The 144,179-nt window shown below is 42.6% G+C and overlaps 2 protein-coding genes and 1 long non-coding RNA gene across 7 annotated transcripts in view; 2 read left to right on the top strand and 1 right to left on the bottom strand.

Moving 5' to 3' along the window:
• The window catches only part of LNPEP (leucyl and cystinyl aminopeptidase), a 61,465-nt gene extending 12,946 nt beyond the window's left edge, over nucleotides 1–48,519 (bottom strand). The window contains exons 1-9 of one of the 2 annotated variants that reach the window (XM_069879973.1): nucleotides 48,500–48,519; nucleotides 22,103–22,943; nucleotides 18,618–18,756; nucleotides 14,696–14,827; nucleotides 13,836–13,956; nucleotides 12,995–13,149; nucleotides 12,573–12,686; nucleotides 10,466–10,597; nucleotides 7,600–7,731 (exon numbers count right to left, since the gene is read on the bottom strand). In XM_069879973.1, the coding sequence (XP_069736074.1) occupies nucleotides 7,600–7,731; nucleotides 10,466–10,597; nucleotides 12,573–12,686; nucleotides 12,995–13,149; nucleotides 13,836–13,956; nucleotides 14,696–14,827; nucleotides 18,618–18,756; nucleotides 22,103–22,943; nucleotides 48,500–48,518 (1,785 nt within the window). In that variant the 5' untranslated portion in view covers nucleotide 48,519. Of the gene's footprint in view, nucleotides 1–7,599; nucleotides 7,732–10,465; nucleotides 10,598–12,572; nucleotides 12,687–12,994; nucleotides 13,150–13,835; nucleotides 13,957–14,695; nucleotides 14,828–18,617; nucleotides 18,757–22,102; nucleotides 22,944–25,749; nucleotides 25,857–48,499 lie in introns of those variants that run through there. The other variant, XM_069879974.1, reaches the window with a different exon arrangement.
• A 308-nt stretch (nucleotides 48,520–48,827) lies between these two features.
• LOC138733086 (uncharacterized) lies at nucleotides 48,828–55,710 on the top strand. The gene is made up of 3 exons (XR_011339371.1): nucleotides 48,828–48,917; nucleotides 52,916–52,975; nucleotides 55,529–55,710. It is a non-coding gene; the product is annotated as an uncharacterized lncRNA (long non-coding RNA).
• Nucleotides 55,711–66,628: 10,918 nt separating this feature from the next.
• SHB (SH2 domain containing adaptor protein B) lies at nucleotides 66,629–137,489 on the top strand. 4 transcript variants are annotated; one of them, XR_011339370.1, is made up of 7 exons: nucleotides 66,629–67,211; nucleotides 89,166–89,283; nucleotides 108,449–108,664; nucleotides 123,214–123,385; nucleotides 127,687–127,806; nucleotides 130,024–130,092; nucleotides 130,816–131,151. XR_011339370.1 is itself a non-coding variant. In XM_069879987.1 (7 exons), the coding sequence occupies exons 1-6, from the start codon at nucleotides 66,687–66,689 to the stop codon at nucleotides 132,063–132,065; spliced, it is 1,335 nt and encodes a 444-aa protein (XP_069736088.1). In that variant the 5' UTR covers nucleotides 66,629–66,686; the 3' UTR covers nucleotides 132,066–132,105; nucleotides 136,500–137,489. The 4 variants fall into 4 exon arrangements, 3 of the variants coding, with proteins under 3 accessions (XP_069736088.1, XP_069736090.1, XP_069736091.1); XM_069879987.1 differs by lacking the exons at nucleotides 130,024–130,092; nucleotides 130,816–131,151 and adding exons at nucleotides 131,882–132,105; nucleotides 136,500–137,489; XM_069879990.1 differs by lacking the exons at nucleotides 130,024–130,092; nucleotides 130,816–131,151 and adding an exon at nucleotides 131,882–137,489 and having other exon boundaries at nucleotides 66,667–67,211.
• Nucleotides 137,490–144,179: the final 6,690 nt, after the last annotated feature.

Below are 144,179 nucleotides of genomic sequence, written 5' to 3'. Positions count from 1 at the left end.
CAGTCTCTCTTTTTTTTTGTTCCCCCCTCCATTTCCCCTCCCACTTACCAGCCTTTGCATAGCTTAACCTCCAAACTCTTCTAATCTTTCAGGAAGAACTGTTTGTACTACAACATCCCCACTGAGGGATAAGTACTTTATAATGTCTACATATCACTGACTCTTTATTAGCAGAGATGATCATCCAACCTGAAAAAGACAATATGTCCCCTAACTTATGAAAAATATGTTTTAGATTCAGCCATCAGGAACACAAGGAAATTACATCATTAGTCAAGTTACACATAACTTTTACCAGCCCATATTGTGCCTTCCTCCCATTTACCCCATCACCAACCTAGCACCCACTGTTGTCTGTTCAAGTCAACAATAACATGCACTGTTCACTCATGGGAAAATACTACATTATTTGAGAATGACCATATACTTCAATTCCAGGGAAGCAATTCTGTCAGAAATCTATAAAATTTTACAGAATTTGAAATCTACAATTTTTTTTTTTTTTTTTTACTTTTTACATACTCCAAAACGGCTAAATCCTCTCCCTCCTTCCTGTTACCAGAAGCTATCACTGCTACTGCAATGCTACATGATGCAATCCCTTCATAAATTGCCCAAGATGTGCTGAATGCATGGTCTCACTTTCTTTTGCTACTATGTTTTCCTTTCCTTCTGCTACACTTTGAAACCAACAAGATATCTGTAAAATCAATGCCAGCCAGACATAAAACACCAAACAAAAAAAAAAAAACAAAGCCAAGATGAGAGGAATATTAAGAGATCAGAAGACTAATAAAGTGTAATACTTGCAACTTGCCAACTTCCCTGTTTCACTTCTCAGTCTTTCTGTGCTAAGACTGTGACCCATCTAAAGACTGGCAGAAAGATTTCTGCCTAACCTGCACAGAGACATAAGTAAATGTCAAATTTGCTCCATTGAAGTAATTCTATACCAACATACAACATTCCCCAATTACCTGAAATTAAACCAATTTATTAGAAATTACAGGTTCATAGTTTCCTCATGGCAAAAACTGTATTGACATTAATTTTTTTTTTGACATCTTTAAACAGCAGCTCCTAACTCCAATGAAAGCAACACGCAAAAACTTCATCACCCTCCTTCCCTCTAGGAAAGGTATAAAAAAACCCTTTTGCTTCCTTTTTCGTTTACAGATTTTTCATTTAATTCACGTGCAGTTTTCTCATCTTCACACCAACTATGGTTGTCAATTTCCACAGAGAAGGTTAAAGACTTCAGAAATTATTGTGCATTTTGCTGTGTGAACAGTAAATATTTCCAATCAAAGAAAAGCCCATTTTTACAGTTGCAATTTTCAAACACATTTAGCCTATGCATAATTAGTGGGAGCAAAAGGAAAAACAGCCAGTCAATTTGCTGAATATCACAGACCTGTTTTTACTATTACCACACATATGGGAAACGACTCAAAAGAACACAAAGACCTCAATACATGATAATACTAATGATTTAACTGTCATAAGTAAGACTCGGTGAAACAGTTCACATACAAAATGGAGAAAAATCAAGACAGAAATATGGCCTCTTGTATTATGACGACAGAGCTTTGAAAGAAACCTTTAGCAGATCTGGGCTCTGGCTGGAGTGCAAGCGCCCTAATAATGGTATCAGTCAACTCAAAGATCAGACAGGTACACACTATTTTGTGTGAGCTACTCAGATTCATCTAGTTCATATAATTCTAATTATTCAGACTTCAAAGACTTTCCATCAAGTTCATAGAATGGATGAACTTTTGACACCAAGGTCAGAGAAAGTAACCAGAAATGCAGCTGTTTTAAGACTGTTGACCAACACAGCTTGGCTGAAAACCTAAAGACAGAAGACCATAAGAAAGCAAAATGAATAAGGAACTCAAGATACAAGAAGAAAAATATTAAGACAAAAAGAATACTAAACCAAAAGAAAACTGACATGTGGACAGTACATTTCAGTAAATTCCAACAGGCAATAAGTGAAAATGGGTGGAAAGAAAATAGTATAGAAAATATGGTAACTTCTCAGGAAAGCAAAATAATAAAATCCCAAATGTAAACTAACTCATTGCAATCCAGTCCAGCTAAATCATGAGCCTTTAGAAAAAGAGAAAATGAAAGTATAAAAATTGCAGGCTATCTGAAAATATAAAAAATTAACAGCATTAACACTTACACGCAAAAAAACCCAAAAACCCAAACCCAATAAAACCCAAGACTTGGGCACAAAAAGAGGTGCAGCCAGAAATGGACACAGAGGGAAAGGCAAATATTGTAAGCAGCATCAGAAAATATCTAAAGAACCGGTTGCTGTGTTTTTCCACAAAAAGGGTAACTTCTGGCAGATAATGCTATTAAATACCTGGTGTCAGAAAGATTTTGGCATTGTTAAATTAGTATTAAATAGGAAGAATTTTTTTCTCATTAAAATAGGAAACACAGATTGAGTTCTGAGATTAGATGTTACTAAATTGGTTGGATGTGGTTCACTTAACAATACTAATACAGGGAGGTGACGCAATCCCAGACCTGCTAAGAATCGACACTTTAAATATGACTGAGGTTCCAAAAGACTGGAGAAAGAAGCCTGCTGAATTTGTAGAAAGCTGCTCCACAGACAAACAAAAAAAGTTATTTTCAGAGTCAGTGAGACAGACTAAAGAAGGAATCTAAACTTTTGAAAATTCCTCTTTTCCCATGGTCTAGTAATAGTTAAAACCTGCACACAGTAACAGTAAAGCCCTCACATTAATTAAATGAGAGATATCTTTGTGGTCTCCCTAGCCACTCTACATGGATATTACCATCTCACTATGGTGTATTCTCTATTTGTGTATGACTGAAGATGTTGGTCAGGAGGCTCCATTTTGCTGAGTCTGAGGAGAGAAAAGCCCGTTTTGCACTATAAATTCATTGTAATCAACCGGGAGACTTCTCTGTCTTGAGAGAGTCACCGTCTAATATCAGTAATAATCCATCACTAGCTGGCAAACTAGTGGCTATGAATGACTAAACACACAAATTTACAGCCCCACTTGAGCAGAAGTTCAAATATCATGAGGCAGATGCCAAGAACCAAAACTAAACATTAAGTTTAGTTCATGTTAATTGTTGAGAATTAGCAGCAGGGTTAGTAAGTTCTGTGGCTAGATCAAGGCAAAAAGGTGCTCTGTGTTGCTTTGTGGAATGAGGGACACCCAGGAGGGAGCTAGAGGTGGGTGGCTCCTGACTTCTGAAGCAGCAGCTGCCATGTGGTGGCTGACATGGGGGAGGCATTCCTGGAAGCAGCTGCAGGAGATTTAAACAGCCCCTAGGCAGCAACTGGAGTGCTGTGAGCACGAGTAGGCAAACAGGTGTGGGGCATGTCAGAAAATCACAGCATGACAGTTTGCCTGGGCAGTTCACACAAGGAGGGCACTGGAGCTTGGCCAGAAGGTCTAGGAAACCATGGTGTCCACTCAGCAGAAAATTAAGGCTTCTCCAAGTTCTGCATCAGCTGCATCAGCTGTGACTGATGCAGCCTCCCAGACAGAGCCCCAGTGGGTGCACGCTGCCACCCAGATGCTGGGCTGCAAGGTGTACCCCCTTTTGCACTGGTATTGGACACCGGTGGGGAATTCACCTGTGGGAGTGGTGCTCAGGTGCAGGAACTCCTCCGCTTGGTGACAGAACTCAGGGAGGAGGTGAGCAGGCTGAGGACCATCAGGGAGTGTTAGAAGGAGATTGACCACTACACTCCCTGTCTCAGACCCATCAGGCAGGCATGCCTAGTGCAACAGAGGACTCCCCATCCTCTCTCCATTCAGCTGGGAAGAGAAATTCAGAAGATGGAGGGGAATGGCAGCAGGTTCCTGTCCAGCACAACAGGCATGTCTCCTCTGTGCCAATCTCAGCCTCCCAGGTTCCCCTGCACAACAGATATGAAGCTCTGCAAGTGGAACCAAACCCCAGCAAGGACAACGCTTCTCACAGCCTAGAAATGTTCCCCAGGTTAAGATACCCTAAGCCGTCCATCAAAACAGCCTCTGTTAAGAAGAAAATATGAGTCACTGTCATAGAGAACTCCCTTCTGAAGGGAACAGAAGGCCCCATCTGTAGACTGGACCAACTACATAGGAAGTTTACTTCTGCCTACCTGGGGCTGTGGTTAGAGATCTAGAAATAAAACTTCCAACCTTGGTCAGGCCCACAGATTATTATCCTCTATTGACTTTCCAAGAAGGCAGCAACAAAATCCCAACAAGAAACCTGAGGACAATTAAAAGGGGCTTCAGGGCCTTGGGATTTATGGTGAAGGGATTGAGTGCACAGGTAGTGTTCTACTCTGTCATTCCTACTACAGGGAATGACGAGGGAAGGAGTAGAAAGACCTAGGAAATAATTAACTGGCTCCAAATCTGGTACGAGGAACATAACTCTGGGTTCCTTGATCATGGGCTGGCCTTTGCAGCACCAGGCTTGCTGTCCAAGGATGTGGTACACACAGCAGGGGCAACAAATAGGAGGAACTAGAAGTAATTTTAAGGCAAGAAAACTAATATAATTGCCATCACAGAAACATGGTGGGATGACTTACATAACTAGAGTGCTGCTACGGTTGGCTATAAATTCTTCAAGCAGGACAGGCAAGGAAGCAGAGGTAGCTGGGTAGCCCTCTATGTTAGAGAGTGCTTTGACTGCCTTGAGCTCAATGATGGTGACTGATACGGTTGAGTGTCTATCAGTAAAAATCAGCAGAGCACCTAACAAAGCAGATATCATGGTGGGAGTCTGTTACAGCCCACCCTGCCAGGAAGAAAAGACTGATGAGATTTTCTACAGGCAACTGGGTAAAGTCTCATGATTGCTAGCCTGTGTCCCTGTGGGAGACTTCAACTTACCAGATGTCTGCTGGAAGTATCGCACAGCAGAAGGAAAATAGTCTAGGAGATTCCTGGCACGTGTGAAAGACAACTTCCTGACACAACTAGTGAGTGAGTCAACTATGGAAGGTGCCCTGCTGGACCTGCTGTTTGTGAACAGAGAAGGCCTTGTGGGAGATGCAATGTTTGGAGGACACACCGGGGCACAGTGAAGCCAAGAAGGCTGGATGCTCTTCAAGAAGGAAATCCTGGTGGCACAAGAGCCCATCAACCCCGTGTGGTGGAAAATGAGCCAGAGGGGAAGAAAACCAACTTGACTGAGCAGAGAGCCTTGCGTGAGTCTCAGAAAAAGAGGAAAGCCCATGAGCTTTGGAAGAAGGGGCAGGCATCTCAGAAGGACTACAACAATGAAGTGAGATCATGCAGAGAGGAAATCAGAAGGGCTAAAGCCCAGCTAGAGCTTAGATTGGCCAATTCTGTAAAAGACGATAAAAAAATATTTCTACAAATTCATTAACAACAAAAGGAGGGTGAAGGAGAATCGCCATCCTTTACTAGATGCAGGGGGAACAATAGTGACAAAGGATGAGGGTCAGGTACTTAATGCCTTCTTTGCCTCAGTCTTTAATAGTAAAGTAAGATGCTCCCCGAGTACTCGCCCTCCTGAGACAGAAGACAGGGATGGAGAGCAGAACAAAGCTCTGATGATCCAAGAGGAAATGTTTAGAGACCTGCTCAGCCAATTAGGCACTCATAAGTCTATGGGGCCAGATGGGATCCACCTGAGGGTATTAAAGCAGGTGGCAGACGTGCTTGCCACAACCCTTTCCATCATCCACCAGCAGTCCTGGCTGACTCAAGAAGTTCCACTTGACTGCAGATGGGCAAATCATAGAATCACCAGGTTGGAAGAGACCCACCTGATCATCGAGTCCAACCATTCCTATCAAACACTAAACCATGTTCTTCAGTGCCTCGTCCACCCGTCCCTTAAAGACCTCCATTTGCCTTTGGCTGAGTTGAGACAAAGGCTGAGGTTTAGCCACAGAAGAATCAGCTCGTGTCAGACTGCCAGCCTTAGAAACAAAGAACATGACGTTATCTAAGTGCCTGGTGAACACTGCAAACATCACCTTGCCCATCATGAAAAATATTCCTTCTAGTTATGAGAAAAATATACTGAGACACTTAAAGCCTGCTGGGAAGCAAGACCTTTACTAACATCAACTCCACAGACTCCCCAACAAACCCAAAATATGAGCAGTGAGTCTGCAACTCTTACAAGAAAGGTCAGAGGAAGAATCCAGGAAGCTACAGGTGCCAGGGAAGGTCATAGAGCAGGTCATCTTGAGTGCTACCACACAGCACATCGAACACAATGAGGTGATTAAGCCCAGTCAACGTGAGTTTATGAAAGGCAGGTCCTGCCAAACTAACCTGACCTCTTTCTATGACAAAGTGACCCACTTAATGGATGACGGAAAGGTTGTGGATATACTGGACTTCAGTAAAGCCTTTGACACCATTTGGCTGCCACTGGCCTGGACAGGTGCACCCTCTGCCTGGAGTTGAATCCAGCTGGAGCCTGGTCACAAGTGGTGTTCTCCAGGGCTCAGTGCTGGGTCCAGTTCTACTCAATATCTTTATTGAAGATATGGATTGAATGTACCCTTAGTGAGTTTGCAGGTGACACTAAGCTGGGAGGAAGTGTAGATCTGCTTGAGGGCAGGGAGGCTCTACAGCAGGATCTGAACAGGCTGCATCAACAGGCTGAGACCAACAGGATGAGGTTTAACAAGGCCAAGTATAGAGTTCTGCACCTGGGACAGAACTACCCTGTGCAGCGCTACAGGCCTGGGGGAAGAGTGGATGGAGAGCTGCCTGGAGGAGTAGGACATGGAGGTGTTGGTTGACAGCCGACTGAACATGAGCCAGTAGTGTGCCCAGGTAGCCAAGGCGGCCATGAGTATCTTGGCCTGAACCAGAAACAGTGTGGCCACCAGGACCAGAGAAGTGATTGCGCTCCTGTACTCATCACTGGTGAGACTGTACCTCGAATATTGTGTTCAGTTTTGGGCCCCTCACTACAAGAAAGTCACTGAGGTCCTGGAGCGTGTCCAGAGAAGGACAACAAAGCTGGTGAAGGGGCTGGAGAACAAGCCCTTTGAGGAGCTGCTGAGGCAACTGTGGTTGATTAGCCTAGAGAACAGGAGGTTGAGGGGAGAATTTATCTTTGTCTACAACTATTGGAAAGGAGGTTGTAGAGAGATGGCTGTTGGTCTCTTCTCCCAAGTGATAGGTGATAGGGTGAGAGGAAATGGCCTCAAGTTGTGCCGGGGAGGTTCAGTTTGGGCATTAGGAAAAGTTTCTTCACCAAAAGGGTTATCAGGCACTGGCACAGGCTGCCCAAGGAGGTGGTTGTGTCACCATCCCTGGAGGCACTTAAAAGACAGGCAGATGAAGTATTAGCGATATTATTTAGTAGTGGACAGGTACAGTTGGACTCGATCTCAAAGGTCTTTTCCAACCTAGTGATGCTATGATTTTAAGTTATAATAGTATTCTGCTCTGCTTAGCACTAAACTTCTGTGAGGGAACTTCACATGTATTTCAGAGACTTAGTGCATTACCGTATTTCTCTCATAAGCAAGGAAGTAAGTCAAAATTTACAACATCCAGAGAAGCGAAAAAGCAAGAATAGCATATTTAAGACAGATACCTCATTCATGCTATCCCACAAGTCATCACTGTTGGCAGATCCATAGTTGTGATTATGCAAGTATACCTCAATGCCAGCTTGGAAAACATCCTTAGTGAGATAGTGCTTCAGCATCATAAGAAGTGAAGCCCCCTTTAAGAAGAAACAAAAAGAAAAAGAACTGGTAAATGAAAGTTACAGAAGTTGTGGAAGCATATTTATACTGTAGTTCTTTCATAGTGCAAGAATACCTCAGATGCTGGCAGATTTTATCCCAAATGATATCATTTGAATGAGTTCCTTAACACTCAACTGCCTTGAAAAGAATAGTTTTTAATATTTCATAAAGTCCAAATATAATTACAAAAAAGCTAACACAGCTTGAATTTTTTTCCCAGTTGCTTTGGAAGAAATACTTCTTAATATTTCAAAGGCTCAAAATATAGTTAAAAGACATGCTAATACAGCTTGACATTTTTCACCAGTTAACATAATCTCAAAAATATTGCCTTGGTACTGATAAGTCTCAGCTGGCTGTCCTTAATCACTAGCAATACTGTTCTGTATGGTACAGAACTGCACTTGTGAGACAGTGTTTAACAGTCAGATGATCTGCAGTTATATCAAAAACCTAAAATTACAGGAAAAAGATGAGACATACTTAGTAGGCTGGAATTGACTGTAGAAGCACAAGTGAATTTTGACAGCATTTAAATACAGCCATTTTTTGCTAAAAAAGGCAGTAATTGAGTAGCTTTAGCATCAAAGTGGCCATGAATCCACTGACAGAAAGGTGTTGTCTTTTGGCTTTTTTAAACATAGCTGAAAGTAATTTTCCTTCCATAGAGATGTGTCTGTGTTAAGCCACTAATAAATTGCCTGAAGACTTCCATACTACAAAACCAAAAGCCGATGAGCAGACCTAGATCAAGGAATGTTTAAAGGTGCACTTTCCATTTTTTAGTACTACTACTGAGAAAGGATCAAGAAAAAATAAAAGGAAGATTTTAATGAAAGCATGTATATTTCTTACACATTCTAAACTCAAGTTTTTGAATTTAAGTAAGATCTTGCCTGAAACTGAAGACTGCCTGGTTAATCTGATTTTTCACGAAACTGCAGGACTAAGTCTTTCTGCAGTTTTTAATAATATGGTCATAATTTCATCTCTTGGAATCTTCCACACCTAACCTAGAACTCTACTACGTTGTTTCTTTACAGTCATATCCTTCCAAACATTCTGTTGTTGCAGGTGGATTTCTGACCCACTCTTAAGTGTCAGGTTTACTGACAGTCTGCAAAACAACCATGCTAAATGTAGAAATTGTACAATTCAATAACAAGCCCATCCTCCTTATCTGATTAGAGACCATGTTGCAAGCGTCTTCCCACTCAAATTGCTAAAACTACTAAATTGTTAGCTAAGATGTAGGAGTACTGGAATATGAAAACTGCAAGCATGAATGAAGAGCTATGCAATAAAAGCTCCTGAAACATAAAAAGCAGATCGGAAAAAACTGTTTCTGACAATTTGAGGGCAAAACATAATTTGGTTACCACCTAAACACAAAGATGCAGGTTGCCACATTTCTTCTCTTCAGAAGGTGCACATTCTTACTAGTAGCAATAAAATAATAAAGAAATTCTCCAAATGTAATGCTTTACTAAGTGACTGAAATTCCAGCCCAATCATTTATGGAATATTTCCATTAAAATTGCATAGAGTTTTGATCAGGCAAAGAGTGACAGAATTGTTATCTCTGATTTTAGTTGGCTACAGACACGATGATGCATGACACATAGCTTACAGAAGCTCACAAAAAAAGGGGTATTACTCGAGACAGAAACTCTGAAGCATGAAACAGTCATGCCTTTTGATATACAGCTTCAGGAGAGCAACCAAACCAATTTCACAATGAAGGGAAGGTGAAAATCACACATCTTGCTCCTCGTAGTTTGGAAAACAGAGACCAAAATAAACATAAGCACACCACTATTGTAGATCTACCTGGCATCTCTGACTACTCAAGGATGCCAGACAACACAGGATGACCAGCTGAGACTTACAAAAAGAAATCAGAGGATACAAACCAAGACAGCATTCCACTAAGCAGAGAAAGACGTACCGTTCAACTGTTTTCTAGTAAGCTCTAGCCGTTCCCATAGTTTCTTATTAGATGAAAGTACAAGAATACACAGATACTGATGAACAAAAATGGCTGTTAATCCAAAAGACATAAAAGGCTTTCCTCAAATACTACCAAAATCATGAGACATAGCATCTAAAACTTGAGACAATGTGAGTAAAAACGTGGCAAATACAGATATTTACTCTCTCCTGCATTTTCAAGTGAGGCATTGCAAAGCTTTAAAAAGCTAAACCTCGGACACAACCCTCACTAGACTTCAGATATGATCAAGTTGCAGGCAATCAGCATATGCAGATGCAAGTCCCCAGCTCAGGAAGTCTCTAAAATACCATTTTTTAAAAAATGAGAGACTACAAAGAAGAGCAACTGCTTCAGTAAATGCCTTGTTTTGCTCTTTTTTTAAGAACTTGTTACAGTCTGCTATCAGAAAAAGAATATATGTCTAACAGGGTATTTTGTTTTGCATACTGGGTTCCCTCTTGCATCTTCAGGACTATTGCACTTTGGGCTAAAGCATGCACCAAGCAAAAGGATGTTAAGTAAGGACATAAATACACATACATAATCTTTTTCTAATTAAAACCTATTTAGATGCTCAATAACACTAATGAAAGATCCTACGTTGTATGTGCTAGGTATAAATTAGCCCCTAAAAATGCCTCCTTACACGATTCCACAGTCATGTATTTAAAACTTAATGCCACTTTCCAAATATTTCCGAATATTTTTAAAGTTACCTTGATGTAAGAAAGTGCATCAAACATTTCTTCAATCTGCTCTGAAGACTGAACAGCAGAGGAGACCGCATGTGAAGAATTCAAGGAATCCTTCATCATAGCCTTGAAAATTAAATTAAGGAAATCTTCATCCTAGAAGAGAAACATTTTTAAGTGTTTTAGAATCTAAAACATATATACAGTAAGCAAACCAGTAAGAGTTGTCTCTACTTTGGTCTTCCATTGGTCTAACATACCACTGCTTGCCCTCCTACCACTGGAGACGTTTGAAGAATTGTCAGTATAGCATCTGTAAAATCTGCTCTTCCATTGCCACATTTTAGCAGCACAATCTCACTCTTGAGTTCATATCATGATCCAGATCCTTAAGTTCCTGTCTCAGGTAAATGCATCATTGGCACTAGAGGATATAAACGTACTTACTAAATAAACATATGCCATTTCACTGGAAGAAGGGACTACAAACACATGACTTCTTTAGTATGCTTCAATATTAAAGGATGAAATCTAAGGAAATTATTCACTACAGTGATGTTTTTTGTGAATGTAACCTAGTAATCCTAGAACCAAAGTCTCTTGCAGAATAAAGAAATCTGAACGTAATACATTGTTAATAGAATGGGACAGCCTCAAATACTGAAAAGACGACTGTACTGGTATTTGTTCATTTAATTTCATTGAGACTTGAACAAACAACCATTCTCTATACAGTTTCTTCTATATGCCAGTGTTACACGAAAAAGAAAAAAAAAGACCTGTATACCATATGATAAAGATACCCTTGATATCCTATAAAGTTTATAATTTTAAAGCTATTCTTCTTGAATGCGTAAGTTTATAGCCTGAATTTTTTTTTATCATTATTATTTTTATTTTTACCAAAACACATTTTGGCACCACCAAGTGGTGAACAGAGATATTGATGAAGGCACATTGTCAGGCACCTTTCAGAAAGAAGTATACAAGTGTTAGCTGTGCCCTTGCTAAAACATTAGATTATTTTTGTGTCCTTCCCTCACCACACACACATTCAACAAGCTATACAAACATACTATCAGTGGTCATGAAACTCAACAACCAAGTCAGGGCAAATGAAAAACTTTTTAAACACCTAGTTCCAAGAAATAATTCTAATGAATCAAGTTAGCAACCCAAATTTCATTTGCAGTAACAACGGTGAATTAAGAACTCAAAACTCACACTTGGTCAGAATGCTGAGAACACCACCAGCAAGTAGGAAACAGTCATTACATGTCAGGTTTTTAATCCCATGACTAATGCAAACCATATAAATACTTCCGGAAGTATACTGGTCTCTCCACTGCTCCTTCCTATTAGTTCCACTAATCTTTGTTTCTCTGATTGCATTCAGTGACAGGGATGCTTTACAGTAGTAGCTGGTATTCCTTCCTTAGAGAGGAAGATCAAGTTTGAATCCTTCATTTTTTTCCAGAGTCTGAGAAGCTAGGTCACTCAGTACCCGAGTGAGTTTCTAAATGACCACTCAGTTATTACACTAAAAAGGTTCTACCCTTCAGTCATACGTGTAAACAGAAATGCCTGTGGGAGCAGTGCTTTGTGCCACTAGTGTAACTCAATGCTATCAGAATCCAGTGGGTTGGACAATATGACGCTTTTATTCCAAGTCCCCTGATCTGTGAATCCCAAACTGATTCAGACACAAGCAAGTAACACAACCGTGGAAAGACAAGAAATTACTCCAGGCATCTTTAGTAACTTAAAGCTCCTGTGCTTCAAAGTCTAATAGGAAAAGTAGAGACAGACTAACTCGGTCAACAACACGCCTGGACTTTCTGTAAAAAGACTTAAATTTGATATATAGACACCTGCACCTTCTAAGATCTGGTATTTTGCACAGAATACTACTAGCAAAATATAAAAACATAACAACAAAACTGATGTACCCTCCCTAAAGCTGCCCCTGCTCCAAACCATTTCCAATACAAAGAAGTTGTCCAAGTAAAGCCTCTCAATGATGTCCAAAATGAATTTCCGTATAAGTTTATAAGTATCAGTTCTTTATGGTCAGCACTAAAAAACAGATCTTAGTGAAGGTCTGGTAGGTGTAGTTACAGAAAGTACTTACTGAATGTAATTCTGGAAAAATCTCTTCCATGGCAAAGTACTCCATAAAAGTGGCAAATCCCTCATTCAGCCAGAGATCATTCCACCATTCCATAGTTACTAGATTGCCAAACCACTGTGAAAGATGAAAAATGTCATTATTTTTCAGAAATAAAATTAAATTAGTACAGTAACATCCATCCTCAGATTTACCTTGTGGCTCAGTCAAAACCACAGTAATGCTTTTGCATGAACAGCTCCCTAAGTACACCACAACAGAGTTCCACTTACTATTGTACTGCAGTAAATATCTTCACTGATATTCTGAATAGTTACAATGCACAGCCTAGTCACAGTGAACAGGGGTCAATTTAAGTTCAGAGTCCCATTTTAGGAAAAAAAAAAAGAAAGAATGAAGATTAATGATCTCTCCAAGCCTAGTACCTGATGGGCAAGCTCATGTGCTATCACTGCAGTTATTAACTTTTTATCCCTTGCTGAAGAAGTATTGCTGTCAAACAAGAGTGTTGTTTCTCGGAAGGTGATCAAGCCCCAGTTTTCCATTGCACCGGACTGAAAATCAGGGATTGCCACCAGATCTGGAAAAGATATGGAAGAAGCTTTTGAAAACTGCTAGTTAAAGCAATTCTGTATTTCAAGTCTACTTATTCTATTACATAATCCCCGAAAACCTCATTATTTAAATCCTGTGGTGTGGACATCTGCTCCACATCTCAATCACAGATGTCCTGTAGACTTATAGCCATGTTTTGTTAGCAGTACTCCTACACAGATAAAGTACTACACAAACACTGCCATAGAGCTAGCATAGAAGTAATGAGGAAATGGGGCTGCCTCTACTTAAAAGAGATGTCTTAGAAGACTGTATTTCATTATTTTTCCAGTCAAGCTAATATATGCAGAGAAGCCAGGCTGCAAATTTTGCACTGGTGAAAATAGTTCAAAGACTGAGAATTCTTATTTTCTTACTAATGGACATAATGTTAAATTTACAACTAAATACTTCTTTGATGTCATGTAAAAGTATAAACAACAGTGTCAATAGCTCACAAAAAAAAATTCAGCATTGGAATCACTTAATACTCATGCTCAGTCAAGCATTTAATCATTTTTAAGATAATTTTAGGGGAATTTTATTTCACAGATGCTTTATGGTATATTTTTTTAAGCACACCTTTTCAGAACAGAAGTTCCCCTGCATTTTTGAGAAATGATTATGGCTTCTTTTTCTTCTGTTTAAAAAAAAAAGTTCAAAAGAACTTACCTAATTTTTCAAGAGGGTAGTTTATTAAAAAGTACTTTTCATAAAATTCCAGAAGTTTCATGGCTGTGTTCAGGGCATACCCAACTTGGTTTAGATGCCGTGGTACGGCATACACTGATACCTAGTCCAAATAGAGAAAAGATTTAGAAACATACAGCTAACAAAGCTTTGGAAGTAGAAGAGGAGCTGGCAAACATTCTTGAAACAAATAGGACAGTGCTTTGGGTGTACACATATAAGTTACAAACACGAATTATGAAGCTGTCAATGAGTTTATTTTTTTTAACAGACATTATTCACTAGTCAAAATACAGACAATCCAATTGACCAATCTGTATGCAAAAGCAATTCAAGGCTGACAGCTTTAAGAAAGGTGTTCAAGAAGGGTTTACATGAATGGAAATTGATCCATTTCCTTTTTTATTCCCTCATGAGTGTGTAGTATTAAGTGAGCATATCTACATACCTCAATTCATTTATAGGTTTAGGCTATCAGTATGATAACACTAGTATCATGTGCAAGAAATTATCTCAAGAAATAATAACTGGCAGAGTCCATCAATTTCCCTGTCTTAGGTATGGCCACATTAGACATGATGTAAGAAGCACTCAAAATCTGAGAGGTTACAATCTCCCTCTATGCATGCTGAAGTGGCTATATCAAGAAAAGAAGTCAGTCCAACCTACAGCATATGGCTTTTGTTTCCTACCTATGATGAGTATGAGAAAGGCAAGAAAATAAATAAATAAATTTAAAGAGAGACAGCTTGCTTGTTGGTTTGGGGATATTTTTGGATTTGTTGTGGTTGGCTTGTTGGCTTGGAAGGGGTGAAGGAGAACTTAAAGTGGAACAAACATACCAGACTTCCATTTGTTTCCTTACTGATATTTTTCAAGTCTGCAACAACAAAGGCTACTAGGTAGGTGCTCATCTTCAAACTCACAAAAAACTCATCTTGAACAATTCCACTTATCACAGGAGTAGTGGCTTTCTGCAGGTAAAAGGAAAACATTTAAGGCAGAGAAAAGAACATGAAAAGACATGCAAGGAATAAATGTTAATATAATCTCTAGGAAGAATTTATAAGCAAACCTGCAGAACATCTTTATATTTCAGTTGTATTTCAGTGGGGCAGATTACACTCACAACCTACTCATGGCATAAAAACTGAAAGCGACATAGAACATTTACGCCTATATACTCCAAAATTATTTGTCAAACTTTTATTATTAAGTGTTAACAGACAACTGCATTGCTGGTAAAACCATAAATCTAATTTAGTTCACACCCCAGTATAATTCAAGAGAATTTTAGGCTAGATCAGAGACATAGTTCAGCATAGCCTACTAAAAATACTGGCATTGCACAAGTTAAACATTACCTAGCTTCTAGCAAAAGACAAATTAGACATACTCACTAAAACAATAGAACAAAAAAGCCCCTCACACATAACCTTACAAATCAAAAGAGACTGCATTTTAAAAAGTAAAGAAAACATACAGTTGCTTCAAAGCAAAAACGTGCCCACTGTAAACACACACTGCCAAAAGTAACTGTCTGCTTAGTCTTCTGAAGTAAGATACCACGGTGTATTTTAAAATATTTTCAGTACATAAGTTTTTCTTTAACATTAGTCCTGGGAAGGCATGCTATATGCCTTGAAGTGCTTTTCTGTAGAGTCCTTCATAGACAATAATAAAGTGAAATGTTTAAAACAAGTTAAGTGTAGAATAGTAAAGATCTGGAGACAGGGATGGCAGTGTATATGCCATCTGAAACTTCACAAATTAGACAAGTGGTATGCAAGGCAGAAGAGGAAGAAGCAGATCTAAACGTAATTCAAGTGGTATGACAAACAGTAGTGAGAATCAAAACCATAAAAGTGCAAGAGGAACCACATAATTTAAAAGAGAAGTCATAATGCAGATGTGGCACAAATCATTGGAAGAACAATTCTATGTATAGAAAGATGGGTAGTAAAAAAATGTTTTTCTATACAGTACAGGAACAGCTGTGGAAACAATAGAGAAAATACATAAAATCAATGTTTAAGATTATACAAATGTGCATTCTTCACTGCAAGCAGAATGGTTACGAAGTCACATCTCCCAAGTGTTCATTTTTCAAACGGCCTTCTATCTCCTTGGAAAATGAGCAGTGCAATCAATGCTACTCTGCAGCAAGAAAAGCTAGAAACTTACATAGGTCCTGAAGTAAAGAGGAAGGAAAAATGCCTTACAGTAAAAGCAGCTCATCAGCATGTTTTCTCCCTGCGGATGACTCCTCCTGCTGCACACACTTAAAGTACACAACTTCAGTATCCACAGGCAGCACCAAAAGAGCTACTTTATACTTTGTTGAGCAGGTAGCAGCTCCTTCCTAAGCACAGAGCCACTAACATGCTTTGTAGGACTGCCAATGCAAGGCAGGAGTTATAGGAGTATGCTAGACTTAGGCAAGTTTCAATCTGTTATTTCCAGATTCAACTTGCATGACCCGAGGCATGAGAGTCAGCTCTAGACTAGTAACAGGAAGATTCTTGGGGAACAAATAATAACTCACCAAACTAGAAATTCAGAGTTGCCCTTTCATGAATGCTGTTTAGATCACTTAGGTAAAATCACAACACCACAGTTTGAGCTCCAAGTAACTTCTCTGCAGATTCTCACACGAAGGTTTATGAAAACCCTTGTCACATCTACTGATGTTCACTGTCCACTGCATCAAGTAACTCACTTGCACAGTTTGCATGAAGATATTATATGAAACCTCACAACGTATGCAGTAGTTTCCCAGGTAACTTCCTCCTCTTCATGAAAAGCTGCATAAACACCTTGCACAAAAGACATGCAATCTAAGTGAAATTGTAGGAGAAAGTAAGGAAGGTGATGGAGAGGCTAGATTGACTCAACAAAGCTTTTACTGAAGAAGGCAGCTATACGTGCTGCACAACCACATGTGGCAGGGGAAAAACCTGAAGTACGTATGCCTGCTGCTACTCTGAGTGCCCTTGCTTACTCTCCTGAAGTCAACTACCACAATAAGCATTAACAAGCACACTAAAGAACAGTGGGCAGGCAATTGATACCAAAATAGCAGCACGTAGTAACCCCTGGAAACGCACTCCTTCAAGATCTTGAAGTGTCCCCAACCATTTTCCTTCAATAGACAACCACAATGACAACAAAGAAGAGTTTATGGTTACTTTGCCTTCACTTCATCCGCCAATCCCTATCTGTCAAGCTGGCAACCAAGAAGCAAGATTCCAGAGGTATACCAGGTAATTCTGTCTCTAATAACAGGGATATAAAATGACTCAGAATATCCTTTCCCATCTTCTCTATAATGATGTCATCAGAGATGAGCAAGAGAATGAAGAGACTATCGGGATTAGAGTAGCAGTGAACATTCTCTGGTAGCATGGTGCAGCAGAAGAGCTGGAAACAAGCCAATCTAGGATTTCAGAGAAATCCTAAGTGTCTTCCAGAGCATCTGTGGAACATACACTTAACAATAGGATAGACTTGTAGCAACTATATGCAATTAGCTCAGCAACGTCAGCTGCACACATGCAGCAATGGAAAACCATAGTTCACTTTTTGTACATGAAGAACTATGGAAATTGTTGAAAGTTGCCTTAGCCTCTTGTCCAACACCTGGCAGAGGAAAGTGAGTGAGTAATCTTTCTTGTTTACATAAACCAAGAGATTTGTCCAGTAGAGTCTGTTTCTTCTTTCAGTGAAGAAAAGATCAGCAAATAAAGTGCTTTTACGTGTGAACATAGCATAAAGTGCTGCATTCCTGTTAAAGTAATGGCTGAGAATCACCACAAATCCAGGAACATAAATATTTCTGCACTGTGAAAACTGTATTATTTCTGAAAGTTGCAGGTTTTAGCCTGGTTTTCAAAAAAAAGGGTAGCTACATCAGCACCTGAACTTATGACAACCTTCTGGAACCCAAACTGCACTGTATACACGTATGTCTCACCAACAACAATGGTGCAATTTTTTTCATTACTGGTTGGATCAATGTTAATGGTAACGAGTTTCTGTTGCATGATGAATAGTGATAATGTTTTGATGACAGAGGTTCTCGTTCAGACGCTGACTAGGTAATAAGTTAATCTTGTTGGTCTGCCTAAATGAATTAGGCTTCTATAAAGGTTTCTCCAAAGGTTTAATGGTATAAAGCATCACAATAAAATTCAGATACGCTTCTTATAAGATTTTGTCTGAAAACATCTAGCTGAAGGAACTTCAGATTCCTCATTCATATTTTGATGTTGATTCTGTTCACACCCTGCCCCCTCCCATTTAGGCTCAAACACACATCCTTCATGATCAGGTGTTATCTTTCAAAGGACTATTGCTAGTTACAAAGACTATTGATAAAGATATTCCAGTATTCTGCATATGTGCAGAGTCAGCAAGCATACGAAAATTCAGAACACAATCTTAAGGACTGTTGAGACCGCTGCAGCCCGCAACAGAACTCCTGCAAGATAATCATTTATTTACATTCAACAGGAATCCCTCCACAGCCATTCAACTGTGCCTACAATAACACCCTACATTGTGCAATGCATCGAACAGTTGTTTTCTCCGCAAAGGTACTTAGTTCAAGTCTTTGACAAAGAGATAGTTGTTTTATTGTAACATCATACAGTTCAAGAGTTATCTGTTCAAGTCAATTCCAAGGATGTTAATGCAGCAAAAACACAATACAAAGCACTTAAACGGATTACCTATGTACTAAAATTCCTCTACAAAAGCAGGTACCTTTGGCATATTTGACAGAGTGGTAAGTTTCTCATCTCTTTTGATCTTGATTAAAAAAGTGGCTTTAAATGCTGGTTCATCAAAGCATGGAAAAGCAGATCTTGCTGCTAGAGGTTCAAACTGAGTAGCTGCAAACCACCTAATGGGAAGAGTAGAGAAGAGCAAACTGAGAATTATAAAGAGGACAAACATTAGTTTATTTGGGATAGAACAGTCACTTACATACCCTTCCCCCAAACCTTGTAAGAGCTTGTTACGGAAGAAGCTTTCTGAATGGTAAAAGATAGGGTTAGTTAGTAAATGTTTCATTAACAAAAAAATTTTTAAACCACCAAGAATGTGTTTATTTGAGGATGAACTTGCTTAGCTGTACTTTTTCTTTCTTAAAAAAGAATATACCTGAAATAATACAACTACAGATCAATCCCCAAAATATATGCCAATCAGTTTCCAGTAAAAGGGAACTAAAAGGAGATTGGAAGTTAAACTAGTGCACCTGCCCAGTAAATGAAAATTTTTAAACTTCAGCAGCAGATGGGGCTACAAAGAAGCTTCTTCATCTAATTGTCGTACCTCCTCCTGAAGATGTTCCCACATTTCATCTAACTGTATACCTGCTCCCTTTGCTGGCTAGTAAATGGATTCTGTGTAAGTTCATGCACTGTCTTGTACCTAACCCAGCAGCTAGTCATATCACAGGAAAAATTCTGAGAAGTCTACATTCCTTTTCCAGTATTTTGACACTAACTAGCTACAGAAATTACATCCTTTCCTAGGTAGGATCTCTGACTTGTATTCTGACTCACAAGACAACTCTGGGAGCTCAACAAGAAGTTTGCAAATACAAGTCTTGTATTTACTAGAGCTAAGCAACAGAGAAAATAACATTTTGTATTACTCTTGTTTTGTTGTTTGTTTGTTTAAACCTACTACCAAGTTATTCATGTGTTTGTTTTGAGGTTGGTTTTTTTTCCTGCAACATGACTCCAACATTTTTGGAACTACAGTTTTTCTGAAGAGGCACACTACTGACATTTCGCAAGATTAATCCCTATGCCTCCTTTTGACTTCTTATTCTTCTCTGGCCCCTCATCAACAACCCTGAAGCTGGTGTAGTTAAATTTCTTTTCCTTTTGATCCCTCACCTCAAAATTTTACAGAAAAAGTTAATAAATAACTGTTCTCCATAAAAGTATATATAAGGTCCGTTTTTTTTCCTTAAACCTCCATCTGGCAACAGTGAGTTATTTTGCCATCCGATAACTTTAATGTTTTCGTAGCAACATAAAAAAATCTTCTAAAGAAAACAAAACTAAACTGGAATAGACATTTTCTTGCAAAAGCAGCTTGATAGCTTGAATTTTATACAATACATGCAGTTACAACAGAGGCTGTCAAACCCCCAATATTTGTAAAACCAGTGACATCAAGCATACGGAGACAAAGCCTGACAAAATAGAAAAGGCAGGCGAGGCCATGGACGTGATATCAGCAGTTATCTGAAAAGCATTTACCGAAGTGTGTACAGTTAAAGCATGTGCCACATCCTGTTCCTGACAAAAGCAGGTAGCACTCGACTGAAGGGGGACAAACACTCAAGAACTTACTGACAGATCATTATTTTCCTCCGTGAACACTAACATTTTGTCTTTCTACTACAGTAAATATAAGGAGAAAAGAAAGCTTCAGCTGCATCACAGTAGGAAAACCCATGAAACTTCAAAAAGGGGCTAGCGATTCAAGTGATTTCTGACTTCTACACTTACTATCTTCCTACTACCACTTGCTTCATAGTAACACGTCTTTAGTATTTGTGGTAGGATACTTAGCTTTATCTCATTTCAACTTGTAATTATGTTCTTCTGATGTACCCATACCCTTTGTGATTCTTTATTATCCAAAACATTCCATAACACAAAGACAACTTGTGGCACTTATTTTATAATGACAAACTTCCGAAGCTTATCAGCAGTTCTGAAAGTCGCAAGAGGTTCTCTCTAATGATCATGCACACACTATAATGTCTTAGTATGTGCTCAGGAATAACTCTCACATAAAAAGCTTAACAACAGAAATTAGGTAGGGGGATCTGTACAATCACCTATGTTTGCACCTCAATAAAACACAAGCACTTTTACTAGAGATGCAGGAAAACTGAAACAGACCTACAACTCTTTAACCCAAATTTATTTCTTAAAAGTCTTGATGTCTTAAAGAAAGCCTCCTAGACTACCTAGTGTGGGCACCAATAGGAAAAAGATCAAAGAGAAGAGAATTCCTGCCTCATCTCGGTTGCTGACCAGCTCAAGAGCCAATTTACTGTTCCATAGTTCACCTGCATGCATCAAGTTTCAAATGTATTTGAAAACAACTGTTGCAGCTAACTTATTTCCTACAGTTCAACACTACGTCATAGACCCACCAGGATCTAGATAAAGGGAATTTTAAAAGCAAACTGTGAGTAAATTTTAGAAAAATGAAAGAATTTTCATTTAAATATGTCTGTTGTTAATGCTTAGGGAGCATTAACAACCTGAAACAACAGATCTTCAGACTGGAGAAGAGAAGGCTCTGGGTAGACCTTATAGAGGTAACTGAAAATAAATACAGTCTCAGCACAATTCTCTTCCCAGGGAATAATTTAAAGTCTATATTGTCAATCTCTAAAAGCTTAGGTTGGTGGTACTAATTCTAAGTTCTGCCTTCCCTTTTCTGAAAACAAAATCTACTTATTAATACTCAGTGAACATCCAAACAAACTCTTTGCTGTTGCAAAGATTTGTAACTGATAACACCGGGTTTTATTGCTTTTTCCTTAACATACCACCTCCCTTTTATTTTAAGCTTTAGACCTTAGCATTTCTTGGCACAAGCCAGTAAGTGTTTTTTGTCTTTATTTAGCAGTTTTGTGGCACTTCGAAACTACTTTCCTTTCAGCTGGTCCCAGACTGACTCATACTTTTCTTTCCATCTTTCATTTACTGCACTGCTCTATTTCCAGAAACTGCATGGGCAGTTATATATCAATAAAAGCATGAACACTTCCCTTCACAGTTCCCTTAGGACTGAGGGATGCATGTCATTTGGTCTCATGGACTTGTGAATGTTTACGTCCCTCAGATGGTCTCAAACCTGATCATCTTCTATGATGGTGCGATTTTGTTCCCCCAGTTCCTGCCTTGAGAGTCAGGGTCATGAGAGATGCAGGAAAAACTTTCAAAGAGAGAAAAATTAAACAAACAAAAAGCCATGCTATAGTGACTTAAAACTGTACTACACTCAATTGATGGAATCAGTTGAGTCCTGACTTAATGAACTTAATCATCAAAGACATTTTTAAGGTAGATCACTCAGGATTACTGAAGACTGATTTTGCTCAATAGGAATCAGTTAGATGAAACATCGAATACAAAATGTAATACTTGTTATTTCTAATATCAAAGCACAATCCAGACACAACAGAAGACAGGCGTCTATGGGCATACCTTTGCTTAGAATTTTCGTCCTTGTAAGAAATTTTGTAAAAGCCATAATAGGTATCTGATAAATTAGACGAATATTCTATGTAGACAGTGTAATTCTGGCCTACAAGGAGAGCCTCAGGAGCCATGATTGCAATCTGGTCATGCAATGGATATTCCAAGAATTCAACTGGCTTTGTTTGATGCCCTCCTGCTGAACTAAGGGTTGCCTTGGTGATATTAAGTCCTGAACTGTGAAGCACAATCTTCCGAGTTGCCTGGATGATGTTAACCATGATCTTCACAGAGCCTGAAAATTTCAGAGTAGTTAGGTTTGGCTGCAAAACAAGTTCATAATGCAGTGGCACAACATCCCCAGGAAGTCTGACTTTTGCCCATGGAAACAGTTTTCCATTGGTTGCCAATGGATATATTAGTTCCATTGTATGATTTTTTTTATGGCAGCCTTCTTTGGTAAAGGTACATTTGGGAAGAAGATAAAGTGTTACTATTAATGAAACTGCAATCACAAGAACAACTATGCAAACTGCCATGGACCTCACAGAGGGCACCAAACATGATCCACTTGGATTTTGCCTATAGACAGACATGTTATTCCGGAGATCTGAGCTTCTATTCATGAAGGACATCCCCAGCAATTTTGCTGATGACTCGTAATCCTCTTCATCATCATCCATCTCATGCTCTCCAAGGCCACGCACCAAGAGTCGGGAGCTCCTTGGTTCATATTCTACTTCATCAGGCTCCAGGGGATGTAAGCTAGGCTCTTTTGCCAAGTCAACAACATCAGGCTCTTCTTCAAACATGCTGTTTTCAATCATATTCCTGGGTAACTGAATTTGATCTAAAAAAGAAAAGACCGTACGTTACAAGATAAACAAAAGGCATCATTATAATACTTCAAAGATAAGTTACTGAATTAATGAATGAGAAACACTTCTACAGCACAATCAAGAGCTCTTCAATTTTCTCTCAGGTTTCTTTCCAGCAACATATCTGTGCTCTTCTGCCCACTCCAATTTTTTTTTGTTCGATAGCTTCAAAAGGATGCTTCCGTTGCGCATACTCAATCACGTCTTGCACCATAACTGGGGATTGATCAGAGATATATCACTGCATTGCACTCCCACTTCTCTGATGTCAGTGCCTTGACTACATTTCCTCTACCCCAGTAAACCATGTAAACTCTATCTGTATTCAGCTAAATTAGGTAAGTTGTGATATTTTTTATATTGCAGAGTAAAGCACAGGCAGCCGATGCATTTCTAGATGTGTTTCTGTATATTCTAGTTACTGAGTTCTTTAATAGGGAAGAAAATCTGCCAATGTGTTGGCAACTACATAAGTAAGATATCTTTTTGACATTTTTAAGCTACATTTTTTCATACACACACCGAAAACAGAAAGAAATATTTCTCACATAAAAATGGTGATATAAAAACTACAGTTCTGATCGACACCTTCATGAAAGACTGAGCTCATACAACCCTTGAAACAATCCATACAGGTAAGGAATTAAATCAGCACCAAACAGACTATTTGTCTCCAGAAAATTTGTCCTTAATAGATAATGGATCACTCAACATAAAAGAAGAAATATTACCAAGTTTTAAAAGCATATGCTCATATTCTACATGCAGTTATATTTTAATCAAACTTCTGGTCATGACTATAACTCTTTATGTAAAAGGTTATCTTTCAGCTCATCTTATCTGCTCAGTGGAAAGTGGAAAAAATTAAAAACACTGTTGGAAAGAAGTATATATAGGGAATGGGACATGGACACAAAAATGTAGCTAACTTAGGAGGTAGGAACATTTTTCATGCTGTATTTAATCCAAAGCACTACAAACAACATAGAAACAATGTTGATTGGGTTTTGTTGAGCTGCCACAGTTGTCTAGAGAACAAAAAATTCAAATGGAAAAGCAATCTATATGGAAATTTCTCTCCCTCCAAAATAAGAAATCCCACTACCAACTTTCTGAGGCCTTGAAATTACAGTTACTTTGAATTAGTCTCCTGTCACAGCTGCTAGCTAAGAAACTAAACAAAACTCAGATCTAACTGCAAGGCTTCAGAATTGAACCTAGTCTCTTTCAGACATGAAAGTCTATTGATAACTGAACAATAATCTCATAATGCTTCTATCCTCCACATTGTATATTTTCAGAATAAGAAAGATAAATTTTCTTTGGATCTAAACATATTGAAAAGTAGGTTGACTTTTATTAACATCTGACAAGAAAGTACTTTCTCACATCCTATGCACAGCCTAGAATATCAGTGTTCCAATGATATGTTACCGGGTTTATCCATATTGCTAAGCTCCCAACCAGTAACTGAGGATAACATTACACAGAAATAAATTACATCAATAATTCCAAGCATATATCTATATATAGCTTTTTGACAAGACTTCAAGTGTTGAAACAGACTAATGGAAGATACTGGGAGGGTGAAGATTTACAGCTTAGTAGTAGGGGTTTTTTTCCGCTTTTTCAAGTCAGGTTTCTGTACTGTTGAAATTCTCAAAGGTTAAAATGAAACATCTTTAAGAAAACATGGCAAGAAACTTTTCAAACCAGATATACCAAACTCATGAACATTTACTCTAAAATGTATCAAGACTTCCTCTTTCAAGGCCAAAAACTCAGGAAACTATATCAGTATCCGTAACACTGAAAAGGATGAAGCAAGAATTTTTATTCTAGCCCACTTTTTACAATGCTTTTCTTTTTGTGCGATATCTGTGTATTAAAACTCTGTACCTGCCTGCCATTTATTTCAGTTAGACTGACAAGACTATGCAGATACCTTTGAGACAAATAACAGCTTCACAAATCATCATCTCATATCTCAAACAAAAAAGCAGTGTTACTTTAAGAAAGATCAACCTTGACCTTGTCTGCAAAGGCCCTAATATATATAAAAAGGAAAATAAAAAATCCTACACCACAAAAGTCAGTAAGAGGAAGGTAAGGAAGGTACCCTGGTCAATCTGAACAAGCAATATGAAGATACATGAAAGCAAAGAGTTTCTGGAATTTGGATCTACATGCTCACTCTTCCTTCCATTGCAAACACACTGCTCTGCCTAGGAACAGGGTCATAGGATACCTGAGATTGTAAGTGATTACAGGAGATAATTTACTCCAACCTTCAGGCAAAAGCAGCTTCTAAAAATTTGTCCTTAATGGAATTTCCCAGTAGAGTGCTCATGTTCCAGCCTCCAGGGTATGGTTGCAGTTCAGTGGCCTAACACTAGGTCTCTATATAGGAGCATGTGCTGGAGTTCTCACAGCATAAAGGCAGCAGCCAGAAAGCTGTTACAAGCAAAAACTTACAGACAAACTAGTAAAGAAGTGGAAAGATAAAAGTATTGTGCAACGGAAGCTCTATTACAATTCCTTTATGCAAGGATAGTTTATCAAGAATTCACTGAACCACTTCAAGCAGAGATTCTTTTTGATTACTCCCTTAGCTGGTTGCTTTTCAAATCTGCTGACTAGCTTCAAACAAATTTGAAAACAGACTCAAGACAAATTTCTTCAAGTCTCAAAGCAATCCCACCCCAAAACAATCAGATGCTGGCGGAAGACACCCAAATCAATATCTGCTATGTAGAAAAGGCAGGTATTAAGACTCACATCTCAACCACTCCAAAAGGTGGCGGCCAGTCAGTACACAGCTCCAAGCCCAGCCATGGCATGTGTTGCTGCATGGCCAGCAAAAGAGGCAGAAGACAGGGGAGACACTGCAGAGGGAAGGAGGAGAAAGACAAAGAGCATAAATCTGACAGATAGTAGGTTTCATCAGCTCTGCTGCTCATTGCTTTTTCAAGAGCTAGTTCTCTAATAAGTTTCTTCTAAAGCTAACCATTTTAATGTTTTCAAAGCTCCATGCAGGTACTAATAACATTTGCAGTCATTAAGAATTCTACAAAAAAAAAAATCGCAGAGAAACTAAGAAAGAAAAGCTAAAACAAAAGTTAGTTTCAAGGCAATTCACAGCTTCTACACTTAAGAGACATTTAATTCAAGGAAAATACCAGTTAAAACCAATATCTATGGAAGTATTTGCAAAATTGGAAGCAAAGTCTCGGTTGTTCTGTAATACTGAAAAACTGTAAGATCGGAACTTTACTGAAGATCAACGGCACCACCAAAACACTATTCTCCACTGGAAAGCACATAGACAAAGAACCAAAAGGAGTTATTTATGCCAACATACACATCTATGGAGGCACGGAAGACAGGCTGTTTTTATGCAGATGAACTACTTCAAACACGTTTACATCTTTAGATACTCAGATAAGCTCTAGACTGTTTGCTTCCTGATGGTTTACTGGAATTTATAATATGATAGTGTTAGTTATCATTCATGTGAACCGGACTGTTGTGACCTTTCAGTTTTAATCCACGAGCAGCTACAAAATATGAGCTAAAACACCCACAGGAAGGACAAAAAATGGTATTCTTAAACTGAAACAAGCCATAAGGAATAAGCAGTAGCCTGAGGAACTAACTGCAACTATCATATTTCAGTCTTCTCTAACAACAAGTATTGTCAAGAGGCAAACATTCCCATTGTAGAACATAATAAAAACCTATTAATTCAGATATTCAAGCAGATTAATTCAGATTCCAAATATGACACAGGAAAAATTGCTATCACTGCAAGACTAGGGAACTTAACCTCTAAAGAAGCTGCACGGTTCCAGTGAACTACCACTATCGTGCCAGAGCCCACAGGTGCACTAGAGGCATTCGTGGTCACATTAATCCACAATTAAGGAAGTTCTGAGCTGCTAAAATACACTACAAACATTATCTGTCATCAAGCATGGCAATTTAAATCTAAATGTTTACTAAACATGACCTTAGCATGATAGCGAACAAGGAGGTAAAAAAAAGTCAAAGGACTGAGGCTCATTACTCCCTAAGTAGCACTAATAACATTTTGCTTAAACTCACCCACGTAAAAGTGATTTTACACAATTTCACAGAATTCTTCCACAAATTTGTAATTTGAAAATTAGAGATTTTCAACATCTTTCTCAATATGTGATCTATCACCACACTGAGCAGAGAACAATGTGAATACTCACAGTTTAGAAAGAGTTATGAGCTTAAAAACTACATCTCAGACTAATTCAGAATGCAAATCCTCCTAATACTGCAAAGGTGAAGGCAGGTGGACATTCTCTCAAAATCAATGGTTTTAGAAAACTTTTTTTAGAGCCGTGATCTGCAATGCAGATGCCCCAAGCCCTCCTGCAACGTGTCTCATCATTACAATATTAAGGGACCACAAAAAGCCCAGTTTGTTGTTTTCCGTAAAAAAGACAAAATGTTTAGGGATGAAACCCAAATGCAGTTTACATCAGGACAAACCAATAGTACAAAAAGCTTGCTGTATGTACTGCATCCCCTGTTACGAGCATAGCCATATCTAAGTGGTAAAAAGTGGCATGACTTACAGACACAACAGTGAATAATTAATCAGACCAAGCTAAACAGAAGGAGGTCCCTTATCTTTTTCCTACAAGACACACATCTTTCACTTCTACACCCTTTCACAAATTAGTCTTTTAACTTACCAAGCAACTTCGCCAAAACACTCAAATTGAGTATATAAAAATAATGATGCAGGGATGATCAAGGCTGCAGTAAAACTATCTAGCATTTGCTCCAGGTAGTTAATCTTTCTGAACAGATCCATTCCCATTAACTAGAACACCCTGAAGTATAAAAGCCTTGGCAACATCAAGTAATGGACCTCAGTAAGTGTAGGAAATAAGTACCTTACAATGATTTCAGTTTGGAATCCGTTACAAATATTCCATATAATGTAAAGGTTCATTTTTTAAATATTTTTCAGAGTCAGTATCTTCCTATAACGCTTCTGAAACGTCCTTATAATGCTAAAAGTATGTTCCTTTCCCTTGTAAAACAAAATCAGCAATCTCTTGGCTATCAGGATTCTTGTCCAAGAATTCCATCTTAGAACTGAACTCTCAGCATTCAAAACTCTTATATGAATCTAAGCAAACCATTCCTCAAGTTCATTCCTTTTTAAAAAGCTCAAAGGCAACTGTCCTTTTGTTCAACCTTCTATACTCTAATCAAGAACTTTAAATTTTAAATCTGCACAATTTAAACCAAATAAATGCTGTTGGTAGAGTCAGATGGACTGTCACCACCTTCCAAGACTTAAGTTCAGCACCTTATCATGTTTAAATAATGAGCAGGTATCACACACTATTTTTACTGAAAGAAATGCAGGAAGAATTACAGTAACACCTAGCATTTTGTAGCAACAAAACCTTATCTACTGCAGAGGTAAGAATAATGTTGTGTGTTATTAACTCAGCTGCTGTAAGTAAGTAACTTCACTCTCTGAAAACTAACTGCATGTTTTTGAGACAGCACTCTTCCCTAAAGTATGTAAAAACGCCAATACTTATACTTAACCAAAGCCATCCTCAAGCTGGCAGAAAACGAGCTGCACCTTTAAGGACAGGCAAATAGGGCAGGTGACCCTAAATTAACCAACAGAGTATTCTATCCCATATATGTCACACTCTGCATAAACTTGAGAGATCACAAGGGTCTTGCTGTCTTCTGCGATGGCTGATGTCCAGTGAGGACCTCATCTGTCTGGTTGTTCCTGATACACGTCTTCCTGAAACCTGTTCCTGAATCCCCCTCCTAGTTGTGAACCCATCTGCTCATGCCTGCTCTGGTGACATATAGTCAGGGGGGCAATCTCATATATTTGTATATATTTTATTACTTTTTAATTATTTTCATTATAATAATTATTATTACAATAATTTAATTAAAGTCCTGAGCCCCCCTCCTAGCTGCGAACCCGTTCCCTCACGTCTGCTCTGTTGACATACAGTGTGTGTGTGGGGAGGGGTGATCTCACATATTTGTATCTATTTTATTACTTTCTAATTATTTTCATTATTATTGTTAATATTATAATTTCACTAAAGCTGTAGTTTTAGTTTCCAACCCCCAAGTCTTTCCTCTCATTTCCCACATGCAAATCTTTCCTCTTGTTTCCCTCTCCCCTTTCCCTGTGGGGTGGGAGGGAAAGAGATTTTGGAAGCTCAACTGCATGGTTTTAGATGATGAGATTTAGCTGGGTGGGGCTAAACTGTGACAAATAGGAAACTTTCCATTAGCCTGGAATAACCTAGAAGACAAACAATTATTGGGTAGCATTTTGTCATAGACCAAGACATGCAGCAAAACTCTAGGCCAGAGTAAATGGCCCTGTATAGAGTTTGCCTTCTAGCTGGAGTACAAACTGATTCTCACAGAATGTAAACCATTACAGTTACGTTTAAATAATGGGAACGAGGGTGTGGAGTTACTGCTGTCCAAAAATAGGCATGTACTAATCTGTTGATGTGTTCTGTGCCTGTCTATCATGAAAGACAACAGATATGCTATGAACAAAGTATGCGTCTTGCTACCAAGCAACTCACTGACATTACAGCAAACAATAGTTCTGTCCAATGATTTCATAAAATGTATACATTTCTAACTATGAAGTTAACAGGGCCATACTATTGTTATACATACCTAACTACTATGTCCAGCTTTGAAAGCATGTGTCTTTTCTTGGCAGAAGCAGCTGCTGATCAAACAGCAAATTCCACAGACAAACCACATGGATTTTGTTTCTACTGAAGTCAAGTCTGGATGCATTTGCTAAGACCATTCTGCAGGCCAAAAAGCAGCTTTCAGGTATATTTTTCTTCTAAAGATTATGTTCACATACCCTACATGCCACCTTTTCTAGAAGCAATGTTGAAACACTTGCAACATGAATACATGAATGAACCTGCTACCATAATGGTAAAGCCAGCCTGAGAAAAAGATGCTAGCAGGAACAAATACACTGCCTAACAATCTAATGACGAAAGAATTAGGGATCTACTATTCCTTAAGCACTAAAAATCAAAGCTAAAAATCAAGAGTAAACTTAACAGCATAAAGCTATTTGTTTACAGCACTCCAAGAAAAGACCTGAAGCACATACAATGAAAATACACCGTATATGGGAGGCAAGCACACTTCAAGCAGACGGATGTACTGTCATAAAAATAGTAAGGCTGGTTATAGCACATGGAAGCTGATCTTCTCTCCTTTATTTGGACCTTGGAACTAGCAACAAAGGAAAGGAATGTGCCAGTGAAGGCTAAAGCAGGTCACTGTTATACAGTCATGGTTAAAAAGACTGTCAAAATGCTAATACTCTTTTAGGTTATTTAAGTTTTTTTATTAATTCAATTTGGTATAGACCCATCTTCCACATTTGTTTTGTCAAGGAATAAGTATATTAATTTATTCTGAGTTACTTAGTAAGAACATAATTTTAACAGAATTGTAAAAATTAGAACTATATACCCAGCCTCTGCTCATACAATGTGAGTTTACACATTCTGTTCAACATCAAATCAATCTCCACAATTCCAAACTGGAAAACGTTAAATATTTCATAAAAGAAAGAAGGAAACAGTTGCTCTTCTTTGCGACCCCCCATGCTGGACTCATTGCTTGTGCTCCAAATCTAGTTATTACTCTCAGTCAAAACTATTGTTGCAGTTGCTTGCAACTGCAGTCTGTTGCTGCCTGCCTTGGCTAAGGTCAAAGAAGGGAGATGGCAGACCAGAAGTGAGTTTCAAAGCATAAATTAATTTCTACGGCTGTCGAAACTGTCTTAAAAGGCACTTCGAAGAAAACCAAGATTCTAAATTCCACACTGGCAATCCAAAACATCACAAGTATTGCAGAAAGTACAATCACTTCCTTGGTGGAGACTGCCAACCAAAAATTACTAGTTCCAAACACCATTAGTTAGAATTTGTATTACTGCAAATAAGCATTAAAATTTAAGTCAACAGAAATAAGAACACCTGGTATAAATGAGTGCAACTTGTTATGCAATATTGTTTTTCAATAGCTGAGGAAAAAAAACTGCCTTGGCTTGGAAAGAAGTAGAGGTTTAACTAACAAATATCTGAATTGGTAGCCTTTAGAAATGCATACTTAAAATTTTGATTGTTAACATTTCTAAGAAAGAATCATAGAATAGTTGGGGTTGGAAGGGACCTTAAAGATCACCTAGTTCCAACGCCCTGCCATGGGCAGGGCCACCTCCCACTAGACCAGGCTGCCCAAGGGCCCATCTAATCTGGCCTTAAACACCTCCAGGGACGGGGTATACACAGCTTCACTGGGCAACCTGTTCTGCAGAATCGCCACTCTCACAGTGAAGAAAGTCTCCAGTTTATACCCATTCCCCCTTGTCCTGTCACCACAAGCCTTTATGAATAGCCCCTCTCGAGCTTTCCTGTAGGCCCCTTTTAGGTACTGGAAGGTCACTATAAGATCTCATCGGACCCTTCTATTCTCCAGGTTGAACAACACCAACTCTCTCAGCCTGGCCTCATATGGGAGGTGCTCCAGCCAACTGATCATCTTTGTAGCCCTCCTCTAGACCCATTCCAACAGCTCCATATCCCTCTTACGTTGAGGAGTCCAGAACTGGATACAATACTCCAGATGAGGTCTCACAAGAGAGGAACAGAGGGGCAGAATCACCTCCCTCAACCTACTGGCCACGCCTCATTTCATGGAGCCCAGGATATGGTTGGCCTTCTGGGCTGCAAACACACACGGCTGGCTCATGTCGAGCTTACCATTGACCAATAACCCCAAATCCTTCTCTGCAGGGCAGCTCTCAATCATGTCATCCCCCATCATGTATTGAAAATGGGGATTGCCCCAACCCACTTGAATGATCTTGCACTTAGCCTTGTCAAACCTCATGAGGTCCTCATAGGCCCTCTTTTCCAGCCTATCCAGGTCCTTCCAGTGGGGCAACTGCACCACTCAGCTTGGTGCCACCTGCGAAATTCCTGAACATGCACTCAATCTCACTGTCAATATCATTGATGAAGATACTAAACAGCATCGGTCCCAGTACGGAACCCTGAGGGACACCATCTGTCATAGAATCATAGAATAACCAGGTTGGAAGAGACCCACCGGATCATCGAGTCCAACCATTCCTATCAAACACTAAACCATGCCCCTTAGCACCTCGTCCACCCGTGCCTTAAACACCTCCAGGGAAGGTGAATCAACCTCCTCCCTGGGCAGCCTGTCCCAGTGCCCAATGACCCTTTCTGTGAAAATTTTTTTCCTAACATCCAGCCTAAATCTCCCCTGGCGGAGCTTGAGGCCATTCCCTCTTGTCCTGTCCCCTGTCACTTGGGAAAAGAGGCCAGCACCCTCCTCTCTACAACCTCCTTTCAGGTAGTTGTAGAGAGCAATGAGGTCTCCCCTCAGCCTCCTCTTCTCAAGACTAAACAACCCCAGCTCTCTCAGACGTTCCTCATAAGGCCTGTTCTCCAGCCCCTTCACCAGCTTTGTTGCTCTTCTCCGGACTCGCTCCAGAGCCTCAACATCCTTCTTGTGGTGAGGGGCCCGGAGCTGAACACAGGATTCGAGGAGCAGTCTCACCAGTGCCAAGTACAGAGGGAGAATAACCTCCCTGGACCTGCTGGTCATGCCGTTTCTGATACAAGCCAAGATGCCATTGGCCTTCTTGGCCACCTGGGCACACTGCTGGCTCATGTTCAGTCACTGTCAACCAACACCCCCAGGTCCTTCTCCTCCAGGCAGCTTTCCAGCCAGACTTCTCCTAGTCTGTAGCACTGAACAGGGTTGTTGTGCCCCAAGTGCAGGACCCGGCATTTGGCCTTGTTAAACCTCATCCCATTGGACTCAGCCCAGCGGTCCAGCTTGTTCAGATCCCTTTGCAGAGCCTCCCTGCCCTCCAGCAGATCAACACTTACACCCAGCTTAGTGTCGTCCTCAAACTTGCTAAGGGTGCACTCAATGCCTTCATCCAGGTCATTGATAAAGACATTGAACAGGGCTGGACCCAGCACTGAGCCCTGGGGAACCCCACTTGTCACTGGCCTCCAGCTGGATTTCACACCATTTCCCACCACTCTCTGGACCCGGCCATCCAACCAGTTTTCCACCCAGGAGAGTGTGCGCCTGTCCAGGCCGGAGGCTGACAGGTTCTCAGGCAGAATGTTGTGAGAAACTGTGGCAAAGGCTTTGCTGAAGTCCAGGAAGATACATCCACAGCCTTTCCCTCATCCAGCAGCCGAGTCACTTTGTCAAAGAAGGCGATCAGGTCTGTTTGGCAAGACCTGCCTTTTGTGAACCCATGTTGACTGGGCCTGATCACTCGGTTCTCCTGCGTGTGCTTCATGATAGCACTCAAGAACACCTGCTCCATGACTTCTCCTGGCACTGAGGTCAGACTGACAGGCCTGTAGTTCCCTGGATCCTCCCTGCGACCCTCCTTGTAGATGGGCACAACATCAGCCAGCCTCCAGTCCAGTGGAACTTCCCCAGTCTTCCAGGACTGTTGGAAGATGATGGAAAGCGGTTTGGCCAGCACATCTGCCAGCTCCTTCAATACCCTAGGGTGAATCCCGTCCGGCCCCATAGACTTGTGGGTGTCTCGTCGGGCTAGCCAGGCTCTGACCACCTCCTCTTGGATCATGGAAGCCTCATTTTGCTCCTCTAGCTCCTAGGTTTGTACACAGACAGAATGACCTTCTTTACAATTACAGACTGAGGCAAAGAAGGCATTAAGTACCTCAGCCTTTTCCTCATCCCCTGTCACTGTTGTTCCTTCTGCATCCAATAGGGACTGTATGGTCTCCCTAGTCCTCCTTTTATTATTTATATATTTATAGAAAGATTTTTTGTTATCTTTCACAGACTTTGCCAGTCTGATTTCTAGTTAAGCCTTAGCCCTTCTGATTTTTTCTCTACACAATCTCACTTCCCTCCTGTAGTCCACCCAACAGGCCTGTCCCCTCTTCCAGAGCCCATAAACATTTCTCTTCTTCTTGATATCACTCAAGATCTGTCTGTTCAACCAAGCTAGTTTTCTCCCCTGACAGCTTTTTTGCCAGAACATGGGGATGGCTTTCTCCTGAGCTGCTAGGATTTCCTTTTTGAAGAGCTCCCAGACCTCCTGGGCTCCCTTGCCCTTAAGTACTGTCTCCCATGAGACCTTGCCAACCAGCCTTCTGAAGAGTTCAAAGTCTGCCCTCTGGAAATTTAATGCTACTGTCCTACTAACCACCCTCTTCACTTCACCTAGAACAGAAAACCCTATCATGATCACTTCGTCCTAGGTGTCCACCTACTGCCACACCCCCCATAAGGCCTTCTCTGTTCACAAACAGCAGATCGAGGAGGGCACCCTCCCTTGTTGGTTCATTCACCAGCTGTGCAAGGAAGTTGTCTTCCACACACTCCAGGAACCTCCTAGACTGCTTCCTTTCTGCTCTATTGTTCTTCCAGCAGATATCAGGGAGATTGAAGTCTCCCACAAGAACGAGAGGCATTGATCTAGAGATTGACCGCAGCTGTTTGTAGAAGAGCTCATCAGCTGCTTCTCCTTGGCTGGGTGGTCTGTAACAGACTCCCATCACAAAATCTACCTTCTGGTGGGCTCCTCTGATTTTAACCCACAGGCACTCAATCTCCTCATCGCCACAATCCAGCTCAACCGTGTCCAAGTCCTCCCTCACAAAGAGGGCTACCCCGCCTCCTCTCCTACCCTTCCTATCCCGCCTGAAGAGTTTGTACCCCACCATAGCTGCACTCCAGTCATATGAGTCATCCCACCATGTTTCCGTGATGGCAACAACATCATAGGCTCCTTGCCCTATGACAGCTTCCAGCTCTTCCTTCTTATTCCCCATGCTGCGTGCATTGGTGTAAATGCACTTCAGCTGAGCTGCCGAGCCTTCAGCCCTCTTAGAGGGAACAGAGTTCATTCCCAATTGCCTGGTATCTGGAGTAGCTAGCACCAGAGTGCCTGCATCTCCCTTAGCACCCCCAGGTGTGTTCTCCCCCACTTTCTGTGGGGTGATGTACTGGTGGTCCACACCAGCACACCCTCTCCGAATCACCATTGCCCCATGTCCAGGCTCGCTCCTGTCTAGCCTGGGCTCAACTCCCTCCCCCTTCACATCTAGTTTAAAGCTTGATTTAGGAGCTTAGGTAGGTTTTTAGCAAGGGCTTTAGCCCTGCTAGGAGACCCACGTGTCCCATCCTTAGCAAGAAAGCCTGGGGGTGCGTGAGCCACCCCATGATCAAAGAAGCCAAAGCCCCTCTCCTCATACCAGGCTTGGAGCCAGGCATTAATCGAATTCTTCTTCCTGACTTCCCGCTCCTCTCTATTTAGCCTTGGGATGGAGCAGAATACATTTTGTGCCCCAGAGCCCTCCATCATTTTCCCAATGGCCCTGAAGTCATTCTTGATGGCTTTGGTCTTCCTGTTTACTAGATCATTGTTACCAGTTCGGACTACTATCAGAGGATAGTAGTCTGTCTCGTAGACCAGGGAAGGAAGCTTTCTATCTACCTCCTTCACTGATGCCCCCAGTAAGCAGCAGACCTCTCTGTGGAGTGGGTCCGATCTGCAAATGGGTCCCTCCGTTCCTTTTAGGAGGGAGTCCCCTACAACAATCACCCTCCTCTTCTTCTCGATGGAGGATGTTTTTATCTTTTTCTGAGGATGCTGCAGCCTAGGGAAGGATTCTAGGCTGTGGGAGCCATCATCCTCATCCTCAGGATTGGATTCCACCCGCAGCACCTGGTACTTGTTCACCAGGGGGATCTGGGGTTTTGGTGTCTGGGTGAGGGGAGCAGGTTTCCTTCATCTGGCAGGAACTTGCTGCCATTCCCCATCTCTTGTAATCCCAACCTTGCAGTTTGCAGGTGGATGGTGTTTGGACGCACCAGCTCCAGCAGGCTGCTGGTTAGTGAGAGGGCACTACTCCACTGGTCTATCTCCCTCTCACACTCCCTGATGGTCCTCAGCCTCTTTACCTCCTCCCTTAACTCCTCCACCATGTGAAGGAGCTCCCCTACTCGAGCGCAGCTTTCACAAGTGGAGCCAGTAACAGAGGCCCGAGCTGGTGTGGGAGGGGGGCACTGCCTGCAGCCCAGGGTCTGGGGAGCTGCCTGCACCCCCTGTGGCTCTGTCTGAGTGGCAGCATCCATCCTGCCTGCTGCAGCACACGGAGCAGCTTTAATCTTCTGCCGGGTGGCCACCATGGTCTTTGGTGTCTTCTGTCTAGTCTCTAGGTCCTCTCTGCACCCTGCCTTCTCGCTCTGCCCGCTCGAACTGCTGCTCAAACTTCCCTGCACCTCTTTGCCACGCTTCTCTTCGCTGTGCTCCAGGTCGCGGGTCTCTGTCTGGACTTGGAGCCACTGACCACTACTCTTTGTATACGACCATCTAACCAGTTCCTTATCCACCAAACCATCCACCCATCAAATCCATATCTCTCCAATTTACAGAGAAGGATGTTGTGGGGGACGGTGTCAAAGGCTTTACAGAAGTCTAGATAGATCATATCTGTTGGTTTACCCTTGTCCACTGCTGTGGTTACCCCGTCATAGAAAGCCACTAAGTTGGTCGTACAGAACTTGTCCTGGTGAAGCTGTGCCAGCTGCTATTAATCACCTCCATGTCCTCCACGTGCTTTAGCATGGCTTCTAGGAGGATCTGTTCCATGATCTTCCCAGGCACAGAGGTGAGGCTGAGAAGTCAGTAGTTGTCAGGGTCATCTTTTCTACCCTTTTTAAATAAGGGCTCAATGTTACCCTTCTTCCAGTCACCAGGGACTTCTCCTGATTGCCATGACTTTTCAAATATTATGGAGAGTGGCTTGGCAACCACATCAGTCAATTCCCTTATGACTCTGATATGCATCTCATCATGTCCCATAGACTTATGTATGTTCAGGTTCCTCAAGTGGTCATGAGCCCGATACTCCTCTGTCTTGGGGAGGTTTACCCCCCAGTCACTATCTTGCCGTCGCATGACCCAGGAGGGGTGAGGAGAGTGTTTTTTGGTGAAAACTGAGGCAAAAAAGTTGTTGAGTACCTCAGTCTTCTCCTTGTCTGTTGATATGTGATCACCATTCCCAACCATCAGTGAGGGTATGTTCTCTTTGACCTTCCTCTTTTGATTGATGTACCTGTAGAAGCTCTTCTTGTTAGTCTTTACTTCCCTTGCCACTTCAGCTCCAGCTGCACCTTGGCTTTCCTGACCTCATCCCTCTACAACCGGGCAGCATTCCTACACGTGTCCCAGGTTACCCGTCCCTGCTTGCACTGCTTGTGCAGTTCCCTCTTCTTCCTTAGTTTCACTAGCAGGTCTCAACCACGTCAGTCTCTTCCCTTCCCTGCCTGATTTTCTACATACAGACACTGAGCACTCTTGCACCTTATAGAAAGCATCCTTGGATATTTTCCAGCTGTATTCCACTCCCTTGTCTCCGAGGACCTCATCCCAGGTGGTCCTACTGACCAACTCCTTGAAGAGCTGGAAGTCTGCTTTCCTGAAATTTAGTGGCACAGGATTTGAAAGCATAGATGACATTAATTCACCACTAGCTGACATCCAGTGTTTCTGTACAAAATTATCAAGGAATATCATTGATTTGTTCCTGACCATACATGCCAGTAACGGCTCAGTCTACAAGTGCTAACAAATAACAAAGCTCCTCCTATCTAAAATCTTCTTTAGGTTCTTTCTGAATGTTTGGATGCAGCTTCAGAGTTGTTTATTGTGTTACTGCAATTTCAATACCTGCTAGTCAAACCAGAAATAACCTCAGTGCTGTAAGAAACCAAGAACATGATCCCTTAGATAAAAACATTGATCTTGGCAAACATGTACATGAAAAGTGTCCGTGAATGCCTAACAGTGTAGTAGCTTGTGGCAAAAACCCACATTAGATAAACTTGCAGTAGTTCTACTGAACCGTCACCCATCTCCAGCCTTACTCCTGGTTGCTTGCTTGGGGAAATAATGTTCATTTCATGATCTGAATGATTATACAAGAGACACTTAACTGGCCAAAAGTAACCATAGTAAACCTTTACATTGATTGAAACTGTAATTCCCTGTTGATGTAGCATCAGCAGCTACGAAAGCAAAGCCATGCTTTCTGAGCATGAGGCACATATGAAGTAAAGTCTAGCTGTTTGAAACAATTAACAGATAAGTGGAACCACTCATCTCAAGAACTGGTTGTCACCCCAATGTTTGAGGCCGCACCAGAAGAATGGGATGGAACCTCTCAATCCACCTGAATACTGAGTACATAGTAGATTCATCATCTTTTCACACACTCAAAAGGAGACAGGCCCCCATGTCACTCATGAAGCAGAATTCTCTTCCACCTCTGCTGAACCAGAAAATTAAACAGTAGGAATACAGTACTGACTGGAGCTCGTGGAGCTACACAGTCTGGTTCTTGCTGTCACGGACAACCAAAATAACTGATGGTCAATCCAGACAGACTATACGCACAATCCTGTTTCAGATTAAAAAAAAAGAACTGCAGAAATATAAACCTGAAGCCACGTCCTACAACTCCTTCACCTTAGCACTACCTCCTGTCTATTTCACTGATTATTCACAAAAAAACCCAAAAACAAAACCAAAAAAAGTCAGAAAATCAGTGCCATGGAAATGTAATATTTATTCAGTAATGCAAACCACACTTTTGGAAAGTCTCTGTAGTTGATTTGCTAGCAATACTCCATGCTCAGGATGGAATTATTCCAGAACAGCCAGTTTTCTGCTACTAACTAGTAACCATCTTTCAAATATTAGATTTGCCATTTGTATCAAACTGTTGATAGCTGTGGTCTAGTGTCTTATCTTTTCTTGATGAATACTTAGGATAATCAAAATCAGTACATACTTGTTGCTGCCGATTACTTCATAAATAACAAAAAAGTACCAATCAGGGAAAAAAGAACAATGCTATATATTTAGCATAAAAAAAAGGTAATAACAGCAGTTGATCATAAACAGTGCTTATAAAGTGCTGTATGATTCCATCCAAGAGGTATTTATACTTGAAAGAACATTATTTTAAATTCTTTGTTAATAGTTTGTGGATAAGCTTTTCAGAACAGTGCGGGGTAAGCAGCTTCCTATAAATCTGTGTCCAAGTGCCCAAAAAGCATAAAATTTTGGAAAATAATTCTGAAGAGTTTAAAAAAAAAAGTTATTTCACTTGGTTTACAGACCCTCTAATCTCTTAAGGAATGAGATCATTCCTTTAAAGGCATTTGCTTTTTTTTTTTTTTAACTACAGTTATAAATACAAACTGCTTCAAGGGAACCCTTGGCCTAAACATTTAGTATAGCCTGTAAGTGGGGCAGCAGTGACAGCATCTCCTTTCAGTGACAACTGAAAAGCCAGAAGCAGCTGGCTGGCTTTGGTTTAAGCAAATGTTAACCAAACACATAAGGCTTATACTGCCTAAACAGTTCCTGAAGTTGTAGAGTAAGTATTATAATATTTTCTCTATTCAAGTTTCTATAGTCTTATTTCTGACACTGCTGGTGTAGACAACAACAAAAAATAAGCTATGACTAGCAACAGCTGACTTAAGTTACCAGTTCTGTTAAAGATACAGGCCTCTCTCCTCTTTAAAAAAAAAAAAAAATATATATGCATATATATATAAATGTATTACTTGATAGTTCAGCAATGATACTTTCTGATATGCATTATTTTAAATCTTAGCAGCCCAAGTAAATCAGCATCTCATTTACACACTCATCTATGCTGTAGATGTTTTTAATACCCTCAAAATTTCTTCTGAAACAGTTGAGTTCATGGACCTCTTTTCTCTGCCCAACAGTGCCATTTTTTTTACTTTCATCATGCGTGAACTATAGCAAACGGCACGGTACTGCATCTTCAGAGGATGCACTGTGATAAAGCCTCCTCCCCAGGTGTGTGACCTGACACTTGGACACACACAAGTCTATGGGGCCAGATGGGATCAACCAAAGGGTACTGAAGGAGCTCACAGAAGTGTCCAACAAGACACTTTCAGTCACTTATCAGCCATGCTGGCTAACCAGGGAGATCCCAGTTGAGTGGAAGTTAGCAAATGTCATGCTCATCTACAAGACAAGCTGAAAGAAGGATCTGGGTAACTACAGGCCTGTCAATCCAACCTGAGTGCTGGGGAAGGTCATGGAACAGAGCACCCTGAGAGCCACAGCACAGCACATACAGGACAACCAGGTTATTAGGTCTGGCTCAGTATGGGTTTAGGTAAGGCAGGTCCTCCTTGACTAACCTGATCTCTTTCTATAACAAGGTGACCCACTTAGTGGATGAGGGAAAGGCTGTGGATGTTGTCCACCTAGACTTCAGTAAAGCCTTGGACACCATTCCACACAGCATTGTCCTAGAGAAACTGGCTGCTTTTTGCTTAAAAAGGTGTGTTCTTCCCTGGGTGAAAAACTGGCTGCCATGACCAGCCTCAGTACAATCCCATACAAAATTATGGACTTGAGAAAGAGTGTCTGGACAACTAACTGGCATAAAAGGACCTGGGGGTGTTGGTCAATGGCCACCTGAATGTGAGCCAGCTGTGTGCCCATGTGGCCAAGCGGGTCAACGGCATCCTGACTTTTCTCAGAAATGGTGTGGCCAGCAGGACCAAGGAAGCTATCACCCCATTGTACTCAATGCTAGTAAGGCCACATCTCAAATCCTGTGTTCAGTTTTGGGCTCCTTACTGGGAAAGCCAGAACATCTTAAAATGGCTGTAGTGCAGCCCTTCGCTGTGCAAGTTCCACTAATTTTAGGGGGAGAGATGTGTTGAGTGCAATGGGGATAGGCACCGGAACTATGAACGAGTGAAAAATTGTGTGCATTGCAAAATTTAGTGGAGGAGCAAATAGATCAAGGGCATATAGTCCAAATTAATAGTCCTTGGAACACACCTGTATTTGTGATAAAAAAGAAATCTGGAAAATGACTTTTGCTAGACAAACTACAAGAGGCTTTAAATAAGCAGGCAGGCAATATTGCCGCTAGAGAAGTTTTGCTTAAACAATTAGCCTTAGAGAATGCAAAAACAGACTTAGTGCACTGATAATTGCATGATCACCTGTTACAAAGATTGCTTGTTTTACCAGAATTGACTGATGCCAACTTTACGAGAGCAATGCAAGTAATAGCATGTAATACCTTGTGTGACAAAGGCAAGTTTTAGAATCTATATGTTGTTCTTTCAGATACTCCACACAAGTGGGTTTCATTGGTCTATTTATACACGGGGGGAATAATCACAAAGAACTTTTAAGTATAAGGAAATATTGACTCTCCTGTATTTCAATATTTAGTGTAGCCTCTGCTATTCTGGGTACCATCCCTCACACAGCACTAGCCTCACCTTTGCCAAATGAATTAGCAGAATTGCCAACAAATCAGTTGCTGTGGTGGAGCTTGCTAGCAAACACAGCATTCCAACCACTGCAATACAGACCATCATCTTAGTAGCATCACAGTATTATAATCAAAGTAGACAGATATGAAGGAAAACTTACTTTGCATTTAGTTTTTCATTTGTTCAAGGTTTAACATGTTGCATGCTTTTAAACATTGTTACTTCTTACTTTCATTTTTTAATTGCTAAAATGCATATTTTGAAATGGCTCCTTTAATTATTTTCCAGTTGCTTGTAGACCAGCCACTTTACATGCAAGTATACACAGTTATGGATATTCAGTTATGTCAACACAGACTTGGGAGGCCTCATCAGTGTCCCCATCCACAACAACGCATAAATTTGGATGACAAAACCAAAAGCTCATACATGCCATATTCACAGTTCCATTTTCAGAAAAACCTGCTTTTTGTTTTCCTCTTACACATGTCAGAAGAAATGAGGCTTTTGAAGTACACAGTTTTTTTGGAATCCCACAAATACAAGCCTGGCTGTTTCCAAAATACCTGGTTTATACGCATGATAAAGTTACAAGTGATCCCACTGATGTGGCAACAATGCATTATTACTGTACAAGAAATTGTCAGATTTTATACAAAAGAAAGTCTTAAATAAAAAGCAGTGTTAAGTGCTGGAGCACTAGGTAAATTAGGTACATTCTTAGTTTTTATCACAGCTGATTTCCCATAAAAGTCAATGGCACTGCGATGGAAGTACTATTACACAAGAATTCCAGCATTTGCAAAGTCAGTTCCTTCAATGTGAAAGAGTGATTACAACCCAAGAAAAGCTCTCTGCATTCAGCTACCTTACTGAAACACAGTGAAACAGACTCCACCAAACATTTTGGGGAGAGCAAAACATTCTGGATATCAAAACCCACCTTACTGCCACATAAAAAACCAAAGCGCCAAAAGCGTCTTAACATTTCAGTGGAATAAGGATTCCTCTATCACACCCTTCACTAGCCTTAGTAAAGACAACCACTACTGCAGTAAATTACTATGTATGTTGAATAATGTAATAGAGGAACTGGACACTGAGATCATCTTTGACTGTCTCGTGTGACACAACCTTCATGATGGAAAAAATATCAGCTGTGCTCGTGGTGGGCAAACTGTGCAGAACCCAACATACCACATATTTCCCTGAAATTCCTGCCCCTTTGATCGGCTGGATAAGTTCTGCAGAGCTATTCTCACCCCCCCTTCCTCCTCATTTCCTTCAAGAGTCATCTGTTCTCTCTCTTTCTTCCTGCCTACAAGGTACACAACCTATTTGTGATTCTTACATTTTAACATTAATATACTTCCACTATTTAAAACAGTTTCGAAATAGTAAAACTACATTGTTAAAAAGTACATATGTTCTCTTACACTTACAGGCACTTAAAACCTAAGTCACAAAAAATGCTAGTGTATTTTAAATATTAATTTGTTGGACAGAAGTCTAAGCAGTAGCTGCCATGCTTATGAATTTCTCTGATGGGCAAAGGAATGACACTGCTATCACTCAAAGAAAACTTAATCTTCTTTTCATTTCTACACAATCTTAGCTTTCATACTTAACAATAAAAACCCATGTCCAGCACACCTGGAAATTCAATGAACTTTCTTCACAGAAATCACTGAATGAAGGAGGAAAATGAAAGCTTGAGTTCTCTGAATGCAGCTGAATTCACCACTACTAAAATCAGAGACGTGCATTAAATAAAGATAAATGCAGCTTCTTTTCATGTCATTATTATACTAATGCCTATCAAATATTAAAAAAAAATATATACTCTGATTAGTTAAACAGCAGTGGTTTTATCCTAGCTTTTACTAGTTTTCAATATTTGCTTCAGCATCATTACGAGGCTTTATCTAGCACACTTGTACATAGCCTCACAAATGTCAAACACTGTTGCTGGAGTTAGCACCATCTTCCCCTGAAAGATGACAAGACAAACCTGGAATACTTTTATAGATGGATACAGAGGTCAACACGAGCTTTCAGCATTTTCCAGTCATAAGATATCATGCAGATACTCATTGGCTTCATTCCTTCTACAAGTGGAATACCATCTCCTTAATGGGAAAATACTAATGAACAATCCATGGTGAACATCTATACTCTGATCTTAAGCTATTTAACAGCAAAAGAGATTTTAAGTCTCTTCCCAACCTGCAGTGTTCAGCTTTGGCAAAATAAAACATTTCAAGCAGATTTCCTTCTTTCTTTCCTTCTCATACGGTTATCTACTTCCATCCTTATTCTGATCATCAAACTGTTTTTCACTTTGTAACAGGTGCTTGAGAACTCTATTCCAGACATGTAGCTAATAAACACAGATCCCAGCTTGTACTCTAAAGTGACAGCAGAAGAAAGCTTGTCTCAGTCTGTGTACATAGATGAACGGAGCCCAGAGAGAGATGATCACTCTCACAGCTACAATGGCTGCATCCAAATGACTGATTCAATTTTTGAGCATCCACAAGTTCACAGAAATGCAGTAAAACTAAATATACATCCGATTCACTGAGAAAACATGTTCCTGTTGAGCTTGTTGACACAGGAACAAAAGACACAGATGCTACAGCATGACTTTGTGGAAAAAATACTGTCTGGCAACATGCACATAAACAACATAAAACTCACGTTTAGGAACAGATCTCATAAGTGTTTTTTTCCATCAGTTATGTTTGACCGTACAGTAAAATGCTGGGATATGCAAAAGATGAAGGGGGAAAAGAACTGAAAACGGACATCTTAGATTATTTTTTTTACATACCATCTTACCAAAACAGATAATCGCTCTGTTGTTTAGGACTGAATAATATAGTTAAAAACAAATTGGAACCCTTTTGCTCCATGACACAACGGCATACAATATCAGCAGTTAAGGCCATGCATACAGAACATGCTCCAGCAATCTCCAATATGTTTATATACTGAACCAAACTAACACAAAGAAAGAAAACATTTCAGAATTCACAGGAACGAGCTGAAATAACTAGATTTTGCAAATGACATTTTTCATTTTGTAAATAGCATTACCTAACTTGGTTTATTTCTACTTTCTACTATACAAAAAAACCACCACATCTTCCCATAAGAGCCTTTTATTTTGTTCATTAGTCTAGTTATGTAATTTCAAAGCTTGCATTTGCTGTGTAAACAAAAGATAAAATAATTTTTATGAAACTTGCATGACTTCAAGAGCGTCAGTGAAAGTGGATGTTATTTGCATTTCAGGAGATCAAGACAAGTTATCCCTTCTACAGTTCATACACACCACCTGTCCTAAGTGAGAAACCTTCTTCAATGTGTTAAAAAGGAAATAGTGGAATGTTATTTCAGAAACATATATAATCTAAAAATATAAGCAAAAGGCTTGCAAAATATTATCCAAAGAAGAGATGCTCAAAATTACATAAAATATTCCCTACAGTCAGTATTTTGCTTTTTGGAATTTTTTTAGTGAAATTGTTTAGGTAAAAATTTACTAGTCAGAATTAATAAATTCTATAATTGCTTTGCAGTTTCCATTTTAGAGGGATGTGAGACCATACAACTTAGAAAAAAAAATTATGTGCAACAACATAGAAATCTTCTACGTACTTTTAATTATACTTTGATTACTCATATTTCTGGAAAGGTCTCAAATTAAGACTAGTGAAGTAAAATAGAGGAAATTGTCTCAAAAAATAAAATCAGTAACCATATCTAAAACATTTTTTAATCTACAATATTTATAATACTTTGAGAGAAGTTCAGATGGGACAGGAGGGAAAGATTCTTCATTGACAGGCTGGTTGGTCACTGGTACAAGCTCCCTGGGAAAGTGGTCACAGCACCAAGCCTGTCAGAGTCCAAGGAGCACCTGGACAACACTCTTAGTTGTATGGTTTAGTGTCAGGTAGTCCTGCAAGGAGCGGGACAGAATATCTTGAGCTGGAAGGGACACATGATTCTACGATTAACTGGGCTACTGAGGTTTTAGCAACCTGATCTATTGTAAGTTGCCCCCGTCCACAGCAGGGCTGGAATTAAATGATCTTTACAGACCCTTACAACCAAACCGTTCCACAATTCTATATTTCTGCAATTCCGGACCCTAAAATCAGATTTGCAATTAACTGTTCTTCAAGAGCTACAGATCTCACATATTCACAAGCTAAATTCTTGGGCCGGGGGAAGGTGTAGCAGAGATCTCTCCAAAGAGGATTGTACTAAAGTTTCCACTACAGAGGTGGGGATTGAGGAAGGTGAAGCAAAAAGAAATCTTAAATATTTTTATGTAGTCTATCTGAGAATTTCCACTGGAGTAATTAGTCAAACAATAAAGAGTTCAGCGTGCCCATTAACATTTCAGAGAAAGGGTAAGAGTTTCTTTAACTTCCAAAATGAATTGCGGCTGTGATTTTGCTTTTATTCAAAGAAAAGAAAACACCAAATATTGAATCAGAAAAACAGTGATCTTGCATATCCACTTTGGTGTATTTGCTGCCTTAAAGACTATTTTAAGATATATCTCTATTCTGACACAGCTCTGCCTCACTGAAGTTAAATAAGAAATTGTCATCTTGTCAGTTTAACAAATGGCATCAGAGTTCTGAATCCAACTGAAACGCTTCTGGAAAAGATTCAGTCTGTTCCCTCTGTTTTACAAGGGTAAAAGCTCCAAAAAAAATCAGAGAGCCAGAAAATATAACATTGTAAGCTTCCTGTAAATTTGCACAGCACTTTGCACAGGAAATCAACAAACTCACAAACAAAATCCATTACTGTTGTATGAGTCAAAGCAAAAATCCTTTCAGTTACCGTAAAACGCAGTTTATTTGAAAGATGTGATGCTCACAAAAGCTTCCAGATGACCACAGAAATGAAAACTCTATGCAAAAAAGCCAATAATATAAACATTCTCTTCACTTCAGATTTCATCAGCTGTTATTAAGCACCAAACATGCCTCAAGATGATCAAAACAACAGGCAACACCTCTGTGCTAATAACTGCACGTTTTCTCTTTAGCATCCTGCCCAGCAGAGCAAGATTTCTGGAGAAAATTTACCTCCAAATTTTATTCTAAACAGTCTCACCGACATCTCCAGGCTTTTCACTTCAGAGAACAAAATTAGGAAGCTCTATGCATGAACATTCTTTCTCAGTAGCAGCACAAAGTAGCTTTGAGCTCAGGCTCACACTGTTATTTCTTCCAGTTACATGGATAAAGAGCAAAATTTTTTTAACATTCTGTTGCACGATACCATAACAGTATTATGTGAAACAGACTTCTAAAGCAACAGCAATATGATGGCTGTCTTTATCAAAGGGAGCAGATTATAGCATAATGCTTAAAAAAAAAATAATTCCCTCAAACTACATTACTATTAAAGAAAGATCTTTTATACCATGCATACAGGAATGCAGACTAGGACCCTGTGATTGCAATAAGCTGTAGCTGAAAGATCTTCTACTTAATTGTGGCCTTTGGAGAAGGCCAAAACATCAACTGCCTGCAGAAACTGTAATTTTAACATGACAAAAAAATAACCCTTCACAGAGATGCAATGGGAAAAAAAAAAGTCCATCTTATACTGTTTACAAAGGCTCGTAGTGACAGGATGAGGAGGAATGGGTATAACTGGAGAGGGGCAGAATTAGACTAGACAGAGGGAGGAATTTCTTCACTCTGAGAGTGGTGAGGCGCTGGCCCAGGTTGCCCAGGGAAGCTGCGGCTGCCCCATCCCTGGAGGTGTTCAAGGCCAGGCTGGATGGGACCCTGGGCAGCCTGGTCCAATGGGAGGTGTCCCTGCCCATGGCAGGGGGGTTGGAACTAGATGATCGTTAAGGTCCCTTCCAACCCAAACTATTCTATGATTCTATGATCTTGCTAGTTAAACCAACAAAACATGCCGTGAGCTCAAACTTCAGATTATAAAAACAGCAGCATAGAAAGGATAAGGAATTTTCAGTGTATTTGAGAAGAGGGAAGTGCAAGGCAATGACAATATATTTCTCAAGTGAAACAGAAAGTTTACTTTACTTCCTAGGCGGGGGGTGGGGTGAGGTGTCTGAATTCGGCAGAACTTCTGCAGTCCGATTTGTCAAGTCACCGAGTAGTTAAAATATAATGCGGCAAACCCCACCTCACGCTTTGGCCACGGCTTAGCCGGGCCCGCTGGCCATGTAACAGAGCGAACCCCACCTGTAGCCGCGCCGCATTCCCCACCGCGAGGCTGCCGCTCTACGCAGCATCTCCTCCTAATTCCATATTTGGCCACGGTCCTGCGCCTAACCCAGCAGTTTCAGCTCGATGCGAGAGCTTCATTTCCTCCCCTGCCCCGGACGGGCGGGATGTGTCGCTCGCACCGCGGCGGCGGCAACAGGCTCCGCGCGGCTCCGCTCTCGCTCGGGCGCGCAGGATGCGCACACGCCGCTGTATCGCGATGTCAACAAGCGCTCACCTGAGGCTGCACCCATCTCGTTATTTCAACCACTTCCGTAAACGCACGGGCAATTCCGAAAGCTCTCTGGATTCAGGAACACCCTAGATGCGCCTGTATTTTTTTTTTTTTCCAAACGCCTTAGATGTGCCTGTATTTCTTTTTAATGCCGTTTTCCTCGCCGGGAGGAGAGACTGTTTAAACTGCCTCGATACGGAAAACAGCACAAACAGGAGGGTCTGGCTTCTCACTGCCATTACAGTCACAACTGCGTCGGCACTCGGAACGCAGGGAAGGTTTTCCCTCGCTGCAACACGCCTCGACGCTCGAGTTGCCGCGGCTTTAAACTCTTCGTTTTGTGCCACCGCGAGACCGAGCCGGGCAATAAAAAGCACAACAGCACCGAGGAAAAAAAAAAAAAAAAGAAAAAAAAGAAAAAAACCCCAGCGTTTTCACCTTACTAGTTAAAGACGTGCGCCTAGTTAGCCCAAAGAAAACAAAACCCGAGGGAATTTCCAAGCCGCGGGGGATGCCCAACCCCGGGAGCCGCCGCGGTACTCACCGCCGGGAAACGGCTCCATTTTCTCCCGAGTCCGCCCTCAGCCGGCAAGAGAAGCCCCGGCGGGGGAGGGAGGGAGGAGACGAAGCCGCGACCGACCGCTCTCTTCTCCGCTGCTCCTCGGCGGGCGCCGCCGCGGGGCCCAACCCGCCCGCACGGAGCCTCCCACGGCAACGAGCCGCCCCCAGCCCCGCCCGGGCCCCGCCGCCTCCAGCCCCGCCGGGGCCGCACAAGCCCGCCTCCGCCTCCTCCCCCCGCACAGACCCGCCTCCTCCTCCGGCACAGACTTGCTTCCTTCTCCTTCCAGGCAGTCACACTACTGCCTTGCTGCCCTGTCCCTGGTATGTTCATTATGACCGCTCCTTGAATCCTGTGTTCAGTTCTGGGCCCCTCACCACAAGAAGGATGTTGAGGCTCTGAAGTGAGTACAGGGAAGAGCAACAAAGCTGGTGAAGGGGCTGGAGAACAGGCCTTATGAGGAACGGCTGAGAGAGCTGGGGTTGTTTAGCTTGGAGAAGAGGAGGCTGAGGGGAGACCTCATTGCTCTCTATAACTATCTGAAAGGAGGTTGTGGAGAGGAGAGAGCTGGCCTCTTTTCCCAAGTGACAGGGGACAGGACAAGAGGGAATAGCCTCAAGCTTCGCCAGGGGAGGTTCAGGCTGGACATCAGGAAAAAAAAATTCACAGAAAGGGTCACTGGGCACTGGAACAGGCTGCCCAGGGAGGTGGTTGAGTCACCTTCCCTGGAGGTGTTTAAGGGACAGGTGGATGAGGTGCTGAGGCACGTGGTTTAGTGTTTGATAGGAATGGTTGGACTCGATGATCCTGGAGGCCAACCTGGTGATTCTGTGATTCTGTAAAATGTGATTGCTAGCCTGCCTCTATCTCATCTTTGAAGACCTGCTTTCTCTGAAGAATACTTCAGATAGTTCAGCTTTTAAACAGTAGAAAGCATGACTCAAACCTTCTGGTTTATTTTTCTGATGAGACGAACAGTGATGTGGCCACTAAACATTAGGAGCGTCAGGTAGACACTTGGGTGCCTTTAATAGAGTGGAACGGCTCCAAGCCCATCTGCTACACTGTATATAAGCTACACTGTAATAGGGTGTTAATCTTTGTAATTCAGAAGTTGCCAGGACTTCAGTGTTTTGAAGATAATGTGAGTTAATTCATCGGTCTTGCTAAAACATGTTAGAGGTGGCTCAGAATCGAGTGTTGGACTGGTGAACTATTTGGCTGACAACATTAAAAGGAGATGAAAAAATTGACCCAATTGTTTGTGCCTAGTATGAGCAGAGACAAGTAATGGGGAAGTTTTCTTTACTTCTTGACTGAAGTAGTTAATATTGCTGATTAATGTGTTAATTCCCTCCTTAATATAAGGCCCAGCAGCATCTGTGGTAATGTATAGTCATTCAGAGGTGGGGGTGCAATTTCATATATTTGTATATATTTTATTATTATTGTCTTATTGGTAGAATTTTTAGTGGTGGTAGTTCATTAAAGCTGTTTCAGTTTTAGTTTCCAACATGCAAGACTTTCTCTTTCATTTCCCTTTCCCCTCTCCCTGGGGGTGGGGGGAATGAGGGAATTGGGAGCTCAGCTGCTCAGTTTTAGCTGCCAAAATTGGCCAGGCCATGGCTCCTTTAACAGATTGTAGTTAAGTTTAGCTTGTTACCTTGTCTCTCTCTCTGTCTGTTTAAGAAGAGTTCAAGACCATGTGTATTTATGGAGGGAAAACATCTCAAGGGCAATAAAATTTCTACAAGTGAAATGAAAATAAATCTGAGACGATAGGTACCATAAGTGCCTTGATAAGAAAGAATTTCTAATGTGAATTATACATCAAAGAACCCTTGCATAGTAACAGATATTTGTGCATGTAGAGGAATATAAAACATTTAAGGATGCTAATGCATGAAAAGCTTCTATCAAGAATTTGCAATGAGTTAAGATGTGCAAAGTCAACCATATCACATTTAGCTCCATTGCCCTCAAAATTAATTACTTTAATTGTTTAACTGTGTATTTTCTTAAGAGTCAAGCAAATTTTTTATTTTCTATGGCCTAGAACAGGGTTTTGACAGGATGACAATTGCACTTCCATTCTCAATAGCCATGTAAAAATAAACAACAGTAGCATACAAGCCTATAGATGGATTACACTGCTACATCACAGATAAATAAGCTCAGCTGTATCCTAAGAAGGAAGAGTCATGACAGTTAGAACATGAGAACATTTTATTGTAGTGTAGACACTTCGCCTGTAGATGGTCTTCCTGCTTTGCTGTTTCTAAGTCATAAAAATAAAGAAACTATTGTAAAAACTTCCAGGTCCTGAAATTAGATCAACATATTATCCTTCTTTCCTTGCAACATTTCTCATATATTTGTATCTCACCTCTAGATTGTAATGACTCATATCTTTTTTTGGGGGGGGGAGGGGGGGAGTGGGTGGGGAAGTGACGTGGGTGGTTTTTTTTACAAAAGCATGTACTAGCTAGAAATTGTCATGTGCTATTAACACATCTCCCAGGTGGCACAGAAGTAACTTGCCAGCTTTTGTGGCTAGAATGCTACAGGGCATGATTCAGAAGTTGCTTTTTCCTCAGGTGAAATTACAATACAGTTAAGCATGATGATCTAGGCCGATCTAACAGCTTGTCACTTGCAAAAAGGCAATGTCGTTCTCCCTGTTTGGGTCTTTCTCTTTGCCAACATTTGTTTCATGCTCTCACTACTTACCTTGCACTAACTCTGATGCTCATTATATTCCTCTGCATACCAAATCCACTCTTCAACTGCAAAAAACTAATTCAGCAGAACAGTGGGTAATTTAATTGCGGGTTACAGAGTTTCACCAGAATCTACAAAGGACCTGAATAACTTTGGTAAATGGAGGGCTCATAAACACGCAGCTAAGCAACCTCAGCTTAGAAAGAGAGGAGAAAAAGAGCAGGGATGTTCTTCCATTTTCAGTGATGACCTGCCTATGGCAATTTCCCCCCTTAGGATTCAGTTCTTCAGCTTTCTGCATTATGGGTTTGTCACTCTCTTTCCAGTGACGAATTGTCAGCTCATTTTAGGAAGTAGTTAGTTCCTCTTATCGACAACTAATCAGAACTTTATGGTGTTGAAATCAATTATTCTTGTATTGAGAAAAATTATAATAAAGTGATTCACTAAGGCAGAAACTTTATAGAGTAGGAAATCTGGTCAGAATAAATTCATGCTGAGCATTTTGAAAGCACTCACTGTTGGTAGGGCTTTTTTCTTATGGAAGTCAACATTAATTTACATCAACAACAGCAAAGCCACAAGCAATGTGGTAAATGGCTTTAAATCCAGCTGGAGGCCAGCTACAAGTGGTGTTCCCCAGGGCTCAGTGCTGGGCCCAGCCCTGTTCTATGTCTTTACCAATGACCTGGATGAAGGCATTGAGTGCACCCTTAGCAAGTTTGCGGATGACACTAAGCTGGGTGGAAGCGTGGATCTGCTGGTGGGTAGGGAGGTTCTGCAAAGGGATCTGAACAGGCTGGACCGCTGGGCTGAGACCAATGGGATGAGGTTTAACAAGGCCAAATGCCAGGTCCTGCACTTGGGGCACAACAACCCTGTGCAGTGCTACAGACTAGGAGAAGACTGGCTAGAAAGCTGCCTGGAGGAGAAGGACCTGGGGGTGTTGGTTGACAGCCAACTGAACATGAGCTTGCAGTGTGCCCAGGTGGCCAAGAAGGCCAGTGGCATCTTGGCTTGTATCAGAAACGGCGTGACCAGCAGGTCCAGGGAGGTTCTTCTCCCTCTGTACTCGGCACTGGTGAGACCGCTCCTAGGATACTGTGTTCAGTTCTGGGCCCCTCAGCACAGGAAGGATGTTGAGGCTCTGGAGCAAGTCCAGAGAAGAGCAACAAAGCTGGTGAAGGGGCCAGACAACAGGCCTTATGAGGAACGTCTGAGAGAGCTGGGGTTGTTTCGTCTTGAGAAGAGGAGGCTGAGGGGGGACCTTATTGCTGTTTACGACTACCTGAAAGGAGGTTGTAGAGAGGAGGGAGCTGGCCTCTTCTCCCAAATGTCAGGGGACAGGACAAGAGGGAATGGCCTCGATCTCTTCCATGGGAGGTTCAGGCTAGACATGAGGAAAAAAATTTTCACAGAAAGTGTCATTGGGCACTGGAACAGGCTGCCCAGGGAGGTGGTTGATTCACCTTCCCTGGAGGTGGTTAAGGGACGGGTGGATGAGGCACTGAGGGGCATGGTTTAGTATTACATTTTTGATAGGAATGGTTGGACTCTATGATCCAGTGGGTCTTTTCCAGCCTGGTGATTCTATGATTCTATGAATTTTGAGAACTTGAATTACTGTGCTTAAGGAACAAGTTGTAAAAATGATTCACATGTGTCCTATTTTTTTCATAGCCATAATAACATTGAAAAATTTAGCAAGTCATCCATGCCCACAGCTCACAGTTGCCATTGGTGAGTATTATTTTCTCCTTTTGTAAACTGGAAAACTGCAAAATAACTATGAACTAAGTTACCAGTCCCTTGTCAAAAGCAGTGCAAAGCCAGCTTTAGGGCTCTTAGTGCCATATATTTGTTAATTTTTGTGCTAGTATCATGAAGTTAAGTGATGTGAATCCTGGAAGTATTGAATTTGGAAACATGAGACTGATAAATCATCCAGAGTAGGTGACTTGGCTTCTGATAGGCATTTTCATAGTGCACAGAACACCACAGGGTACTATACTGGTTGGTGTGTTCCTCATCTTCCATACAGCAGGAGTAAGCACAAGGTGTAGTAGGATAGTTAGGGTACTGCTACAGAATACACACATAACATTGCACATACTTCTCTGAAATGTTCAGTGTTGACATCCCTAATTTGCTTCCAGTTGCACAAGGCTTTCATGAGAGCAAAAATCCTTGCAATCACCTGAAGGGGATTATAAGAAATAAATAAATAATTTGGGAAAACAGTGGGAATAATACTTCCATAGCAAAGCAATGTTCTTTAGTGATGTTCTCTCATAGTCTTAAATTATGTAGAAGGCTGCAGAGTTTTTATTTGCTATGAAAATCTAGCCTTCAGTTTGATAACATGTGTAACAGGACAGAGATCATAGCATATGGTAAACAAGATGCAAATGACAGCATCATCTCGTAAACCATGACAATTTAACCTACAGCATCTCAAGGCAACAAATAAGCAGGAAGTCTTGCCAACTTTTTGAGCTCTGATTTAAGTATTTATTCAGCAGATAGAGTTCTTTCCACTGGCCTGTGGTGAATTTTCTGGCATTTTAATTATTTCACTGGAAGTTGATCTATCACATGCTGGCAGGGTTCCTCTAAAAACAATTTTTGAGAAAGGCAGGTAACAAATAACCTGCTAACACTACATTGCAAAGACACATCATTCTTTTTAGTCAAACACTATAATTACCCTGCTATATTTTTAAATAAAAAGTGAAAAAAAAATCAGAGGTTAATGTAACCCCTCATATATTCTCTAATTTAAGGAATACTTAATGCTTTCAGCCCCCTTATATTCCTGTTATCCATTCCAATTAAAAGGTTGGACTTACAGGGCTTGTGTGCTGCTGCTTGATGCTAGTTGTGTTTGTATGGTGAGAAACTAGTTATACAACTGCTACTGGTATTAAAATTATAGTCTACATCCTGTCCATTGGAAAGCCTCTGCCTACGCAGTTGTTCCACAACCACATTCTGATAAGAAACGCTGATTTCATGTGATTCCTGCTATTACAGCAGCAGTATAGTTGCAAGATTTCTGCAAAGAAGGTCAATGCAGTTTGAGTCACAAAACAGTGTGGTAAACGGTCATGGATAAGATACACGTTCACACACACAGCTCTGTGAACTTTGCAGCTAGAGGCAACTGTAATAGATAGTTTTGGATGGTGTACAAAAATGTTGATTTGAAAGTTGGCATGCCACTTGATCAGGACAACTTTGGACCAGTAGGTGATATAGATGTGAACAGAGAAGAGAGTCCAAACAGCTAAAAAGTAACATGGCTACCAATGGGACATCACTCTGACACAGCAGAAGTTGGTGTGGATTAGTAATTCATCATCCTCACACCTCTGTCCCCAAAGGGAATAATTAATAGTTATTAAAGCACTGATAAGGCATAAAAAACTGTTTGTGGAAAAAAACTGTTTGTGGACATAAGACCTAGTACTAAATAATGAAATACAATCTGGAACCGCTTTCCAGTGTTGACAAACCCTTGCACTAAAAAGCAAGTCATTCTGTAGTTCAGCTTTCCTGAAGGGATTTATCCGAAGATCTCTCATGCTTCTATAAAATGGCTGGTGTGCCCTTTAATGTCTTGGCACCTTTCACTGTAGTAATTCCTTCAAGACTGAGTCATATAGTAAAACAAGACACTGGCACAGGACTCAGAGAAAGAAATAAAATATAATTTATTTGAAAAGCAAATAACATAAAATGTCAGTCCCAAGGGCCTAATCAGTTCTATTTTTACTCCTGTATTGCAATATTACATGCACCAATTTTGTGAAAACTTTTTAGATAGCCCCCATTTTTCAAGACTCTCTGTGTACGACGTATTGTGTTAATGGACCATGCTGCTAATATGAATGGGTAGACTGGCATAGCTGTATTGGACTTCAGTAGTTATACAATGAGTTACAAAAGCTAAGGATTTAACTCCAAGATTTCTAGACTGAAGACTAGTTTTCCCATAGGATGGTGTGGAGAAATAAAAAGATGAACCTGTGAAATTAAACCCATGAAATGAAACCTGCAGCTATCTGGCTGTCCCAGAAGGCTGATGCAACAGAAATAACATTAAGTTGCCTGTAGAAGGTATCCTATGCAGAAGACCAACACCTACAGCTTCCTCAGAATTTAGTGGGAGAGATGCAATACCATCTGTGAGAATCATGTGACCATCTGATGTCATTTTCATGTTGTTAGGATTTTAGAGATTTGACAACACTTTACGAATTTGTATTTGTGTTTATATTTTTTCCTTTGAAGGGTCATGGCATAGGATAAAGAGCTGCAGATCACTTTCACCAGGTGGGAACTCATACCATGGAAGACAATTCACTAAGCAGTTCAAGGTTTGGGCTTCTTATTGGGACTAGCCATCTCCAGCATTTTTAACTCTCATGGGCTGAAGGAACAAGAAGCATACAGTATTACAGGGGAATATCTGTCTGGAGGCAAATGATATTTTTCACTAAAAAACAATAAAAGCAAATTTTTCTTCTATTATTTATTTTATTCTAGTAAAAATCCTCTCTCCTTTAAGGAGTTAGTCAGTAGGACCCCCTGGGAATTGTTCCTCAGGGAAAATGGAGCAGAACAGAGCTGGCAGATAAATTTAAGGATACTTTACATAGAGCGCAAGAGTGCTCAGTCCCCAGATGTAGGAAATCAGGCAGGGAAGGAAGGAGACCAGCATGGCTGAGTCCAGACTTGCTGGTCAAACTGGAGAGCAAGAGGGAACTGCACAGGCAGTGCAAGCAAGGATGGGAAAACTGGGAAGAGTGTAGGGACACTGCCTGATTGTGTAGGGATGAGGTCAGGAAGGCCAAGGTACAGCTGGAGCTGAACTCGGCAAGGGAAGCAAAGACTAACAAGAAGGGCTTCTATAGGTATGTCAGTCAGAAAAGAAAGGTTAAGGAAAGTATAACCCAATGAATGAATATGGTGACCTCATATCAACTGACAAGAAGACTGAGGTACTCAACAACTAAATTTGCCTCAGACTTCACAGGCAACCTCACCCCTCCTGGGCCAATGGACAACAAGACAAAGGCCAGGGTGGTAAAGCTCCTCCGCTGTAAGGAAAGATCAGGTCTGTGACCACCTGAGGAACCTCAACATATGTAAGTCTATGGGACCTGATGACATGAATCCCAGAGTCCCGAGGGACTGCCTTGTTCTCTGTACTCCTTATGAAGCCTAGCTGTGGTTAGGTCCAGTCTTAGACTTGACAATGGTTTATACCCAATGAAATTATCTATCTATACAATGTTTACAATATCAAGTAGTTACATGGATTGTAATGTTTCATTGGTATTAATTCAGTCACTTGCCTTGGGCAAGGAAGTCTCAGGTAAAGAATCACAAACCTCAGATCTCTCAGAGGGAGGGTCCAGCAGCAGCTCAGGGGAAGCTCAAATTTGGCTCAGCTTGATGATAATGTTTATAGAGTGAAGTAGTTGGCTGCTAGCCAATAGAATAGACAAGACAGATGTCTTTGCTTTAATTCTGGTATCTTGTTCTGTACTTTAGTTATCTTACATTTCTGGGTTTTGAAACTGCCTTGTGAAATAATTTTCTGAGGCATCTTCACTCCCTTCTGCGTGAACCGAGAGCTTTCCAGCTTGCAAGTTCATTGCAGGACATGAAACCTATTCCTTCCTTTTCAACCCGAACCAAAGTACGGATAGAGGTCAAGTGTATCTCACAATCACAATATCAATGCTTAACTTACATAATATTTTGTGTAATTTTGCTTAATGCATTTTAATGTACTTGATATTTCTTTCTCTCATATTGATTTAGAGGTAAAGTATCATAAAACTTCATGTTTGCATTCCAAAAGTAGCTTGAACTGAGCTGACTTTCTGTGATTTTGTAGATTTTTTTCCCATGCAAATAATACAGGTTTTATAAAAAGTTAAGAAAATATTCAGAGTTTTAAATATGTAATGTAAACACTTCAAATATATCTAGCCAGATCACATTTTCACTCAATCTTAATTCTCTTATGAATTTACATTCAACCAGTAATACAAAAGACAGTGTAGTTTTCATTTTCAGTTCAAGCTGTCACCTGAATCCACATACATACTGTGTTTTCTGAAGCAGCTGAAAATCTGTCCACTGTTGAAGTTGGAGATGCTTTCATTAGCTACTTATAACTTTGCCTTTCTGGCAATCTCTCCTTCCTGGGCAAGCTAACAGTGAGTCAGCTATGGCACTCACTGCTGAGTGCTCATATTAAAACTCAAGCTAAAGCTTCTTAGTACATTACGTCACAGAGGCAAGGAACAGTATACTGGTCCATAAATAAAGTGGAGAACAGAAGTAAACATGTCAGGAGTTTTGGTCACTCAACAAGGAGCAGAAATCTGTATGGTACTACTTAAATGTACCAACTGGCAGAATCAGGGAGTAAGAAAAATCAGTGAAGGCATTTGGATTCCTATACTGCAGGGCCAAGTGTAGGAACTGCAAATCAGTATTACTTCATGACACGATTACAGTTGACAAAGAGCAGTTGGGTCAAAGTGAGTCTATTCCTAAAGACATTCTGATAATAAATATTAATAAAAATATCAGTTCATTATACTGTAACCACTCTGGCAAAGTTCTTTTACCCTCTAGCAGAAGGACAGGTTCTTCACTGGAATAAGAATACCTGTGTTGGTAAACAAGTTTACCATGAGCAACACCACACACCTCTGAGATGCTGGCAAGTCTACAATAAATACATTGCAGTAACTTTGCATGGCCACGGAGGAGTTAACATGTCCTGTAGCCTCAGCATCTTTCTCTTGGCCTGTGCACAGAGATTGCAAAACCAAATATAGCTCATGACATCAACACGCATGCCAGGCTGCCAGTAGCTTTGCGTAACTTGATGCAAAGTCTTCCAACAGTCACCATGTACCACTGTCTGCTCAAAGGACCTGTGTGCACAGCAAGCTAGCATGTTCCCACAGTATATTGTGCAGATCCTGTACATGGAGAGAAATTCCATTTGGGTCTATCAAATACTGCATGAATTAAGCATTTCCAGCATCTGAAAGGATGTGAAATCTACTCGTTATCTATATTAATCTTCTTATTCTGTCTCACTAAAACAAATATTTCTTTTGAAGCCATTTGTTGTCAGGCATTTATTATCATGATCCAGAGAGCCATCAGGATCTCACTCTCTCTCATCTTGCCCTCACAGTACCCCCTGCTAGTGCAGAACACCAGCTACAGCTGCAGCAGCTTCCTCTGAGCTAGCCTTACGTGGAAATAAAGTTAAATATGGGGAGGAATGGGAACCCTAAAGTTTTCTGAATAACTCCCCCAATAGGCTGAGTACAAGGCAGCTTTTCTTTAAAGGCAATCAGTGGAAATGCAATATGTACAGGTGCAGCACTCTTCATCAGAAAGGAGTGCAGCAAGGACATCTTGCCCATAAAGCTGGGGATGGGATTTTTGAAGACGGATGTAGCCAGCCCCCGCTGTCGGCAAGCAGTATGGAGCCCAAGGACAACCTTACAATCACTTTCCAAGAAGACTAACTACAGCTGCTGCTTTGACAATCTTGCTCTCCAGCTGACCTCTACTCATTATACTATAGTATCATTATAGTATCATTGTAATACTAAAACCCACCTTCACACCAATGGCTACCCACCTCCTCCCTGCCTATGAGGCAAACTGCTTCTATAACCATTCTCATGGGGCATGCACAGTTAGTTTCTGGCACATTAGGCGTGAATTTTATCTCATGACAAATCCTCACCTTCTGACCAGATACCTGGTTAGTCTGTTCTCACCAACACTTTATCAATACACTATAAAATAAACATCAATAAATCCTTTTATAGATAAAATACACCATGAGAAATAGGTTTGTAAAATGTAATGCAGAAGGGTTTTTAAAATAAGCGACACCTCATTTTGTGTGAGTTTGAGAGACTTAGAGAATAAACAAAAACTTTTCAGATATTTTGAGGTGTCTAAAAATGAAATTACATTAAAACATTTAATGAAAGGTATTTTCCATGGAAGAAGGATAACTTGCCAAGGATATGTGATTTATGTCTCATCAAGCTAGTACCATACATATCATCATTTTTAATATTTATGAACCCACTCACAGGCTAGCTCCATATTTGACTTACTTATTAAGTGAGACCATTGGAAAGAAGCATTTCATCTGAATAAAGCCTGTCCCTGTTCTCAGGGGCTGCTGCATTTCTTCGTGCTGTCTCTTGCTCTCTGTTTGAGTTTTATTACAGTGTAGAGTTTTGTTTCTGTATTTGAAAAGAAGACAGGGCAAAACCCGTTCTAAACCCTATCTGTTTTAACTTCAATTCCTCTACTTCTGGAAATTATGTTCCAAGATCAGTCCTTCATTTACCGTATTTTTTTTTGCTTAAAAATAAAATCTGTACTCAATGTTCTCATTGACTGAGGAAAAGATAAAATACTGCATAAAACCCGAACCAAGTTATCAAAACTATATGTTGGAATTAAGAAACATTTTTACAACTTACATTTAGGTCAAACAGTGCATAACCCTTCAAGAGAATTCTTTCCGCTTCTAGATTTTACAGAACAAAATGAAAAATAAGAGCTCAACTAAGGAAGAATAGCTTTTACTATCCTTGAAAAAGATTCAATATGTCAGAAATATTTATTTCCTGCTCCGTATTCAGGCTATATTAACAAACAAAAGAAGAGGTGTGTCAGATTATAATATAAATATAGAATTAAATAAGAATTCATATCAAACATTTCCTACTTTGTTAATTCATTATAATCTTTGCTGCTTCATAGAGCTTAGTAGACCTTTCTCTGTTCAGCACAGATGGAAACACTTCATGTCTATTCAAACAGATTTCCAGGCAGCAGCTATTTTGCCTCCAACAGAGCACACAGTTCCAACAATCATAGAATCATAGAATAATAATAAAAGGAAAATAATAACTATTTTAAGAGAGTAATAAAATATATAAAAATATACATAATCAATTCAGACTTCCAGGATGACAATACACATCACCACTGATGCTGCAGGGCAGGCACAGAGGAGGTCCTAGACTGGACTCAGCTTCAGGCAGGAGCCGGACTGAAGAAGTGTACCCAAGAACATATGGATGCATTCAGAGACAGACAGAGAGACAAGGTCCTCCCTGAACATCAGCCATTGAAGAAAAGGGTGTGACCCTCACAATCTCTAAGCTTTTATACTCATTATGACACGTATGGCATCGAATTGCATGGATTACTTTGTTTTTCAGGTTTGGGTCATCTGTACAGTCCAGCTCTCCCAGCAGATGCAACTGCAGTTGCCACCAGCTCCGGGAGGGACTTAATTTACATAGAAATAGGTGTGAGCTGTGACCTCTCTGCACACCAATGGCCCACTTTACCTTGGTGACAGCAATCAGACTTATCACTTCTAGAGAGAGCCACTGTCTGAAAACTGTGTTGGTAAGCTTCAGGATCCGATATTTTGAAAGAGTCTTAGCTGAAAATCAGAGAATATGTTCCAGTTCAGCCCAAACCAGAAAAGCACCAATTCACAATTCTGTCTGATCTGACACACCATAGAACTCAATTACATTTCCCATTGAATGGAACACAAATAAAAAGTAGTAAGATAACAACAGGTGTGTCAAGGACCACATTAGACATGCATTGCTACAGAACAAGGTAGGACATATAGCATGTTTGCCATCCCTGTTGATAGGTAACAGACATTGACCAGTGCTAAATGATCAAATTAATCTGTCACATATACATAAAAACCATGGGGGAAAAAAAATAAAATCACAGAAGCAACAAGTCCTGATCTTCCAGTCCCAGTAGAGTTCTGCTTCTATAGCATTCACCCTAAATCAGCAAAAGTTTGTGAATGCAAGCCTACCATTCCAGTACAGCACTGCACTCAACCCAGCCAAAATTTTTGGTGAACAAACTAAACCGTCTCTGTCTGTATGGAAAACTTCTCACACAGTGAGTCACAGTAGAATCAGAAGAAAGTTTCAAAGATTGGCTTAAGCCTTTTTAAAAACGAAGGAAGTAAAACCCACTATTTTAGGTGGCAGCAGCTCCATTTCATAGAAAAATATTAAGTATCTTCACAATGTTTTCTCACAAATGGAGTTTGTGTGTGCAATAAGCCAGTCTCACACACTGAGATGAGATATTGCTTATTGCATGTGTGCAGAGATGGATACTAGGTGGTAAATCCAGAAACACAGCACCCCCAAACATTACCACACACTCAATTTTTACATAATTTTGTCGGTAACTCATTTACCAAATACAACCTGTGACTTCTGATTGGTTAGTTATTTATGTACAGTTACATCATTCCTTAAAAAAAATATACATGCCCCATGAGTAGGGTTCTTCCCCTGGACTGGGGCCCGTTAGCCTGTGGATGCGATTTTTAGCATTATAATGGCATTAAAATCAGGATAATTTACTCTCAGGCACATCTGTGATCACTTAATTTGTTGGGTTGCAAAATGTTCCTTCTTCCAGCTGACCTGTTCTGAACTACCAAACACCTATGACATGCTCCAGGACGCTTCATCCAGCTAAAGGTGCAACCTTTTGTCTAAGCAACCCCCTGTAATTACAGTTTCTGGTACGTTCCATATACTCGTGAGATTTTAGACAACAGACGCCTTAAGCAAGCAAAGCATATAGCAGAAATACATCAACTTCAAGTAAAATCAACTTTCATCTTAAAATTTCCTACATATTCAAAACAATAGGAAAACAGTGATTAAAATATTGTTTCATGTTATTCTTTGAATAGTGGTAAAACTCACTAAGTCTTTTCAGGCAACAAGATTGTGTAGATAAGCAGAATTTCAGCATAGGATCACTCACTCCGTAAGACTCTGTCTTTCAAGTAGGGCAATGTACAAATTCACAAACAAGATAAGCATTCAGGTAACCATAAGAACGGAGTAGGAGGAAACAGTTGAAACATGTTTACATTTTGCTACTGTAGTTAACATCTCTTCATAGGTTGTCAGCAACGGAAAACCAAAGCCAGCAATTCAAGGCCTAAAAATAAAGAGTTTGTATCTGGTGCTTGAGCCTCATGTGACGCAGATTCTCAAACCTTTATGTGGGTATACATACACGCTATAGTATGTGGGTTTCTGATGCTTCTTCTTTTCCAGCAGTGAAAAATGTTCCATATATCTTACAGGAAATTGTTTTCCTTCTGAAGTCTATGTTCTAAAAATCAAATATCAAGGTAGAGTAAAAGAAGCATAAGCAAACGTAAGAAGAAAACACTTCATTTACTTTATCTTCACACTATTGTCTATTCACTTGCTGAAAAATTTATTTGCCTTCTGAATACAGGGAAAATATTGAAGCCACAAGCAAGCTCCAGAAGATCATAATGAAGCATTCTTTCGGAAATGGAGGCCTCATTGTTCTATGTCTGTTTGTCAACCACTGGTTTAAAATACTACAGAATATATTGCTGTTGTTGTCCAAAATGTTCTCTATATTGTTTTCCTTTTCCTCCTGCCAGCTGGATCCAGTTCAACCTTACCAACTAAGAAACTCACATTCCATACAGAGCTGCAATCCTCTGCCATACTGGGGTATAGGGTTGCTCTCAGCCATGACAACAGGAAATCTTGTCTAAAAAGGCAACTGTGGAAGGAGGAAAATATGTCACAAGTTTCAACATGCTATTGGAACCCTGGACTGCAGTGAGGGTGCTCTGCTGAGCAGGTAAGAGGTATTCAGGCTGCCTTCATTACCATTAACCTAGTTCTGTGGTTCTCAATATTGTTTTCCTTTTCTCCTGCCAGACTGTAATTCTAGAGCTGGACACAGTGCAACTTCACCAGCTCAAAAACTCCCTTCTCACGTACAGGACTGTAACTGTGGCCTGAAGAAGGTCACCTGTAGAGATGCTGTTCCTGGATGCATGACTGCATTTCAGTAAAGAATAATGCACTTCCATGAAATAGCCCTTTAATGTGCAACTGGATGTAGATGCATCCTTCCAACTTTGCCTTCTTCTTCTTTCCTGTTTGTAGGTAAGTCTCAAATGGAAAAGTAGGCAGAGAGAAATTCTGCTCAGGAGGGAATATGTGCAGCAGTATTTTTCCTGTTCTAAGATTTCCTAAGTTTAAGAGACGGAAAGAGATTTACAATGATGGAAGTTACTCTGGTTGGTTGGTTGGGTTTTGTTTGCTTTCTTGTTTAAAGAGGGCTTCCCTGTACAACTGTATTGGATAGAAAACTATATTTTGTCAGTGTCTGTCTGTACACGAAGTCCAAATGTGGAAGAAAGCACTCAGCAGGAGAGGCTTAACACAAAATCATGGACCTCGATACTTGAATTTTGGCTCCTTCTGTGTCTCTTGAGTTGTTGTTGAATTGTGCTTGTCCTTTACGTTTTGCTTTCTCATAAGCTGCATTTACTCCTGATTCAGCTCTGTCCAAAGGAGAGTGGAATCATACTTTCAGTTATTTTAAAACTGTTGAAACTGAATTGAAATCAATCGCCATCTCAGCAGCAGGACAGTTCACGCCATCAGACATGCTTCAAACAGGATCATGGCGTTGTTAGATGCAGCTCTAGTTACCCTTTTTTTCTCAAAATTCTGCAAAGCCCAAGGCCTTCCTGAAAACACACGTTATGACAGAATTCCGGGATGAAGAAAGCTGCGGAGCCGCGGGCTGCTCTTGTGCGCATCCTGCTCCTGGGGTTTGCGTTTCTTCAGTTTGCCGCCGAGTGCCACCCAGCGGCTGAGGAAGCGGCTGGTTCACGTGCAGACAGAGGGTTTCCTGCTTTTAAAGAAACCAGACACTAACCAAACCTCAAAGAATAGTAGAATGGACTGCTGCGGACTTAACGAAAAAGAAAAAATAAATGGAAAAGACACCAGACCCTACTATTAGTAGAAGACTGGACCTGCGTGTGAGGGGTGGGACCTTAGATTGCAAGGAAATAATTGCCCAGTGATTTTGGTGTTCAGGGTCCCTCTGGAAACATGCAGCCTGAGATATAACCTACCAATGCATTATCGATAAATTAGCCTACAGTACTTTATGTTGGAGGCTCTGCCTCAGGAAACACTTATTTAAAAATGAAGTAACAGGAGAACAGCAGTTAAATGTGACAAAGGATTAGGACAAGGCTGAGGTATTTATGCCTTCTTTGCCTCAGTCTTTAATAGTAAGGAAAGTTGTTCCCTCTGTGTACATACACAGGAGATAGAGAAGCAGAACAAAACTCCCACGATCCGAGAGGAGGTGGTTAGAGACTTGCTTGCCCAGCTAGATACACACAAGTCCATGGGGCCAGATGGGGTCCACCAAGAGTATTGAAGGAGCTGGTGGATGTGCTTGCAAAACCCCCTTCCATCATCTTCCAACAGTCCTGGAAGACTGGGGAAGTTCCACTGGACTGGAGGCTGGCGGATGTTGTGCCCATCTACAAGAAGCGTTACAGGGAGGATCCAGGGAACCACAGGCCTGTCAGTCTGACCTCAGTGCCAGGAGAAGTCATGGAGCAGGTGATCTTGAGTGCCATCATGAAGCACACGCAGGAGAACCGAGTGATCAGGCCCAGTCAACATGGGTTCATGAAAGGCAGGTCTTGCCAAACTAACCTGATTGCCTTCTATGACAACGTGACTCGACTGTTGGATGAGGGAAAGGCTGTGGATGTATCTTCCTGGACTTCAGTAAAGCCTTTGACATGGTTTCTCACAGCATTCTGCTTCCGAACCTGTCAGCCTCTGGCCTGGACAGGCGCACACTCTCCTGGGTGGAAAACTGGTTGGAAGGTTGGGCCCAGAGAGTGGTGGGAAATGGAGTTGAATCCAGCTGGAGGCCCCAGGGCTCAGTGCTGGGTCCAGCCCTGTTCAATGTCTTTATCAATGACCTGGATGAAGGCATTGAGAGCACCCTTAGCAAGTTTGTGGATGCCACTAAGCTGGGTGGAAGTGTGGATCTGCTGGAGGGTCGGGAGGCTCCGCAAAGGGATCTGAACAGGCTGGACCGCTGGGCTGAGACCAATGGGATGAGGTTTAACAAGGCCAAATGCCAGGTCCTGCACTTGGGGCACAACAACCCTAGGAGAAATCTGGCTGGAAAGGAGGAGAGGGACCCCTGGAGGAGAGGGACCTGGGGGTGTTGGTTGACAGTGACTGAACATGAGCCAGCAGTGTGCCCGGGTGGCCAAGAAGGCCAATGGCATCTTGGCTTGTATCAGAAACGGCGTGACCAGCAGGTCCAGGGAGGTTATTCTATCTCTGTACTCGGCACTGGTGAGATTGCTCCTCGAATCCTGTGTTCAGTTCTGGGCCCCTCACCACAAGAAGGATGTTGAGGCTCTGGAACGAGTCCAGAGAAGAGCAACAAAGCTGGTGAAGGGGCTGGAGAACAAGTCTTATGAGGAGCGGCTGAGAGAGCTGGGGTTGTTTAACCTGGAGGAGGCTGAGGGGAGACATTATTGCTGTCTACGACTACCTGAAAGGAGGTTGTGGAGAGGAGGGAGCTGGCCTCTTCTCCCAAGTGACAGGGGACAGGACAAGAGGGAATGGCCTCGAGCTCTTCCACGGGAGGTTCAAGCTAGACATGAGGAAAAAAATTTTCACAGAAAGGGTGATTGGGCACTGGAACAGGCTGCCCGGGGAGGTGGTTAGTTACCTTCCCTGGTGGTGTTTAAGGGACGGGTAGATGAGGTGCTGAGGGGCATGGTTTAGTGATTAATAAGAATGGTTGGACTTCGTGATCCAGTGGGTCCTTTCCAACCTAGTGATTCTGTGATTGTGTGAAGAAGGAGGGGATAAGATCAGGCAATGGGGAGGAAAAAGCTGTGGGGGAGCGGAAAGAGCCGGGAGACGGAGTCAAGAGGAGGAAGGAGAGGAAAGAAGAGCAGGAAGAGGGTGGCGCAGGCTGCCCAGACTGCTACCGGTGACAATAGCATGCGCGCTGTGCCTCACGGGGCTCACAATGGCGCCTGGCGCCGGAGCCCTCCCCGCACCGCCCCCTGCCGCAAGCCGCGCCCCCTACAACCCGCGCCCCCTCGCAGGCCGTGCCCGGCCCCATCACGGCCTCCAAAGCCACGCCCCGAACCCGCACGGCCACGCCCCCGACAGGCCACGCCCCCTTGCTGGGCCCCGGCCCCGCCCTAGAGGCGGAGGGTGGGCGGGTGGCGGCGGTGGGGCCTGCGTGCGGGCTGGGGCCGGGCCGCGGGAGCCCCGGCGGGTGCGTGGCTCGGCCGGGGAACTTTCCGCCTCTCGGGGAAGCCGAGAGCTTTAGAGCGAAGCCCGCCCGGTGGCGGTGGGGGGGGGTGTAACGGGGAGTTGGGGGGGAAGAGCGGCGCGCGCGCACGGTGCGGGCGGCCCCGCTGCTCCATGCGGGGGCGGCGGGGTCCGCGTCCAGGTCGACGATGGCCAAATGGCTGAACAAATACTTCAGCCTGGGCGGTAACAAGAGCAAGAGCCCCCCGCAGCCCCCGCGGGCCGACTACCGGGAGAAGGGGCCGCCGCTGCCCCGCCCGCAGCGCCGCGCCTCGCCCTGCCCGCGCCGCCGCCCCTGCGACGACACCGCCGAGCTGCTCCGCGCCTACCGCGCGCAGAAGGACCGCGACTTCGAGGACCCGTACGGCGAGCCGGGCTCGTCCCTGCGCAAGCTGCGAGCCGTGTGCCTCCCCGACCGCCCCGACGACCCCGGCGAGGCGCCCCGCAAGGGGTTCTCCTCGGCGTCGTGCGGCGCCGCGCCCCGCGGCCCCGCCGGGTCCCCGCTCCTCGTGCGCAGCCACAGCGAGCGCCGCCCCGCCACGCCGCCCGCCGCCCGCCACGCGTCCCCCAGGCACCGGCTCATCAAGGTGGAGGCCGGCGGCGCCGCGGGGAAGAAGCTCGGCAAGGGATCGAAGCAGCGGGCCGCCTCCGTCTCCGCCGACGCGAAGGACAAAGTAGGTGTCGCGAAGTCCGTGCTCCTGCCCCGCGTGCGGGGTGGCAGGGCGGGATTTGGGGTGGGCGAGCTGGCTCCTGTCTAGGTGCGTCTGGAGTAGGTTCACAGAGTCATAGAGTGGTTTGGGTCGGAAGGGACCTTAAACATCATCCACTTCCACCCCTGCTGACAGGGACACCTCCCACCAGACCAGGCTGCCCAAGGCCCCATCCAACCTGGCAGCCTGTGTCAGGGCCTCACCACCATAATCGTAAAAAAATTTCTCCTTATGCCTAGTCTAAATTTGCCCCTCTCCAATTTCTACCCGTTGCCCCTCATCCTATCACCCCAAGCCTTTCTAAACACTCCCTCCCCAGCTTTCTTGCACCCCTTCAGGTACTGGAGGTAGTAACTACGCAGCCTACCACTGCTCTCCTCCGTGGGTGACCTGACTTTTTTAAATATCTCAGAGCAGGCAGGGCATGTGCAAGGTTGGCAGATGAAGTGCTGGTTCCTTGTATTCTCACTCACTTCCCTCCTGGTGGGACAGGTTTGCAGGTGCGTCTAGCCCTGTTCCAGGGCACTGCCAGCAGCCTTATGGCTAGTACCAAGGCTCTTGGGTTGTCATGCTGCTGCAGAACAGGATGCGAGTCTTTGGAAAGGGTGCTTGGAGAGCCCCAGAGTCACTCGAGACGCCCTGTGCTTGTGATCCACAATTGTGACCTCAGCCCCCTTGTAATAAAATTTTTTTAAAAAAATAAATCTGATGCCCTCCTGAATCACATTGCCTGTTTTTAGGAGACACTTTGTTGTGTATCCTAGTTCAGTGTCAAAGGTGAAGTAGTTCAAAGTCCTGTGTTTCAACAGCATCACAACTTCCATGATAACTCAGTGTTTCTAACTGGTGGGTAGCTGAAGCAGACTCTTTACCTACTAGGTCAGTCGCAAATGTGCTCCTGCATTTTACTGGTCATTCTCCCCAAATATTACAAAATATTGCAGATGCTGCAGTAGGAAATACTGGGCTCAGGAACCTGGATTAAAGCAGGGAAGCTTTGCAGAGGGAAGTAGCATTAATTATTTTGTAGACACAGCACATATCTCCCAGTTGGCCCTGTGAGTATAGTTTATTCTTTTTCAAATATTGGAAATTAATGTCTATTTACAAAATGAAGAAATATTTACAATTTCAATGTAATAGTCACATCAGAGGAATTCTAAGTATGTGCTGAATGTTATCAGTTTAAATTATCTGTGTGTACATGTTTAAATGTGTAACATGATTGCATTGAGCGGTGACACATTTCCATGACAACTTGATAGATTATATCCTGTCCAGGTGAAATTCCAAATAGATTAGCTTGTGCTGGTGATGATATAAGATGAAAAGTCTAGAATTTATTACATTGTCTGTCATTTTAGGTGTAGTTCCTGACTGGAAGCAACTTCTTTTGTGCAAGTGAATGATTAATGCTACAGACTCAGTATATTACAGTCTTAGTATATTCAGTCTTCTTTCAATTGCCCGTGTTGATACTATCTATCTGCTCTTAGGCAAATACTTTTAGCAACTTCATACTTCAGAGAAAATAATTGCTCAGGGCAAAATGCTTCCGAGTGCAACTACTATTCTTTTCTTTTTTTATACACAGGGCGTGATTTTCTTATCTTTCAATATTAGACCCTACTTAAGCAATTTTTAAAGCAGAAACTACATTATTGCTAGGTAACCTGCTGCCTTGTGTGTTCATAAATCTGTGCTGCTTCTAAGCCCTTGTTGCAGGTTCTGAAACTTATTTTGGATGGGCGGCCTATAATCTTTTTTTTAAAAAAAAAGATGCAAAACACTCAAGTCATAGTCACATTCTCTCTGGTTTTGAGAGGAAGAACTAAATTTGACAAGCAGGAAATCTTGACATGTCTGAGAAATAAAATTACCTTTTGAAGTGTGGAGACAAGTGTGCCTGCCCCCACCCACAACAGAATTTGATTGTGAGATGCTACATACATGCATGAGTTGCCTTTTTTTTTCAATTGTCTTATTTTCTTCCAGTAATGGAAATGAAATCTCTCTTTTTCATACCCCTGAAATATCAAGCCTAACAGGTGAATTTAGTAAGCAGTGGTTGCAGTGGGCAGGCAGGGAACTACTTCTCTCCTTCAACTGTCATTTACTGAGGAGAAAGAATAAGAAATTTAGCTAACAGAGTGTGCCTAGTTCAGTGGCAAGTGGAAATAAACTTCTGTAAGAAAGATAGAGAAGAGAGTAAAGATGGTATAAAAAACCCTAGAGGTCTGACATTCAGAGGAGTTGCTAGAACTGTAAGTAGCATAACTTAAGCTAGTAAATATCTTAGGAATGAAAAAATATCTAGTTGCCATATTGGTCCATCATCACAGAAATACATCAGAGCTTAATGATCCAATAGTGCCTGCTAAATTCTTGTGTTCCATTCCAGCACTGCTTTTTTTTTTTTTTTTAATTTTTCACATGCAAGGATAGAATGTTGTTTTGGTTTTTTGGTTTTTTTTTCTTTAGGTATTAGCTGAGAAGTATAATTTTCAAGAAATACAGTGAACAATTTTATAATTTTTGTCTTCAGTCATCAATAAAGAGTTGGCTGAAAGAGGCCAGTTGTGTGTTAAACTCTAAGAGTTTCTAGAATGGGAAGGAGTTTCAGGAAGGTGTTTGTTTGCTGTGGTTACTTATGAAGGACCAATGGAAAGTATGAACAAGGATGGACTGATTAGTTGAAATTCCCGGGGAAAAAAAGATAGACTAGGTGATTCAGGGTGTAAAGATGATAGAGGTTGGAAGCAGGGGTAGGCTTGATTGTATTTTGCAGGATTCCAGGCATAGGTTGTAAAAGTAACTACAGAGATGTAGTGTAGCTGGGATTCAGGAAGCTTTGATGTGTGAAGGTAGAAGTATCAACTAAAGTTGAAGCAGACAAACACAAATTGCAATGCATCTTTAATAGCAAGGTGACTCACCTTTATAACAAATGCCCAAGGGAGAGTAACCATTGCCAGGTGTCTTTGAATTCAAATTGGTGGGTGGATTTTTTTATTTTGCTAGTACAATCAGGCAGGTTTGGGAACATTTAACAGTGATGCTTATCTTCAAACAAGAGAGAGCGGGCTATGTTAGAATTCATGGCAGAGGCAGCTCAGTTCTTCCAGTATGAAGGCTAAGAAATTACTGGCTTTCATCTTTAGTGCTGGCCTGGGAGATGTTAACTGCGTAGCTCTCCTGTGGTAGACAAATGAGTGTAGACAAGCCTGAACAACAATGTGGCCATGTACTGGAACACCCTGGCAGCTACTGTATTTGGGTAAGAATAATTGCAAGACTTCGCTTAGCATCCACTCAACAGACAAAGAAGTTGTGAACTAGGGATGTAAAAGAACAAATTGAAGTCTTCCTGAGTGACTCTTCTAGCTGGCATTGTATGGTGTGTAAATCCATGAAAATAGTAATAGATGAGGGAGAAATGTCTGTGTGAAACAATACTTAGTGTATTTTCTCACCTCTTACACCTTTTTGAACCTAAACATTTCTCTGCCTGGCTTGGCAGGTGAAGAACTTGGTAGGCTGTTCAAACAGCAGCTGAATCATACTCTGTTTCAGGAAGTTCTTAGTATTTAAAAGCTGGGATTCTAGTATACTTGTGCTTTAAAGGATAATTATTTCATAATAAACCTTGTATTGCACTCCTTCTGTGCAGTAGAGGCAGAACTGTGCAGCAGTTCTGGATATTGAATGCAGAAGACGCTGCAAGTTGCAAGATCCATTTCCACAGGACAGGACAATTGTGATGTTTAAGAAAATAGCTCTGTTCCATACAGGCAGAGCTGATCCAGTGAAACATGAATGGCAGCAGCAATCGGGCAGGAATCTTTTGCTCCATGTTGCTGACTTGATTTACAAAGGTCTGAAAATAATGATTATAGGTCAATTTTACACTTGTATAAGCAAAAAAACCCAAACAACTACCCTTTGTTTCCATGGAATCCATCTCTGAAGTGTGATGCAGAGATCTGGCTGCTAGTTAAACATAAGGGCTAAACCTGTTTGCTTTGAAAGCTTTCCCCCAATTATGTAAGAGACAAGTACCCTTCTGACATTGCAATAGATGATGAAAATGTTCTTTGAACTCTTAAGGCCTTGCATAAAAGTGCTCAGGCTCCGTGGAATGTTATTAATATATGTATATAATTAAAAAATTTCAGTAAACATTGGCATTATGTTTGTCTTATTTCTGTGTATGGAAGGTCTAAGTTTATTTGCTCTTACAAGTGAGAACAAGTCAGGTGTATTTAACAGAATCTTGCAGCTGGTATGTCAGGGTGCACTGAAAAAACACTCGAAAAGTGTTTAAGCAATATTTGGGTTATTTATATCAAAGTATATGGTTTCTAGAGCTCATAAACTACAAGTGTAACTCTTATCATGTTTAGTCCATTGCCACAAAGGGTCGGGCTGCTACTTGTTACAATTGATTGTAGTCTGAAGCAGTCTTCCTCTCTGCATGAGGTTCCTATTCAGGTATGTCTCTGTCTTTGAGTAAGAGGTCTCAAGAAAAAGATACTGGTGGACACTGATGTTGTGGACATGTGTGAAGGGCTTGGTCAAGGCCATGCATAAAGGCAGCAAGCTGCATTTTTTCCATGCATCTCATGTTGCTGTAGTCCACCTACAATGCAGCTAGAAGTGTGTTTTCCCCTCACTTGTTGGTGTCATGAATAAGGGACTGTCACAGACTTATGAATGCAAAGATATTCAGTTATTACCTGAGCCTGTGGAGTCTTGGTGACCTTAGGGTTGCTTGAAGCGATGTGTTGGGCCCCTCGCTACAAGAAGGAAGTTGAGGCTCTGGAGCGAGTCCAAAGAAGAGAGACAAAGCTGGTGAAAGGGCTGGAGAACAGACCTTATGAGGAGCAGCTGAGGGAACTGGGGTTGTTTAGCCTGGAGAAGAGGAGGCTGAGGGGTGACCTTATTGCTTTCCACAGCTACCTGAAAGGAGGTTGTAGAGAGGAGGGTGCTGGCCTCTTCTCCCAAGTGACAGGGGACAGGAGAAGAGGGAATGGCCTCAAGCTCTGCCAGGGGAGGTTCAGGCTGGACATCAGGAAAAAAATTTTCACAGAAAGTGTCATTGGGCACTGGAACAGGCTGCCCAGGGAGGTGGTTGAGTCACCTTCCCTGGAGGTGTTTAAGGGACAGGTGGATGAGGTGCTGAGGCATGTGGTTTAGTGTTTGATAGGAATGGTTGGACTCGATGATCCTGGAGGTCTTTTCCTACCTTGTGATTCTGTTAGACTGTTCACTTACTACCATGCTTGATGCCTGTAGTGTGTTGCATAGCCCAGAACAATCTCTGATCTGGAAACCATCCAAATTTTCACACTTTTGGACACAGAGAGATCTAAGCAGAAAACGGCTATCAGGAAGGAGTGCGAAGCAGTTGGATGTGTGGAGGTTAAGAGAGGGAGTGATAGTCTTCTGGGAGTGTGTCATGTGTGTACCCTCACAGTAAGCAAATGCAAACCATTGAAAGAAAGTACCTCTGTTACTGGATTCAAGGGAGCAGAACGGAGCTGGCAAATACTTAAGAATTCTTTCCATGAGGCAAAAGAGCACTCAGTCCCCAGATAGAGGAAAGCAGACAGGAAAGGGAAGAGACCAGCGTGGCTGAGTTGAAACCTGCTGGTCAAACTCCAGAAGAGCAAGAGAGCGCACAGGCAGTGCTAACAGGGGCAAGTAACCTGGAAAGTGTACAGGGACACTGGCTGGTTTTGTAGGGATGAGGTCAGGAAGGCCAAGGCACAGCTGGAGCTGAACTCAGCAAGGGAAGTGAAGACCAACAAGAAGGGCTTCTGCAGGTATGTCAGTCAGAAGAGGAAGGTTAAAGAGAACGTACCTGAAGTGATGGTTGGGAATGGTGACCTTGTATCAACAGACAAGGACAAGGAGGAGGTACTTAACAACTTTATTTGTCTTAGTCCAACAACCACTCTTCTCACCCCTCCTGGGTCATGGGACAGCAAGATAGTGACCAGCGGGGTAAACCCCCTCCCACTGCAAAGGTGAATCAGGTTTGTGACCATCTGAGGAATCTGCATATATATAAGTCTACAGGACCTGATGAGATACCTCTCAGAGTCCTGAGGGAACTGGCTGATGTGGTTGCCAAGCCACTCTCCATGATATTTGAAAAATCATGGCAATCAGGAGAAGTCCCTGGTAACTGGAAGAAGGGTGAAATGGTGCCCATTTTAAAAAGAGGGGAAAAGATGACCCTGACGACTACCGACCTGTCAGCCTCACCTCCATGCTTGGAAAGATCATGGAACAGATCCTCCTAGAAGACATGCTAAAGCACGTGGAGGATGGGGAGGTGATTAATGGCAGCCAGCATGGCTTTGCCAAGGGCAAGTTCTGTATGACCAACTTAATGGCTTTCTATGATGGGGTAACCGCAGCAGTAGACGTGGGTAAACTGATGTTTGTGATCCTTCTGGACTTATGTAAAGCCTTTGACATGGTCCCCTACAACATCCTTCTCTCTAAATTGGGGAAGCCACAGTGGAAGGACAGGATGTAATCCCAAGGGACAGAGACAGGCTGGAGAAGTGGGCCTGTGAGAACCTCATGAGGTTCAACAAGGCCAAGTGCAAGGTCCTGCAACTGCGTCGGGGCAATCCCCAATTTCAGTACACATGGGGGATGACATGATTTAGAGCTGCCCTGCAGAGAAGGACCTGGGGATACTGGTCGATGAGAAACTCGACATGAGCTGGCAGTGTGTGCTTGAAGCCTGGAAGGCCAACTGTATCCTGGGCTGCATCAAAAGTAGCATGGCCAGCAGGTCAAGGGAGATGGTTCTGCTCCTCTATTCCTCTCTTGTGAGACCTCATCTGGAGTATTGTGTCTGGTTCTACAATCATCAACGTAAGATGGGTATGGAACTGTTGGAATGGGTCTAGAGGAGGGCTATAAAGAAGATCAGAGGACTGGAGTGCCTCCCATATGAGGACAGGCTGAGAGAGTTGGGTTTCTTCAGCCTGGAGAAGAGAAGGCTCAAAGGAGATCTTATAGCAACCTTCTAGTACAACCTTCTTGTAGGGGCCTACAAGAAAGCTGGGGAGGGACTCTTTAGAAAGGCATGTAGTGATAGGACTAGGGGGCAATGGGTGTAAACTGGAGAGAGGCGGATTTGGACTAGACATAAGGAGGAAATTCCTCACTATGAGACTGGTGAGACACTGGAACAGGTTGCCCAGGGATGTTGTGGATACCCCATTCCTGGAGGTGTTCAAGGCCAGGATGGCCTTGTTTTTTACTTCTAGCTGAAAACCTAACAAAACTTAACAGAACTTAACCTAACAGTACTTGGGATCATTTCCATTGAAAGGATGGAAGGCCAGCTTAAAGTTAATTGCTTGTTAATATTTGACTCTAAAAATAGCTACAGTCTGTTTGGTTTAGACTGAAAAAACCTGCAGAGCAGCTTTTTTTCTGTAGCTGAATTCCATAACCAGATGTCAAACAGTAATGCTTCAATTCTTGTGATGTTTCCATGTGGCTTTGCAGAAATACTAGATATTGGATTATTCTTCGTTCATGAGGAATTTCGAAGTTTTATGCGCAAGGCTAATAGTGACAACTGAGGGACTACTGACAATTTGTAACGTGATATTGCTTTATGACTGGACTAAAGGTTGCTACAGGAGGATTGTGTGTGAACAGACTACCCTTCCTTACTTCAGATCTCTGCTACAGATGTTTAAAGATCTATTTTAATTTTGCAAGATTTTTTTTGTTTAAAAAAAAAACCAACATAAAACCCAAAGCAACAGAAAGTAGTCTTAAAACTTCAGGTAGAAGTTACTAGTGTCCTAAATGTAGTTTTAAAGATCAGAATATAAGGTCTGAATGAGGTACAAATGGCATACAGCAGTGCCATGTATTCTATGGGCAATTTTTGTGTAGGAACTTTAGATTGTAGATCAGTAAAGTGGGACTGCAGAAGAAGTTTGTTATGGTTTCTTTCCAAGTGAAGATTTAGGACAGTGTTTTTCTTTAAAGAAAATGCTACTTTTCATATACCGCCTTTGAGCCCTAGTTTCAGCCAATATTGTGGCAGCAAACAGATTTTTTGCCTTAGAATAGATTTTTTTTTTTTCCTCAGTTGGAAGTGACCAATGATGATCATCTAGTCCAACTGTCTGACTACTTTAGAGCTGACCAAAAGTTCAAGCATGTTGTTAAGGGCATTGTCCAAATGCCTCTTAAACCCTGACATAGGACATTGACCACCTTTATAGGAAGCCTGTTCCAGTGTTTGACCGCCCTCTCAGTAAAGAAGTTTTTCCTAATATCAAGTCTGAACCTCCTCTGACATGCCTTTGAACCATTCCTGTACATCCTGTCACTGGATCCCAGGGAGAAGAGATAAGGGCCTCCTCTTCCACTTCTGCTCCTCAGAGAGCTGTAGAGAGCAATGAGATCACTCTTCATCCTCCTTTTTTTCAGAAATCCTTAGTCACTCTTCACAGGAGATGCATTCTGCACTTTCATTGCTTTGTTGCCCTTCTCTGGTTGTGTTTGAGTACCTTAGCACCTTTCTTAAATTATGAGGTCCAGAACTGCACACAACACTCAAGGTGAGACCACACTATCACTAAATACAGTGGGATAATCACCTCTTTTGATCAGCTGGTGATGCTGCATTTGGTGCACTCCAGGGTGCGGTTTGCCCACTTGACTGTCAGGATACACTGCTGACTCAATTTGATTATAGTGCCAGCAAGCACACACAGATCCCTTTCTGAAGGGCTACTGCCCAGCCACTCTTCTACCAGTTAATGCTTGTGTCCAGCATTACTCCAGCCCAGGTGCAAAATCTGGCATTTGGACTTGTTAAAATCGTTCTAAATTCAATGTTCATTAGATTTCCTGTCTTCTGTGTAACTCTGCTTCTGGTTGGTGAGTATAGAAAGGAGTAAGCGTTTGGTTAATGCTAAACTGGAAGAATATCCTGCCAGTCAATGAGAAACCATTGATCTAGTGTGCTTTGGCTTTTGTGACCTGTGACTAATTTCTCTCTTTTTCAGATTAGAGAGAAATTACTTTGCCTTCATCTCCAGTGCTCCTCTCATGTCTCCCATACCCTGCCATGTCTACATTAAAGAAATAAGCTGGCTAGCCATAATGATTGGCATAATTGTCCTGCCAGGGATCTGCAGGGGATACAGAAGAATGAAAGGCCACTGCAGGTAGTTTAAAACCTGAAATTTATTTTGAGAAGCTCTGCTGTGGCTGACAGACATATATCTCTGCTATGAAGGTGAGCTGGATGATTTGGTAAATCCTGTGAGCAATTTTTCTAATGCAAGGATTAGACAAATGATTCAGTGATAGATAAGGATCAGAAGCCTACAACCTAGCAGAAACTAAAAACTGCCAGATAGTGGTGTTGGGAGCTTCCTCAAATGCTTGTTGTGTTCTGTTTCAGGAAGAAGTGTCCCTAAAGCTGCCTTTGCCACCTTGTTCATAACTTCTTGTTATGAAGCTCCTACTGGAATTTCCAGTGGGGGACTTAGAAAGGCCTCTGGCTGCAGTGTGCAGCTCCCAACCGTTATGTATAACACTGCATTCTGTGTGTGAATCAAAAGATGCTTGCTTTGGCCTGTACACAGTTGTGATGCTGTATGTATAGAATTGTATATCTCATATAGTCATGAGTTCACTGAACTGCACAGATGCTGCTGACACATTTCCAGCTGGTTTTAAAGGAAGATGGAAAGTATTGGAAGGAACATGAATGCTGTTTAATTGGACTTGCTGTCACTATATGTCTGAAGGTGCTTTGTGATATATGTCTGCTAAATAATTAAGTCATTTTAGCTGCTAATTTGTCACGGAAGAAGGCATGCTAAATTGTGGCATACAGGGAGGAGATGTCAAGTTCAGTGGGAATTTCAGTTGCAGTTCTGGGCTGTGATGTAGGGATCTGGTTCATCAGAGAGAGAGGTTTTTCATCAGTGTGGACTGAGTGCTGAGCTGTAATGTCTGTCTGCTCCATGAAACAGACCTGAGTAAAGGTGGATACCAGACTGGACAGTGGGGAAGTTCTGTAGTGATGTTCCACCCATGAGATTGTAACTCAGTGAGTTCTGAGCTGTGTGTGGGAACAAGATAAACACAGAGTTTTCAATTACCGTTGTGTTATTAGGAGAGTTGTGGGGATGGCTGTGTAATTGAGTCTAGAGAAGCCTTGTCACAATAGGCAGCTGTTGCTGGCTTAATATGTCCAAGTTGTTGTACTGTTTTTTCAGTTGTGGTATAGTATTTTAGAGTGGCCTTCTTGCATCTAGAAAGCCTCCACAGTGGGGCTTTTACCATTCTGGAGTTAGATCATTCAGTGTGCTGGAGGAGTCAATACATTCTTCTTGTTGAAAGGAAGGTGAAGATGGGCACAAACAGTGCAACAAGTGGTAACCGGAGGTGAGACTGAAATACTCTGACTTCAGAAGTGGCCATCTGTGTGCAGACCTCTGGGCAGAATAGCAGGATGCTGGCTATTTCTCTGTACAGGGTGATAGGCTGGAGCTACACAACTAGGCCTCTCTGAGCCAGCGGAAGGGTATATCTCTTTCTCTTTTCCCTTCAGCTTTCTGGTGCAGAAAGAAGAGCCATGTGGCCCTACTGCTGCTCAACAGGTTATATTTGAGAGGTCAGGTGGGCTGCAGGGATAGCCCTGTAAGGATATCACTGCATGGAGTAGCCATCCAGGTCCTTGCACTGGCATGCCTGTTACAAGATTGCCTTGCGTGCTTCGCAGTTGGTTTACTTCTTACTGCTTCTGCCTATGTCCACCACTTTATCTTTCTATCTGTTGATTGCTATGAGGATCTGTACTCAAAAAAGGCAGCCATGGGAGAGGGAGATAGTCCATTGCTTTTACATGTCTTTGCTGATTCAGTAGTGATGACTTTGGCCGGGTTCCAGCAGCTGACAACTTGATGGAGGCAGAAAAGAAAGCTGTATGTTGTAGATGCAGTTCATGCCCTTGCAATATCTGTAGATCGCTATGTCACATATGAAGATGCATGAGAGATATGTCTGTGTTCTGTAAGTGAATGTAGAGTTAGTCTGACAGTAGTCTCTGAAGCACACAACCATACCTTCTTCTGAAAAAGCATAAAAGAATGAATGGGGTTTTGTTCAACTCAAGTGCATGTGTATGTGGTTGGGTGACTCAATGGGGGAGAATGATATTGTGAAGAGACTAAAGCAGAGCTGAATACTAGTGCTGATCAGCAAGAAGGAATGAACTGTGCTTGCTTCCTTACCTTGTCCTCTGAATTTCCATGTGAATATGTACAGAGTGAGTTAAGTTCCTTGCTAGAAACCTAGCCAAGCTCGTAAATCGAGCTTTAAACTAGATCTGAAGGGGGAGGGGGTTGAGCCCAGGCTAGACAGGAACGAGCCTGGATGTGGGGAATTGGTGATTGGGAGAGGGTGCGCGGGTGAGGACCACCAGCACCTCACCACACAGAAAGTGGGGGAGAACACACCTTGGGGTGCTAAGGGAGATGCAGGCACTCTGATGTTAACTACTCCAGTTACCAGGCAGTTGGGAACGAACCCTGTTCCCTCTAGGAGGGCTGAAGGCTCGGCAGCTCAGCTGAAGTGCATTTACACCAATGCACGCAGCATGGGGAATAAGAAAGAAGAGCTGGAAGCTGTCGTAGGGCAAGGAGCCTATGATGTCGTTGCCATCACGGAAACATGGTGGGACGACTCATATGACTGGAGTGCAGCTATGGTGGGGTATAAGCTTTTCAGGCGGGACAGGAAGGGTAGGAGAGGAGGCGGGGTGGCCCTCTTTGTGAGGGAGGACTTGGACACGGTTGAGATGGATTGTGGCCATCAGGAGATTGAGTGCCTGTGGGTCAAAATCAGAGGAGCCCACCAGAAGGTAGATTTTGTGATGGGAGTCTGTTACGGACCACCCAGCCAAGGAGAAGCAGCTGATGAGCTCTTCTATAAACAGCTGCGGTCAATCTCTAGATCAATGCCTCTTGTTCTTGTGGGAGACTTCAATCTGCCTGATATCTGCTGGGTGTACAATACAGAAGAAAGGAAACAGTCTAGGAGGTTCCTGGAGTGTGTGGAAGGTAACTTCCTTGCACAGTTGGTGAATGAACCAACAAGGGAGGGTGCCCTCCTGGACCTGCTGTTTGTGAACAGAGAAGGCCTTGTGGGGGATGTGGCAGTAGGTGGACGCCTAGGACTAAGCGACCATGAGATGATAGGGTTTTCTGTTCTAGGTGAAGTGAAGAGGGTAGTTAGCAAGACGATAGCATTAAATTTCCAGAGGGCAGACTTTGATTTCTTCAGAAGGCTGGTTGGCAAAGTCTCATGGGAGACAGTACTTAAGGGCAAGGGAGCCCAGGAGGGCTGGGAGCTCTTCAAAAGGGTGGTCCTAGCAGCTCAAGAGAAAGCCATCCACATGTTTCGGAAAAAAAGCCGGCAGGGGAGAAAGCCAGCTTGGTTGAACAGACAGATCTTGAGGGATATCAAGAAGAAGAGAAATGTTTATAGGCTGTGGAAGAAGGGACAGGCCTGTTGGGTGGACTACAGGAGGGAAGTGAGATTGTGTAGAGAGAAAATCAGAAGGGCTAAGGCTCAGCTAGAAATTGAATTGGCCAAGTCTGTGAAAGATAACAAAAAATCTTTCTACAAATATATAAATAATAAAAGGCAGACTAGGGAGACCATACAGTCCCTATTGGACACAGAAGGAACAACAGTGACAGGGGATGAGGAAAAGGCTGAGGTACTTAATGCCTTCTTTGCCTCAGTCTTTAGTTGTAAGGAGGGTCGTTCTGTCTGTGCACAGACCCAGGAGCTAGAGGAGCATAATGAGGCTCCCGTGATCCAAGAGGAGGTGGTCAGAGCCTTGCTAGCCCGACTAGACACCCACAAGTCTGTGGGGCTAGATGGGATTCACCCTAGGGTATTGAAGGAGCTGGCAGATGTGCTGGCCAAACCCCTTTCCATCATCTTCCAACAGTCCTGGAAGACTGGGGAAGTCCCACTGGACTGGAGGCTGGCTGATGTTGTGCCCATCTACAAGAAGGGTCGCAGGGAGGACCCAGGAAACTACAGGCCTGTCAGTCTGACCTCAGTGCCAGGGAAAGTCATGGAACAGGTGATCTTGAGTGCTATCATGAAGCACATGCAAGAGAACTGGGTGATCAGGCCCAGTCAACATGGGTTCACAGAAGGCAGGTCTTGCCAGACTAACCTGATCGCCTTCTATGACAAAGTGACTCGGCTGCTGGATGAGGGAAAGGCTGTGGATGTGGTCTTCCTGGACTTCAGTAAAGCCTTTGACACAGTTTCTCACAACATTCTGCTTCTGAACCTGTCAGCCTTCGGCCTGGACAGGCGCACACTCTCCTGGGTGGAAAACTGGTTGGATGGCCGGGCCCAGAGAGTGGTGGGAAATGGTGTGAAATCCAGCTGGAGGCCAGTGACAAGTGGGGTTCCCCAGGGCTGAGTGCTGGGTCCAGTCCTGTTCAAAGTCTTTATCAATGACCTGGATGAAGGCATCGAGTGCACCCTTAGCAAGTTTGTGGATGACACTAAGCTGGGTGGAAGTGTGGATCTGCTGGAGGGTAGAGAAGCTCTGCAAAGGGATCTGGACAGGCTGGACCACTGGGCTGAGTCCAATGGCATGAGGTTTAACAAGGCCAAATGCCGGGTCCTGCACTTGGGGCACTACAACCCTGTGCAGTGCTACAGACCAGGAGAAGTCTGTCTAGAAAGCTGCCTGGAGGAGAGGGACCTGAGGGTGTTGGTTGACAGTGACTGAATATGAGCCAGCAGTGTGCCCGGGTGGCCAAGAAGGCCAATGGCATCTTGGCTTGTATCAGAAACGGCGTGATCAGCAGGTCCAGGGAGGTTCTTCTCCCTCTGGACTCGGCACTGGTGAGACCGCTCCTCGAATCCTGTGTTCAGTTCTGGGCCCCTCCCCACAAGAAAGATGTTGAGGCTCTGGAACGAGTCCAGAGAAGAGCAACAAAGCTGGTGGGGGGGCTGGAGAACAGGCCTTATGAGGAGCGGCTAAGAGAGCTGGGGTTGTTTAGCCTGGAGAAGAGGAGGCTGAGGGGAGACCTCATTGCTCTCTACAACTACCTGAAAGGAGGTTGTGGAGAGGAGGGTGCTGGCCTCTTTTCCCAAGTGACAGGAGACAGGACAAGAGGGAATGGCCTCAAGCTCTGCCAGGGGAGGTTCAGGCTGGACATTAGGAAAAAATTTTTCATGGAAAGAGTCATTGGGCACTGGCAGAGGCTGCCCAGGGAGGTGGTTGAGTCACCTTCCCTGGAGGTGTTTAAGGCACGGGTGGACGAGGTGCTGAGGGACGTGGTTTAGTGATTGATAGGAACAGTTGGACTTGATGATCCGGTGGGTCTTTTCCAACCTGGTTATTCTGTGATTCTGTGATTCTGTGAAATCTACATGTGAACATGGAAGTACTGAGGTGCTAAGCATAGGTAAAAAAGAATTACACCATTCCGTTTCAACAGTGGGGCCACCATATATCCAGCTTTCTTAATATTGCGTGATGGTACAGATATTATAGAATCATAGAATCATTAGGTTGGAAAGGACCTACTGGATCATCGAGTCCAACCATTCCTATCAATCACTAAACCATTATCTGCAGCTTTTCCTTCAAGACTACTCAGATAAGGAAAAAAGTCTTGTGTTACACATTTTACACATCCAACTTAAGGCAAATGTGCAAGCAAACTGTTAGCATTGGGGCTGTTCTAATGTAATGGATATGTGGAAGGAGAACCTCTAAAGACAGAATAAAATTATGCAGTTTATTGTGATTTAAAGGACATTTTAACTCTAGATAAGAAGTTAGGCACATTAAGAGCTTGTATTGGAATTTATGTAAAGGGGTTTTAACCTGATTAGTGAGGAGAAAGGATCTAGAAAGGACAAAGGTGAATCTGCTTCTCTTTTTAACCATCAAGTTCGTTAGTACACTTCTGGTTTGCTGTCTGGTCTGGTGGTGGCTAGTTTGCTGTTATATTTTTCTTGATCACTGAATAAATGCCTATTCTATGTTTCTTTACAGGCTGCATTGCTCCCCAAGCTCACTGACACTGTTTGGTGTAGAAGAGATGTTTGTGTCTCTGAATATCTTTGTGTATGTCCTTGCTGGTAGCTGGTTATAGGATCTGATTCTCAGACATCCATATAGAGCACTGCCGCATGGCAAAGAATGTGGTTTGGCTTCTAATTCCTTTGCTGCTGTGTGTCAGTGTGATTATACCTTTGACTTAACAGTATGCTAGACACAGTGTTGAAATATAAAGGAAGTAATATGAGGCCTGGCAACTGAAATAGCATGTGTGGGTTCTAGTGATAGATAAGAAAGGGACTGTGGTACAGATCTTCCTGGATATGTCACTGTTTCTGTAAATAATACTGTAAACCAGCACCTGTACAATGAAACAGACATAAGGTATGGTTTTGGAGTAATTTTGCTTGTAGATGAAGTGTAAAAAATTGTTTTACAAAACATTCTGCTAATGGTAGTGGATAGGGCACAATTTTTTGTTGTTGTTGTTGGACTTTGTTAGACCTGGTTTTCTGAAGGGAACAATGCCTATTAACTGCTCCGTCTGTACATCCATCAATAACTTTGGCTCTGTTGGCAGGTGCTGGAAGATGTGTTTTAAAATTTAAAATAGTTGAGTGGATTGGTCAAGGAAGGACTTTACTGAGGGACAAGCAGGTAGAACTGTTTTGAAACCTCTAGGGAGGCTCTTAAAGGGATCAAAACAGGCTAAACCGCTGGACTGAGACCAGTGGTATGAGGTTTAACAAGGCCAAATGCAAGAACCTGCACCTGGGGCACAACAACCCTATGCAGTGCTACAGGCTAGGAGAAGAATGGCTAGAAAGCTGCCTGGAGGCTGGAGGCGAAGGACCTAGGGGTATTGGTTGACAGCCGACTGAATATGAGCCAGCAATGTGCCCAGGTGGCCAAGAAGGCCAATGGCATCTTGGCTTGTATCAGAAACGGCATGACCAGCAGGTCCAGGGAGGTTATTCTCCCTCTGGACGCAGCACTGGTGAGACAGCTCCTTGAATCCTGTGTTCAGTTCTGGGCCCCTCATCACAAGAAGGATGTTGAGGCTCTGGAGTGAGTCCAGAGAAGAGAGACAAAGCTGGTGGAGGGGCTGGAGAACAGGCCTTATGAGGAACGTCTGAGAGAGCTGGGGTTGTTTAGCCTGGAGAAGAGGAGGCTGAGGGGAGACCTCATTGCTCTCTACAACTACCTGAGAGGAGGTTGTGGAGAGGAGAGAGCTGGCCTCTTTTCCCAAGTGACAGGGGGACAGGACAAGAGGGAATGGCCTCAAGCTCTGCCAGGGAAGGTTTAGGCTGGACGTTAGGAAAAAATTTTTCACAGAAAGGGTCATTGGGCACTGGCAGAGGCTGCCCAGGGAGGTGGTTGATTCACCTTCCCTGGAGGTGTTTAAGGCACGGGTGGATGAGGTGCTGAGAGACATGGTTTAGCGTTTGGTAGGAATGGTTGGACTCGATGATCCGGTGGGTCTCTTCCAACCTGATGATTTTATGAGTATATGAAATACTGTTAATAAATACTGGTGTGTTTGGGGTTTTTTTTCCCCCTAACATCTTGCTAGCAGTCCACATTTGTCTCAGAAATTTAGGAATTAACCTTTCCGAATTTTGGTCAAGGAATGTCTCCTTCTCTGGAAATCAGAGCTATGAATAAGGCCTGTGATTTCTTCTAGGGGCAGAGCTTTTGTAGATCTTTCCAACAGTAAAATGTAGGTGTAGAAGAAAAAGCTTAATACACAGCTGTATCTATAGTGTACTCCTCTAGAATCATGACCTAAATTCCTGCCTCATTAGCAAGATATTAAAAATCATTCTTTTACTCTTTCTGATCCTTCTGTTGACTATTTTGTGAATTCATTTATATACAGATCATTGTATTTGCAAATTTACCAAGGCTGTGAACTTTATTTTGAAAAAAAAAAGGGTAGTAGTGAGGCTATGGGGAGAATTACTCATCAGGTGTTTGAATTCAGTGTTTCATAGAAGAAAGCATAAATGCAAGTCATTATTCATTTGGAAAACAAACCCAGACCAAATTTACCAGTCCTTCTGTATGCAGGCTGAACTTTGTCCAGGCTTCATCATCAGAGACCTTTCTGATGTGTAGTTGTCTGAGCGTTAAATGAAAAATATTATTTTTAAGGAAACATCTGCCTAGGGCATGTTTGGTATGTGAGACCTGGAGATCACTTGGGAACAAGGAGGAAAATTTGGTATTTCTTAAAAATTTAACATGGCTATTTCAAAGAAAAAAAAAATCATATTAAAGCAAACTCCCACTTAATATAGAGTAAATTTTACTGTAGCTAGTGACTGGTCTTTTGTAACTATGAAAATTCTCAAAGAGAATGAGGAATTTTCATTACATTGTGTTAAATGTGTTAACTATGGTGTTCTCTGACACAAATTCACAGTTTCTAAGTGCTATTTGCTCTCTTCTGTGTCGCTGCTGGTAGTCACTTGTTCTTGTCTGTGATATTGGTGAACTTAAGTCACAAAAGCCAAGAGAGGTGTATGTTGTTTGCCTTTTAAAAAATCTAAATATTTAGTAATAATGTATTCGTAGTATATAATATTAGTAATAAATCTCCCACCCCCAAAAGAAACTCCCATAATAAGCCTACCAAAGGTCTGGCAGGCAGGAGAGATTTTGTGGGTTTTTGCTTCATGTTATTTACCGTAATTCCTCTTGGATTCCTCCAGAATGTTGTATCCGTAATCATGGTAGCCCCTAAATCAGTCAAATAACAAATAATCCTGTGGTGAAGTTGCTGTTTCAAGGATAGATCTTCTGGTTATTCCTGAAGACTCAATTTATTTCCATGTGCTACGTTCCTAGTGTTTTCTTTTTAGTTTGTTCACTTTAAATTGTGGGTTTTAGTCAGATACAGCTGTCTGCAAAATTATGCATCTGGGCATGTTCTTTTTCTTCCTGTGGTTGCATATACAAATCATGCTTTTGCATATGCACGTACTTGTTTAAACTTGTATTTAATGTAATATATGTTATTTAAGACTGTAGAAGAAGAATTGCTAAGCATCAACTTGGTGACGATTGCAACTTAGTTAATATTAATATTTCTTAGAGGGGTAAGCCAGAATCTCAGCTTGTATTTAATTTTCTGTGGAGTTTTTTTTTGTTTGTTTGTTTGTTTTGTTCCTTCTTTTTATCTTTTATCTGCCAGCTGGCTTTTTAGCTAGAGCTACGGTCTTGAATTTGTCACCTTCTCTGGTAACTCAGCCATACTCCTTTTCTTTTTGCCTTTGAGTTTTAATAGATTCCCTGCTAGGGAGAACTCCTGTGAGTGTACCCTAAATCCTTGTTCTCTGTGATCATGGAAGCTCAAATATAAGTTTTACCCACTTTTGATCAGTGCATTTCTATTTATGTTTTGGAATTTCTTTTGCTTTAAGTTACTCATACCTCAAGTTACTATTACTAGATCTACGTGTTAGAAAGTAATATGTATGCACGAGGTGCCATAGGATGGGCTTATGTAGAACAGGAATCAGTAGTCAAGTGAGCTCACAGTCCACTCTGATAGCCTTGCATTCTGTTAAGAGGTAAGCCACAGGTCTTTAATAATAGACCTGACAAAATCAGGAGAGGTGACAAAATGGAGAGGTGATTGATACTGGATACTTTGTTATCCCAGCTGTTAACCTGTGACTGCTTGACAACAAAGTCTTGCTCTGATGCTTACACCAGTGTTCAGTGATAAAAAATAGATCTTCTAAAATATCCTTTCCTTGAGAAGTTCTTGCAAGTTGTCTGTATTCCAGAGTTGGGAGCCTCTGCTAAGCAGTGTGGTGGTGGTTTTTGTTTGGCTGTTTTCTTTGTGTTGTTTTGGGGTTATTTTAGTAAGCAAGATTAGTGGTGTAAAATTGCAGCATGGCAGCGTTTCATGGCCTGAGTGGTGACTCCAAAATGTGTTCGATGTTTTGTTACCTAATCTTTAAGGAGATCTCTGCCTTTTGTAATACAGTATTCATTTACTTAATGGCATATGTACAGGTGTATGATCAGGAAATGCTTGTGTGTCTTGTTTTTTGCCCTGTCTGGTGGAGTATGCCGAAAGCAAGAGAGAGAAGCAGGTGCAGCTCACAGTTGGCAAAGTAATCCTGATTCTTTGTTGTAAAGGCTGAGGCTGTTGGAATAGCAATCTACTGTCAGTCCTCCTGGTGCTGGTCTTAATGTTGTAAAGTAACTCATGGGACAGGAAGAGTCTTGGTTGAAAAATCACTCTTAAAGAGAGTATGCCTTCAGGGCAGCACACTTTAGGTTTACACTGCATTGAATGAGGGATTGGAGAGCATGATACTCTAGGGTTCTTTCTCATCTGTTTATTTTTATGATTCTGTGGGGATTCTCCAGTGTGGGTGAAATGTGAGCTCCAGATGAGTTCCAACATCACACTGACTCTTTGGGATGGTGTGAAGGGTGATGGGGCCAATCTCCCTGCCATACAAGAAACACCCCTAGGGAACACCAGTGACCAGGAGTGGAGCAAACAAGGCAGGCAAACAGGGCGTGGTGTCAGAAAGGTGTGATGTGGCACTTTGCAAGGCAGTTTGTGTAGGCAGTTTGTGTAGGCGGTGGGGAGGGCACAATCTCTCTCCAAACTCAGGAGGTGAAGTTCTGTTGGCAAGAAGGAGCCCAGCCATGGTATCCACCTGGTGGGAGGCTGCATCCTCTACACCTGCCAGAAGGGATGTGTCAGCCCAGACTGAGGTCCCAGGAAAACATGCAGCTGGCCGGGTTTCTGGCTGCAGTGAGTGCCACCAGCTTGTACTGGAAACAGAGAGTAGCAGAGGCAACAGTTGTTTAAGGACGAGGAGATGAGAAGAAGGTTGAGGTACTCAACAACACTTCTGCCTCAGTCTTCACTGATAACTGCTCTCCTCAACCCTTCTAGGTCAGTGGACAGCAAGATGGAGGTCTGGGGAGAAAACTCCTGCCACTGTAGGGGAAGATCAGGTCTGTGGCCACCTGAGGAACCTGAACATATATAAGTCTATGGGACCTGATGAGATGCATTCCAGTGTCCTGAGGGAATTGGCTGATATGATGGCCAAGGCACTCTCAATGATATTTGAAAAGTCACGGCAACCAGGGGAACTCCCTGGTGACTGGAAGAGGGGCAACTTTGTGGCCGTTTTCAGAAACTACAGGGAGGAGGACCCTGACAACTACTGACCTGTCAGCCTCACCTTGGTGCTTGGGAAGATCATGGAACATATCCTTCTAGTAGCTATGCTAAAGCACATGGAGGATGGGGAGGTGATTAGTGGCAGCCAGCATGGCTTCACAAAGGGCAAGTCCTTCCTGTCCAACCTAGTGGTGTTCTGTGATGGGGTGACTGCATCAGTGAACATAGAAAAGCAGGAGGTGTGATCTGTCTGGACTTCTGTAAAGCCTTTGAGACAGTCCCCCACAACATCTTTCTCTGTAAACTGGAGAGATAGGGATTTGATGGATGGACTGTTTGGTGGATAAGAAATTGGTTGGATGGCCACATTCAGAGTCAATGGCTCGATGTCCAGATGGAGATCCGTGACTAGTGGTGTCCATCGGGGTCTATATTGGGACAAGTACTGTTTATTGTTTACGTTGATGATATAGACAGCAAGATCGAGTGCACCCTCAGTAAGTTTGCAGATGACACCAAGCTGAGTGGTGCAGTTGTCACATGAGAAAGACAGGATGTCATCCAGAGAGACCTGGACAAGCTGTAGAAGTGCATCTCTGTGAACCTCATGTGGTTTCAATGCAGTCTAGGGGACAATGTGATTGAGAGCAGCCCTGTGGAGAAGGGCTTGGTGGTGTTGGTTGATGAGAAGCTTGACATGAGCCAGCCATATGCACTTGCAGCCCAGGAGACCAACCCTGTCCTGGGCTGCGTCAAAAGAAGTGTGTCCAGCAGGTCAAGGGAGGTGTTTCTCCTCCTCAGCTGTGCAGTGGGGAGACTCCATCTGGAGTATTGTGTCCAGTTCTGAAGTCCCCAAAATCAGAAGGATATGGAACTGTTGGAACAGGTCCAGAGGAGAGCCGCAAAGATGATCCAAGGGCTGGAGTGCCTCTCGTGTGAGGCCAGACTGAGAGAGTTTGGGTTGTTCAGCCTGGTGAAGAAAAGGCTCTCAGGAGACCTTATAGGAGCCTTCCAGTTCCTGAAGGGGGCCTACAAGAAAGCTGGGGTGGGATTTTTTACAAGGGCATTTTTTGAGTGGATGAAGAGCAACTTAGACATTAGGAAGAAATTCTTCACAATGAGAGTGGTGAGGCCCTGGCACTGGTTGCTCAGGGAAGCTGTGGATGGCCCTTTTCTAGTGTTCAAGGCCAGGTTGGATGGGGCCTTGGGCAGCCTGATCTAGTGGGAAGTGTCCCTGCCTATGGCAGGCCATGGAACTAGTTGATCTCTAAGGTCCCTTCCAACCCGAACCATTCTAAGGTTCTACGTCACTTCTCTGGCAAGAATTGCACTGGATTGAATGTGCTGACTCATTGGATATTTCTAATTTAGCCATTCCAATTACTCTGCATCTTGTGCTAGTCAGAAATCTTTTGGTGTAGAGTCTGCCTTTTTGAGGTTTCTGGTACAAACGAGAGCCCACTTCTGTTTCAGCACCATTTAGTAACTGATTTGTGGCAATTGTGTGTTTTCCCTTGAACTAGGACTGTACTATGGGTATTAAATACAATGCAGCTTTGTGAAGTTTTGTTTTATTGGTAGGGTGTTACAAGTTTGCACATCTGACTCAGATTCTAGTAACAGTTACTTTCCTGTCTTTCAGATTTTGATAGCTGATGACTACTCAGATCCATTTGATGCCAAAAGTGAATTGAACAGACTGGGAAAAGGGGAGAACACTGGCTACATGGAACCATATGAAGCCCAGAGAATTATGACTGGTGAGAAAGGACGGCTGTATATATGAGCTTTAACTCCATGGTAGTTCATATGGATATTACACCTGCTATGAAACAGAAATGTCCTTTGGCATGCAAAACTGTTTCTGAAGATGCTTAGGTGGTCAATAGTAAATGCTGTGGGGGCTTTTCAAGTGCCTGCACATGCCTTGGTATCTAAAAATAGTGCTCTGGACATCACTATTGAATATAGATGCTTTGTACTGTCGTGTGAGCAGTGGGAATTAGAGTATGTGTTGCTCAGTTTGGCAGTGTCAAGGCTGTCATCTGTTTTTCATAGTAGGGGTGGCCAAAACATGACATTGTGTTACTTCCCTTAAAAACGAGTGATTGAGCTGCTTATGGCCTTTTTTCCTTCAGTCAGATCCAGACTTCTTAGTCTTTGCTCTGCTGAAGGAAGGGTGCAAAGCTACATATTTGTGTAGCTTCTTTCCTTCCTTCTTGTCTTCTCTTTAATATATATATATATAGCAATGGTTAAAAGGAGACAATTCAGTATGCCTGTGAGCCTTTAACTGTTGTTCTTGGTAGCATCCTTCTTTTTCTGTCACGTAGGGAGGTAGTTAATCAGAGAATCTTAGAGTCGTAGAATGATTTGGATTGGAAGGGACCATGAATGTCATCTAGTCCAACCACCCTGCAATAAGCAGGGACATCTTCAACTAGATCAGCTTTCTCAGAGCCCCGTCCAACTGCTCTTGAGTCTTTCCAGGGATTTGGCATCTACTGCCTCTCTGTGCAACCTGTTTCAGTGTTTCACCACTCTCAACAACAACAAAAATATTCTTAATGTCTAGTCTAAACTTCTATTTTAGTTTAAAACCATTCCTTCTTGTCCTATTGCTACAGGCCCTGCTAAAAAGTTTTCCCCTATCTTTCTCACAAGCCCCCTTTAAGAATTGAAAGGCCACAATAAGGTCTCATCTAAGTCTTCTCTTCTCCAAGCTAAACAACCTCAGGTGTCTCAGCCTCTCTTCACAATGGGGTGTTCCAAGCCTTTGATCATTTGATGGCCCTCCTCTGGACGTGCTTCAACAGGTCCATATCTTTCCTTTGCTGAGGGCAATAATGGTGGTGTTGTAGGAGTCTGGACTGTTTGAACTCCTCCTGGCATTATGTCACTATTGTCTGTGCATTCCTTAAGTTATCTACATCCATTCCTTATTTGTTGGCTGTGCAGTCTGTACGTTTTTCTGGGATACAAGGCCTTATGTTTTATTTGTGATGATTTCACTCAGTCAACACACATCTTTGTGCACATCAATTGTGCATTTTTTTGATTTATATAGGAGGTCCACATTTTCTCGTTGTGAGATAAAAGTCCCTATTCTGCCCAGTTAAGTTTATTGTATGCTTTCCTTTTTTATTGACAGCTCCTGTTTTGGGCCCTTGGGAAAGATTAATCAGTGGGGGAAGATGAGGCTTTTGGATGCAGAGATCCTTTTTTTAAAAATATTTATTTTTTTCTGTTCTTAAATAGTATTTCTGAATAAAGACACAGGAAGTGGCATGTGGATAGTATTGTTTAGAAGCTTTCAGTGTCTTACAGAGGTGCTGGGAGATATTATTTCTCATTGTTTTAAATCTATTCATTCTAGCTGAGTTATTTCTCAGAAAAACTAATCCTAGTAAGTTCTTGATCTTCATACAGCAATGATGAGCATTTGTAATCTTGATTATGAACTTTACAATGATTTGATTTCTTGTGTTTAGGACAGGAGCTTATTCTATCTCGCTTTCCAGATTAACCATGATAAATGCAATGGTTTACTGAACCATGCTGGATGGCTTAGCTAAAATAAGGTAGAGTAAATTTTTGTGTACCCTTGAAACTGCCAGACACCCTGTTGCCAAATTGGTGTTTGGTGCAACTGCTAAGCTATTGTGTCTGCTCTATATGTTATTATAAAGCAAATATGAGAATCTCTTGAAGATCCTAAAGGCACTTTCAAAACTGTGATTTAATGGAGTATAATGATATAGCAAGTGTTCTGAAAATGCATTTGATTGAGCAGCAGAAAATGCTTGATAGGTCTCTGAACATGTTTAGTGTTTTGAAATCTGGGCAAATCATCTTGTCCTAATCCTGTTAGAAACAGAGAAAGTCTTCCCATAAAGCTTGGTGAAGTCAGGTTATATTCCACTATATTCAAGCACGTGGGTTTATGTTTGTTTGTTTTTTTTATTGTACAGATGTCGCCTTTGCATTTTACTTGACAAATGAAAATTCAAAGGCAGGCACGGGAAAGGTCGTAGACTGGACTCAGTAGCAGGTGGGAGCTGGATTCAGGAACTGGATCCAGGAACACATGGTTGGGGTCAGGGGCAGACAGACAGATGAAGTCCTCACTGAATATTGGTTGTCTCAGAAGGGGGGTAACCCTCATGATCTCTAAGCTTTTACACAGAGTATGACACGTATGGCATGGAATATGCATGGAATACTTCACTGGTCAGGTTTGGGTCACGTGTCCTGTCTGCACCTCCCAGCAAGTGCAACTTCAGTCACCACTAGCTCTGGCATGGTCTTAAATTACATAGAAATAGGTGAGAGCAGTGACCTCTGTGCACATCAGCGGCTCATTTTCTTGGTGACAGCTATCAGACTTATTACTTCCAGAGACAGCCACTGTCTGAAAACTCTGTTGGTAAGCTTCAGCAGCTGAAGTTTTGAAGGAGGCCTAGCTGAAAAGTCAGAGAATATGTTCTGCTTTAGCCCAAACAGGAGCACCTGATGAGTTCGATAAACCATTGAACAGGCGATCTGATTTCATGCTGTCCATGGTTAGAATTGGTTATAATTAGGCTTGAATTTTCTTCTGCTGTTTCTGACCCAAAATAATACTGCCTTCCCAGATCTGTGTTTACGTTACTTGGAAGAAAGAAACCTTTATGCCAAGATTTGGAAAGGCTTTTTTACTAAAGGCCTTTTACCTGAGGCTAGGGTAGAGCATGTTAAGAATGAATTGATGTTTGTTTATAAGAAGATGTCATCTCCTGGCAGCCAAGCACATCTGCTAGCATGTGCCGATATTGAAAAGCGCTTGGCCTGTCTTCAGGAGGTTCAGAGAAAATCTCTGGGAATGCAGTTCCTGGTCTGCTGTGCAGTATGAGTTTTGCTTGGCCGGTGTCCACCCAAAGCCACAGGAACAGAGTTGCATCTTTGCCTTATACCCACCCAGTTTGGGGATTGGATGTCCCAGCATAGATTCAGATGTATGAAAGAAGTCCTCTGTGATCTGAATATCTGACATACTGTATCCATAGAGTGAGATCCTGGCCTGGCTACTATCATGCATGCAAGAAAACAAGCAGAGACAGCTAAGATAATGCTGATTTCCAAGGATCCTGAGAAGTAGGTGAACTACAGAGAACAGAGTAACCTCCTAAGAAGATAATGGCATTGCCAATACTGCCTCGATAGCCACATCCTAGCAAAAAATAATGAGGATTGGAAACAAAGAGAAGATGAAGGAAGAAACAGGCATTACTGTGAGTCAAATTCCTCATAAAGCTGCAACCCCATGTGCTAAGTTACATCTGATCTGTCTAGCTGAAAGGACTTTGTTCTCTCTTTTAACAGCAGTATAAATACCAATTGCACCTTTGCAACGGCTAGACCATCTCTCCAAGCATGTTTTAACTGTGATATTTTCACTGCTTTCTTATGCAAGCTTTCAACTCTTATTTTTCCCCTACAGTCTGTCTCAGCTTCTGTAGTAGCTGCTGCAGTAACACACAGCCCATAACAGAAACAGGCCTGTGCTGCCTTACCAAGCTTGTAACCAAGTATCATTGCTTAGATCAGGTGTAGAAGGTACTTCCTGCTTGAGAGAGAGGACCCCAGAGGAGCAGTGGATAGACATGCTGCATTTGAACAGAGGTGAATGTCAGGCCACACTGGTGGTGCCTGCAACATCCAGGCTGTTTTATCCTCCATTGTTCTTGGTGAGTGCTAGGGGAAGAGAAGTTAGGTTCCATTGGAGTATTTACTCTCATCAGGCTGAACTGGATGTCAAATACCAGAGAGGGATCTGTTTATTATCTGTGGTAATCCATTAGCTGGGAGGAGGAAAGGTGCACTCAATTCATGGATATGAGATGGGGAAAAATGTGGATATCTTTTTTTCCCTTTAAAATCCCTGTAAGTCTTAAGACCCTATCCCAGGCATACCCTGTGATCTGGAAGGCATAGTGCCTTTCTACTTTCTCCTCACAGCTGGACATGTTTGCAGAGCTCTTCCAGCCTCTCAGAAGGAATTAAATCTTAAGACTGCATGATACACTTGCAAGCAAATGCCAAATCAAGACTGTATGTACCAAAGCCACCTGTGTGCTGGTTCATAGAGTGCATCTAAAACTCACCTTTGGAAGAGGATCCAATTTCAGATCATCACTCAAATGGAGATACACTATCAGACAAGTTGTTGCACAAGGAATTCCTTTTAAGGTATGATAAAGAATACTGGCTACAGGAATGGGATAGTAGTCTGTTGGTGTTCTTAACTTGCTACTTGGCTTTGAAGGGAGACCCATGCCTTCAGCTCAGAAATTTTTGAGTACGAAGTGCCTAGCATGATACATGCTATTAATAGAAAAATAAATGTATTAGGACAGTAGTAAAATTAAGGTTGGTTCAAGTCTTAAAGTAGTTTGGAGCCACATTATCAAAAAGAGATGGAGAGGGTGAAGTGTCTGTGAGAGAAGAAGTGAAAAAAGCATTAAATGAGGAGCATGCCTACACTGAGAGATGTGTGTTGTCAAAAACATGTGTCTTTCTGTCTTTTCCAGATCAATACTTGTGTCTTCTGTGCTCTCGAAGGGGTAGTAACAGAGAATTGGGGCAGGCTAGGCCCTTGAGTTAGGACAATGGTTTGAAAGTCAAGGGAAGCATACAGTACCTCAGTGTCCTGATTTCTTAGAGGGCTATAAGTGCCTGAGGTCTATGTACACCATGTTTTTCCTTTGCATTTTTAGGCATCACCTAGCACTGTGCCAGGGACATTAGGCCTGTGTGGGTTTCTGGCCTCTGTAGTAGGCATCTGACTTAGGGATATGTAGACAGGGAGAAACCTGTCTTCTTATATTTCAGAATTCTGTAGACTTCAGTGAGTAGCATTTCTGAAAATAGATACTTTCCCTGAGATATAACATACAATGTGGTGTTCCTTATGGAGCAAATGCTGTGTTGTGAACAGACTTTAGAAGGTTATCGCTATTAATAAAATATACACTGTACCTTTCTCCTGTTTGGGTTAACATTAGAGGCTACACAGGGCATTAAAAAATGTCCTTACAGACAGTCAAAGGCAGGTGTTTGAAGAAGTAGGAGTTCAGTTTTGTTATTGATGAATTTCTCGCAAGAGGGTAGTCAGAGAGTTGTCCTAGGACCTGGGCATATTAGATCTTGTAAGTGGGATATGCTGACCCACAAGATCCGGAGAAGTGCACAATGTGCATTAAGTCAGTCCCAAATCAACACAGCAGCATGCTGCTGGTGCCCCTTGAAGAATGCTCCTGGGAGATGCAAGTCATGAAAGGGCTTCTGGCCATAAATGCAAAGCTGAATTGAAGTCTCATGGATGTAATTAAATCTGAAAAGAACATGTCCTTCCCCATACAAGTCTGGTCTGTGTAGGGCAGACTGAAGAGATGAGCTCATGTACTTGCTCCAGGGGAGGTTAACTGGTACAGGAGAAAGATTTGTGTGCTGGACCTGAAGAGATGAATAATATTTCTGAGGATGCTCTGGAGCATTTGGATCATAGCATAGAGATAGCTGTTATCTTGCCTGTGATGTTAAGTGCGTTCATCATCCTGGGTGATGACATATCTGCACTGTCAGCAAAGGTGAGTGTAAAGTAAGGGAAGCAAGTGATGAGGAAGAGCAGAGCCTCCCTCCAGAGGGGCCTTAATGAATGCAAGGACTCTGTCAATAGGCGTTTTTTTGAGATTAAACAAGAAGGATATTAGAGAATTCCAAAGCAAAATTCACAGCTTTGTTCACAGGCTCACAACATTTCCTTTCTTCTTTTTTTTCAGTGTAGTTGTCATCCTGTTTCTATATACATCCTCCTGGCTACACTGTAGAACAGCTGTGAGCGAGTTTAACTAGCTCACACTTAGGGTTTGCATCCCTCTTCGTGAATGCAAAAGCTGAGTCTCCTCTCTAGGTGCAGGCAGTGCAAGAACAGCAAATGCCTTCATGTACCTCACTGCTTCTTTCTAGGGACTGCACTAAGATTCTGTGCCTCAATCACAATAGAATCTCCAATACATGACAGGCAGCCTAGCAAAAGCAGCGCATCTGCTTGGGATGTTCCTTGTGGACGTGCTGGGAGCACTAGCTCTGTCTTGCTGCAAGCCATCACAGAAATGCTGGGACTGTGGGGAAAACAGCATTCCCAGGAACCTGCACCTACTTCAAAAGGTCTTGGGTGTCAGCTTCCCTTGTAACTGGAGAGGCAGGTTTTTTGTTCAGGCATATAACTTCATCTGAATAGCACATTGGTGGTGAGTCAGATCTTGTAAAGTCCTTTGCAACATGGCCTCTGGCATCTTGGTTTTTGGCATTGAGCTTACCACTGCAAATAATGTAAAAAGAGCAGTGATGATTACTTTGATAAATATTAGACTGCATAGATTATCACGTATAGCATGGGAGCCTAGCAAGCCAACCTGTTATATTTAAGCATTGTAGTGGCTCTGTGTAAGATTGCTCTCTGCTTGTATTTGAACATGGCAAGCAACTGCAGCCAACACAGAAGAGGCAGTATGTTTGCCCACTAAGCTCAACAGCTGACAAAGATTTCAAAAAGCTTCATCTCTTGTTCCTACATTTGTGTATGTTCCAATTCTAAATTCTATTTGAGAATCTACCGCTAGTTTAGCCAGAACTAGAAATTAGCCCAAAAAGAGAATTTATTCATCATCAGTCAATCTCATGTGTTATTGTGGATTTTTCATTAGAACTCTTAGGCTCGTTGTCCTGTTGCCAGGCCATATGAATAAAACTATACGTTAGTCATTCAAGGAGAACAAGTTTTAAGATTTTTTTTAAAATTTTTTTAAAGACAGGAAAAAATGCAGGATGTCTCTTCTCTCCTGAAATTTGATGTGAATGTGCTCTTACATTATTGTTTGTGATGTGGAGAACCACTGGGTGAGATTTGAAGGAGTTTAATATACAGAAGTAAGCTTGTGACCCATAACAAGATAGTTTTATTTACAAGTTGGAAGTTTTCTAAAGTGCTACACTGGAAGTCTTCGGGATCAGTACTTACAGCTGACAAAAAAGGGATATCTTGTGTGTCCTTATATTGTCTAAAATATGAATCTGTTACCCAGTATGCAATAAGCCAATAACTACATCACCAAGAGAGATGTGTTTATTCAGGTTTGCACAAATCTGAGAGCTTGGAGGCTTTTTTCCCCCCTCAAGTCAAACACAATTGGAGGGATTTGTCATCTTCATTTATACACAAGGTTACACAAAGCCATACATTATTCATCATGCATGTAATCACATATTTGCATGTAATTATAATAAATGCCAAGTCATTCCTAGCACCTTCTGGGCATGCTCCAAAGAGGTCTTTAGAGGTATCTAGTAGTAAGTGTCCCGAAAATCACCTGTCAAGTTCGCCATTGGTCAACTCCTCCCAGTCACCTCCAAATTATTGGCAGTATCTCTAAACTGCTGCCTTGGAACAACATGCTGCTGCTCTCTTAAAGGTCACTTTAGACTTCCTCATGTCTTGCTTCCACCTTCCTCCCCCCACCTCTACCCTTGAGGACTGCTGTGTTAAATTCGAAGATATCTCACTGCTTTGGCCATGCAGTGAGATGGAAAAAATGAACACCAGCTTACCATAAAAGTTTGTCTTTTGTAAAACACATCCTTGCATGAGGAAAGTGGCAGGTAGTGGAGCTTCTCCCTGTACTGTAAAGATTCATGTGAGTAGTGTAAAGCCTAAAACTGGATCAAGTAAATTGAAAGTGAAACTGCTGCGCATTTTGCCTTGAAGGCTGAGTTCTGTAGACTGCCGTTCCTTCTGATTTCACCACTATTCCATCTGTCCTTTCCACGCCTGGAAAGAGTGGGAGGCAGAGAACATAAAATGAAACGAGAGGTTCCAATTGAGTGTAATAAAAAGCATTTCCACCATGAGGACAGTCAAATGATGGAGGAGGTTGCCCAGTGAGATTGTGTAGTCTTCATCTTCAGAGTTTCTGAAGACTGGACTGAGGAACCAGAACCTGAGTAACTTTGTCTGACCTTGTAGCTGACCCTACTTTGAGCAGATTAAACAAGGTGACTTTCTGAGATCTTGTTTAACTGAACCTATCCTGTGATCCTGCAACTGATTTGTAGCTGTTCTGTAAAAGTCAGAAGTGGCTTCAAGAATCAGGATACTACAGGCTGGCTTGTGGGAATCCATGTTGGTTTGGTCTCAGTTCATTTCCATCTTTATCACCATGTTAGTATTCTCCCAGTACTGGTCTTTTAAAACTTAATCACTGGAAAGATCAGGCACGTGCTTGTGAGGCAAAAGAAGCAACTTGCTGAAATACAGCTTGAGCAAAGGCTCGTCTATAAGCGTCCTGACTGTCTGGAAGTAGCACTGGATGAGGGATATGTATGCTGAAAGTCTACTCTTGCTCTTTCAGCAGTGAGTATGGTTCCTGACAGAAGTTCAGTATCCGTTCTTGGGATGATGATGCAGAAGCTGAACAGATGGTCTTGCAGGCTGGACTGGGCCTGTATGAGCATGCCTAGACTCTGTTAACAGGAATTCTGGGTGCTTTCCAGCTTTGAGTGTGATGGAATTGTAGGTAACTGATACCACTGCAGCTGGTATGGAAAGGGAAGGAAAAGCTGGAAGCTCTTACTGTTGGCACTAACTGGGAGGATGTTACTTTATTGAGTGGGAGACATCAGTGGTGTATCTTGCTGACTTACTAGTTCAGCCCTCAATCTTCCGAAACTGGACTCAGTTCTATTGATTTTCTGTAACATTGCTCAAAAACAGAACAAAGAGAATTTGTTACATGAGGAGCCAGTAGCTTGGGAGGGACTGTTGCTGACGAGCTTTACAGGGATTTGTTAACTGAAGTTGGAACAGCAATGCTAAAAGAAAAAATAAGACTGGCAGCACTTCGGACAAAAGTGAGACAGAGGGTTCCTCCTTGCACTCATATGCCTCTTCTTCCAAAGTTGAACTTTGTTTTCCTTTTCTCTTTCCTTTTATTCTTTTGCAAAGAGGCTCTTAGTCAAAGGAAGCATTTAAAGCCATGTGAAAATGTTTAAGAGGAGTTTTTTAATTATCAAACTAGTATCATGTTTACGACCCTGGGAATATATATTTCTATTGCAAGTCATATTTATTTTTGTAAGAAAACTAGTAGATATCACATGCACTATGAAGTCTGAAGTCGGAAGGAATTTCTTATCCTTAAAAATATATGAGGGTTGAAGATTCAGTCATTTCTGTGTCTGCTTGCCACTGAGAATAAACATCTTGCCAGATCAGTTTATCAACATCATAATGTGGCTTCAAGCAGTGTCATAAAACTATCTTAAAGCTTTGGTAGGGAGTGGTGAGAAACACAACTTCTTTTGTTCGCTGTGCTGGCGTAAGCTGGCAAGAATATACAGCTGCTCTCCTTCTCTGATTTCTGGCTATGAAGAACTCTGCTTGAAAGTGCTCTTCTTGAGGAGCTCAGATACCTATGTGAACTCAGCTGTTCATTAGCATTCTAATTGCTAAAATTATTAGAGGCTGTTTTCTGCAGGAACAACCTGCCCTTTCTATGTGGGGCCAGGTAAGCCTTGTCTTTTTTCTGTGTGTTGGTATGCTGATACGTGCATTTCTCTCTGTCGTGCCTACCCAAGCAAGGATCTAGGAAGCCTGCAGTGTGTTTCTGCTTGGTGCTGTGTTGTGCTACCATGACTGAATTTCTTGAGCAATGTCCATGTGTGCAGAAAGAAAATGGAAATATTCAACCTTCATCTGAGCTTGCTCTTGGTTCTGTCTTGTTCAGTTTCATAGGGTGGTGGCTTGGAGTGGGACAGTTCACGTGGAGCTTGGCTTCTGAAGCGGAATGTATGCAAGCAAAACTGATGCTGTTGTAGGACAGACTAGCAACTAAGAACAACCAGGGGAACTAGGGGGAAATGAGTCTTGCCTGGAGGGACTCTAGGCTTGCTTTGAGCTCTGCATTCATTTTCTTTAGACTGGGTAATTTGAAAAGCTATGTGAAGAAGCCCACAGTTTTGTGGTTCTTGAGCTGTTTAGGTCTCATAGAGTCTATCAAACAGTTGCACTTGGCTGAGATGGCCTGCAAGGCAGAAAAGGGTGATGGCGTGGCTGAGCTGCCTTGAGTTTTTGCTGAGCAAGTCCTAAAGCGGCTGTTAGGACTGTAATGCAGCCTGAGGTGGGCTAAAAGGTGTCTGTGCTGCTGTCTCAACTGAAGTGGAATAGTGAGACAAAACTAAAATATGTGGTGTCTTTCAGTTATACCTTTGCTCTTGTGTGTTAAGCTGAGTAGCTTATTATTGCCCTTTCCTTTGATTGTGTGATGCACCAGCACAGAGAAAACTCGGCATTGTGTTAGAGTATAGAGCATATCAACAGACATAATCACTTTTTATTTTAAGGATTTTTTTTGTCCTTTCTTTAAAGAAAAAGAAAGAACAAAACACACAGGAAAAAATATCAGTTTTAGAGAGTTGTCTCCTTTGAGTGTGGTTTCATGCATTTAAAATGGTTGCATGCACATTAGTTAGTGGTTTAGAGATGCATATTGGAAAATAAGAGTGTAAATAGAAAAATTGCCAGAAAGTGTTAATTCAGTTATATGCATCAAGATCATGACTGGATTGAATTTTTGTAACATGACATTTTCTAATTACCTAAGTGGAAGATACCAGATGTTACTTTTCACAATTTATGATGGTTCTGTTGGAGGAAGGGAAGAAGAGGACTGGTTTATGGCATTCACATGGCTGTGGTTTGCTTTCCTTAGCAGTAAGGTCTGTTCTTAATGATGCTTTGCTGAATGCAAACCAGATTTATTTGCTGTGGATAAATATTGGTGTAAGCACAAATGCACTTAAGTGATGACATGATAGTCTGTATAATTAAGAACATTTTAGCAACAACTGCATATATACAAACACAGCTTCACATTCTGTACTGTTATATAAAAGTGTTGTTGAAGGAGGGAGAAGACCCAACACTGTATCACGAACAGGTTACTCTATAAGTGGGCTTTCAACTAAGAATTGGCATCTAGTACAGATTTGCCCAAGTAGTACAATTCCTGCAGACCAATCTGCAAACAGGTGCAAGGAACTGGATATTATCAGCTGGATAGCTCTACTGTGTAAGTTTTTTGAAGTCTTACGAAATGCTAGGTACAAATTGCTCCTTTCATCAATCACTTGGTGAGCTGACCTGGTGAGTAAAGGGATGAGGCCAAAGGGCATGAGTCGAAACATTTTCCCAGTGCCTTTGATGTATATCCCTGTTGCTTTTTCTCTGCTAGCATGTCAGCTCTCTTTTTACTGCATGCAAGGCCTTGGATGGTGAAAAGCAAAAATCTGTGGGTGAATGTGATGACAACTGAGCAGTTTTCTTCCTCTGTTCATGTGGAGGTAGAATTCTAAATTAAACCATTTTGTCTCCAGAGCTGAAGAGTAAACTTAGGCCATCTTTCATGTCTACGTTAATGCCGCTTACTGTATGCACGTGCAGGACTGTAGTGGACTTGGAGCTTACTGAATTCGCTATCCTAACATTTGGACTCATATCTGAAGGATTTTACATCCAACAGGTGGTGATTCATCTTTGTTAGGTGTTTGGATACAGATCGGGGTTCTTCAATTGCGCCACTACTCAACTTGAGTGACAGAACAGGAAGATTGCAACTAGGACAACACATCCCCCAGGAAATCAAGTCAAAGTGAGCAAAACTGCAAATAATCACGGTGGCTGTTCGGAGTTTCTTACAACTTGCCATCTTCAAAATTGCAAATGATCACTGTGGCAACTAAAGACTGTGGCTGTCTCCTCCTGTATTCTAGTAGTTTTTAAACAGCAGTCCTTCTCCCTATCTTGTACTGTCTATAGAGAATGCTAGCAGATGTCTAAAAGAAGTTAAGAGCATATCTCAACTGGCTGATAGAACATCTCATCTGGGTTTGTTAAATCAGATATAGCAGCTACTCTGGCTACATAAGTCTATTATCTTAGTCTGCTCTGAATGTTATTCCTGTAGATAACTTGTTATGTACTACGTATCGCAGGTTACGTAAGTCTAGAGGGAGGCCTCTATGCACTTCTCATTCTTTGCTTTCTTCCCCATCCCAAATGAGGCCATGTTCAAAGTTAGGTTCAGAGAGAGAAGATAACTACTTTTTGGGTAATTCTCATTGAACTTGAACTGCTCCTGTACTCGACACTGGTGAGACCGCACCTCAAATACTGTGTTCAGTTCTGGGCCTATTGCTACAAGGAAGATGTTGAGGCTCTGGAGCGTGTCCAGAGAAGAGCAATGAAGCTGGTGAAGGGGCTGGAGAATAAGTGTTAGGAGGAGCGGCTGATGGAGCTGGGGTTGTTTAGCTTGGAGAGGAGGAGCCTGAGGGGAGACCTCATTGCTCTCTACAACTACCTGGAAAGAGGTTGTAGAGAGGAGGGTGCTGGCCTCTTCTCCCAAGTGACAAAGGGCAGAACAAGGGGCAATGGCCTCAAGCTCGACCAGGGGAGGTTCAGACTAGATATCAGAAAGAAGCTTTTCACAGAAAGGGTCATTGGGCACTGGGACAGGCTGCCCAGGGAGGTGGTTGAGTTGCCATCCCTGGAGGTATTTAAAGGATGGGTAGACGAGGTGCTCAGGGACATGGCTTAGTGGTAGACAGGAATGGTTGGACTCAATGAGCCAAGAGGTCTTTTCCAACCTAGTGATTCTATGTTTTTATGATTCTAAACCTCCAGCTATCAGGGAAATAGTTACATATTTTTTCTTGGTTTTCGTAAACTCGCTTTCACTCACATCTAGATATCCTAGATATGCAATATCATCTGAAATATATAAATACATACAATCAGTGCTCATCTCAATTGATGCTTTTGAGTAAGCTTTCAGTAAGCAGAGACTACCAAGAGTCAAACCAAGATTCAAGAAAAGGTCTTCCTTCTGTGTAAGTGTTGACCTTGACATTATGAATGGATTCTTCTTCCACTCCCTCCCCCTCTTAAGGTGATTTCTTTTCCTCTTTCAAGGTGATTTTTGTGAAGGGGTGAGATTGTGTGCCTGAAGAGGGCTGGCATGAGTGGTTTGAGCATCAGTAACAGCCAGCCACGAGTAACAGGACTGATCTAACTGCAGAAGGTAGTAGTCGTGTTTGCTACAGACTCCTCTGTCCTGACACTGGAGAGTGTTATCTTGATTATAATACTGATGTGGAGTCTATTTTAAAGTCTTTTAAGGATAATTGATTCTGCTTGTGCTAATCTTATAACAAACTTTTTGGGACACTGTAGTTTGTGTCATGGGCTGGTGAGAACTGTCATGCACTGGTGTACATGAAAATACCTGTGCTGCACTCTTCTTTCTAAGAGGGCTTCCATTCCCACTTACCACAAGGAATGAATCCTCTTTTACACAGCTTAGAAATGTCAGAATATGGAATGACAATTGTAGGTTTTCATTGAGGTGAAATCTGTTTTGCATTGTTGACACTTGAATTGCTCCTTTTAGCCTATGGAACAATGATCCTTGAATCCCAAAGGTCTTTGCTCCTGATCAGAAAGATCAAGAAAACCTACAAGTGAACGACTGATGTGGTATTATGATGCAACTGGCTGTAGCAATATGTGGAGTTGGCTGTTGGCCAAGCAAATGTATGGAGTCTTGTGGAGATTTATTGAATTCTTTTTCGTCTCCCCTAAATGAAAAGGGCATCTCTGCTACTCTTCTATAACTTTCTGAGAAATGCGTAAGGAATAAGTAGCTAAGCAGCATCAAAGCACTCCTGAAGATGTGAAGTCTCCAGAAATGATGAATTTTAAGATGACAGTTATAATGTTTAATCACTGCTTATGTAACACAAAACTAAGTGTTATGGGGAAAATCTTCATAGAATATGTCTTCTTGGGCAGGGTATGCTTGCTTGTTCTTTTTATTTCAGTACATACTTTCTATGGAAACATACATATTCAGTACATACTCCCATAAACGGAGTTCTCCTGACTGGCCTAAGACTCTTTCTCTGTCAGGACTGATGGAATGCCAAGTTTCTTTGAGTGCTTCATCCTGAGATAATGAGTCATACTTGGACTTCAGTAGGATTTCCATCATGATGCAGTCTGTTTCAAGATATGGCTTTTTCACATCAAGAGGCTATGCCAAGCTCTCACACCTGGGTAGGGGCTCAAATATCTGTGTTTAATTCCTGGAAAGTGGCTTACTTCTGAGTCACTTGGGTTCTGTTCAGAAAGAAAAATGAGGGAAGATTTTCTCATATCCAGCTTTTTCTGCAGCAAGATCTGGAATCGTGAGCATTGGGAGGCAGTTGCTACAGTTTGAAAGCAAAACAGGCCTCCTTTCTGTTGGAATGTTACTGGTGTTCTCTTGTGTCCCAGCAGTTGGAGGCATCCAGCTGCATCTGGAAGCAGAGAAGGAAACAGTTTGATTCTTGGTGGCCTGAGGTGAAATTTGAGCAGGGGTAAAGCAGCTTCCATGCTGAATAGACTTTGCACTAATGCAATGAGAATTCTGCAGCTTTATTTCTAAAATGTTTCCTGATTATATTGCCAAGATGGATGTGAAAAGAAACATTAATGTCAAAGCTTGGAGTAAGTAAGCAATTGATTAAGTATTTCTGACCTGTGTATGGAGGGAAAGGAAATGGATCGATGGGAGCAAATGTCCCTATGTTAGGCTGATCAAGCATCAGTCTTATGCCTCTGGTACACTGGCAAGTTATTGGTTGATTTGTAGCCTACCCATACACTTGTAAACAGTTTGTTGCCCTTTAATGTGGTTGTGTGCTAGGTCAGTGGCTCTCCGTTGGAGTCCTCAAGAGCAGAGCATGTGGGTGGCAGACATTTGAGCCAATTGAGCAAGACCTGTTCCCTGAAAGGGAACAAGAACATTTCTTTATAAACTTTGGCTTTCTGTGTCCAGGCCTGGCTCTGATGTGGCCTTCACGTGCTAGAGACAGCCAGGTGGTCAGGATAATGTCTAGGGAGATGCATCAGGTATTCACCAGTACCTCCCCTCAGGCTGTAATTGTGCTTGGGATTGCCCCAAGCGAGGTGCAGGACGTTGCAATTGACCTTGTTGAACTTCATGTGATTCGCCCAGGCCCACCCCTCAAGCCGGTCATGGTCCCTCTGGATGGCTTCCCTTCTCTCCAGCATATCAACCATGCCACACAACTTAGCATTGTTGGCAAACTTGCTGAGGGTGCCCTCAGTCGCACTGTATGTGTATGCAACAAAGATGTTAAACACCAGTCCTGATACTGACCACACTCATCATTGGTCTCCACTTGGACATTGAGCTGTTGACCACAACTCCTTGAGTGCGACCATCCAGCCAATTCCTTATCCACCAAGTGGTCCATCTGTCAGATCTGTAACTTTCCAATTTAGAGAAAAGGATGTAATTCGGAACAGCTTTGAATGCTTTGCACAGGTCCAGGTAGATGATGTCAGCTCCTCTTCCCTTATCCATGAATGCTGTAGACCCATTGTAGAAGGCCACCATGTTTGCCAGGCATGATATGTCCTTAGTGAAGCCATATTGCTTGTCACCAATCACCTCCTTATTTTCTACGTGCCTCAACAGAGTTTCTAGGAGGATCAGCTCCATGATCTTTCCAGGCACAGAGGTGAGACTGACCAGCCTGTAGTTCACTGGGTGTTTGTTTTTATTTTTTTTACATTTTATATCATCTAATAAAAAACCCTGTTCAAGCAGGGTGAACTAGTAAAGGTTCCTCATGATTATGTCCAGTCAGATCTTAAATATCTCTACAGAGATTCTACAGCCTCTCTGGGCAACCCATTTCAGTCCCAGCTCTCCTAGCCTCTCCTCATTTGAAAAATGCTCCAGTCCCGCTTTCAGCTTCATGGCCCTTTGCTGGACTTGCTCTGGTATGCCCATGTCTTTCTTCCCCTGGGGAGGTGAGAACTGGACCCAGCAGTCCTGGTGTAGCCTCACCATTGCTGAGTAGAGGGGAAGAATCACCTCCCTTGACCTGCTTTCAACACTTCCTAATGCAGCTCAGGTTGCTATTGGCCCTCTTCCCCACAAAGGTGCATTGCTAGCTCGTGTTCAACTTGCTGTCGTACAGGACCCCGAAGTCCTTTTTCCCTGAGCTGCTTTCTAGCCAGTTAGCCTGAAATTTTCCAGCATCTCCAGGTCCCTCTGAATGGTAGGACAGCCACCTGGTCTATCACCCACTCCATCCAGTTTTGTATCAGCAGAAAATGACCCTGGCTTTCAGCAGAAAAGAACCTGGGGGTTTCTCTCAGTAACTGCCGAATATGAGCCAGCAGTGTGCCCAAGTGGCCAAGAAGGCCAAATGCATTGTGGCTTGTATCAGAAATGCTGTGGCTAGCTGGAGTAGGGAAGTGATCGTCCCCTTGTACTTGACACTGGTGAGGCTACACCTCACCAATGTTCAGTTTTGGGCTGCTCACTACAAGGAAGACTCTGAGGTGCTGAAGTGTGTCACACAGAGAAAGGCAGTGCAGCTAGTGAAGGATCTGGAGCACAGAGGTTGTGGTGAGCGGCTGAGGGAACTGGGGCTGTTTAGTCTTGAGAAAAGGAGGCTGAGGGAAGACCTTATTGCTCTCTACCACTACCTGAAAGGAGGTTGTAGCAAGGTGGGTGTTGGTCTCCTTTCCCAAGTAACAAGTGATAGGATGAGAGAAAATGGCCTTAGCTTGCACCTGGGAGATTTAGGCTGGAAATTAGGAAACATTACTTCATTGAAAGGGTTGTCAAGATTTTGAACAGGCTGCCCAGGGAAGTGGTTGAGTCACCGTCCTTGGAGGTGTTTAAAAGAGGTGTAGATGTGGCAGTCAGGGACGTGGTTTAGTGTTTGACTTGGAAGTGTTAGTTTTATGGTTGGACTTGATTATCTTAAGGCTTTTTTCCAACCTGAATAATTCTGTGATTCTGTCTAACCGAAGTTCTGCAAACTCCGAAGATTGGAGGCACCTCACATGACTTGTCCTAGGGCTGCACTGCCTCCCTGTCCTCCCTGTCATCACCTGTCCTAGGGCTGCACTGCGCATCAAGGGAAGAAGCTTCCCCAATGTCCCATTTGGATCTCTTAAGCTACATCTTAGTCCAACGGCATGAGGTTTAACAAGGCCAAATACCGGGTCCTGCACTTGGGGCACAACAACCCTATGCAGTGCTACAGACTAGGAGAAGTCTGTCTAGAAAGCTGCCTGGAGGAGAGGGACCTGGGCGTGTTGGTTGACAGCCAACTGAATATGAGCCAGCAGTGTGCCCAGGTGGCCAAGAAGGCCAGTGGCATCTTGGCTTGGATCAGAAACGGTGTGACCAGCAGGTCCAGGGAGGTTATTCTCCCTCTGTACTCGGCACTGGTGAGACCGCTTCTCGAATCCTGTGTTCAGTTCTGGGCCCCTCCCCACAGGAAGGATGTTGAGGCTCTGGAGCGAGTCCAGAGAAGAGCAACAAAGCTGGTGAAGGGGCTGGAGAGCAGGTCTTATGAGGAGCGGCTGAGAGAGCTGGGGTTGTTTAGGCTGGAGAAGAGGAGGCTGAGGGGAGACCTCATTGCTCTCTACAACTACCTGAGAGGAGGTTATGGAGAGGAAGGTGCTGGCCTCTTCTCCCAAGTGACGGGACAGGACAAGAGGGAATGGCCTCAAGCTCCACCAGGGGAGGTTTAGGCTGGACATTAGGAAAAAATTTTTTACAGAAAGGGTCATTGGGAACTGGAACAGGCTGCCCAGGGAGGTGGTTGAGTCACCTTCCCTGGAGGTGTTTAAGGGACGGGTGGATGAGGTGCTGAGGGATATGGTTTAGTGTTTGATAGGAATGGTTGGACTCGATGATCCGGTGGGTCTCTTCCAACTTGGTGATTCTATGATCTTGTGTCTGGTTTTTTTACTGCATCTTCTGACACTGCCTGAGAATAGTATGGCTCTGACTGCCATTCAGACTGCTGAGAACTGCTGTTACATCCCTCTTGACATTCACCACATCAGATTAACCAAAACCATCTCTGCTCATCATAGGCCCAAGGACTCTGCTAGCTTGATAGCCCTGCACTGACCCCTTTCTAGTTTTATGAACTTGTTCACTCCTTGTAGGGAGTGTGCAGACTGAACACAGTAGGACATACCTATTGGTGAGTGTAGCGTCCTTGGGGCAAGGGGTTAAGGCATAACAGCTTGCCCCTTGATTTGCCAGTGGTGCTTCTTGTAACAAAGCCCAGTGTTTGCTTTGCTGTATTCAGGAGGGCAGTACAATGTATCTTTCTGTGAAGTATCAACATGGTTAATTTTCGATAAAATCAGTGTTAATTTAAAGAAATACATGTTCCTTAATACAATATGATCTAGCATCTAGTTACCAATGCATTTATTTAGTGTTCTTACTCTAGTCCTTGCTCATTTTCTGCTGTTATTATGTAGTGGTAACTGCAGAGACTGGTGTTTTTTTCACCATATATAATTATACTGTGGAGTTTTTTTTTTGTGATATTTCTGTCTTCAAATTGCACTTCTGAACCATCTCCTTTTGCATATGCAAATTTCAGCATTACTGGGGATTTATGTACAGTAGCTTGTGAAGTGTACCTTACACAAGCTGAAAAGGGATTGTGCGCTTCCTGTAATCTGGCTCTGTGCAAGCTGGGGAATATTGGTGGAAGCCAGAGACTGTTTGTGCTGTGGCGGTATGCTGGAAAAAACTTGTGCTTCCAGCCAGTCACCAAATGTAGAGGTAGAATTTAGAAGTCTTGTACAGGCTTGCCATCTGGGTAATTATGTGGCTATTAAGGAGTGGATGGAAGTTGAATGGTCTAGAATTATTGACTGTAATTATAAGGCATGGTTAGTGGTGATGCTGATGCAATTTTCTTTCTTGCCAATAGGGTTTCAGAAGCAGGAAGGCATGAAGTCCCGTCAGATAAACATGCAGCTCTATGACATACCCTATGAACCAGAAGGCAGTGGTGTGGAATCCGATTCTGAAAGTGTGGCAAGTCACCATTTACGAGAAAGCAAATTGCCACAGGATGATGACAGGCCTGCAGATGAGTATGACCAGCCATGGGAGTGGAACAAAGTCACCATCCCAGCTCTGGCAGGTAGGATTTCTAGATCCCAGCCAGGAAACTCTTTCTCAAGCCCATAGCCTATGCACGTGCCTTTGGGAGAATTTAAGTATGTCTGCTCTTTTCGTGTGTGTCTGGGGAGAAAAACGTCTGAAAAGCAAACGTGGGTAGTCTCAATCTGCAGAGCTGTGGCATGTTGCAATTTTTGTTCGGTGCTTCAGCTGTCCTGTTGTCAACCACCTCAGCATTTGGTTTATTTTACTAATACTTGTTTTTCTCCAGCTTCGTGCCCCTACCTGCATTTTAATGGACATGATGTTAGTAGTCTTTATTCTGGAGTGGCTCTATGATGCAGGAGTTGCTTTGCAAGGTCCTTAAATTGTGGGGCAATTCTTAAAGGGGCAGGACAAAAAAAGTTGTGTGACGTGTGCAGTAACCTGCTTCTACTCAGTGATTAGTTTCTTGGTATTTGGTATATTTTCATTATAATTGCAAGCATTTCTGTGGCTACATAGAACCTGGTTTTGGATTAATCTGCTTGAACTGCTGAAGTTCTCCCACATCAGAATTTGTCTGTCCGGGAGATCTGACACAAACTGTTTTCTGCCTCTATGAATGTCTGTGCTTGGACACTGCTCTTTTTTTCCCCTTTCCACTGCTTTGCAGAAATGATTGAGGAGGGCTTCATTCAGTGAGGACATAATTCTAGAGGCCATTTTCTTTCATGGAGCTGCTGTGTGCCCATCTGCATGTGTTAGTCTGACAATGTTCCAGGATGCTTCTGCGGAGTACTAGAGTTTTAAGCTCTGTGATTTTCCCCTCACTGGCATGTTATAGTGAAGTTGTGTCCAAGAGCAGGGTTGTTCCTCTTCCTTTTCTAGGAGCCAGCTTGGCAGAAAACTTATAATTATAGAGTAGTTTGGCTTGGAAGGGACCTTAATGATCTTCTAGTTCCAAACCCCCTGCCCACTAGACATCCCACTAGATTAGGCTGCCCAAGGCCCATCCAACCTGGCCTTGAACACCTCCAGGGATGGGACAGCCACAGCTTCACTGGGCAACCTGTGCCAGTGCCTCATGACTCTCATGGTGAAGAAATTCTTCCTTATATCAAGCATAATCTGCCTCTCTCCAGTTTATACCCGTTTTCCCTCATCCTATCACCATGAGACTTTATGAATAGTCCCTCTCCAGCTTTCTTATAGGCCCCTTTCAGGTACTAGAAGGTCACTATAAGATCTCTTGGGAGCCTCCTCTTCTCCAGGCTGAACAACCCCAACTCTCTCAGCCTGTCCTTGTATGGAAGGTGCTCCAGCCCACTGATCATCTTTGTAGCCCTCCTCTGGACCCATTCCAACAGTTCCGTATCCTTCTTATGTTGAAGATTCCAGAACAGGACACAGTACTCAAGATGAGGTCTCATGAGAGAGGAACAGAGGGGCAGAATTGCCTTGAGAAAGGCCACGCTTCTTTTGATGCAGCCTAGGATACAGTTGGCCTTCTGGGCTGCAAGTGCACATTGCCGGCTCATGTTGAGCTTCTCGTCCATCAGCACCCCTTAGTCCTTCTCTGCAGGGCAGCTCTCAATCACATCATCCGCCATCATGTACTGAAATTGGGGATTACCCTCACCCAGGTGTAGGACTTTGCACTTGGCCTTGTTGAAGCTCATGAAGTTCTCACAGGCCCACTTCTTTAGCCTGTCCAGGTCCCTCTGCATGACATCCCATCCTTCTGGTGTGGCAGCTACACCACTCAGCTTGGAGTCATCTGCAAACTTGCTGCTGAGAGTGAAAAGGAGAGTTGTGTGTGGTGGTGGTTGTGGGGATGAGAAAGGAAGAAAAGAGAGGTAGCTCTGGGAGAGATTATGGAAGAAGCCTGATAGCAATGATTAGTAGTCTGTGTGCATGGGAAGCGATTGACAAGCCTGTTTGCATCTGCATTGAAACCACAAGATCTATTACTGGAAGGAGAGGAGTAGGTGTCATCTGTCTTGACTTTAGCATGTTGGGCTCTGGCATCAGCTTTGTTACCTGTTTTGGAATGCTGCAGCCTTGATGGGTAGACTACATGATGCATGGTCAGGGTCATTGAACTCAAAGGATAGGGCTTAGTGGTTCATACTTTTCCTGGAGTCTGGTTCTGATTCCTCAGGGAGCAGTTCTGGAATCCTTCCTGTTCAGCATCTTTATCACTAATCCAGAAGAGGAGAAAAATGCACTTAATGATTTCTGAAGTGATACCGAACATGGGAGGGGGTGTGCGCATGCAGAGCTGCCATTCAGAGGGACCTGAACAGGCTGGAGAAATGGACTAACAACAAGTCCACAAAATCCAACAAGGATAAGCTCAAAGACCTGCACTTGGAACAGACTAATGCCTTGTAGTGATATGAACCAAGGACTGGCTGATTTGCCAAGTTACAGCTTTGCTGAAAGGGGCTTAAGGAGTCCTGGGGGGATGTGGACTAACTGTGTCTAACAATGCTCCCCAACAATGATGAAGACTAGCAGCGTTCTGGCCTGTGTGAACAGGAGCATAGCTAGTAGCTCAGCCAAAGTGAATGTTCCTCTTTACTTCACACTTCTTGGACAACGTGTGTAAAGCTGTGTCCAGTATTCTGAAGCAAGAAAAGTGGTGATAAATGTTGATGTCAGCAGAGAGCCCCCCAAATGACAGGAAACTGCAGTGCATGACTTGTGGGGAGATGCTTAGAGAACTGGGCTTGCTTAGCTAGCTTGGAGATGAGAAAGCTTTGGGGAAGAGGGAGTGTGCACATGTAGTAGCAACTTTCCAATGCTTATCTTCAAGAAACTGGAGCCAGGTTCTTCACAAATGATCAGGTGTGGGTGGGAAGGTGGGACATAAGTTGTATCAGGAGAGGTTCTGATTCGATGCCGCAGGAGATTTAAATGCAGCAAAACCAGAAGCAGCATTCAGTCGACAAGGATCAGCAGTGAGGTGGGTAAGTTCTGCAGCTGAGTGCTAGACCAAAGCAGACAAGGAGTTTCTGGAGAAAGAGTTCCACCGTGGGGGAGCAGGGGCAGGTGATTCTTGAATATTGGAAGTGGCAGCTACATGAGGGAGGCTGATGTGGCAGGGGTGTTCCCAGGAGCATCTGCAGGAGATTTAAATGGCCCCTAGAGGGCATGAGGGACCAGAAGCATGGTGAACAGAGTGGGCAAACAGAATGTGGCATGTCAGAAGGGCATGGCATAGCAGTTGGCATAGGCAGAGCAGGCAGGTAAGGATGTGCAGGGAAGGCATGTGAGCAGGGTGCTGGAGCTCATCCAGAAGTACCAGGGAGCCGCTGCATCCACTCGATAGAAAATTAAGGCCTCTCCAAGCTGTAGGTGTGACTGGTGCAGTCTCCCAGGCAGACCCCCAGTGGGTGCATGCTGCCACCCCGATGCTGGGCTGCAGAGTGAGCCCCCCTCTTGCACTGGTATTGGAAACCAGTGGGGAGGAACTCCTCCACTTGGTGACAGAACTCAGGGAGAAGGTGAGCAGGCTGAGGACCATCAGGAAGTGTGAGAAGATTGACTACTGGAACAACACCCTCCCTGTCTCGGACCCAACAGGCAGGCATGCCTCCTGCAACAGAGGACTTCCCATCCTCTCTCCATTCAGTGGACAGAGAAATTTAGAAGATGGAGGGGAATGGCAGCAGGTTCCTTCCTAGCACAGCAGGCGTGTCTCCCCTGTGACAACCTGTCCCAGGTTCCCTTGCACAAGAGATACAAAGCTCTGCAAGTGGGACTGAACCTTAATGTGGATGATGGATTATCACAGCCTGGAAACATTCCCAAAGTTAAGACACCCTAAGCCATCCATCAAAACAGCTTCTGTAAAGAAGAAAATATGTATTGTTGTCGTATGGCACTCCCTTCTGAAGGGAACAGAAGGCCCAATATGCAGATTAGACCCACTTTATGGGACCCATTTCTGCTCAGCTGGGGCCTCAGTTAAAGATGTGGAAATAAAACTTCCAACTCTGATTAGGCCCACAGACTATTCTCTATTATTTATTGTCCAAATAGGCAGTACTGAAACCCTAACAAGAAACTTGAAGGCAGTCTCGGGGGACATCAGGGCTCTGGAAGGAATTATGAAGGGAGTGGGTGCACAGGTAGTGTTCTTCTCTGTCATTCATGTTACAGGGAGTGATGAGGGAAGGAATAGGAAGAGATGGGAAATAAGTACCTGGCTCTGAGCCTGGTGTGAAGCAAAACTTGTTTTTTGACCATGAGTTGGCCTACAGAGTACCAAGCTTACTGGCAAATGATGGGGTACACTGGCCTCCAGGAAGCAAAAGGATGCTTACCAAGAAGCTAGAAGGGCTCATTGAAAGAGCTTTAAACTAGATCTGAAAGAAGAGGGGAACAAAACAAGGCTTGCTAGAAACAAACCTGGGAATGGCACTCCAGTGTCTGAGGAATTGTGTACTAGCAAGACCCTCCGGTCTGCCACTTCAGAGGAAGTGTAGGATAGCACTCCAAGTGGCAAAGATGCAAAGAATTAGAAGCAACAGGAAATAGTCACTTAGGAATTAAGACTATTCGCCTCAGGAAAGCGGTGGGATCAACAGCCCAGTTGAAGTGCATTTACACCAATGCATGCAACATGGGCAGCAGACCCGCAACATGAGGAATTACAAGTCATTGTACAGCAAAAAAACTGCGATATAGTTGCTGTCATGGAAACATGGTGGGATGATTTACACAACAGGAGTGATGCCATGGTTGGCTATAAACTCTTCAGCCAGGGCAGGCAAGAAAGGAGAGGCAGTGGGGTAGCCCTCTATGTTAGACAGTGCTTTAAATGTCTTGAGCTTAACAATGGTGATTGATAGTGTTATGTGTCTATGGGTAAAAATCAGTGGAATGCCCAATGAGGCAGATATCATGGCGGCAGTCTGCTATAGACCTCCCAGCTCGGGAGACTGATGAGATATTCTACAAGCAACTGGGAGAGGTCTCATGATCGCTAGCCCTTGTTCTTGTGGGGGGCTTCAACTTACCAGATGTTTCTTGGAAGTATTGCACAGCAGAGAGGAAACAGCGTAGGAGGTTCCTGGAGTGTATGGAAGACAACTTCCTGACACAGCTGGTGGGTGGACAAACCAGGGAAAGCACCCTTCCAGATCTGATGTTTTTTGAACAGAGAAGGCCTTGTGGGAGATGTGATGGTTGGAGGACCCCTGGGGCAGAGCGATCACAAGATGATAGAATTCTCATTTCCAGGAGAAGAAAGGAGGCAGGGTCAGCAGAACTGCCAGCCTGGGATTCCAGTGGGCAGACTTTGGACAATTCAGAACGCTGGTTGATAAAGTTCAGTGGGAGACAGTCCTATAGGGCAAAGGAGCCCAAGAGGGCTGGATGCTCTTCAAGAAGGAAATCCTGGTGGCACAAGAGCAGATCATCCCCATGTGCCAGAAAATGAGCCAGAGGGGGAGAAAACCAACTTGGCTGAGCAGAGAGCTTTGGATGGATCTCAGAAAAAGAGGAAAGTCTATGAGCGTTGGAAGAAGGGGCAGGCATCTCAGGAGGACTACAACAAAGTGAGATCATGCAGAGAGAAAATCAGAAGGGCTAAAGCCCAACTAGAACTTTTAATCCGTCTATTCTGTGAAAGATAATAAAAATGTGTTTCTACAAATATATTAACAACAAAAGGAGGGCCAAGGAGAATCTCCATCCTTTACTGGATGCAGGATGAACAATAGTGACAACGGATGAAGATAAGGCTGAGGTACTTAATGCCTTCTTTGCCTCAGTCTTTAATATTCAGATGAGAAGTTCTCTGGATACTCAGCCTCTTGAGCCAGAAGGCAGGGATGAGGAGCAGAACCAAACTCTGATCATCCAAGAGGAAATGTTTAGAGACCTGCTGGACCAATTAGACCTCCACAAGTCTGTGGGGCCAGGTGGGTTCCACACAAGGGTATTAAAGGAGCTGGTAGAGGTGCTTGCCAAATCCCTTTCCATCATCTACCAGTGGTCCTGGCTGACTGGAGAAGTTCCACTTGACTGAACGTTGGTAAATGTTACACCCGTTTACAAGAAGGGTCAGAGAGAGGATCTAGGGAATTACAGGCCTGCCAGTCTGACCACAGTACTCAGTGTCATGGAACAGGTCATGGAGCAGGTCATCTCGAGACAATCAAGTGATCAGGCCTGGTCATCATGGATTTATGAAAGGCAGGTCCTGTCAAACTAACCTGATCTTCTATGACAAGGTGGCCTGCTTAATGGAAGAGGGAAAGGCTGTGGATGTAGTGTACCCGGACTTTAGTAAAGCCTTTGACACCATTTCTTACAGTATTCTGATTGAGAACCTGGCTGCCGTTGGCTTGGACAGGTGCACCCTCTGCTGGTTGAAAAACTGGATGGGTGGCTGGGCCCATAGAGTTGTGTTAAGGGGAGTTGAATCCAGTTGGAGGCTGGTCACAAGTGGTGTTCCGCAGGGCTCAGTGCTGAGTCCAGTTCTGTTCATTATCAATGACCTGAACAAGGGGATTGAATGTACTCCTAGTAAGCTCACAAATGACACTAAGCTGGGAGGAAGTGCTGATCTGCTGGGGGGCAGGGATGCTTTACAGCGGGATTTGAACAGGCTGGATCCATGGGCTGAGGTCAATGGGATGAGGTTTAACAAGGCCAAGTAGAGAGTCCTGCACCTGGGACACAACAACCCTGTGCTGCACTACAGGCTTGGGGAAGGAAGAGTGTCTGGAAAGCTGCCGGGCAGAGAAGGAAATGGGGGTGTTGATTGACAGCCGACTCAACATGAGCCAGCAGTGTGCCCAGGTGGCCAAGAAGGCCTGTATCAGAAACAGCGTGGCCAGCAGGACCAGGGTAGTCATCCTTCCCCTGTACTCGGTGTTTGTGAGGTTGCACCTCAAGTACTGTGTTCATTTTTGGTCCCCTTACTAGAAGAAGGACATTGAGGCACCAGAGTGCAGCCAGAGGAGGGCGGTGAAGCTGAAGAGATATCTGGAGGAAGGAGTCTTATGAGAGGTGGCTGAGGGAGCTGAGTTTTTTCAGCCTAGAGAAAAGAAGACTTAGGGGAGACCTTATTGCTCTCTACAACTGCCTGAAAGGAGGTTGTAGAAAGGTGGGTGTTGGTCTCTTTTCCCAAATAACAACTGGTAGGACAAGAGGAAATGGCCTCAGATTGCACCAAAGGAGATTCAAATTAGATGTCAGGAAGAATTTCTTCACTGAAAGGATTATCAGGCTCTGGCAAAGATTGCCCAGGGATGTGGTTGAGTCAACATTCTTGGGGGTGTTTATAAGATGGGTGGATAAGGTGCTCAGGGCTATGCTTTAGTAGTGGACAGGTACAGTTGGACTCAGTTATCCCAAAGGTCTTTTCCAACCAAATGATTCTATGTTATGAGGATTTTTTTTTTTTTCCTATGGAAGGACAATCAAACATTCAAACCTATTGTCCAGGGAGCTGTGGCAGACTCCATCTTTATATTTTTTCATCCTGTGTGCAGGATGACTGGATAAAGTTCTGAACAACCCAGTCTGAGGACTATGCACCCTGCCTTGAGCAGATTGGACTAGACACCACCCACAGTCCCTTTCCACCTCAATTATTATATGGTATTGAAATTCTGCGTACTAAGATATTACCACACTACAGGAATGTGAAGTGACTTCTCTACATACTATCATAGAATGATAGAATGGTTTGGATTGGAAGACACCTTTACAAGTTATCTAGTCCAAGCCCCCTACAGTGAGCAGGGACATGTTTAACTAGATGATGTTACTGAGAACCCCGTCCACCCTGACCAGGGGTGAGGCTTCTACCACCACTCTGGGCAACCTGTTCCAGTGTTTCACCGCTCTCATTATGAAAATTTCTTCTGTAATCTGGAATTTCCCTCTTTAAGTTTAAAGTCGTTACCCCTTGTTCTATCACAGCAGGCCTCGCTAAGAAGTTTGTCCCCATCATATTTGTAGGCCCCCTTTAAGTAGGCTGCAATAAGGTCTCCCTGGAGGTTTCTCTTCTCCAGCCCTAACTCTCTTGGCCTTTCTTCATAAGAGAGGCATTCCACCCCCTGATAATTTCTGTGGTCCTCCTCTGGACTCACTCTTAACAAGTCCGTGTCTTTCTTGTACTGAGGGCTCCAGAGCTGAACATGGTACTCCAGGTGGGTTCTCAGCAGAGTGGAGTAGGGTGGCAGAATCAGCATCCTCGACCTGCTGGCCATGCTTCTTTTGATGCAGCCCAGCATGGCCTTCTGGACTGTAAGCACACATTGCCAGCTCATGTCCAGCCTTTTGTCCATCAATACTCCCAAGTATTTCTTGGCAGGGCTGGTCTCGGTCCCTACATCCACAGTTTGTATTGATAGTGGGTTTTTCCTCATCCTGGATGCTGGAACTTGCATTTGGTCTTGTTGATTCTTGTGAGGTTCATATGGGCCCACTTCTCAAGCTTGTCTCAGTCCCTCTAATGATATCCTTATAGGCAACCAGGGGTGAGAGAAATGAGCTTCTCTTCTAGCACAGTAGAGCAGAGCAGTGGCAATCTGTTGTGAGAATGATTATGCCTCTCAGCTTCATCTGTTCTTACATCTATAGGTTATGGCTGGTGTGGGTTTGTTTCCAAGCCAAGCTGATGTCTGCAGTGACCATCCTGTGAAATAAGGATGGCAGCAAGAGAAACATGAAAGTACCTGAAGCAGCTGCTTAAAAAGAAATCTCTTGCTTAGCATCCCCTTTCTTCTGGTTGGGCTCCTATGGAACAGAAGAGGTTAGAGAAAACTGATTTCTGCTTCCTTGCCCCGTGGTTTGCTCTTGCATGTGAGCTGTTAATAATCACGTGGAGTTCCAGCCTGTTGCTTTTCTCTTAAGCATATGCCGATAGTTCTTGCAAACTTAGATGTAAACCAGCATCCAGTTCTTCTGGATGCTGTGCAGGTTAAGTAGTCTCTCTCCCTAACAAGCATTAATTCCTACATAAAAGCCTAACCTGCTAATGTGGATTCTAGAAGGATATACAGTTCTGCCTCTAAGCTCTGCCTGGTGGAAGCAGGCTTTGGCTCAGGCTTGCCTGAGCTGTCTCATCCCCTTTGCTGGACCAATTAAAAGGCTTACAAGACTTGTGCCATCAAATTGCCTAGCTGAGATCCTGTCTGTGATTTGGGATATCTATTGTGTGTCAAGACAGCCCAGTCAGCAGAGACATGTCACTAGGTTTACAGTGCCACAGTGGCTGTTTTTGCAGATGCTAAATATCAGTCTGGCATATGCGTACAAAGCCTTCTCTGGGTTTATGCTATAGCATAGGTGTCTGCCCCAGTTCAGCAGATATTTCCATGCCTTTTCAGATGTTGCTATGGTGGCAGCAATGTTGCCTTTGGCTAGATTATATGTACACCTTCCATCTCCTGACAGGTGATCCTGGCTGCACAGTAGCATGGCCCATAGTAACCCTGTTGCAGAGGTAGAGTGTCTGCTGCCTGGAAGGATCCACGAGCTACCCACGGCACATACAGGGGCTGTGCAGAGCCACAAGCAGTGGATTTGCTATAGCTCTCTAGACTGCTCTCTGCATTGTTGTTCAGAGAATCTCTCTATTGTCCACTCCAGATTCTGGACAGTTTTCTACCATTGTCCTTCTGCCATCATGTCTGCGTCTTGCCTGCTTTTCTTTCATTTGTTTGTGATCCTCTTTTCCCCACTGTTTTGTTCCACAGAACTGCATTTATGTCCAGACTCTCTCATTCATCTGCTTGTCTAACACCTGATCTCACTCTGGTTTTCAGATGTCCTTGGGATTTCTACCTTCAGACATCTGCTCCCTATCACCTGAGACTTCTCCTATTAGCTGCATGTGCATTTGTGACCACAAGGGGCTGGTGTGCTTCTTCATTCATGACCTTTCTTCTAGGCCACTAGGCTACAGTGACTGCAGATTGCTGTTGAAGAACTCCTGCAAGGAAGATGAACAGTTAATTCTTGCTGACTGTGCTAGATGAAAGGCTTCCAGTTATTTTTTGCCAGCCTGTCCAGTGTTTGCTTGGCTGGAGGAATGTTCAGCTATTATTGCTTGTTCTTGGACAGTTTGAAGTTAGAACTACATTATAGCAAATAATACTTTGTTTGATGGTAAGAGGGTAAGTAAAGCCCTTGCACTGCATAGAAGGGCAGGAAGGTACAGGTGCTTGAGCAGGTGATGCTTATCTCTTCTAAGGTGGAATTCATTAGGGCTATTTATCTCTCTGTATCTTATTTCAGGGGTTTACTGTAACATAGGGTTTCTGTGACTTGAATTTTTCCATACATATTAGTTTTGATAATTTTCTGAAAGCTAGGATGTATTGTGGGCTTCCCACACAAGGATAGTGATTGTGTGCGACCCAGAATTCATTTTTCTTTCAAAGTATGCAAACTAGCTAAACCAGAAACTTCATTGTTTAGCAACACTGAGATACAAGCTGTGAGACCAGTACATGTCAGTCTGAGGTGAGATCACATTTTTGCAGATTTCTCAGTTAGTAATACTGCAGCCACAGAAATTGGATAATTACTTTTAAAAGTTATTGTCTTAAGAGTCATATGTATGAATGTGGAAATCTTAGACCTTATCCTTCATACATTGTGCATATTTTATGAAATGGCTAATTTTTAATTCATTGAATCCAGAGAACAAATTTATTAGTTTCTACTGCATACCTTTTTGTGCATGTCTCATTTGGTGTCTGTAAAATCTTTCAGCTCTGTAATCATCTTCATGTCCACATTTTTGGTCTTTATCAGGTAAATTCCAAAATAGTTTTTTTGAGTGGGTTTTTAAAACGAGAATCTTCATTTGGTTAACTTTTTTTTTTTCATCTATAATTTTTAGTTTGTCTATGTGTGACTGCAAATTAATAAAGCATACACCATCCACTATGAGATTTTAATATTGGCTTATGCATAAATATTCTTCTCAGGACTACGTAATTAACTCTTATGAAAGCACTTTAAATTAAAATATTGCTTTACATAAGTAATAGACTAAGAAGTTGTTTAATTAATAAAGTACTATGATATGGTTGAATTCCATATGCATTTAACATGCGGAGTTCTGTTTTAAAATGCTAAGAGAGTAAAATTTTTTGAGGTTAATTAGATTTCTTTGATTGCATCAGTTATTCATTATGGGTCTTATTCATTGTCTGTCTTGGGTAGCTGGTTATTTGTTACAAAGGAATATGTAAGGATTGGATGCAGGCATAGATTCAAGCTGCTGTCTCATCTGATGTCTCTATGCTTAACCTAACTCCTAAAAATTATGAATGTTTAAAATAAGGAAAGAAGTCGTCCAATTTCTAAGTTTTAAAGGGTGGAAAAGCTTGCAGTGGAAAAGTACTGACCCTCTGTTGACATGTGAAGTGCTTTTCTGACTTATTCTGTAATGTAGCTAGCTAATATAGCTCGACCAGGTGGGTTTTCATCAGTTCTTAGCTGAGGTAGATTTCTCTGAAATGCCCTGTATTGGCTTAAGTGATATTAGAAACAATTGCAATGGGCAAGTGCTACTTCACTGGCCCACAACTACCATCCCCCTACTACTTGGAGTTGTGGAAGCTGTGAACCTAAAGGGACCCTCTGCTGCAGCTTTCCCATTTTGAGAAGTTCATCTGAAGGGAAAAACAGGCATTTGTGATACAAAATGCAGACGCAGACTTATGCGGTGAACTTCTTTTTGTCAGGTGATAGACCTAGGAAACAAACCAAAATTGCAGGCAACAGTAGAACTATCATGAAGTTCTTATGCAAGTCTTATAAAGAAAACACTTGTTCCTCTGCCACGATTTCAAGATTTACTGCTGCAGCATGTATAAAATCTATTTTATCTCCAGATTGGAGTTTGGGATATGCCAGACTGCAAGTGTGCAGAAGCTGTGGAGTCTGATCAGGTGGAGGGGAGCGTGTCTGCACTGTGACTCCTGAGCATGGTCTGGGGCTGATGTCATGCTGACCCTTGTGAAGCAAGCTGTGTATAGACTTCTTCATGGATTTCTGCTGTTAGCTGCAGTACTGAAGGACATGTCTCCAAGTAGCAGAGCTGAAGTGCAGCGTTTAGGCTGTCTGCAGCTTGAGATTTTTCACAAGCAGGTTGGTTTTGTTTTATTGGAGGCAGTACAGCTGAAGCTGAAATGTGGTTTTGACGGCCTTTATGGAACATCAGCAGGTCTTATTAGACCTCCTGCTGAGCTGGGGAGACTGATTAGCTAAGAAGAGTTGGAGTTGTGGAAGTAACCACAACAAAGTAACTTTCTGGTACTTAACTCTGGCTAGAAAATGATAGCAACACCAGAGAATCCGTGTAGAAATGTCAGGCTTACCCTGGCTTGCATTTGAGTGTGTGAGAAATCAAGCTTTTCAAGGCTGTCATGTAGAGATAGCAAACATTTGGGTAAAGAAAATGTATGTGAAATTTGTAGGGCCCATCTTAGTACTGCTTTACAAAATAAATGGTCCTCTGTTATGAAGAAGGCCATCTGTAGTTTTCAGCACTGATCATGGACTCCATGAAGACAGGTCTGTAGATGCCAGGCTTGGTCATCTCTATGGGCTGCAACAGCTGTTGTACAGAAAGCTGGTGCCTAAGTCCCCGTGGGACATGAAGCAGGGGAGTTTGGGCATGCCCCTACCAGAGGTACCAGCTGTACAGCAGAGGAAGAGATGTCACATTGAGAGTGAGGAAGGGTTAGGTATGCAGGCAGTTCTATAACTGTTATGGCTATGTAAACATAAAGTACCATAACAATAAAAAAATTTACACTCAAAGCTGCATGGAATTGAGCTTCTGAACATTCACTGTATATACTGCAGTTTTAGTTAAGAGGGTGTGTCGGTGCCTGGCTGGGTATCACACTTGCCAATTTAATCTGCCTGTATAAGCTTTCAGACTGCTTCTTGCTACCAGTTTAATTCACAACAACCAAAACCACACGCACACAAAACCATAAAAGAAACAGCCCAGAAAACATTAAAAAACATCTGATATTTAATTTTGTAATATTTTTGGAGAACAGGTTCTGCTTCTAACCATTATGTTGTAAAGATATTGCTGTTTAAAATCAGAACTGAGTTTCATGTTTGTTTCGTGAACTGATTTTTTTTGATGTCTGAAAGATGTTGCTTGATCAGAAGCTGACATTAAATTCACAAGTATTCACGGAGTTCCCAATGCAGGTGGTTTTTCTTACCGTTGCATTACTAGTACTGTCATATATGTCACTGGCAAGTACACACATGCAGTATTTCCCCTTGGTACGCTCATTAGCTTTCATTATCCAGTAATGAGGTTAAATCTAAGCTTCCATTGTAAGAAATAACCAGGATATTTCTGCTATACGTACTTTGGAGTATTATTTAATCCATCTACCCAGGTTTTGTAATAGTTTTTGCCTACTTTCTCTGAGTAGAGGGGGAGCTTGGTAATACCGTAAGCCCCACAAGGAAAGCATATAAAAATAAAAACAAACAAAAAAATGGTGCAAAACATTTTCCATGTCCAGTACATCTGTGTTCTGCATGCGTTATGTTTTTGAACTTTACTGCTCCTGTCAAGTAGCATTGCTTTAAAACAGTAAGTACTACCAACCATGTGCCTAACTGGCTGTGTGTTAGTTAGTTAGGTTCTAAATCCTTGAAATCTCAGTGACTTTAATTGTCCTTATAACATTTTCTCTGATATCACTGTTGAAAGTCTCAGAGGAGCTGATTGAGCTCTGTGTGTGTTTGTGTGCACTGTGATGTTTGCCTCCTGATACAGTCATGTTTTTTGTGCCTGGTCCCCACTAGATGACCTTCAAACAATAATCTATCTGCAGCTGGGAGTGTTAGTTTTCGGTGAAGAAGCAAACCATAGAAGGCAATGAGAGACAGAAAGATGGTGTGGGTAGCTTCTTTCACTATTTCTGTCAGTATTCTGTTTTTAATTATTTGAAATTGTAGATACCTAAAAGTATAGAATGAGGATGTCAACATTATTAGTGTGTGCTTTGGTACAGACGTAATTTCTTAGAGCGTTGAAACAGCTTTGCAAAATAAATCATATTGCTTTTCTGAGAATAATATAATTCGTTGTTGCTTGCCGGTTTCTGATGTGGACAGACAGGTGTTAGCTGTGTTTGCACCCATATCACTCTTAGAATGATTCCACATAAATTGTGGCCACCTGGATTCTTGATGTTCTCCCTTGTTTGTTATTGTAATTATGGTAAGTGCCTGAAAGCCTGTCTTCTGTTTCTGTTACTTGTTTAACAGTATAATCTCTTGGGGCAGAATGTATCAAATGTTTAGTTAAGCACTAGTTATTGTAACAAGGCTTAGAGGAGCCTGGATTTTGATACTGGAAAAGCAAGAGAGTTTTAGGACTCTTATTTTGCATAGTTTGAAACACCTTTAGATAATACATAGAACTTTATAGATGAACCACTATGTCTTAGTGCTAATGGATGCATGGTTATTCTCCTTGGGAAGCATAGAACTTCTCTTAAGTGCTACAACTATTTTGGGTTTTGTTGACCTTGCCTGGAGAGGTAATTATTGTCTATCTTGCAGCCCAGTTTAATGGAAGTGAGAAACAGCAAGCATCTCTTCCTCCCTCAAATGAGCAGCACAGGCAGTTAAGAGCACCTGGTGGAGGCTTCAAATCCATCAAACATGGCAGTCCAGGATTTTGTGGGATCCTGGGAGAGAGAATAGATCCAACTATTCAACTGGAGAAACAGATGTAAGTAAGCACAGTAATTTCTTTCTAGCTCTTTGCCTCCCTGCTTAAAGGAGCAACAAGTGTCCCAGATCTTGCAGTCCAGGTCTCCCTCCTCAGTATCCGCTGCGTTAGTGCTCACAAAAAGATATTCTTTCTAGTCTTGCAAAGTGTAAGCAACTTTCTTGGGAGACAAAATAGAGTTAAACAGGAAACTGTTTAAGAAACAGTGAATTTTGTCTGACAAGTATTTGCAGTTATTCCACTTTGAACCATGTTCATTACATTGCATTAGGCAAACAGGTGTTGTATACCACATATAAACAAGTTGTTCTTTAAAGCTGCACAATTTCTATAACTTGGTGGCTGAATAACGTGTCTGTAGTACCTCAGGCATGCCTTGCATCTGCCTATAATACTGCTCCAGGGAGAGACTGGTAAGACCACTTATAAAGCTTTCAGAAAAAACAGGCTTATTTCTGCTGCGGTGGTGTGAAACATGAGGATGATACTAAGAGGCAGTTTTGTCAGCTCCAGACTGTCCTGGGGGAATTCCTTGGAGTGAATGTCTAGCATCTTCAAGGTTGGCCTCTGTCCTGCCTCATTATTGCTCTTCCTCAAACCATTTACACAGTCTGGCTTGTGTTTTGGAATGACCCACTGTCCTGTAGCATACCAAAGATGCAGCCTCATGGGAGGGGCCAGAACCCGCTGTTACACAAAGAAAGAGAAATCTTCTTGTGGAGTGATTTATACAGGTTCCACTGGTATTTGTGAGCACTGAAAAATCCAGTGGATTCACAGAGTAAAGTGAGGAAGCTGTCATGAATCCTAACAGGCAGTCCTACTCCAGACACTGTCATTCCAAGTTACATGCAGAATTTATTATCACAAGAGGAGGAGGGCATAATTTAGCATGGATGTAGGTGTGCTGTTTTGTGAGAATACTTTGTTCTTGAATGGTAGTGGTATCTGAAGGATTAGCAAGCCTTTTGCAATTCAGATCCACAGCTGGGGATAATCCCCTCTGTCAGTTGTTTCTGAGAAGGTGGTTCCTGAAATTCCCATTCCTTTGACATTTTAATTTTACATGCAATATTTGGAAACTTAAGCTTGAAAGAGAGAATAATATCTTCTGCCTGGTGTCATATCCGTCTAATCAGACTCAGCCTTTGAATAATCTGCTCGTTGACAGACTGTGGGCTTGTCTTTAACAGAGGAAGTAGCAACTGCTGTTGTGAAACCATTCACTGATGATGTTAGGTGAATGGCTAAAAGGCTATACATTTTGCTTTAAAGTTTGGTCCTCAGATTTGGGTAGTTCCAGCTCACCATGCCTCTGAAAAAATACATTTAAAATACTGCAGGAAGTTGAACACCTGTTAATTAAATATATTGTTGTGTAGTTCTCTCGTTTAGTATAACTACAGTTATATGTAACTGCAATTGATAATGACAACTGAAAACTCAGAGCTAGTTTTGCTTCCTTTAATTATTCAAGTGTTAATGATGTGGGATTCACTTTCATTCTTCATTATGGAAGATCAAAGCTGAAATGAATGCTTTGTTCATAATAATGTGTCTGAAAATTGAAGAGGTTAGACTTGATGTACCTTAGATAATTCATAATCATTCAAACTGTTCAAGTTTTAGTAGTGCAGAGACCTGTCCACAGCACATGCTAAGCCATTCCATCTGTCTCCACAAAAATGGAATCTGTTTCTGTAGAGAAGAATACATGATCTATAGGAAAGGAAGCATGCAAATTGATGAGTGATTTCTTATAGGTAGGTTGGGGAGCTTCTCAAACAGGCAGAAATACCAAGGTGTGGTTCTATAGCAGGAAAATACTTACCGTTACTTCTGATTAAGGAATCTGTTATTATGAACTTCATAACTCTTGGACTCAGAGGGCCTGAGTGGCTCCATTTCCTGAATAACAGTGAAAAGAACAGAGTTCTGCTGTTTCCATCATCTTATTGAGAGTGAATTCCTCCTGGACTTGTACACAAGGTTGGATGACTTCCTGTTTTGCTCTGACCAATTTGGAAACAGAGTAGTGTTGTGCATTATATAAGCTGTAGAAACTAGTTATACTTACTGTAGAATCGATGCAGCTGTCTTGTCTTTAGTCAAGCTGAAGTGGCTGAAACCGGACCATTGAGAAAATAGGGGACATCAGGAAGAACATTCTATAACCCACAATCAGGATGCTTTCAATCCTGCGAAGAGACTCTGATAAAGGTCAAAAAGTGTGATTGTGTTTGAATTTTGCTTTCAAGTTTGCATGATATGCTAATGTTTTCCAGGATATCTTGGAACATATTCATGTCTCTGGGTTTTTATGTCCCATGCTTTTGCATTAGTATCTTCCCTTAATTGTCATTTCTCTATTTTGTGATTACATCATTGACATTTGATCTTTGACCTTTCTGCACAAATACCTGTATACTGATATTTAAACAATAGGTGCAGCCAGGGCAAACAGGCCCAGTATGGTTGAAAGAGAAAATTAGTGAGGAACTTAAAAGTGATTATAGCACTAGGTTTATTTCTCTAGCTACCCAGAACAGGAGTGATCCGAGTGTCCCATTTAAATGGGCATCTGATTTGCAAACAATTATACTTCTGTATACTGCTGTTTACCCGCAGCTGTAGCCAAAACAGTTTCCAGGCATCACTTCTTAATCAGATATTCTCCTATCAGCAGCTTTCATACTTTGCTGGTTTTCTTCCACATGTTTTAAAAGCAGATTTTTCTTCCTGGCACTAGCCCTCCACTCTTTTTCTCCATTTGAACTCTCTGCTGGATCTGAAGAATATACTTGCCTCTGAATTAAAGAGTCCAGGGTTCCTCCGTGATTTTGGCTAGGTCATCTTTTATTATGTTTTTATTTGGCCTTTTGGGGATAAAAGAAATAAAAATTATTTGCAGCTAATAGGAATAATTGTTAGACTCTCCCAAATACATTTTCTGATTTACATTTAGTGTTAAAATTCTTCCCTTACGCTCAGAAGACAATCTAGTCTTTAGATTGCTTGTTGAGAAATATCCTTCAGCAGCAAATATATAGAGAAAACTGCCTGAAAACATTCACATTTGTGCCTCAGTTTTATTTGTGAAGTGAGTGATGGAGCTGGAAGGGCCTCACTTTCTAATCTGTCTTGAATATGCAGTAGTATAACCCTCTTTTTAGCTTTCTCTCATGCAGACTTTGGTTATAAACAGACACACAATGAATTTTTAATTTAAGCACAAACTTCCATTTAGGACATTCATCAATTGTAACAATGGGGCTGTAATGATTACTAGGTAGTTAAGAGCATGACTTTTGTCATGCTCTTTATTCACTTTCCTTTTAGTTGGAATGTCTCCATTAGACGAAGGTCAGCAGAGATATGAAATTAGAACAAATGGAAGAAAACATCTTTTGCACAAGACCAGTGACAGTTCCAGGTATTAACAGACAGAGAGCACTTCTGGTGTATGCGTTATCCTACTTGGGTAGGCATGGTAGTGTCACATTCATGCCTCAAAGTGCACGTAGAAATTGAAGGAAGGGAGAGATTTTCCTCAGATATGCAGTTTACTCAGTGCAGGACCAGGCAGATTACATTACTTGGGAAACTTGAAGGAAGGGTCAAAGCCTTTACTACTGGATTGTGAGATTTTAGTTGCTGGTACTAATAAGCATGTACTGAGAGTGTTCTTTGCAGTGATCAGTTTAGTGAAGGACCCAGGTCTCTTTTCTCCATTTCCTTTCTTTCCTGAATTGATCATGCCCACTCCACAGGTCTGCCAGAGTTTAAAGTGTTCTAACTTGTCACAGCAGTGCTTAAAACAAGTGTCTTTGTTATAGATGTTCACACTTTATCATCTTTCTCAAAGATTTGTTTTAGCATATCTTTTCAACTGTTAACTGTTCTTCAGATATTATTTTCTTTCTGTTTGCTTTTGTTTGTTTGTTTTTTTTCTTTTGTGAATTAGTTGAAATACTGATGTATCACAGCAATGAAATATAGCAAATATGTATACTGTGGATGTACTGCTTGCAAAATAGGGATTATAATGAGTTGCTGTGACTGTGAATTTCTTACATAAATATGTACAGCAATCCTGTTGCATGTTCTCCTGATCTAAGTTTTCTCCTTCAGCTGACAGGACCTACAAGCCTATGCAACCCTTGTACATTTATCCATAATACGTTAGATCTTAAAGGCATCCATGTTGTGTTAACCATTTTTCGTACCTTAAAGAAACAAAGTAGTGAAAGGAATATGAGTTGAAATCATGTGTGTGTGTTAATCTTTCTGCTTTTTCCTAGATGGTATCATGGAGCAATCAGTCGGACAGATGCAGAAAACCTGTTACGTTTATGTAAAGAGTGTAGCTACCTTGTAAGAAATAGTCAAACAAGCAAGCATGACTATTCTCTTTCACTGAAGTAAGTACTTGTCAGTAAAACATAATAAGTGTAATTTTGAAGCCGTAACTTCTCTGGTGCAAGAAGAGAAAGTGATTCAGTCTGTTTCAGTTCAGAATGGCACTTGGAGAGCTTGAGGCTGTTAGTCTGCATGATGTATAGTGACTGTCACTGAATTAGGACTTTGCAGCTTGGGAATGTGAGGGGATTTTTAGTCTTATTTAGCGCCCATTTAAACAACTAAATAAGTTTGGATCTCTTTTTTCCTGGTTCTGGTTTGAAACGTTCCTGCTGCTTCTGCTTCAGGCAGAATAAGGCACTGCATTGTTTGGGGGGTTTATTCCTTTTGCTTCATATATAGAAGAAAGTCTTCATGTGGCTTACTGTGGTAAAAGCTGTTCAGTATTGCTACAGTTCTTGGAAGTAAAAAGCCTAGGATCAAGGATGAAAGATCTACAGAATTAGGAAATGAACATTGTTCCAGTCTTAGTGCTGCTTTGAACTTGCCTCATCTACCTCAGGTTTATCAGGGTACATTACACCTCTTGGCTTCAACATATCATAGACTATAGAACAATTTGGTCTGGAAGAGTATTATAGCTGTGTAAACATCTGGACTTGAGAGTTCCAAAGCAATTTGTTGCAGGGATTAGCAACTAGGAATTCCCTCGTGCTGTATTTGAAACTCATAGAAACAGCTGCCATAAGGAAAGAAAGGACTGAGTATTTTCTGTGGTGGAACTGTTTTCCTCTCAGTTGAAGAAAAATGTGGGGAAGAATCATTGCAACATTTGAGAAACCTTAGTGACATTCAGTATTCATGTAGTAACAATATCCCATGACTTAGGCCAGGTCCCAGCGTCTTTTCTTGCAAAATGTGTATGTCTTATCTCTTCAGGGTACTGGCTTTGATGAGTGTTCACATATGTGAGTTTGAGATTGCCATATAGGCTCTGCTTTTTGAAAACCTTGGGCCTGGTAGGATATTGCTGTTCAAATAGCTGAGAAATCTGTATTCCAAAACCAGAACTATTCACTATCAGGAATATGTTCTGCTTGTACTCATTCAAGCAGAGTCCAGCAGTGCTTAGAAAACTAAGCAGAAACCGATATACAACGAGTTCAACCACTGCATTCTAAAATCTGAGCTTAGATTGAAAGGGTTTGGAGGAGAGCAATAGGGAGGAGTATGACTCCATGGTTCTTTCTGAACAGCGTCCCTATAATCCTAGTCACTAGTTTAGCAGCAACAGTGCTCTTAAACAAATGTAGATGCAGTCTGCCCTTCCCAGGTACTTGTGAAATAAGTGCACAAAACCCACGTTTTTCAGTTTCAGGGAAGCTTACCTTATGAGTCCTGAAATTTAATTTCACACATGTTTTTTTCTTTAATAGTAGATGTTTACAAATGTTTCAAATCAAAATTGCTGTTGAAGTAGAAGCTATACATAGTGGTTTCTGGGAATATAAAAATAGTAAAGATTAATCATGACTCCTAGAGAGATGTTATTGAGAATGAACCTCTGGAGGTGTCTAGTCCAAGCAGAACACAGCCATTAGGTTGTTGAGCGCTTTTTACAGGGAAATTTGGAAAACTCTTGAGGATGGAGACCTCCTGACTTACCCAGAACTAGTCCCAGGAATGCACTAGTTCCATGAGGAAGACCCTTTTCCCTGTGTCCAGTGGGAACTCCAATTGTTGCAGCCTGGGCTTGTTGTCTCACTTTGTACCTCTGAGAAACTACTAACTTCTCTGTAACTGCCATTTAAACAACTGATGACTGCAACCTGACACCATCTCGCCTTTTTTCCAGACTGAACGCACCATTCCTTCAGCCTGTCCTTCTACATCAGGTGCTTCCACCTACAGAGCACTAGGCCCTGCTCTGTACTTGCTACAGTGTTGGCTTCTCTTTTTGTGGGGTCTCCCACACCAGTTACAATTACACATGCAGCCTCACCAGTGGTCTGTAAAGGAAGTAGTCACTTTCTTCCAGCAGCTGGCTACACTTCTGCTAGTCAGACCAGGCTGTGGCAGGCCTTCCTGGGCAGAGTGTTGAATTCTGTTCTGTGTCCTGACTACCTTAGATCCTTTACTGGCCAGCCATGACCCAGCTTGCACTGCTGCCTGGGTTTATTATATCCCAAGGGCAGGTAGAATCTTTGTTTGTCTTGGTAAAATTCCATTAGACTGTTATCCATAACTTTAAGGCCATTCTTTTTCACTTACCTTCACAGTGTGGCTTCTTAAAAGGCTGATCAGTCATGATATAGAGGAGACGCTTCTTGTTCATTTGTGGAATTCTAGTAGCTGTAGACATCATATACTGTAAGGTCAATGACCACGTACTACCCAAAGTTAAGTATCTACATAGGACCTTGTTCAGGAAGCAACAACTCTGTTATGAATACATGGCTTATAGCAGTTTGTTGACTTTGTATGCATTTTCTTTCTGTATTATGAAGGGCTCGCATCCTTGACTTTCTGCATTAAAGTGCACTTGGCAGATTGTTCTCCAGTTCTTGCTGTACTGCTGACATTAGCATGTACCTGTGATTTATTTGCACGTTTTTAGGGCATTTTGTAGCAAAGTGGTTGCATAGTGAACTGAACAAAGGCAACAATACACCTGTCATAATAAAGCACTTAGAAGTGCCACTTTTGTTTAAAGGTAGTAATTTAGAGAGCAATTATTATTTGAAAAATATTTTTTCCCTTTAAGAAATTTATATTTAAAGCAGGATTTTAGTCATGTAGGGCTATCATTACAGTGCCTACCGTGGTTTCAGAAACCTCCACCTGGAAGGGTGACTTCATCAGGGATTTGTTAAACTTACCTGAAAGATAGGAACTTGTTGCACTGCTAACTAAAAAATGGCAGATGTTAGAGAGGAGGATTTTAACATTGCATGATTTGTTTTCCTGGTATAGCTTTCTGTGTCACCTTAAGCTGGGTTTCCTTACTGACACAGACTGACTCCAGTTTTAACACTGTTCTCTTTGTCCCTGGATACACTTGGAAGAAACAGTGGTTTGGAGCCAGAAAGTTATGGAGTGAGACATAAGCAAGCTGTAAAAACCCTTTAGGCCGCATTTAGTATCTTGATTTGTAGGAGCTGCCCTTTGCTCTTGTTTTGCCCTGGCTAAACTCTACACTCTTAAAATAGTCTGTATGACATGCTAAAGACAGCAGACACTGAAGCGTCACTCCTGGGAAGAGATAAGGTCAGCTCTACTACCTACTATACTGCATGTCAGCATGGGTGCACCCATCAGAATGGCATTATGTTGGATGGATTGCTTTTGCAAAAGCAGACAGGGCAGTTACCTTGAGAGTTACTCTTCTCTCCCCTCAAAGAGGCAGTGTGCTGTGCAGGCAGGCAGGTTATCTGGGAATTGAATTCTTCTGGTGTAGAAGTCACAGACTGGTTTCTGCCTGCAGAAAGACTGCAGGATAATAGCTATTGTTCAGTACAGTGCAGGTGAAAGCCTTTAGGTTGTTAATCTTGGGAATGGGCTCACCTGAGGAAGTATTCTAAGCCTAAAACACCAGATTCTGCACATAGCTACGTTCTGGGCAGTGGCTGCCAGAGTGGAATAGGTGTGATCTGTCCTGAGGTCTCCACAGGACAGGGCTGGCCTTGCTTTGATAGATTGAGGCTCATGGTCTGCCTATGTGTCTATGAAGGGAGCCTCAGGCCTCTGATAGGACAAAGCCAGTGGTACCATTTGGTCCAGGAAGACACTGGAGATGGGGATGGGGACGGTGGGGATGGGGACGGTGGGGATGGACAGGAAAGGCAGTGTCCTCTGGCACACTGCAGGATTGGTTCTAGGGTAAGACAGACTTGCATCTGGATCCAAAGAGCACAGGTATTGAAAACAAAATACTGACTGCCTTTGTGTTAGGCTGTCCATAGGGGTTTGCAGCTAACAGTCGCTGTCTGTCAGAGTCTGGCCACTGTCCTGGCCTGTCACCCCGCAATTGCATTTTGTTTTCCTGCATTCCCCTACAACATGAAGGAGAGCCTGTCCTGGTGCTGTTCCCCTCTTCCCTACGCACAAGCATGAACTAACACTTTGCTTTCCTTGCAGGAGCAGTCAAGGTTTTATGCACATGAAACTGATGAAAACCAAAGAGAAATACATCCTGGGTCAGAACAGCCCTCCCTTCGACAGTGTTCCTGAAGTCATCCACTACTATACTACAAAAAAACTGCCTATCAAAGGAGCAGAACACTTGTCTCTGCTCTACCCTGTGGCTGTGCGAACCCTCTAGTAACCTAGTCTCACCCCTTCCTGTGGATGGGAGGTGAGAGGTAAGGTGGGTTGCACAGAATTCGTTGCTGGAGTTCAGTGCTTTGAGTTGGTGATAGAGAGTAGTGGCCTAAAGTCTTGGGAATATGGGCATGCAGCTGAGTTGTGTATGGGACTGTGTGTATGGTACTGTTATGCTGCAGCGTGCCTCTAAATGGTGCTTCTACGTAAGAGGAAGAAATCTTACTTTAGTGGAAGGAGACCCGATAACCTTCCCAGAGCTTTCCTGTGAATGAAAGAACTTTCCTATTAAAGTTCTTCCTCTGTATTTTGAGCAGAATCAACAAGTTCCTCTGAGCAGTAAAACACCAGCAACATTTATTGTCTTGCTACCCTGAGAAACTTCTCCATGTGAAAGAGTAACCTGGCTCTGAGGGACCCTTGAATGTTCTTGGTGAACCCACAAAGGACCTCCTTAGGAGGCAAGTCCCTGTCACTTAATTTGGTGGGTTTTGGTTTTTTAATGCAGTTGCTTGGGGTAGTTGAACTTCTGTTAGGCACACAATTTTAAAATATATTTGTGAGAGTAAATCATGTTCAATTATTTATGAATAGGGAATGTAATTAAAAGTAGCTTGTGATATAGCATCATGGAATCATAGAATCGCTTGGTTGGAAAAGACCTCTGAGCTAATCCAGGCCAACCACACCTGTCCACTACTAAACCATATCCCTGAGCACTACACTTACCTGTCTTTTAAATACCTCCAGGGTTGGTGACTCAACCACCTCTCTGGGAAGCCTGTGCCAGTGCCAGATAACCCTTTCCATGAAGAAATTTTTCCTAATGTCTAATCTGAACCTCCCCTGGCACATCTTGAGGCCATTTTCTCTCAGCCTATCACCTACCACCTAGGAGAAGAGACCAACACCCACCTTGCCACAGCCTCCTTTCAGGGAGTAGTAGACAGAGACAAGGTCTCCTTCAGCCACCTCTAATAAGTCTTGTTCTCCAGCCCTTTTATCCACTTCATTGTCCTTCTCTAGATACAATCCAGCATCTCAATATCTTGTAGTGAGGGGCCCAAAACTGAACACAGTATTTGAGGTGCAGCCTCCCCAGTGCAGAGTACAGAGGCAGGATCACTTCCCTGCTCCTGCTGGCCACACTATTTCTGATCCAAGCCAAGATGCCATTGGCCTTCTTGGCCACCTGGGCATGCTGCTGGCTCATGTTCAGTCGCTGTCAACCAACACCCTGGTCTTTCTCCTCCTGGCAGCTTTCCAGCCACTCTTCCCCCAGGCCTGTAGCGCTGCACGGGGTCATTGTGTCCCAGGTGCAGGACTTGGCACTTGGCCTTGTTGAACCTCGTCCCATTTGTTTCAGCCTATTGGTCCAGCCTGTTCAGATCTCTCTGTAGAGCCTCCCTAGCCTCAAGCATGTGGACACTTACTACCAGCTTAGTGTCATCTGTGAATTTACTGAGGATACACTCAATCCCCTCATCCAGGTCATTGATAAAGATAGTGAACAGGACTGGACCCAGCACTGAGCCCTGGGGAACCCCACTTGTGACTAGCCGTCAATTGAATTGAACTCCAGGCAAAGGGTGCACCTGTCCAGGGCAGTGATAGCCAGTTTCTCAAGCAGAATACTGTGAGAAATGGTGTCAAAGGCTTTTCTGAAATCCAGGTATGCTACATTGACAGCTTTTCCCTCATCTATTAAGCAGATCACCTTGTCATAGAAGGAGATCAGGTTAGTTTAGCAGGACCTGCCTTTTATAAACTCATGCTGACTGGGTCTGATCACCTGGTTGTGTTGTGTGTGCTGTGTGATAGCACTCAAGATGACAAGCTCCATGACCATTCCTGGCACGGAGATCAGACTGAAGGGCCTGGAGTTCTCCAGATCCTCCCTCTGACCCTTCTTGTAAATGGGTGTAACATTTGCCAACCTCCAGTCAAGTGGAACTTCCCCAGTCAGCCGGAACTGCTGTTCCTGAAAAGGTGTTCAGTGAGCACCTCCATTAGCACCCTCAATACCTTTGGGAGGATCCATCCAGCCAAATAGACTTATGAATGTCTAATTGGTCCAGCAGGTCTCTAAACATTTCCTCTTGGATTACCAGAGCTTTGTTCAGTTCCACATCCCTGTCTTCTGGCTCAGGAGGCTGAGTACTTGGAGAGCATCTCACCTTACTGTTAAAGACTGATACAAAGAAGGCATTAAGTACCTCAGCCTTATCCTCATCCTTTGTCACTCTTGTTCCCATGGCATCTCCATCCAGTAAAGGATGATTTTCCTTGTCTCTCCTTTTGTTGTTGATATATTTGTAGAAACACTTTTTTATTATCTTTCACAGAATAGGACAATTCAAGTTTTAGTTGGGCTTTAGCCCTTCCGATTTTCTCTCTGCATGATCTCACTTCATCGTTGTAGTCCTCCTGAGATGCCTGCCCCTTCTTCCAAAGCTCATAGACTTTCCTCTTTTTTTCAGAGATCCACCCAAAGCTCTCTGCTCAGCCAAACTGTTTTTCTCCCCCTCTGGCTCATTTTTCAGCACACAGGGATGATCTGCTCTTGTGCTGCCAGGATTTCCTTCTTGAAGAGCATCCAGCCCTCTTGGGCTCCTTTGCCCTATAGGACTGTCTCCCACTGAACTTTATCAACCAGCCTTCTGAATTGTCCAAAGTCTGCCCACTGGAATCCCAGGCTGGCAGTTCTGCTGACCCTGCCTCCTTTCTTCTCTTGGAAGTGAGAATTCTATCATCTTGTGATTGCTCTGCCCCAGGGGTCCTCCAACCATCACATCTCCCACAAGGCCTTCTTCTATGTTCACAAACATCAGGCCCAGTGGGGCGCTTTCACTAGTTATTTCACTTCCCAGTGTGTCAGGAAGCTGTTGTCAACACACTCCAGGAACCTCCTAGACTGTTTGCTCTGTGCAGTGCTATACCTACATCATACATTTGGTAAGCTGAAGTCCCCCACAAGAACAAGGGCTAGCGATCATGAGACCTCTCTCAGTTGCTTGTAGAATATCTCATCAGTCTCTCCTTCCTGGCTAGGAGGTCTATAGCAGACTGCCGCCATGATATCTGCCTCATTGGGCATTCCGCTGATTTTTACCCACAGACACACAACTTTATCATCACCGTTATTAAGCTCAAGGGAATCAAAGCACTCTAACACAGGTAGCTACCCCACTGCCTCTCCTTCCTTGCCTATCCCTCCTTCCTCTCTGTTTTCTTGCCTATCCCTCCTGAAGAGTTTATAGCTGGCCATGGCAGCACTCCAGTTATGTGAGTCATCCCACAATGTTTCTGTGATGACAACTATATCGTAGTATTCTTTCTGTACAATGACTTGTAATTCCTCTTGTCTGTTGCCCATGCTGTGTCCATTGGTGTAGATGTAGTTCAGTTGGGCCGTTGATCCTGCCATGCTCCTGAGGGGAATAGTAATAATTCCTAAGTGACTACTTGCCGTCATTTCTAACCCATAAAAAATATTTTTATCCTTTTTGGAACAATGATCTCTTAAGTGTTACTGTCTTTATTTGCAAGTTCCATTCATAGATGCATGCAGCTAAATCTGTTTGGAGCAGTTACACCGTGATGTTTTAAGAAGTTGAAAATGAGTCATTTGAATACATGGGTTCGTATTTATGCAAGAGGATGGTTGAAGGCTTTTATAAAGCTTTGTTAGGCAAAATCTTCACTTGATTCTTCATCTAGATCAAATATTTGTCCCACTGAGGTACAGACTAACAAGTCTGTGTCCATTGCCTTTCCATGAGACGGCTTTTGCAGCTGTGTAAATGACTGCTGCAGTATGTAGCAGAGCAGAATTTGTTTTTCTGGCATACCAAGGCATTCTTAAAACATGGTCCCTTGACACATACCTTCTGGCCAGTGTTCATTTTCATCACGAGTAGAAACCCTGTGCTGTATTTCAGTCACTGCCAGCCAGAAGCACTGCAGAAGCTGCCCTGTACCTTAGTCCTGCAACTCAATGCCCACCCACTTAAGAGATACCTTCTTCATGTTTTGTGTGTTTGTTGAGTGGGATATGTGAAAAAAATAAAATTGTGCAGAAATTGAAACAGGGGATTCAGTAGCCTGGTAGTCCTCACTTTGTGCCATCTCCAACCTGTGTCTAGACTGTTGTGTGTTAACCCATCAGCTGTTGTAGTAGCAAACTGATTATATGCAGTTTACGTATTTTACAGACTGCAACAGAACTGTGAAATTGTGTGTTATTTAATTAAGCTTTCTTTCCTATTATTCCCTTTAATGTCTGCTTAGAAAGAAGCGCAAATCTGAAAATAGTAATGGAATACCCACTTAGTACCTGTAAAAATAGTGCTTCATTGTATTGTCTGATCTGATAAGGACCTCAAGAATGTCCCGTATAATGTTGTTGGTGATGAATGTTCTGCTTCCTTTTAAGCTTGCCTTGTTCTTTACGTGATATCCAGCACAGTTTGAACAGGAGTGGATCACACATATGTGAGGAGCCGAGTGTCATTCTGTACAGCAACAGTAGTGGGCCAACCTGTGCCTGTGTCACCTAGAATTTGAACCTGCCTTGAACTACGTTCTTACTGGTTTTCCTAGAGAAGGGTGGCATAGTGAAGAAGAAAGAGACAACATTCCTTTCCAAATGAAACCAAACAACACCTTTTACATGTAGTCACCTACATGCGCCTTTTGTTTTTCTAAAGTCTTCGCAGAAGTCTTCATTCTCCTCTTAAGCATCACCTGATTGGCAAGAACATATAGGCACTATTAAGTTAGCGTATTCTTCTGTCACCAGAGTAGGACTTCATTAGGGTGGCAGAGCTTGCAGAGATTAGGCATCAGATTGCATCTGCTGCTGTCTAAGTCTTTGCCTGTGTGGGCTCTGGCAATTCCATCATGCCTGTTGGGACAGAAATATGTCATATTTTTTCTTTTGCACGTTGAAGTACATTGTTGCTGCTCTGTGGCCTTTTTTTCTTCTGTATGAAAAAGTAAGCCTCTACTTTCTCTAGCAGCATTTACCAGTAGAAGTTGTTATCATTAACTGAAGCCTTGCCAGGCTTCTTTAAGCACATTGTCTTTAGCTTATGGGGATAATTGTTGTACTGAACCTTCCTTGTCATGGGCCTGAAGGAAGGTCAGTTAAACCAGCAGGTGCCACTTTATTGCTGTCTGCAGATTTTGGTTTAGGATCCCTTGTTTTCGTACAAATCAAGTCAATATGCATCATACAAATGTGTATAGAGTTTATTACAACTTCAAGGATCAAATCAAAATCTTTGGTTCAGCAAGAGGAAATCACCTCAAAAAATGTTGGTTGTCTGTGGAAAGTTTTTTTTTAATTATTTTTTAAAAATACTTTTAGAAAGTACTCGATTATTGCAGAATAAATAAAACCAGAATTTTGTTTGCACTGTAATGTTGTCTTTGTTTATTTAAGTGATTGTATGATATTTTTCCAGGCAAGGGATATTCCTCCCAGACTTTTTAATGTACAGTGAAAATACAGTGTGTTGCAATGTGTAGTGTTGCATATGGGTGGAAGATCTCATGGTCATCATACCTATGTAGCCATTAAAAATTTATTTAAAAAAACCTCAACTTCTTCCTTTTCTCCCTCTGTCAATGTGTACTCATATTTTCTTCAACAGCTAATAGCTGACATGGCCTTTCAGAACAACTTGTGTTTGTGTGCCTTAACTGTATAGTCGAAGTAATCATTAGGCTATAGTCTTTGTTGGAGTCTGGAAAAAGATATGGCTCAGTTCTGTCCTGAGTAATTTTCTTGACAGCGTGCACCTTTGCAAGGACTGTGCCAAAACAACACAAGTGTGTTCATGAATTACATTGCTGTCCAATTGCTTGAGATGCTCAAGGAATCAAGTTATTGCTGGGAACACTGATGAATCACTTTTTGCAGACTTAATAAGGGGTGTTAATTAGGTTTTTGTTTTGATGTGTATCTCACAGTGTGTTGAAAGCCTCCAAGCTGTGAACATCAGTGTGATGGGTGGGAAAGTTTTAGTGGCCAAGATTACATCTCACAACTCTTTCCATAACTGAAAAAAAATCATTAAGGTTGGTGTAAGTCATCACCTTGGGTTCTGTACTTGATAGTAGTTTATTCTCTGACACTGAAATTAAATCTTCAGAGCCAGGATGTGAAGTACAGGGATTTTTTAAGTGCAAAGGTGAAAACATATTTCTAGCTTCTAGAAGAACATGGCCTGAATGTATGTATGCTCTGAGTAAAACTGGTTGCTGCTTGAAGCATTTTTGTGCTGCTCCTTGCGATCACGATAAAATTCAGGATTTGCCTTTCTCTTGCTGTCGTAGCATTGCAAGGGTTTACCATGTACAGTCTCATTTTCTGTGGCCTTGAGCTTAATCTGAGAACCAGGTACCCACAATTCAGAATTACTGTGTTGTCCTCAGCACTCTGGACCCTGTAGTTAGTTCAGTGACAAGATTAATCCAAACATTGCCCATGCAATGTTTCCCAAGTGTCTTTCAGGGTCCCTGGATTGCATTTGTTGCTCCTGATAGTCTGAAGACATAAATACAGTAGCTTAACTGTAGCCTTGCAGGGCTTTATTTTCTTTCTGAACTTGGTTTGGGGATTAGTGTTACTGTGACACTACTCTGGGTACAGGTTAACAATTAAGTGTTGATACCTGCAGTAGTAGCATTGGAAAAAACAAATGTTGCGTTTTGTGCCAGGCTATCAGAGCCTTCATTGGTCCTGGTATTGCCCCAAGTGGCACACCGGGCCCTCAGTGACTATCTATAAGCAAAGCTGATGTTGCATTTTCGTTACTGACTTCTGTTTCTGGGGTCTATGCAATTACTGCATCACAGCTTACAACACTACCAAGACACAGAAAATTCTCAAGGTTCCTACTGCCAGCCATACTGCTTGGAGAAGTAACTTTGGGGGACTGATATCACCATCTTCCCTGCTCTGAGTCAATCAATTTTGCCACCATGTAGACCAAGGCATGTAGACCAAGAGTTTATTCAAGAGTAAGTCCAATGACTCTCCTATGACTGTGTCTCAAGTAGGCATCTTGGCTGGCTCCATCTGACAGTCCTTATTTTGCAGATAGCTGTTAGCTATTGATAAACTACAGGGAAATTCAGAGGGACTGACTGGCACAAGCAATGAGCCAGCATGAACCTCCTGAAACTCCATAAAGACAGTCGTAGATTGGGGTGCATTTCAAAAGAACAGACCAGAGGGTCACCAGAGGGAGAAAGGTGACAAGGAGCTGTACAGAAGTCAGAGTAAACAACCTGTCGATTGCTATGAAAGTTTCAAGTATGTCATGGGGAAAGTGTGGAGATACTTTTAGAAATGGCAGACTGTGAATGTGAGTGAGGCAAGAAGTGAAGTGTGAGAGACAGAGAATCTGGATGAGCTAATCAGGAATTAGGTATTCTTTACCAGTCTATAACTGATATTGTCCAGAGTCACTCCAGGGAGACCTGGAAGAAGTTTCCAAGAGAGAGCCCAGAGAGGCATAATATGGGGAGGGACTAGATAAACCCAAGGAGAATCCAAAGAGACATCAAGCAAAATCCTGATGAGAAAGTGGGGGAGATTACAGAAATACCTGTGGAGAAACAGAGGTCAGTTCGCATTCTTATATCCTGACTACATACAGCAGGGCTGGAACTTCTGCACTGACCTGTCTGACTTCTTTCACAGGCTATATGGTCTCCCACACAGGGCAAGCAAGTTATGTCAGGAGCCACTACAGTGACCAGCCCAGCTTCCCTCCTGGACTGCACAATCTGTCCTGTGGAAAAAAAAAAAAAGTCATGTTACTCATCATTAACATTGCACAAATCCATGACTTGAGTGTTTTCGTATTGACTACATTTAGTCTCTGTTGTCAGTCTGGTCTTGAACTGCAACATCTAGCCCTGAGCTCCCTGTTCTTTACTAATTAATTATTGTTAATTATTTCCAAATACAAAAATATATGATGTAATTGTATTAAATCATTATAATAAAAAGGTGAATTCATATGGCCAAGATGGACTCAGAGCTGAAGCCCTGGAAGAAGATACCTGTTCTGCTGTGTCTATGATTTCAACCTGGGTATCATCAGTTCCGTGAAAGTAAGTGTTGTTTAAATAATGAGTTTGATCTTTGCTGTTCATGCATAACCTACTTACAGCACAAGTGAAGGAATCTTTCCTCTGAAAACATCTTATTGATTAGATCCATTAGTGGAGAGGCTGGCCTGTAAGATATTGCCATCTGTCTGTTGTGTTCTGGTTTTCATGGAATCACTAAGGTTGAAAAAGACCTGTAAGATCATGGAGTAAGGTCATCAAGCTAACACTACAAAGTCCACCACTAAACCATGTCTCTAAGTGCCACGTTTACAAATCTTCTAAATACTTAAGGGATGGTTACTCAACCATTTTCCTGGGCAGCCTGTTCCAATGCTTGACAACCCTTTCAGTGAAGAAATTTTTCCCAATATCCAACCTAAACCTACTTGGGTGCAACTTGAGGCCATTTCATCACATCCCACCACTTGTTACTTGGGAAAAGAGACCAATACCCACCTCACTAAAACTTCCTTTCAGGTAGATGGAAAGAGTGATAAGGTCTCCTCTCAGCCTCTTTTTCTTAAGATTATCAGCCACTCCTCTTAAGACTTGTTCTCCAGACCTTTCACCAGCTTTGTTGCCCTCCTCTGGGTATACTCCATCACCTCAGGGTCTTTCTTGGAATAAGGGGCCCAAAACTGAACACAGGATTTGAGGTATGGCCTCACCAGCACCAAGTACAGCGGGATGACCACTTCCCTACTCCTTATGGCCACACCATTTCTGATACAAGACAGGATGTTATTGGCCTTCTTGGTCACCTGGGTACACTTATGGCTCATATTCAGCCAGTTATTGACTGACACCCTCAGGTCCTTTTCTGCCAGTCAGTTTTCCAGACACTCTTCCCAAGGCTTACAGCATTGCCTGGGGTTGTTATGTTCGAAGTACGGTGCCTGACACTTGGCCTTCTTGAACCCCATGCAGTTGGCCTCGGCCCATTTATCCAACCTCTCCAGGTCCCTCAAGCAGATCAACACTCCCATACAACTTGATTTCATCTGCAAACTTACTGAGGGCACACTTGATCCCTTTGTATAGATTATTCATGAATCTATTAAATAGAACTAGCTGCAATTCTGAGTCCTGAGGAACACCGCTTGACTCAGAATCCTGCCTGAAGAATGAAACACCAAGAACAAAAAACCAACTGCGTTCTGTTTCAGCCACAGGCTCTGCTTCTATAGAGGCCATGTGAAAATGGTGGTGGTAGAGTCTGTCAGCTATTGTGTTCTTCCTTGGAAGAGGTCTCAAAGTTTAGTGATCTTTCTTGTGCTCTAGAAGAGGATAGCACAGCTTCTTTGTTCTGGACACTGCTGCTCACCACTGTTCTGGTTGTTTTATGCACTCCACATAAAGGGTGGCCCTAAGCATGCTTACCACACTGGGCACAGTGACCTTTACTTCATGGCTGCTTTGTAAAGCGTGTTACTATCACCCATGAATATGCTCAACACCACAACTTGTGCGCCCAAAAAAAAAGAAAAAGTTTGGGATTGTTCTTACCTGGATTTGGGGCTGCCCCAGTACATCTGGGCCAGCTTTGCTAGAGATAAACAATTTCAGTTTCTTGGCCACTATTTCTACCACCCATGCAGGAAGAGCGTGAGCTGAAAGACCTTCTCTAATGATAGCAGAGAAAGGTAATCTGTGAAGAGCTGACCTGTGACACCTTACAGGACAGCGTACCCATGAGCTGACATCCCTTTCTGGAATCCTAAATTGTGTCACAACTCTGGAACAATCTTTCAGGCCGGTGTTTTCTCCATACTCAACCTGCATTTGACCAGCTCCTGAGGAAAAGAAATGCTGAAGTATGGAGTGTCTTTGCCTTGCTGAGGTCCAGGAGGCCATTACGGGAGGTGTAGTCTCTTCAGGGTGCATCCCCACAGAGCCTGGAGTTACCAACAGTCTAGAGAGGAGGGTGCTGAAATAACACTGTTGTGTTTGGAGGCATGGATTTTCCGCAGAGACATATAAGAAAGGAACGTGAGGAAGGGCAAAAGTGGTAACAAAACTCTTCCACCATGGAATATTTTTGGCAGGAAAAAAAACTTGCTCTCCACTTGGAAAACACAAAGCCCTGGCTGAATATTTTTAGAAAACTGCCTCTGTGAAAAAAAGGAAAATTTGTTTTGAACTGCAGTTGTGAAATCTAAAGAAAGAATCTGCTTTCCAAAAAGCAATTAGCACCCTCATAGGATTTAGTGTGGGATGGGTGGAATGTCCTTTGAGCCTCAAAGAGTCAGGAATAAGCCTTCTTATTTGTCTGGGTTGAAGGAACCTCCCTTCCATCAACCAGGCATTGAAGTAAAGTCTCAAGGAAGACATAATGTATTCCAAACAGCAAAGACAGCTCAGAGCCAGACCCCTGCTTACATCCTGAGTGAGTAGCCATGTAAGGAGCTATGTTGCCTGGCAGTCCCCTCTCTGATAGGCATGGAGTCAGCTAGGCATCACCCTTGTCCAGGCCCAGAGAGAAGACACAACATGGCATTCTCACTTTACTGCATGTGGTGGTAGACCCACCTCTGCTGCATTCTTTGGCTTCACCTTGCATTGCCATGTCCTCTCTCAAAACAGCGCTGACTAAGGAACAATAAAGAGTTGGGAGAGGACTAAGTTCCTTCTGTGGAGAGGGGAGCCAGAGCCTTGGCCATTGTACCTGGGAGATGACATTGCTCAGGAGGTGTTTGATAGGGAAGGCTGAGACACATCCATGGAAACTTCCCCGCAACAGGGAGTTGCAGCACCAGAGATCAGCAGTGGAAGAGAGAATTGCCCATGTGCCAAGCAGGACATGGTAGGTAGCTGAGAGCCTAACTACAATTTACAGTGCAGTTGCAAGAACTTTTCCTCTCTTCTTGAGCTTGTCAGCACTTGAACTGCTACAGAACTCATAGAATAACCAGGTTGGAAGAGACGCACCGGATCATCGAGTCCAACTCCTATCAGCATTTCCCCCAGTCACCCTCTGCTGCAGATTATGGCTGCCTGGAAGTTTTTGGGAAGAAGAACTATCTGAGGTCAGATACTTAAGCAGAGTCCTGTTCTTCCAGCAACTTCATCAGGTGGCAGCTGTCTCCTTCCCACAAATGAAAATACAGCTTTAGAGCAGAAGAGACAAACTCCAGAGGGAGAAGAACTTCAGATCTGAACACCAGAAAAGGGGCTCCCCCTTTGCTGAACTAAGAGGCAAACACTCACTTGAATGGCTGTCTCAGGGAAAGTGGGAAAACTGTCCTGAACAGCAACAGCTGAGCTTCTCCCATCTCTGGGTTGCAATAAGCATTGCTGTTATATCCCCTGCCATCTGTGGTTCTTGGAATGGGTCGAACAGGACATTTCACCTCCTGCAAAGGCTGCAAGCACCACCCTGGGCTGCAAAGGGATGAAGCAGGAGTACAAGACATCATTGAGATATAGTATTCACAACACCAGGGGAGACTTTGTTCACCTCAGGAGGTTCAAGAGAGCAACACTCTTCACAAGAGAGCCTGTTCTATGGCTTCCTCATAGGAACAGAGTGCTGCATGTCTCTAATGCCCAGAGTGTGGGAGAAAGTGTACACGAACAGCACAAGTAGCACCCAAAGGCATTTGCAAGCAGGATTACCAGGAAAGTGAGCTAATGAGGGACAACCAGTCGGCCACATGGGCACCCTATTCTGGGGTGAATCTGCTGACTATACTCTTGCTAAGAGATCCTAGGGTGCAGCTGGCCTTCACTGCTGCAAAGCATGCACTGCAGTTTTACGCACGATTGTGTATCCCACAGGAGTTCTTTCCTCTTTCCAGCAAAGCTGCTTCCTGTCCTTTTAGTGCCAATTCTATGCTGGTGCAGGGCCTCAATCCACTATGTGTGCATGACTTCCTATCTCCCTTTGTTCACACTTGGCCCATTCCTCCAGCTTGTCTAACCCTCTTGAATAGCAGCCCTGTTTTCCATACCTACTGCTCCTCCCAGGTTATGTTACTTCTGTGAA

The sequence above is a fragment of the Phaenicophaeus curvirostris genome, chromosome Z, assembly GCF_032191515.1.
Source record: "Phaenicophaeus curvirostris isolate KB17595 chromosome Z, BPBGC_Pcur_1.0, whole genome shotgun sequence".
Lineage (NCBI taxonomy): Eukaryota > Metazoa > Chordata > Aves > Cuculiformes > Cuculidae > Phaenicophaeus > Phaenicophaeus curvirostris.
This window is presented reverse-complemented; position numbering and strand designations above follow the sequence as displayed.

Bases quoted from the DNA above. Each gene is read 5' to 3' on its own strand.
- SHB (XM_069879987.1), top strand. From the start codon at position 66,687: ATGGCCAAATGGCTGAACAAATACTTCAGCCTGGGCGGTAACAAGAGC. The intron at 89,284-108,448 runs GTGAGAAAGGAC...TCTTGCCAATAG, and splicing joins AGCCCAGAGAATTATGACTG to GGTTTCAGAAGCAGGAAGGC. The intron at 108,665-123,213 runs GTAGGATTTCTA...TCTATCTTGCAG, and splicing joins CACCATCCCAGCTCTGGCAG to CCCAGTTTAATGGAAGTGAG.